The following is a 143,476-nucleotide window of genomic DNA, read 5'->3' as shown; positions in this document are numbered from 1 at the left end:
CAAAGGCTATTTTCTTGGGACAAAGACAGCAATTCTTGCTCAGTCCACCCAGGAATCTAGTCAAGACTGCAAAGGATTTAATGGGCTAGGAAGGCTGGTTTTAAAGTAGCAAACAGTTCAATTAATTGTTAATGTAATTGCCAATGATGCAAAGGTACCAGCTCCCTAGTCCACACATCTTTTCTGGAAAGTGCTAACTCACTGGGCAGGCAATGCCATGACCCAGCAGAAGGCATCACTGTGAACAGCAGGGAAGGAAGTGCACCTGCCCCACGGGCACGGGATTGCTTCTAACCAGCTGGACTGACAGGGGTGGTAGTTTCCTTTCCACACTCCCAGACATGGAGTGCCCCCGTCTCTCTCCAAGCCCCTCGCAGGCAACCTGCGAGCTGAGGGAAGCTGCTGCTCCCCTCCTCTGCTGCATGGGCTAAATGCTGAGAGGCTAAATGCACTGGCTGAGGGCCACTTAAATGACACTGAAGAAAGATTCACACTGACAGTAGGGCCTGTAAAACCTCTCCAAGCTCAGAGCCCATGTATTTTGGGTCTTGTACAAGCACAGGGCAAGGTGCACTACCTGACAAGAGGGAAGGTTATCCTTCCCTCGGAGTGTGTGGGGAAGTGCTTGGAGAGGTTTGCTCATGGTCCAGAGTAACCCCACGGTTAAAGGCTATCCAAAGCCATCCTTCCACCCCTGAAGCAGTCATGTGTTTATTAGTAAGAACTTATTTAAACACATTGCGAGCAGGTAAATTTTAAGATAGACAGACAAAGCAAACGTGCCATTTATCACTTCTTATGCTGACGACTAAAGCAAAGGTTTTCTTTTCTCTCTAAGGAATATTGTGAGCTGTGTTCAATCGTGTTAATGACAGCAGTAACAACAGCGATGATTATTATTTTAGTGGAAAGTCAGGTGTTGGTGAAATGCTTGGAGTCTGAGAAGCTGGAGTGGAGCGGGTCTTGGGCAGGAGGGGTGGAGGGAGGCTCAAAAACCTGATTTCACTGACTTTGTGGGCAGAGATTTCATCCCAGATCATAAAGTGTGAGGTTTTAAGACACAGAGATGACTTCTGTTATTTGGGAGTAGGTCTGTGATGATTACTTATCTGCTAAGGACATCCCATGAGCCTCACAGCTGCCTGTGTTTTGATGGCCAATTTGGAACAGGAGTGAGTGATGCTGTGGAAATAATTATCTCACCGTCTGATTTAGTCACTCCAGCAAGGTGTTTGCAGAATGTAGCTGCTTTGTATCGGATAACGAGCAATGGGCTGGCTAATTCAATTAGAAGCGAATAGCTACAGTCTAGGCACTGACAGCATGTGGGAGGAAGTGGTGTTGTTTCCACTGTGACTGGCAGTGAGCGACTAGCAAAAACAAGGTGGTTTGAGGAACGCTTGCGTGTTAATGGCATTTCCCTGTTCTGTTTGTCAAGCAAAGGTGGGAATATAGAGTCAGAATTTACTTGAATTGTTTCTTTTACAAGAAAAGATGAGGGGCCTCCACGGGAACGATGCTGGGCTGCCACAGTGCACAGGCAGCACCCTGAGCTTGCCTGCAAAGCCTGTGTGTGTGTGGCAGGTACTCAAACAAAAGTCTCTGCGGGTGAAACAGAAAAAAAAAAACCCATACTGATGTGCCTGGGGTATGCTGGAGATGGTAGTTTGTCTGCTGGGAGTGCTGAGTTGCTCTTGGTCTCGTTCTCTGTGCCCACAGCAGGGCTGCTATCACCTCCCGCGAGCTGGTGTCTTGTACCTAGAAAAGACACTGCCTATGTCATGGCTGATTCACTTCAGGCTTGTGGCAGTTGTAGGCCCACGTTGTAGCCAGGGGCTCAGCGGTCTGGCTGTGGCATAGGACTGGGGTGTTTCCAGAAGTGAATCAGATTCTCTGCCTGATGGCTGTCCCAGGCGTGATAACCTGACAGTGTGTAATACTGTCTTCCTCTGTCTCTGCCTCCGTGTGCCTGTTCTTCTTTCCCTCATTATTAAGCTAAAAAGGCCGCCTGTAATGGCAGTGGGGGCTCTGCAGGACAGCACGCGGGATGTAAACTCTCTTCCCACCACTTCAGATAACTTTACTTAAGGAGAAAATATTTCTCTAGCAAAACTCACTCTGAAAGAAAATTGCCCGTAAATAATTAATTCCGGCCTTTCAGCAGCTTAACCTTTCAGTCGGCACTCAGAGAGAGCAAGAGACGGAACTGAGGTGCAGCCCGGAGAGGGGCAGTTCCTGGGTGGGAGGGTGGCAGTGAGCATGGCTGGCAGCCCTTGCCTACCACAGGCAGTGTTTCATATTCCCAGTGTACCTCCCCTGAGGGGCTGACTCCCTCCTTCTTGACCTGGGAGGGAGCCCAGTGGGTTCCTTCAGTTTGGCAGGAGCATGGTTTGATGATGCATGGGGCTACGCAAGAGCATTTGGCAACGGAGGGAGGGTGACAGGCATCAAACGGAGCGCTAGACAGCAGCTTGAAGGCTGAGCCTTCCTCACCGTTTACCTACTGCAGCGAGGGGCACTGCAAATGGTGGGTAACAAACCTCCCCCCACCCTGCCTTTGCAAGGGAGAGCCCTGTGGAAGGAGCACGTGTGGAAGTCGGGGCCACACCTGCCTCTGCTACTTGTCTGCAGAGGACTGAGTACGTGTGTTCAGAGGAAGGGGCAGGAGCTTCTTAGCACAGAAATTTGGGAAGTATTTGCTGAGCCACCAGCTTACAAGTACCCAAAGCCTCTCACACTAGAGCAAGGATTCCTCTGCAGCTCTGCACTCCTACTTACAGCTCTTGCCTTGGTCCAAAAGCTGCCTCCCCTGACTGGCACCAAACTAGGTCAGGCTCAGACTTCTAGTTGTTTCTCCCCAAGTGCATAACAGCAAAAATAAAATAAATATGTAGAATTTAAACAAAGGGGAGATGCTCTGGACTTACCTCTGTCATTTCAAAGACAAAGACAACAGTCTAAATCTGGAAAAGGCCAGGGTTGAGCTGGCATTACCTCTGACCATCCCCCCTCCCCCATCCTGCTCTGGGTGATTTTCTAATTTGCATTTATAGTCTGCAAACTCTTTGATACAGTGCACGTATGGTGCACTAAGCACCATGAAACAATAGGCTGAGCCTGGAGCTACGTATAGTGCTACACTACCAGGACAATCCACACTCAGAGAAGGCAGCAGGGTGTGTGTAACAAATGCCTCAAGAACTCGCATTGTTGTAGGACGACCTGATGGAAATTACCAGTCACACACCTGCTGAGCACAGGCCTACTGGGTGTTTTGGACAGACCCTGCAACAGCCCCTGCCACCACCAGCCTTGGGTCATCCACAGGAAAATGGGGTCAGAGGAGCAGCAGAGACTCTCCTGTGCAATAGCACTGAAATGGTCAGGGCCACAAAGATGATTAGAGGAGTGGAGCACCTCCACTACAAAGAGAGGCTGAGGGGGCTCAGATTGTTCAGCCTGGAGAAGAGAAGGCTGTGGGGGGACCTCATTGCAGCCTTCCAGTACCCGAAGGGAGCAGAGAAACAGGAGGGGAATCAACTTGTTAAAAGGGTAGACAATGGTAGGACAAGGGGGAATGGATTGAAGCTTAAAGAGGGAAGGTTTAGATTAGATATTAGGTTGAAGTTTTTTACAGAGAGAGTGGTGAGGGGCTGGCACAGGCTGCCTATAGAGGTGATGGATGCCCCATTCCTGGAGGTGTTCAAGGCCAGGTTGGATGGGGCCCTGTGCAACATTGTGTAGATCCAGGCCTGAAGGTTTGTGGCCCTGCCTGTGGCAGGGGGTTTGGAACTCTGTGATCCTTGGGGTCCCTTCCAACCCAGACCATTCTATGATTCTATGATTCTATGAAATGAGTGCCCAGACCCCTTGAGGTGGCTTCATATTAAAAAAATACCATAAGCCATGGGTACGCCCAAAGCAAAGTTAGCAAGCGTGTGGCCACGCAAAGGGGAGTGGCCATACTGCACAGCCCCAGCTGCTCCAGGGCTTTTCAGGCCTGTGCTCTCAAACCACGACTGCAGCTAATGGTATCGGACACTTTGGTTGTATGAAATGGTTTTCATTGCCAACCCTGGGAAAGGCAGCTCCTGCTGCTCAGTGGTGGGGTCTGCATGAGTTGGGCACCACTTCGGAGGGACCAGGATGCTTCACCTCCTGGTAGCTGTTGTGAACAAGCCCTAACGAGACAGCAGCTTTTTACTGCTGACCACATTTACTTACGTAAAAGAGCAGTTCCTTTTGTTCTGTGGTTGGCATCAGGAACTTCACACCACTGATTTTTTTTTTAAGAAGCTGTTGTTTTCTCTTACCCAGTTTGAATGGGGCTAACCATCATCCCTCTTCCCTCCTTCCACCCCTGCTTTCCCACCTTTTTATTTTTAGATTCACTTGCTGCTTCTGCCTTTTTGTCATTCAGCACTACTGGCTGAGGAGGGCCGGGGACTCGGGCAGGGAGGCAGGCAAGGTGGCTTGCTGGTGTTTATTTATATATTTATTTTTCAGCAGTTGCATTGTCACTGCCAGCACTGGTTTGGCTTTGGGTTGTGTCTCATATAGCAGGGAAAAGAGATCATCTGGTGCTTGCATGGCTCTGCACTGCATTATACCCCCTTCCCATGCTGTGGGACCTGGAACACCCTTGTCCCAGGTGACATTAAGGCGGCTCCACAACCACCAGCACTTCATGGCCCCATGGCATTGTGCTTGGGAATTGAGCTGCATCCCATGGGAGAACATGTTTGGGTTTTTTTTTTTCCTCTCTTGATTTTTGGTTTGGCTTTTTTGTTGTTGTTTGGTTGGTTTTTTCCCCCTCACTGCCGTCACAGGCCTGTCTGCTTTGCCTCTGCCTGTCAATAAGTCGGGGCTACTGGACAATTAGAATTCTGTTTTGCAGAAGCAGCAGTGAGTTTTGTGACATTTGGGGCTTGAGCTTTTCTTTTAGTTTGTTTTTTTGGGTTTTGTTTTGTTTGCTTTGTTTAATTCAGTGAGGGGTGGGGGAAAGCAATATTTCATTAAGATTTTTCCTGAGGGAAACAAAACCTTCAACAAACAAGGAAAAATAAAATTAAAAAAACTGCAAATCAAAGAGTAGCCATGAAATCTTGGGTAGCACTCCACACCAGCAGGGAAGATGGAAATCAGGAGGTGGGTGCTGGCTCAGCCCAGTGTCCCCAGTCACTTGCCTGCTCTGGTGTGGACAACTACCTGTTGCTGTTCATGAGTGTGGGTGGCTCAGCAGAAGCACTGGGATGCCTGGACACATCCATTCCCCAGCCAAGGCCAAGCAAGGGAGGTTTGAACTTGATGGAGGAGAGGCTCCCTGGTGGGGAGGACACCCCTCGACCCCTGCCAAGAGTGGCAATTTCGAGGCTCAGCCCTGCTGGCGGCATCCCCGCTGCCCACCTCTCCGGGGCTGTGTCCCACGGGTGCCTGGAGGGAAGCCCAGCTGGGAAGGACCCCTCTCTGGGAGCCGGGGTTGGTGCTGCATGACTGAAGAGGACCATGTTTTCGGATGCTGGGCTGCAGGGAAAGCCATGCCTTGCAAGCTGGTGGCTCCTGGCAGCCTTGCAAGAGGGAGCTTGTCTGCATCACCCGGCTTTTTCTAAAAACAGAAGACTTACTCAGAAGCAGAACTGAGGTGCCACTCGCCTTCACTCCAGCTCTTTTATATATAGTCCTCGTTTCTCCTGATTTTACTTCAGCAGTTACTATATGAATTGCAGCTCAGAAGTGGGGGGAGGGGGAGGAGCGGGGATAACTGAGCACTGCTGGCCAAGTTGGATCTGGGGAGTTCCCTCTGCTGGGGCTGTGTCAGAGAGCAGCCTTCATCCACCAGACGTTTGTGGAGTGTGCGTGGGAGATGTTACTATCGAGTGAAACCCGTGTCGCTTCTTTTTCCCCAGGGATAGACCATTACCTTTTCCAGTGCTGTTTCCTTCCTGTTTTGTTGTTTTCCTTCTTTCTTTTTCTTTTCCCCTTTTATGAATTCATTTTAATGCAGTACAGCCGAGCTGCAGATCTAAGCGCTTTGTTTCCCTGCAATGTAGGATGACACAGAGCTTCTGTCATAAGCACTTGGATTAGCCTCCAGCCTCCTCAAGCCCGGTGCCTGATGCCACCTGCAAAAAGCATGTCAGCACCAAACCGACACTCCCAGGGAAGGAAAGCCAGCAATGGTGGTTTGACCTTACCCTCAGGCACCTTGATGTTGGAGGCGGTGACAGGCTGCTTTCAGTTTGTCTACAACTCAGAAGATCCCCAGGCTCATCAAACAAACGTCTCGGGGAACTGCAGCGTTCCTGTTGCCCTCTCCCCAGCATGCCTCGTGATGATGTAAGTTGGAGCTGCATTTACTTCATGGATTCCCAAACTGATAAATCAAGAGCTCTACTTATGACAGCAATTCAAAACACAAATAAATAGGAGACCAGTTTCTTTCTCTCTTGGCATTTTTACAAAGCTATGGCAACGTAAACAGAGATTCATAACAGCCAGAAGAGAGATTGCTGAAGCAGCTTGAAGTATTTTCCTAGAGAAGATTCAGACAGACATGAATATTTGGCCCACATCATTGTTATAAGGAGAGATAAACAGAAACAGCTCTTCTTAGACGCTGGGCTGCTCTACTCAGAGTGAGGGAATGTAAGAGTGAGGGACGTCTTTCCGTAACGGTCACTTTAAAGAATCGACCTGATTTTTCTCTCTGCTGTGGCACCATGTAACTGCTGAACAAGCAGCACGTCTGTCTGGAGTTTCTTACTTCAATACAATAAAAGCAGTGCATGATCAGTGTGCACACACATGCAAACACACGCACACACACACAAACCAGGTCATCTAAATGTCAGAGCCAAAATAAAAGAGGACCCCAAAAGTTCCAAACCAACACAAAAAACCTCAAAAAACTCAGAGATTTTACTTCAGCTTCAGTGAAAAACAAGAATTAGGCATTTGAGTGCTCAGTTGTCATTCACGCTCTCCTCTGCCTTACTGTCTGGATACCAAGCCAGAATGAGTAGCAGTAGCATGCAATAAGGGGCATTTCTTGACCTCAGCAGCTTCCTGTCTAAATCAATGAGGCAAGTGTCAGGGGAATGGAAGGGGCACTGACTAGATCCCTCCTCCTCAGCCACCTTCAAAACACTGATACAAAGAGAAGGTTGATAACAAAAAGATCAAGATTTTGATCATTAAAACAAAACAAAACAAAACAAAACAAAAACATTCCTCAAAATGTGGATGACATTTCTTGAATGGAGTCATATGCCTATAAGTGCTGGATATCCCACCAAGGGACCCCTTTCCAGTCTTAGGCACCAAGCCTGAACCTTCCCTGGGGACCCAAAGCTGCTGTAACCAGCCCAGGTGGAGGCAGCCCCAGCAGGAAAGCCCCATAAACTCTCCATCGTGACCTCACAGACATGCCCTTGCCCAGGTAGTGCTGTCCTAGTTGGTAGTGAAGGGAGCATTTCCAGGAGCTGGCCCTGCTGCTTCTCCCTACTTGTCCATGCTCAGGGAGAGCTGAGAAAGGGAGGACCAGGCACACTCATAGCTGCAGGCAGTGCTGGTGGGATGCTTTTTCACCCTTGTGCTGGCAACCGAGGGCTCAACAGAGTGTACAGAGATGTGGGGTTGGTGTGGAGCTTGTGGGGACACCTTGGACTTTCACATGGGCTCTGAGGTGCTGACTGCACCGATGGTGGGATGGTGCCTTGCACTTGCATGGTGGCAGTGAGAGGCAGGGGGTAGGCTCAGGATTGCCTTAGAAGTTGCTTTTGAGTGGACTGAGCAACTTGCTAATGATCACAGGGGAAAACCAGTAGCTAAACGGGGGATTAAAGCAAGTTCTCTTGCATCCTTTCAGAGGAAGGTTTCTGCTCCACACTTTGGAGCGATGGGCCTACAGGGAAGGGCCAGGATGGCAGTGGTGATAAAAACAGACCTATATAAAGTAAACCCAACCAACTCAAATCCCCAACACCACATTTTAATGAGCAATTGCATCATTTTTCCTAAATAAGAAGGAAATTCCATAATTCTGGATGAAGGTTGGGGCTGACTGGAGGAAATACCCACCATCTCCTCCCAGTGGCAGGTACCTCAATGGGTGCAGAAGGAGGCAAAAAGAGTGGAAGAAGCAACTGCAGCACATGCAACACCTCTCTGTCAAGCCAGGAAAGAAGAGCAAAGATAAGGGATGGTTTTGGCCCAGGTCTCAGTATGGAAAGGCCTTGTGGCCTGTGATTCAGAGGTGCTGGTCACCACTGTGGCTCTGTCTGAAGTGGTGGGTGTTGAGCATGTCAGAAAGTCAACCCTTTATTTACAAACCCACTCATCATCTACAAACCCACGTATTTACAAAGCCCGTTGATGAAAGTGCCTCACCTTGAACTCTCGTAGGAAGTGTCTTTAATCACAAAAGTTTCAGATCACTTCTTTGGTTTGGGCTGGTTTTTCTTTTTATTTTGTTTGTGTTATTTTGCATCTCACATGCAGTATTATGCTGGCAGAGGAGAAAATTATGACGGCTACCTAAAGGAAAGTTAAGAAATATCAGCACTGAACTTGTCTGCATGATGTTTGTGTGCCTGGGTATGTGGGTCCCTTAGCTTAAGCACGCAGAAAGGGAAGGGAGAGCAAACTCAAGCAGTATCATTACATTATATTGGACCTTTTGGCTACAGCCTGCTACTTCAGCTCATGGTCTAAGTTGCCTTCTTCATGATTAGTCCTTGTCCAGTATGTCTCCTGCATGCTCCAGGCACTTGCTCCTCCACTGCTCTTTGGCTCCTCCTGGATCTCATTCTCCATTCTTTCTCTCCTGCCCATGTTTCTTGCTGCTGTTCGTCCCAGGTTCGTTTGTGCTCATGCTCCCAGCAAGCTGGTGAGAGGATGGAGAACCATTTTCCTCATTGGTTTCCGCTTTTGCTTCCCTCTGCCATCACCACCAGCTCTAAGGGACAATTTCTCCCTCTGTCTTTCATCCCTAGACCTACCCCACCTACACCTCCCTCCCTTCTACCTCCAGCTTCTTCTGCCTTGCCACAGGTAGTGTCAGGGCTCAGGCTGCTGCTGCCCAGCACCAACTGGGCTCACAGTGGTGGGACCTTCCTCCTGGGTGAGACCCCCAAACAAGGCCCAGTCCCTGGCTTGCAGCATTAAGTTTCACACAGGGGGTGCTCAGGTGCAGACCTCAGGGGCTTTGCGGGGAGCTGTGAGACAGGAATAAACCTAGTGAGTGTTTGTAGTAAAATGCTTTATCTCTTCAGAGGCTTATAACTTGGTAAAATTCGGATGGATGTTTGCATGGATGTTTATCTCAGGCAACTGGCACATTCCTGACACATGAGCCAAAATCATACCTCAGTTTAAGTTCTTTTTCCAATGCCTGGGGGCATGAAGAAAAGGTCACTAAATTTCTTGAAGCATGGTGGGGGGAAAGAGGTCATATTTTCTTCCAGCAAAATGATCAGCAACCACTTAAAATTTCCAGGCAGAGAACATATACCAGGGCAGATGCCAACCTGGGATATTTTAGCCCAAACAGCTGTCATTTGACAAAATTACATGGAACTGTAATTAGGAAGCAACAGGCAACTGCTGGATTTGCTGGTGCCCCATTAAAACAAGCTTTTTACATTTTCCAGAGAATGAAAGCTGCTGTGCAGGTGTATTTGCTATGGTTAGGAAACAGCACTCTGCTTTTATTCCTCCTCCCCAACCTCCTTTTTTTTTTTCTGAATGAAAGTGTTTTACAAATGAAAAATGAGGTTTCCTGAAATGAAGGGCTGCCTTTTATTCTGAGCTGGCTTCCATGAAACATATTTCAGAGCCTCCCGGCCTTGTTGCTCAACCTGCTGCAGGGTGACAAGCAGTTGTCCCCTCCGGTGGGCTTGGCTGAGCAAGCAGCTGGGCTGTGGAGAGTCCCCAAGGACCTGGTGGTACAATTGAGGAGGTTCTGGGCAGCCCCAGGAGAAGGCTTGCCATGCTCTTCATTGCCCATCTCCACATTTGGAGTCCAACTGCAGGTATCTTTGTGTCTCCTCCTCAGGACCAGCGGGATGCCCTGGGAGGTGCAGGCTGCAGGAGGGATGCCTCCTTATCACACTGCAGGGCTGCAATCCCAATGGGTGCACCCCGCTGCTGATGTCCCAGGGACGCAGTGTCACCTGCCCCGCCTGGGCACTGAAGGGTTCATTTTCCCCAAGGTGGAGTGAGGAAGGTGACCCTGGACTGCTCACCAGGGATGACCTGCGCTTGCCCTGGGGGCGGTTGGCTGACTTGCTTTCCCACACACCTTCTGACTCATCTCAATCACTTTCCTCCAGGTCTTCTCTCTTTCTCTCTCTCTTCAGTAATCTCCCTTTGTGTCCTAGTCCTTCTTTTCCCCTGCACCACTACTGCCTTGGTGCTGCCATGAAGGGTGGGGAGCAGTAAGGATTGCAGCACATTCTGTCCCTGGAAAGCACAAGTGCCTCCAGAAATGCAGCCTGTCTGGCACAGCGCTCACGGGCAAGTGGCAGATCATGGGCACATGTTAAAGACAGTGGGTCAAGGCAAGGTCACCATGGCTTCATCTAGGAACAGCTGACACGCATGATGGGAGGCTCTGGCATGGGAATGGCAGCATCCTGGTATGCTTAGTGGTATGCTTGATTGTGTAGTGGGCACCAAAAGTGTCCCCCCTCAAGGAAAAAGCAGTGTGACTGTACATGATAAATTGCTAGATGTGGTTCTTTGCACAGGTTAGGGTAACAGGCTAAAGGGCATGCGAGTGCAGGAAGAAGAACTTGTACCTGTTCACCCTCTAACGTTCACCTGTGGGCTCACTGGCACAAAGTGTTGCTGAGGCAATAGTTCAGTAGAGAAACCAAAAGCCTGGTTAGTCAACCCCTTTCCTCTCATCCACAGTGCTGATGGGAAGAGCACAGCCCTGCAGCAGAGGAAAAACTCTGTTGATGCAACCTTGTGCAGACAGTAAGAGCTGCAGGGATGCTGTGGTGAAACCTTCCACCACATTGGGAGGAAGGACAGGCTGTGGCCTGTAAAGCTGGAGCATTTACTCCTCATCCTCACGCTCAGGAAGGCACCAAGCTTTTCAGAGTAGTCCTGACCCAGGTTTTCATCCTGTGGTGCAGACATTAAAGCATAAGAGTGGGTTTGTGTCTGTGAGCAGGGGCAGATCTATCAGGGGCCATGTCAGAGGAGACTGAGCCTTTGTTCGCTCCTGACTTTCTCCTGCCAGCACCGCTGCCACTGTGCATCCCCTTCTTTCCTGGGGTCAAAATGGCACAACCTCTAATGCCACGTAACAGATCTTGTTACACAGGCTCCCTTTTGACAGAGAGAAAAATCCTTGTTATGCTGAAGTGAAGATTGAAATAATGTGAGAAGTGCCAATTTTAAACAAAAGAGACTGCCTCTCCCCCCCAAGTAACATCCCCTTTCCAATAAATCAAATCCATAGATAACCCCTTCCTAATAAAAGTCCAAGCAAACCAAAACCAAACTGAAAACAAAAGCAGCACAAAATCCAAATGGGCCCCCCAGCCCCACAACTCTGACCAAAGGACAGATGGTGAATTGGGTAGATGAAACCCCAAACAAAACACAGATATGGGAAGTAGGAAAAAACAAGTAAGTCAATATGAAGAACAGAAAGAAAGAAATGCCTGGGGTATCATTCCAAAAAGCCTATCATTTTGTGATGTGACAAGTCTCCCCCCTCCTCTTTGCAGCACAATAAAAGTAGAGGAAGGATGTTGGATGGCAGATTGGCCATCAGCCACTTTCAAAGGGGAGTCATTTAGTGAGATTCACTCATACTTGGATAAGCTGAAACAAAATAAAAGAACAACATTGGTAGACTTGCAAACACACTTTGTCTGGACTGGCTGATGGGAAAAACAGGCTGTTATAGAAAATGTAACATTATGAATACTGATAAGACCTCCAAGCAAGCCTCAAACACCCATTTCCAGATGAGTGGTTCCCACCATGTGGTCAGTCAGGGCTGACCATATTGTGTATGAGTCTGATTATTACAGCCCTAGTGCTGTATTGGTTTTACTTTTCCTTAAACACAGGCGCATATGGGAAGGGGGGGCTTTTGACTCATCCTTCATTTCTGTAGCACGCCAGAGCTGTCGTGCTTAGACCAAAATCTGTGAGCTGTTCAACCCAAAGTGGTCAACCAGATAAAAATAAAAAAGGGCTCTTCAGAAAGGCTGAGCCTTTCTCTACCAGTGAACGTTTATCACTCACTATCGCTGGTAAAAGCTAGCTAGTCAGATTAAAGGTCATAAGAGATAGAGATAACCCACAGGATTTCTTCTGTTATTTGAGTGATGTGCTACTCCCAGAAAAGTTGCGAAAGCTTGTGAAGCCTGGATAATTTTTCATTCATGAGAACTCTGTGTGTTGGGGGGCGGGGGGAAGTTGTTTTGGGCCTTTTTTTTGTTTCTTTTTTTTTTTTTCTTCTTTTCCCTCTAAACTTGTCTCACAGATAAACCTTGACAAAATTCAGCACAGGCAGGAAACCTTTCAGAGCGCCGGCTGATGCGTACAGCAGAAGCCCAGGGCTTTGCATATCTCACTTCCATCCCTGCCGCTGGCCCTGATCCAAAGGCTGGCTGGGGGTGAGTCACCTCCCTGCTCTGCACCTCCTGGGGACACCATGGCATACCTGGCGGGACCGCTCTGCTATTTAAGTTAGCTAGTGCCAGGCACGTGATTTTGGGACTGCCGAAGCCAATGGGCGGTGTCCGTTTGCTTTCACAGGTTGTGGTGATACAAAACGCATCGGTAGTCAGAGATCAAAGGCCTGGGGTGCTACTCTGGATTTGTAAACGAGTTTTCAGTATGCTCACGGGTTACACATGAAGGTAGTGGATGAGTTAGAAGTCATTGCTGCTTTCCCTGAAGCAGCAGAGGGTTGCCATGCATTAGCTAACAAGAAGTACCGTGACTTTGCTCACAGAGGACTTCCAGGTTCATGTCTCTGCTCTGGCATTGATGCATGTGATCACAGGTCAGGGTGTGCCAGGAGGCAGCGCTTTGTCCCACCTCAAACAGGGCTGCTCTCAGTCCATCCAGCCCTGGATCAGGTGCTTCTGGTACCCATCCTCATCTCAGTGCCAATCCTTTGTTTTGGCAACCGTCTGCTGAGCAACCTGATGTAATCGATGATGAATTTGAGGCAAAGGTGGAAGACTGGACCAGGGTGGTGATACAGCAGTCTCCCACTTCTAGCTGTGTGTTGAAGTGGTGTGTCCAACTTTGCAGTACCTCAGTTCTGAAAAGCACCTTAACAAGGTGTCTCAGGAACACATAAGCTGAACGATGAGGCACCTGCATAAGCTGCTTGTTAGCTAGGAGCTCATCTCTAAACATGCCTTAGCCACAACACTTCAGCAGTCTTCAAAACTGAGATACAGGTCTTTCCCTGACTTCAGTTATCACTTCAGGTAAACAACCACCACTTTATTCTTTCTTTCTGACCAAAGAAACCTTGAATTCCTTCCTGCCCAGCTTAAACTGTGGGGTCAGGTATGCCTTACCCCAGCACAACCTACAGCAGAGGTGCTGTGACTTGGCTGTGAAAGGCAAGAGAGGACATGAAATCAATGCTTACAAATATTTGAGGGGTGGGTGTCAGGAGGATGGGGTCAGTATTTTCTCAATGGTGCCCAGTGACAGGACAAGAGGCAATGGGCACAAACTTGAATATAGGAAGTTCCACCTAAACATGAGGAGGAACATCTTTACTGTGAGGGTGGCAGAGCACTGGCACAGGGTGCCCAGAGAGGCTGTGGAGTCTCCTTCTCTGGAGACATACAAAACCCACCTGGACATTGCCCTGTGCAACCTGCTCTAGGTGATCCTGGTCTGGTAGAGGGCTTGGACCGGATGATCTCCAGAAGTCCCTTCCAACCCCTACCTTTCTGTGATTCTGTGATTCTTCCTGAGAGTATACCGTGTGCAGGGTCTTGTCTAGATGACCCAGGCTGTGGTAGCTCCTGTCTTGTAGGAGGGGACAGGAGGAGTTGGGTTCTAGGGCTGTAGTTATATTTGAGGTGAAGGAGATGCCTGTAGCCAATCATCAGTACTCAACTTCAGACAGCTACACCCCCCCCACACACACCCCCACACCCCCCACTCTTTATCCCTGCAAATACAATGGTGGCCACGCGCTTGCTTACGCTGTTTAGGAGTTGCAGGCACAGGCAGCGGTGCACTCCTCTTCAGCTGTTGGTTTTTGCCCACATCCCATCTTAGCTGCTAAAATGCGCCTGTGCCAGGCATAGAAAATTATGGGTCCTGGAAAAATAAACACAGAAGTTCTGCAGTGTAATGAAAAGAGTCCCCAGGTACCTTCAGGAGTCTGGACCAAAGTAGCATAGGATTGACACAGTTCAGATGGGTCTCTGTAGCAAGTGGTCTCAGAAGGAGAGCACCACATATGTACTATAATGGCGTGCAGGGTCCTGAAGAGGTGGACTTTATCGAGGTTCAAGAAGAGACTCAACATTCACATGTGCAGGACCCTCAGCAAAAATTGCGCTTTGCTTGTGAACTGACCCATGAATCAGCCGGGTTTGTGAAGTGGTCACTGATGATGTGGGCTGGAGATCAGCTTTCCTGCTTGACCCAACACTTCACTGCTCAGAAAGGGCAACTGGGTGATGCTGCTGCTGCTGCTGTGCAAGGCTGAAACGTGCCTCCCAAGACACACCTTCCTCAGAGATTTTTACCAGGATCAGGCTGGTTTTGCTGCTGACTTCGGAAGTTTCAAAACACAGAGCAGATTTTTATCCCTGTGAGACAGAAAATTCTGCTGGGGTTTGTTTTGTTCCGTTTTGTATCGTGTTAGTTATTACAGAGAAACATCTCACCTTCTGCACGGAGGCATCGCTGCCTTTTGCTCTCCCGCACTGGTGGGTGGAGATGTCTGAAGAGACACGGATGGAGCTTCCCCCTTCCCCTACCAAGGTTTTTTACCCCAACGGTTCAGGGCTTTCTGGTCTCCCTTTATTTTCCAATCCATGCCTGCCCATATTCATGGCAGGTTCTAAAAATAAGCAGCACCATTAACATTTTGAATTTTAATTATCTACTGAATATCTAAAAAGATAAGCTGGAAGGGGAAGTCCCTCTGCGAGCAGAAGTACAATCTAGTTAAATGAGTGAAATTTATCAGAAAAATGAGTAATGAGCAGTGAAGAAGACTGTCTCATTTTGCTAATTTTACTTTATAAATTATCTGATTTGACATTCTGTGCTAAAGAAAAAAAAAAATCTGCTTATGAACCAAGAAAAGCGAGGGACGTGCTCCACTTGGTTGAAGCAGAACCTGCGGCCACAAAAATTCTGCTGCAGTAGTAGTGCAGCACAAAACCCCCTTGCCACCAAAACGAAGAGTCTTGTGGTTGTGTTTCTAGATCACCGTGTATCTAGAAATAGCTCAGGTACGCCGGGCTCCGGGTTTGAGTCTACGCGGAGCCTCCCGCCTATCTGCAGTCACATCAGAACTGCCTGGATCTCACCGCACAGGTGTCATAACTGCACACAAGTGCTGAGCCGAGTTGTCCTCCCCCCCTCTTACCTGCATCCCCAAGCCCAGGGCAGGAATGAAGGAAGAGATAATTTCTTAATTCTTCAGTCAGGTTTGATGCATCTGTGATGAGCTCTATTTTTGAGACTGTCACCCCATTCTACTTCGGCGCTTTTGCCCAGGACTGGCAATGAACTTTCTTAATACTGATGTTATTTCAGAGTAAAGAGGCGAAAGGGTGCCAAAATAGGCTATAAAACTAAGCATGTGTTAATAGCATCTGTTACAAATAAGGCTGGATTCTGCTTTCCATTGTCTTACTCCTTTTTCCTCAAGATGCCTAAATTTTCCAATTCAAAAGGAATTTAGCTGAAGATTTCCCTTACTTGGTCTTGACCTCAAGGAGGACTGCTGGCAGGAGGGTTGTACCAAATCTATCACAAGCCTTTAAATAGTGAGGGCATGAGAGAGAAGGAGCAGAGACCTCCTCTTGGATGTTCAGACTAGAAAATAAAATAAGGACCAATACAGGACCTCCTCCCCTAGCCCCCCCTTAGTGCTGCTAGTCTGAAAGCACTCACTGTTCTGTGCAAAGATAAAGTTGCAAACTGTGTCATTTAGATTACTCACCAACACAAGGTACTTTAAAGTACTTCAAGGGTGCATTGATGACTCTCCAAATGAAAGCCCCCTTGGGCTGTCAAGTAATACTGAAAGAAGTATATAATTTACATGATAAACACCTTGTTCTGAAATAAATATACCATTTTGGACATACTCTCTTAATATCTTCATTAAAGACAAGCTTTTAGAGATCTGAAGCTCAGACAGCACAAAAAAAAAGCGAGCTGAATTGCACAAATCTCCTCTTTAACCTATGGCAGCACTATAGAAAAAACCAGAACTTTAAAAAGGTGAAGACAGAAATGGCTATCATGTTCCCTAATGAAACAGTGTTCCCTGTTATTCCCAGTTTTCCCTTTTATTTCATGCCAAAAACCCACTAGTAGCTACTGCAACGTCAGAAAACAAGCTGTCAACCCCGCGAAGCTGAAATACTCCAACACGCAACACAGCTTGTGAAAACTTATTTTGCCCATAATTAACCATCTAGCCTTTTATTGTGGTTTTCTTTAATAATGTTAAAAGAAACAACGTCGTTGGTTTAACACCACAGAAGCAGTCCTAAGTCTACAAAGCACATGCTTAACACTAACAACACCTAATGGGGAATAGTAGGCAAACTGTTAATCAGTCATAGAATATCCTGAGTTGGAAGGGACCCATAAGGCTCATCGAGTCCAACTCCTGGATAATGGTACTCAGGGTGATCTGTTCCACCAGCTTCCCTGGGACTGAAGTCAAACTAACAGGCCTGTAATTTCCTGGATCATCCTTCCATCCTTTCTTATATACGGGGGTCCCATTGGCTGCTTTAACTATAGGCACGATTAATTCGTTAATGAGGATATAGTAGGTAAATGAACTATCCCTTTATCAGTATATGGACAGAATGGAATGTAACTAGTGACAAATGTTTGAGCAGGATTTTTTTTTCCTTATATTGTAACACTGACAGATTCTCTCCTAGAAGTTTTTATACAAATTTACAAGGATTTTGATTCCCTCTTTTTAAAAAAAGAAATAAAATTTTTTTGGGGGATAAGGGTTTTCATTCCTCCAGGTATATGGCTAGGCCAGAAATGCCAACAGACTGAAGGACCAGTCCTGGTTTTGGCAGGGATAGAGTTAATTGGAAAGGGACACAGCCAGGGTAGGTGACCCAAACTGGCCAAAGGGATATTTCACACCATATGACATCATGCTCTGTATAGAACTCGGGATGGGCTGGGAGGTGGGCTGGTCAGGGACTGGCTGAGCATCGGCTTTGGGTAGTGCTGTTCATCACTTGTTTTTCATAGCTATTGTCATTATTATCATCATCTTCCTTTTCTGTCCTGTTAACTGTCTTTGTCTCAGCCCACCAGTTTTGCCTTTTTCCCCCCCATTTTGATTCTCCCCCCATGGCACTGGGGGTGGCAGGGGAGGAGCGAGTGGGCGGCTGTTGTAGCTGCTGGCCGTGCTAAACCACAACAGACCTTGTAGTGCCCAACATGGGGCCCCAGGGGTTGAGATAATGATATATCTGACCAGAGCAGGCTAAAACAAATTCTCTGTAAGCATAAATCATACTAGTTTAATAGTTGGTGATCACAATGTTGTATTACTTGTTCGCAGGGTTGTGCCATGTAAGTCCTTGGGAGCCCTGTGTATTCCCCACGGCGCTGTTCATCTCTGGGAGCTGGATGAGCATGTTCCTTTTGCTGCACCGTGTACTACTCCCTTATCATAAGATAACATATGTGGCTATGAGAATGATTTTGTCTGTACCCAGCCCTGCTGTCATTACCATACCTCGGGCGCTGTCCTTCAGGAATTATTAATAGCCACACTCTACCTTTTTTCCAATCTTGGGTTGGGTGGAGGGAGGGGGAATAACTTCAGCTTCCCTTTCTCCTTCAGGCTGCTTACAACAGCTCTTGAGAATTTTGAATACCCTTAGGATGCTCAGACCAGCATGTTCCTATTGCTACATCTGCTGAGTGTGTTTTAGGTCTTGTTTAGGATTAAAAAAAGGTTTAAAAATATCACCTAGAGATCTGCTCCAAGGCTGAATAGTTAGGAGTGGCAGGGCTTGTGGGATAGCATGGGCAAGTGCCTAGGGTGGTGGTCACCTCCAGTGCTGTGGAACTTCAACCCCAAACAAGTGCAGAATCCTGAAAAACTAAGTGGAATATTTGGAAAATGTATGCTGTCACACTGGCAATTCCAGACAGACACGTCACTGAGACATACCAGGGCCTAGCCTGTGCCCACCCAGCTCTGTTCAGCATGCTTTTGACCACGGAGGAGATGCACATCCAGGCTACCTGCTTTTCAGCCTGTTTAAGGTGAGTGAGCCCTATTATGAAAACTAAACCAGAGGGAACAGTAGTAAGTACAACACATCAGATGAAAGTCAAACTTTCAATAAGCTTTAAAATAGTCAGAAGCTCAACTCACCCAGCAGAAAACAGTGCACACAAAAGCAAAGTAAAATGGTGCCTGCTCAAAAGCCTCTAGCTGAATATCCACTAACTGAAAGGTAGACAGTCATTAAATTTCCTAAGATGAAAGCTCGATAAGCCAGCTTGGTGCAGCCTATAAGGAATATTGACAGCTTCTATCCAGTCATCAGCCAAAACTTAGGAAAAAATGTTGCAGCATAATCTCCTACAAAAAATAATGTTACACAACATAGCCCACAACTGGATGCTTCTTGTTTCAAAGGCTGCATGGCCTGTGTACCTGCTGCTCACTTCCATGGCTCTCTGGCTTTGCCAGACTGCCTGGGAGGTTTAGCACAGAGTGCCATGAAATAGTAAGAAACCTTAACATAGAATAACAACCCCCTCTAAAATAATGTAATTTAACTTAAGAGAAAATCGCATAACATGATACTACATGACACTGCATGAGTAAACCGAACATAAAAACTCAAGAAAGAATTAAAAAAAAAAACAACCCCAAAACATAACAACCAAGCAAGGAGAGCAAAGCAAAGCAAAGCATAGAAAGGTAAAAGATTTGAGAAAAGTCCCTGGCCACCCAAGCTACGTGGCCTCATGACCTTTACATCTGGCACAGAAAAGGAACAACTAATAGGAACGGCCTTTGTGCCACAGGACTGGTTTGTGTCACGGCCTGAGAGAAGAGTAAGGGCACTGGCTTTGTCCTTGAGAGCCCAGTGGCAGAGGATACATCAGGGACTTCCAGCAGCTGTGTCTATCCCGTGGCCACCAAAGGCAGGGACAGCCCCCCAACCTCCTGGGCACAGGGACTGCCTTGGGGGCCAAGAGCCCAGAGGCCTTCCTCTGATGGATGCTGGGCGGGGCTGCAGCAGGCCAGGCTGTGCATGGGGGGGTCCCATCACCCCCAGTAACCAGGCAACCCCAGGGCAGTATAAAAGGGGGTGTCCTGTGAGTCCCCCTGCCAGAGCTGTCCTGGGCACGGCCCAGAGAGGAACTCTTAGAGGAGTTGGTAAAGCAACTCGAAGGGTGCTGAGGCTGTGGCCAGAGCAGGGGGATACCTTCCTGAGGAGCGCTCACCATCCTCATCCCCTGCGCATGCAGGACCAGCAGCTGTAAGCAAACGGGGTGCAGAGAGGTTGCAAGGGGTCCCAGAGCTTCGGAGCACACACCAACTGGCACTCTGCCAGGTGCTGGACGGATTCTTGCTCCTAGGGTTGATGGGGCTGGAGGCACTGGGCCATTCTGGGAAGCCAGAGGCCTCCATTAGGCTCTGGGCTGAGAGAGAACAGGGCTAGGGCATCTCTTGGGAGGCGTGACCAGCTGGTGGGAGGAGGGAGCTGGTTTTGCTCACATGCTCAGGGAATAGCCGATCCCCAGCTCTGCTGCTGGGGTCAGGAAGGAATTTTCCCCCTGGGGCACACTGGCACTGGTCCCTGGGGGGTTTTTTTGCCTTCCTCTGCAGCACTGAGCAGGACCCTTTGCCAGGGCCCCTCCAGACAATCTGAGCTGGCTCACTGCCTGCTGCTGCTTGTGACCACAAATTGCCACAAATTTGGCACAAAAAGGGCACCAATTTGGCACTAATTTGGCACAATTTGGCACAATTCAACAAAAATTGCCACAAAAAGGGCACAATTCGGCACAAAAAGGGCACAATTCAGTGTAAATTTACACAAAAAGGGCACAATTTGGGAAAATTTGGCACAATTTGGCAAAAAATGGCAAATGGCACAGCCAAAGACAAAAGAAAAAGAGCAAAAGGCATGGGAAAAGGCAAAAGCCATGACAATCCACAGTTGGCACGGCAAAAGAAAATAAGAACAAATAAAATAAAATGAAAGATACACAACGGTCTTGGTGTTCTTCAAATGTTTTTTGGAACTGACTAACTCTTGGCATTGCAGGCAAATCACAGTCTCATCGTTACTAGATTGATAGTGAGCAGAGGGAATAGAATAGTATACCATGGAAATGAATGGAAATGAATGGAAAGTTGGAATGGAATGGAATGCAATAGAATAGTTCAGCTGGAAGGAACCTACAAGGCCCATCTCGTCCAACTGGCCTGACCACCAGGGCTCACCAGAGTTAAAGCATGGACATGAGGGCATCATGCAAATGCCTCAAACCCTGCCAGGGCTGGGGCAGGGAGCACCCCTCCAGGAAGTCTGGTCCAGAGTTTTGCTGCCCCCTTGGCAAAGAAGTGTTTCCTTGTGTCATGTCTGACCCTAACCCTTACCAAGGTGAAGAGGCCAGTAACCTGGAATTGGAGGGTAGGGAAGCCAAGCAGCTGGGATCCCTGTCCAGGGAAGGGGTGCTGACAAGGCAATTGGGAAAAAGATACAAACCCTCAGCCTCCAGAGGTGACGTTTGTAAGGCATGAGGGAAGGGTATCCCTCCAGTGAAGATGTTTATGTCATTCAGGCAAATGGACCACCATGGAGAGCGGTATCCAGTACCTGAGGGAATTAGCTGTGCAGGAAACAGTGCCCTGTGTGTGTGTTTATTATGACCAAGACAATGTGCAGTTACCCACAGATCCTGATGTAGTCTGGTGCACACAGCCCATGTGGCAGAAGCTTGCATGGAGCACACCACCATCATACACCAGCTCATTGGCAGTGATGGATTGGGATGACAAAGGGGGCGGATAAGATTTCTAGCTGACTCCAGCAATATGAAGAAAGTCTCTCTTCCTCCCTTATCTCGTCTCTGAAAAAAATTGGTTCAGAGAAGTAGGTTCTGCACCCCACCTGCACAGACCATCATCTCAGCTGTTAGGAGTGAATGTTATTTGAGAGAGAGGATATAGAGGGTAGACATCACAAGGCACTCTGTGGTTTTACCTGTGTGACCATGGAGAAGACATGAGGAAGTGTGTTGGAAAGCCTACCTGAACCCTACAGGCATAAATACTTGTGTTGTAAGGAAAAACACAACAGTGGATTCTTCTGGGAAAAATGCTGCTCCAGAGTCCAGCAGGAAGTTCCCCAGATGGTGTGAAAGGCCTGGTCATACTTATGACCCTCTTGAAGGGACCTTAAAGTCATTTTTGCAACAAGTGAGGAGCGAGTATGATGAAGCAGGATTAGAGGAGCCATGCCTCCAGCCAGGTAGAGGAGAAGGACAACTGAGTTTCCTGGACTGTGTGGATCCAATGACCTGGCCTGTCAGACCCACAGGAGTACCAGGCTGTAGTGGACACCGGTGCACAGTCTACCCTCATGCCATCGAGCCATGACGGGGCAGAACTCTTCTGTATTTTTGCCACCTCCTGGAGCGCTCTCCTGGGCTTTGAGAAGCAAGTCCTGTGGTGACTTGGCACCCCAGAAAGAAGTGATCCAGACAACAGGACACATTTCTGGAACACTCTTATAGACACCTGGGCCAAAGAGCACGACACGGAGTGGATGTATCACATCTTGCCATGTACCAGCCTCCGTGAAAATGTAATGATACAATGGTCTAAGACTTAAAGACTACACTGACAGCAATGGGGGTGGGACCCTCAAACATCAGAACCCACATTTAGTGAAGGCCACCTGGTTAGTTAAAATGAGAGGATCTAACAGCCAAGCTGGTCCTGCCCAGTCTAACCTTTTAAATACTATAGAATGAGATAAAGTTCCTGCAGCGCACATAAAGAATGCACTAGAGAAAGTGGGGTTACTCCTACCTCAGGCAAAGGGGAACCCATCTGTGGGATTGCCTTTGCTCAAGGATCTGCGTGCACTTGGTGGGCAATGCAGAAGAATGGGACAGTCCAATGTGTACCTTGAAAGGATTTGATTTCAATGAGAATAGCTAAATGATTTACATTGTACAATGTTAATTGCTATATAATAACATGTCATCACTATTACAATTGCTATAAGCCCCAACAATGCTGTTACAGTAAGAATTACCCAGACAAACGGAGAATGAACTTTGATAAACCCAAACAAGGTGCAGAGGTGATGAAGCCAGAACTGGCAACAAGTGCCCAGCAACTTCCCTAAGACTGACATGTCCAACTCACCGTCCATGAGTGTGGACTGCACCAGATAAATCAGCTAGGAGCTCTGGATGCAGCATCCAACAATTCAACATCACACACCACCTCTCCTTCCCTAAGAGCCTCTTCTGACAGACGGAGCCTGAAGTCATGGGCTAGAGGCACTCCCCTGGACATACACGAACATTTTACAGACGTCTATCTGTGTGCGTGTATCAAAAGACAGGAGAAGTGATTGCGATTACTTGCAATGTATTGGAGAGTGTGGGACCTGGGCACAGCCTGTGGTATAGAATAAGGGGTGAATAGTGTCCTGGTTTTGGCAGGGATAGGGTTAATTTTCTTTCTAGCAGCTGGTGCAGTGCCATGTTTTGGATTTAGGATGAGAGCAGTGCTGGTAACACACTGATGATTTAGTTGATATCAAGGAATTCTCAGCTTCTCATAATGACCTGCCCACCAGAACATAGGGGCACCTGAGAAGTTGGGAGGGGACACAGCCAGGGCAGCTGACCTAAATGGGCCAAAGATATATCCCACGCCATGTAATGTCATGCTCTGTATATAACTTGGGCTGGACGGGGAGGCTGGTTAGTTCAGGGTCTTGCAGAGCATTGACTTTGGGCAGTCAGAAATTGCACTGCCCATCACTTGCATTGGATATTTTGCTACCTTCTTTTTCTGTCCTACTAAACTGTCTTAATCTCATCCCCACAGTTTGCTTTGGTTTTGGTTTTTTTCACCCTTTTCAATTCTCTCCCCCATCCCACTGTGGGCAGGGGAGCAGAGCGAGCAAACAGCTGCGCGGGGCTTGTAGCTGCCAGGTTGAACCATGACAGGACCACAGTCCTATTTGAAGTCTATCATCACGTTTAACAAATCTCCAAATATTTCAACCTACCTGGAAGCCTGACTAATTCAAAACATATTTGTCATATTTGTGTCTTACTAGTTAAATAATGAATGTGCTGTTGCCTGTTTTGACAGCAGTCAGAGCCTGTTACTAAATCCTCACTGACAGGAAAAGTTTAAGCTCCATGCAGGAACTGCAATTCCCAAGTCAGAAACAGATTGCAGATGTTGTGTACTTCTGGGGCCCCTCTGTCTGTCCCAGGAAAGATGCACCCAATGGATCAGATCCAGAGAACCAAAGCTGAACAATATTGAAGACCCCAGTATGAATTTTGAATCTCAAGATTGAGCCGGAGCACTGTATTCATTTTTTCAGTTTTGATGTGGGTGAGGATCTTTTCCTTCAGATTTTTCGGATATTATAGACTGAGAAGAGCAAAACAATGGCATGCTTATACTGTGTAAAGCATGTAAAGTCCTTGCTGCTACACAGAGCACAGACACCTAGCTGCATCCACAGATACAATCAATATTGTATCTATTAATATGCTGAGTCCGAGTAGAAAGCAAAAATGAAATTAGCTAAAACTCACCTTCAACATGAACTACCCTCTCTCCAGGGAGATGCACTAGCGCTGGCAATGGCTGGGAGGCTGCCTCTCCTTTTGAAAGCCAAGAGCCGCGCGTTATTGCTGCGGCCAGAAGTGCCCCAGCAAAGCGCGACCCCGCGGCACCCAGCATGGATTTCTCATTTCCTGCTCCGCTGGCACACAGCACAACTCAACTGGTTGAGTCTGGGGTCTCTCAGTGCAACGAGAGGGAGACACAAGGGGCTTTTAGCCCTCCCGAGCAAGCGGTTGCGGGTCTATTCATGCGCCTGAAATTCAGGACACGCGTGAAACTCTGCAGATCTATGGTCATTTTTATATACTTTTCGTATTCTTTCCCCATCATTTTACTGTGGGATTACAAATATTTTCTCTGTCACCCACCCCCCTTCAGTGACACATCATCTACTTTTCATGACTTCTTTGCCAGCCTCCTGAACAAGCCATGACTGTTCAGATGTTGAAAGTACAACAATGCCTCAGCATCTCCAGAGCCTGAGTATCGCACTGCAGCACATGGCAGCTGAATTCTTCTGTAAGGCTTTACCTACATACTTTCTATAAAGCTTTACCTACTTTTGAGCAAAATGCATTTTACCCTCTCATGACTTTCTAAATTTTTCTCTCAAGAGAGAAATAAAGCTGTCCAGGTTGTTATTTGTGGCAGCTTTTCTCCCAGTCTGTGTTGATTTCAGATTTTTTTCTACAGGTTCATGTAACAACTTTATCCTCTCTTGTGCAGTTTTCAGCACTTACCTTTGCTTTAAGTGTCAGAACCTTTTGCTTCTGTTACTTTCATGTCCTTGCTGCCTCTTTTCTCTACAAGCTCTAACTGATTGTGTGTTTTGATGCGGTCTCCCCCTCTTTTCCCATTTCCAATAGTACTTTTAAAAACAAATCTTTGTATCTTTGAATACTTTTAAAAACTTTGTTTCTTTTTTTTTTTTTTCAAAACCCACACCGACCACTTCTTGTTTTTTTGGTAATCTTTTCAGAGGAACTACAGCCTGCTGCATGTTGGCTGTGAAGTCTTGGCAATCGCAACTCTCTGGCCATGCAAAGGGATTCCAATACATCCTGTTACAGCACGAAATCCAAGTGGATTTACTGAATTCCAGTCCTCCGACTTGATTGTGAGGATTTATTCCATATCAGGTTGAATTCCAGTACTATTTTGATCCCTTACACCTTATCCTCTTCCTTGCTGTCAGTGACATGTTCTGAATCGTTACTTCAGAAAAGCAATAAACACATTTATTAAACACCAATGAAGAGGTGCCTGAATATCTATTCATTCAGCACAGATGACAAAAGTTTTTTTCAATGCTTAGGAACATGCCTGATACAAACACAGAAACCACAGACTGGCAAAATCCACAAAGAAGTCACATTTCTTGGAAAGTGAGGAATTCAGGAAGAGCTTATGACCACTTTTCTTAGTATTTTATTATTCTGAAGCAAAATCCTTTACAGATGGAGCTAACAGGACGACTGTTTCAGTTAATACCAGCAGCTGAGACTGCGACCAGCTTAGAACTGACAACATTTAATAAAACAACTTTGCTCCAGGTGTTTAACATTTCTCCCTGAAAGCCAACAATGACACAGATTCGAAGTTCCAGACTTCCATTCAACATACTACTGCTACTACTACTACTCACGCCCCATTTTTTTAATGGGTAAATACATGTGCATCAAACTGTTTCTTCAGAATTTCACAGAACAGGAACTGTATGCAGTGTTTTTAAAACATGTAACTGAACTAGCAAAAAACCCCATTTGACATTAAAAAATTTGTTTCAGAACTCAGTGTGCTATTTCTGAAAAAAGTCCCTCTCAAAGCGACTGTGAGAATGACAGAAAGAATACATTAATACTGCATGATTTACTTTCAAGTCATGATTTTAGTGATGAAACTAAACCCAGCCCCCAAAAGGCGACCACTGGCCGTTCTGTTGTAGCTTCCCACATCTTATATCAATTCCCAAAATGAAACTCGAGTGCCAAATTCTCCTTGTTGGGAAGATGGTTGTTGGCCTTTGTAACTACATCTTAATGGCAGCAAAACTCTTCTTTCCTCCTTAGTCCCGATGCCCCTCCACACAGATTCAATAACCAGTGGTGGAAAGAGGACTGAGGAACAAGCGGGAAGGGGAAGACAGAGGTAGTAAGCCTGTGAGAACAAAAGGCAGGAGGAGTAAGAGGGAAGCAGCAAAACCAATGACATACTGTTAGCTGCTCCTTACTCATGACTGTGTGAGAGGCAATGAACTACCCTACACCTTTACTCCAAAGGATGTTTTACTTGAACATTTTTTTAGGAAACCTACTGCTCTCAATCTCAGAGTGCTTTTCTGTTATTTGCCAAAGGAAGGAGAGCTCATTTAAAATGTGAAAGTTATCCTCAACATTCCAACCAAAGGGAGAAACAAGAGAGGCAGGAACATGTTTAATTAAATGAAAAGCAAGGAAAAAAAACCCCAAACCAGCTTCCCAAGAAATCAGACTTACTATCACTAAATTTGGAGATAACAGAAGAAAGTGATAATCTTTAAATGTGAAAGTAGGGTCTGTCTCTGTATTGTATCTGAACACCCATGAGCCAGCTGCATGCAGCAACCTTCAGTACATCTCAATCTGCCATAGAACTTGAGTCTTCCAGTCACCTACATCAGCATCGCTCTATAAGCAGAAAGAAGCATGACCAATACACTGAACAGCATGAGTAATACTCAATTTAAGGTGGCATTTGCTAAAAATACGTTTAACAACTGAAACTGAGATTGCAGCACGAACATACAGCCAGGGAGAGTGCAGGTAAACAAAACTGGCTTCATCCAGTAGACAGAACACCATTTTATCAAGATACTTATGACCAGAAGTCTCACTCAGCAGGACACCCCATACCGTTTCTCAAAGGGTTGTATTTCATAATTTCTTTTTCAATGACATTACTTTTTTTTTATTTCCTTCAGAGTCTTCAAAGGAATTGAAGAAAAAACAGGAAAAAAAATGGACAATGTTTAAGCACATTTGTCTCTTGAGTCACATGGCTTGTGTCATCATCTATGTTTTCATCATTGCTGATGAGGAAGCTTGGAAACAGGTCAGCTGCAAGTGCATGCTGCTTTTAAATTTGTTTAGTAACTCCTCTAGTAACCTGCAAAAGGAAAATAGTTACAACTTTGTCAGATTCTGGAAAGGAAACAATTACCAGAAGTTTTGGCTATTCTGCCTGTGGCTTCGAGTTTGCTGTCTGCTTATGTAAAGGGCCTAAAATTTGATCTATTCAAATATCTGAATATTAAAGGTATTTAGAAGTATACTGATGTGTCAGCACGATCTGTGGCCAGAGGACTTAGATACAGAGATTCTATCAAGGCGATAAAGTAGCCCTTTATATGGCTTTCCTTCCAGATAAACATCACCCTCTTGAGAGAAACGTTGTTTGCAAAACACAAGGGCAGAAGGACTGGCAGAAAATGCCATAAAAACGTTTCTGCATGAACAACCCAGAAACTGCCAGGTGATGTACCACAAATCCAGTATCCTTTACCAAGGCCACGGCTTTCCGTGTCCAGCTGAACTGTGAATTCCAGTTCTCAAACTTGGCTTTGGGAACTATTTAGCTGGTTTCTCTTATGTATCGTGGCTGAAGGACCAGAGGTGGCAAGGCTGTTCTAGGAGAAATGTTAATTCACTGGCAGACGTGTGTTTTTGTCTTTCACAGGTAACAAGCTATGTAGGAGTTCACTTTGGAGTATAACAATAGTTTGTTTCAATCTACATAGCTGCTAAGAAGGTACGTGGTGCCGTGGAGAATTATTATAATCCACAAACTACAAGTGTAGGACCAAAGGAGTTGATGACCCTGTTTTATGACATTTATTTTAATGGTGAAGATGCATTGCAAAGCCTTATAGTCCTGCCTATGTGTTTTATTTCTGCTGTGTTTTAGGGAAGAATGCATTCGTTGAACTTTTTGCTCTATTTAAAAACTAAGCTAGCTAGGACAGACGTGTACCACCTCAACTTTTCGGCAAGCTATGATTCCTGAACACCCAGTAACAAGAAATTATACTGTATGTTTAAAAAAAAAAAAAAGCCAAACAAACCCAGGAGCAACAACCTGAACCACAAAATCAGTATCTGCTTCCTCAGCAGGTCCTCTGGAGGACGACATTGGCCACGTTCATCACTTACTATCACAGCACTGACTGCGAGTGAACTGAAATGAACCACCCTGACCCAGGGCACGTGTAGCTTTACCCAAATGCACACAGATTGCCATTAACTGCCCGGAACGATGACACTGATGGTGTAACGGCCTGGGAAACAGAACGAGTTTTGCACTGCCTAAGGCTCAGCACACTTAAGCAGATGTAAGAACGATGTGGTTCTTGATTCTCATTTGTCCCATGAAGCTCAAATGCTTGTGACTAAGTGAAAAAAATGATTCTACAGGTGTATCGGAAAGTCTGAGTTGAAAGAACTCTCCTTACTCAAAACTGATCACTATCTTTAATAAAGCATAAGAGCTAAGTAAAGCAAAGGGGTGTCTGGAGACTTGTTGTGGCTAGCGAGGAGCAGGTTGAATCAATAGACAGAGAACATCTGGAAGAAGGCACAGTCTGCAGACCACAGGCTGCACAATCTCTTCATGTGTCTACAAAATATTCTAAATTCTGTCAAGTCCAAACTGACTTGACAGTTCCTGAAAGTACTGTAATACCCACCTCGAGTTCAACACATCTACACTTACACTAATATACTCATTGCAAATCCAGTCTAGTTTTATCATACTACCCTATTAGCCTATGGTGGTAAAACAGACCACCAAATACTACGCTGGATGCAGTGAAGCAGCTTGGTTGCTATGGGGCAGAAGGAGGAACCCAAAAGTCCTCCTCACGATGTTAGAAAAAACCCGCAGACCCTTCATATTCATTTCTAAAATGAGATGAGCCAAATTGGAGAGTTCCCCCTACATCAGCTAGCAAAAGCTCAGACTCTGTTCCTTGGCCATTTTCTTAATTTCTGCTAAATTCACAAAGACAAGTCAGAAACTTTAAGGTTAACAAGGAAACCTAAAATAAATTACAAAACAAACATGAGGCTACACTGAACTGGTAAGATGGGACAGGCAAGAGGGATATCCACAGCACCACCGTTTCCTCCGTGCAATTTCATGGGCTGTGATGAACAAAGCTGTAGCTTATTCTTAACTCTTCTTTGTAATTCAGAAGGGTCAAATACAGTGAACTCCAGCCCTCTCATAACAACACCACCTAGGCAAACTGTAGTGGAGAATGAACCCAAAGATTAAACAAATTTCACAGATTGATACAGCAGGAAAAAGAAATGGGTCCAGAGACCAGAAAGGAGACAAGAAGATGCATTATACTCACTTTTTGTCAGTGCCACTTGACAGCTGAGGCAGGGCCTCCAAAGCTTGCTTAAAGCTCGAGCTGCAAGGAAAACAAAAATATCCCACTGATATGAGTCCTAGCAGCCACAGTCTATAAATTCCATGGAGATATGCTATCTTTTATCCATTCTTATTTCAATAAATTAACAATATATTATCCTGACACCTGAGACTCATGCAGATTAAACATAAAGCTGACATGGGTTCAAGCAGGTCTCTTGACACTCCTAATGTGATGTATACCAGACATCAACAGGAATGCTGATGATTTAAAACTGGACTCTTCAAAAATTACAGACAGCTGCCAGCCTGCCTTCTGACTCAAACTAAGCAGCCATCAGAGTATGCAGCAAAGATAAAACATGTATTTTGGCTTTCTGTGCTCAGTAGAGAGGTCACTGCATTCTCCCCTACAGAAGGTGGCCCATAGGGAGAATTACAGTAGGTTTGCATGGAGGTAATGTGGATTCATAGAATAACAGAGGTTGGAAGGGACCTCTGGAGGTCTTCTGGTCCTATCACCCTCTCAAAGTAAAGGCCAACTTTGAGGTTAAAGGAGCTTCCTTGGGGCCTTATCCAGTCAAGTTCTGAGTAACTCTAAAGATTTCCACCTCTCTCCAGGCAACAGATGTGGGACAGAGGCCCAGAGAACAATGCAGGACTTGCACAGCTATGTACAATCCGGTCAGCAAAAGATTAATATGGTGACTTGGAGCAACTATCAGTAGTGACAAACCCAGGAATAAAGAGGCAGCTATGAACTCCAGCTTCCTGTGCTCACTGTGCTTTGCTCCTGTGCTGACTAGCAACAATGCTGCTTCCATTTTATCCAGTCTGAGCCAGTGCCAAATAGTTTTCATTCAGAAATGAAAACACCATTCTGGATACTCAGAATAGGGAAGCAGGTCTTTTAAAATGGAATGCAACATCACAGGAAGTGGCACTTTGAGATCGTCGTGAAAACCTGGATAAAACTCAGTGGCGCCTGCTTTTGTCTTGCTGTAGCATAATCCTCCTCAGCAGCTGAACTGCTGTTAGGAAGTTTTACTTCTTGGGGTCTTCTGTGTTTGGGTTTCTATGGTTTAGGTTTGCTTGTTTGTTAATTAGCAAATATTAGCTTGTGTCTAAAAACTCAAGTAAAACCAAAGTAATTCTTTTCTTTCACCTGATAAAACTTTTTAGTATTCTGTTTTTTGTAGATTTACCCAGTATCCTGCTTTGAGCCAGATCTCCCACTCCTTAATACATTACATAGGTTTGTTGCATGTCTATCAAGGACCCCGTTACGCTGAAAGAACCGACGTTACAGCGCATCTTACTTGCTTTCGGGCGTCAGGTATATGGCCACGGTATCTCTCAAGGCACAGATTTCAAGCCTCGCCTAAAGACAGAAATACAAACGCTGAAACAACAACACAACACACCTTCATCAAGTGAATACCAGTACCCCAAAGCTTCAGCTTTCCTGAGGGGCAGAGAGCAATGTGTGCTGCAGCTGCGAGCAGCTTCGCTCGGCAGTGTGCTTCCCGCGTGTCCCGTCACCACGCCGCTGTGCCAGGAGACCGCTGAAAGGAACAACTTCAGGCTCCTGATTCAGACTGTTTGTACAGTCACTATGTGGCAGGCTGAAAACATCTGTTTCTCTCTCAGCAACAGTAATAAATCTTAATTCTGTTCCATCTTCTCTGCACTACGATAGAAAGACTGAAGTCGTGCCCTTCTATTTGTCTGTCTTTTAAAATTATTTTATTTTTAATTAAATAACTTTTCACACCTCCCTGGGAGGGAGGAGACACAAGGGTACAAAAATCTGTCAATACCCATTTTATTCTGGGTTTCCCTGTTGAATTTATTTACTTTTTCCATCAGATGAGGAAGCTGAATGGTTGCACTCTGCTTCTTGTCTGTCACCTGGTGGGCACACAACCTTGGGGATTTTACCACCGCACTGTACTGTGTGTCTGTGTATTACTTTTCACCTAGGCAAACTGTAGTGGAGAATGAACCCAAAGATTGAACAAATTTCACAGATTGTCCTTTAGTCTTTGAAAAGAAACCATTATCATCACAGGTTTTATACGGAACAGAGACATTATGCGTTCGATAGTTTAAGACATTTCATTAAAAATATGAAGTGAACTTCATCCAAATTCATGTGATGTTCTTGCTCATCAGAAAGATAAAATTTAATCCAGTTAGCCATTAGAGAAAGTCATCTACATTTTGACTCGACTAATATGACATTAGTCTTCCAAACAAAACCAGCTGAGATTTATGCCGCTTTTAGTGCCAGAACTTTCTGGCACAAAATACGGACAGAGCTGCCCACCAATTTTACACTCGTAAGAAATGCTTTTCTCACCACAGAATATTTCACCTCTTTTTGTACGGTGGCCCAAGCTGAACAGCCTTGGACCTTTTGAAGTCCTACAAGCCTCCACTGCATCACGTTTTCAAGATTTTTAAATCTCAAAATATCACAAAATTGCTTTTTCTTTTAAAGTAATTTTGATGACAGGCCAAAGACACCATTTAGTGACTTTTCAAACAGATACTGTCATGAAGTTTTTAATCTCATAGGATATAAGTAACTTTTGATGCACTCGGACACAAAGACAACACTAAAACATAAACAAAGCCAAGACCCAATACCCCAAAAGGTAATCAGCCATAAATCTGAAATAGGTGGTGTATTAATTCTTTTTATCTCCTTGCTTTCACTGATACAATAAACCCAACAAATACAGATTACAACCCTCTCTGCTATTCTGGTTTCCAGGTTCACATGTTTGACAGTACAAAGTATTCAGGTACCTGTAAAGCTCCATTTTTGCTGAAGGAAGAAACACACTGCATCAGTCGACTCAGTTCTTCAGAGACTGCTTCTACAACCCTTGACATTACCCGAGGAACTAAGTCTTTGGAAATGGTAAACACCTGAATTTTATGAAAGAAGAATCATGAGCACAATAGCTATATTGAACAGGAATCTTTTCTACATTAACATTTCAGCAAAAAGCATTAAACACTTTGAATCAAAGGACCACTTCATTTTTTAATCAATGGACCAAAAAAAGGATTATTTCAAAAGCAACTGGAACACGAAGGATTTCTTTTGATGCTTGCCCTGCATTTTGACAGATTGTCTCTGCTAATAGCAATGTTAGTTATTTGGTATGTAGTAACAACTTTCTTGCAATGCCCAAGACCAGCTAGACTTCAAAGTATGTGCTCTAGACTGATGGTTGCAGGTAGTCAGGCAGTTGTACATACACTGCTGTTTTGCAGACAGCACCTTTAATTTCAGGGTTGTGTGACTGTCCCAATTACATATTCAGCCAGTTTTCACCCATGTACTTTGCTGTTTCTTCTAGAAGTCTTTATATTTGGCCACTGTGAGATGGCTAGTGTCTTCGTGCTCTGCGGCAGAGATAACCCTTTGGAAGGGTTTAAGAGTATGGTGGTGTAATCGATTTTCATTTAGATTCTCCCACTGCTGCCATTTATTAGCTCCCTGGCAAAAACATTGCACTTGTTTTTCCTTTTATACCAAGACCATCTTTCTAACTGCTTATTTGTATAACTTTTTAAAGTGGTGCTTAGATGCTCCATTTGAGGTTCAGAATATCAAACTGCAACACAAGGGCAACACAAAATTAAACATGAGATCTATGCGTGAAGGAAAAGCATGAAGAAACCATTCTTCCTTAACGGGAGCGTTAAGGAAGCGAGAAATTGTTGGTGAATTAAAATAAAAGTATCATTTTTCTACACAGAACTGGGACAAATGCAAGCCAAAAGGTTGGAATATAGGAGGAAGTGAGATTGTAGGTTAAACAGAGCAAACTTGGGTCAAGACTTGAAGGTGATGATAAAACTACACAGGGCTGGGGGAGAAGATGACACAAGGAACTGAAGATGATGTGACCAGAGTGGCAGAAGAATGAAAGACACAGTACTTAAACATCCTCCAAGCCCCCCACATGTACTTTAAAGTGAACTAAAAAAAAAAAAAAAAAAAAAATTAAGTAGAGGAATGATTTTCCTTTGCTTGCTGTGGAGTTTCAGTCTCCTGCCTGTGAAGGGAGCGTAGCAATTGACAGAAGATATTAATACAGAGTGTGTAAAAGTAAATTAAGCTGGGTGTATGTTTGGAATATGCAAGATTGCTAGACAATTTTCCATGATTTAAGTAACTATTTATGTACCAGGCATCCCATAAAGCTGACCATTCCAAGAGGCAGGCCTGTACCACAGGCTAGCTACACTGACCAGACACGTCAGCTATCAGCTGCCATCATCGCCCATTCGAGCACGCATCCGGTTTTAACTGTTCTGACCCACAAAAGCCAAGCTGGTGGTATAATTAACTGCAAGCAACCCCAGTAACGACTTGGGATGGGGTCGTCTTATTCAGTGGCAAATAATGCTGAGCAATTCAACACAAATGTACCAGGAACACAGCCAAAAATCTTCTACTGAGAAGAGAGCATGTGTGCCCACAACGACCTCTCTTGAAGTTACTATACAGAATCCAGGAAAAAAAATTCTCAGCAACGGTGAATCATCGCCAACTTGCAACAGGCAGCCCTTATTTTGATCTCAGCTAAGTCTGAATTCAAAGGCAGGGAAACAATTTTCTTCCTGCTTCAGCCTGTGCTCACTGTTCAGCCGATGGTTAATTTTTGCTGTTTCAAACTACAGAAACTTGCAGCCTTGATAGCTAAACTTAAATCTGACCCAGCTTACAGAATTTCACCAGAACACAGTGGAAATGGGAGTTTCATCTTGACACAGATTTACATATTTCTGTAATAAAAAAAATTATGAGGCAAAGCTATTTGGGCCAAAATTAGTATCAGTCTCAATGAAGTCAGCAAGGGCCAGCAACCTTCTGCTGCAATAATTTAACAAGTATGCATGTTGACAGGATTAGCCCAACAAATATCAAATGCCTGGGCCTTTATTTAAAAGCAAACCCTCTAATTTTCATTTTTATTAATTTCCACCGCACTGCAAATGCACAGCATTAAAAATTAATTACATGCTGGTATGTCTTTTTGGTGTTGCTTATTCGCCCATTTGGAAGCACTTGGTAAAGTCAGCAATGCTTCCATGAAAACTGTTATAAATAAACAGTGAAATTAAAACAAAAATATTGCAAGTTGATACAGCTATTTAAAGTTTCTGAAAATAATTTAATGTATACGAATCACTGTAATTTAAGGGGGAACAAAATAAACAAACACCTCAAGTGAACCTCATCAGATTTTAAGCAGATGGAAAAGGCAAAGCAGCTATACTTGTGATATTTTGAAAGGGAAGAGTGGCATTACTGTCAATGTCTGTACCGGGAGCAATAATAATCTGGAAACACCCTTGAAAATTAGAAGGAAGGGCCTCGTAGAACAGAGGCTGTAATTCAATATGCAGGAATTTTCTATAGTCCTTTATCAAAAAAGACCAAGTAACTGTGGGTCTACAAGCGCATTATTTTAATAATAATATGTTAATTTTAATATACACTCCCAATCATAAGCCTTTACCCACTTAAGTATTTCAAACACAATTTGTGCTGCACAGAGACTATAAATCTTTCTGGTTTTAGACTTTCACTTTTTAATCCTATGTACAGGAATGACCTATATTGCCTTTTCAATCCAAGCAGCACGCGTTGAACTTTTCTTCCAAAGCGAAGCACAAGCTCGTTTTCGTAAGTTGTGGAAAATAAAGTTAATCAGAGAAAGTGAGCATCGTGGCTATCTATATAATCTCCACACACACATATATTTAACCTGCATGAAAAGGGAAGAATTGAATTTTAGACTTTAGCCTTCCTCTTTATCAGATAACGGAAACAAAAAAGGTGTAATGGAGTGTTAGTGAGGATAAACAGGAACTGTTCGTCTCCTGCCCTTAAGACAAGTTAGCAGTTGCATACTTGTCTGGCTAAACCTAACCTGAAGTGCTTACATCTGTAATGAAGACAATCTAACTGAGGTAAAATTTTCAGGGGTGATGAAAGCCAAGATTTACTATGCAAATTATGAAATTATTCGTAGGAACGTAAGCCTGAAACAAGCTGAAGCTTTTCCTCACCTCTGCATGCACAGCGATAATATTCACTAATGCTTCTTTCAAATAGTTTCTGACACCTGAAACAAAACAAATAAGACATTAATTGCTTTCATGCTGTTGGCTCCACAAAGCCATGATACACTACTGTTCAATGCAGCACGTGTCTTGCACTAGCACTTTTGCAATCAGAGGCAGAAAGAGAAAGTTCCATAGCCACACCACCAGCCTATTTCCTTTTTCAAATCAAATGGAGAAAGGCACATTTCCTTACAGCAAAAGGTTAAAAAAGCCAGCAGGTTCCTGTTTCAGTATTCTTCTTCTCTGGCAATGCAATTTCACCAAATTTTTAATTTAACCCCCCCTCCCCCCCAAACAAACCAACAACAAACCCTAGAGTTACTAAAAACTAAATTCTGGATGTCTCGCTAGACTACACATACTGTGGCACAGAACATGCAGTACAGCTCACTAACTTCTAAAGAAACAGAAAAAAACAAGGGCTTTTGTTTACACTACAGTCTTCAAGAAGATCTTACTACTTTATCGGCTTCTCTGTAAATTATTATTATAGATAGAAATAGCAAAGGCTCTTGTTTCTCTGAAAGCGGTTCAGAAGATATTACTCATGACAGTTTATAGGAGTTGTCATGCCTTAGCAGAAGTTTCCTCTTGGGGAGGGTGGAGAAGTCAAATAAGCATTTTATTTACCAAGCATCTGAAATGCTTGTTAATTTATAGTAAAAAGGAAATTCTAAACAGAAGGCCATCCAGCAGGGTAGGCTTTAGTTCAGACAGCCTTTTAGTCCCCTACACTGCTGTAATTCTGCAGTAACTTCCCAGACCCCGACTTCTATTTTGTAAGATCTAAAATAGGCCAAACCCTAAAAATGCCCTGCTTGTTTTTCTGGGCACTTCACTGTGTAGGTAAAGGCAAATTAGAAAACATTTTTAAGGTTTGCATAAACGTTGGAAGCACAACACAAAGTTGCGCTCCCCAAAAAGGAGGGTTACAGACCCACACGACCTCAACTTGTGATTTCAATTACTTGAGCATGAATCAGAGGAAGTGCCAGGTCCCTATCACCGTTACATATATATGATCAATAGTAAAAGATCAGAATTGTGGACAAAGAGTGAGACCACACAGCTCCACCTTTCCTCAGACAACATCAATGCAGGTTCCTGCTCTGAAAAATAGCTTTAAAAGGGGTTACCCGAGATCATCAAAATGAGTTATTCTATGGGTGAAGAGAGTAGCTTCTCGCAACTGCCATCTCACTTGTTCTCATTTTATAAAACCACTGGTCCCACAACTCGCCTCAAGATCTAAAAAGGTGACACTTGTTCTTTCTTAATTAGACAATTATGGACAAACGTTTAACAAGAGTAGGATGAAAGAATGACAGGATCCCCCTTGCATGAGCTATGAACACTTTCATCACCCACATCTACATCGTGCAGTGTGATGCAACCTGGAGTTTACATTGGAGGGTGCTTCTTGGAGAGCATCACAGATCTCCTGTTGGAAGTGAGGGTGCTTGGGGTAAAGAGGAGAGAGAGAGTGTTGCTGAAGAGCAACTCCTGCTTCAGCATGCGATCAGGACGTAGCTGAGCTCTTCACTCAGGCCCATGTTTCAGGGCAGTCTCTGTTTCAAAACAGATGTTTCAAGCATCAAAGATTTTACTGCTCTTGCTAAAAGCAGTTCAGTTTCTGAACACACAAAAGAATCACGACCTGTTTAGAAGGAATGTTCTATTTTCACTCTGGAGGAGATGCAAATAACTGAAAAAGGTAAAGAAAAATACCAGCCTTTCCCCACATATTCCAAAACATCTCTAATGCGTTTTTGTGCTATGTTTATTCTTTTCCTTGAAAAATCTCAGTCACTCTTTCCATTCAAACTAAAACAACAAGTCAAACTACAGAGCGTATTAGGTTGCAACCTTGTAATTTCTTGTTATCTTAGTGATGTTTTTTTGCAACAAGGAAGGGAGGGAAGAACAGAGCAATACCAGAAACTTCATGAAACTGATGCTATTTTTTTCTCCCTGTAACCTGCAAAACAAAGGAAGAACACTACACACCAGTACTCAAACCACACCAAAAAAAAAAAATAAAAAATCACAGGTATATGTGGAAATACAACACCCCCTTCCTTTTTCCTCTTTTTACCATCTTCCTTCCACTCCACCCCAGTTTAAATCCTCTGCAGGCTTCATATCACAGAGCACAAAATTTCTATCACATCCCACAAGCAAACACAACTTGACCAGGCACAGTAAGTGGTATGCAAATCATATCAAGAGGTACAGGGCGAATTTGGGAGCTGGTTTTCAGTTAACCTCAGGGTGTAAAGCGTATCATTCTGCAAACCTATGTGGTATTCAGTTTTTAGCTGCCTACTGGCCTCATCTCGTGACACTAGGATCTTTCATGTGGAAACTGTGTTTTTACTTTAGTACAAATGCTTCACAAGATTAAGACTGTGATTGTCTCTTTTCTCTATGGACACCTGAGCACCACCAGACCGCTTTCACTAGTCAATCAAAGTCTCACCCACGAACCAAGCAGCATTTCTTTACCCCCACTGATCATTCTCTAATGAAACATCTTACTCAAACCCTGGTACACCCGGGGAGCCGTAATGGAAGGACAGAGAGTGGGCTGCTATGCCGAACAGAGAGGGCAGAGAGGAGACCAACTGGCTGAACTGGGAAGAAGTGTTATCAAAGAGGCAAGTGAAAAGCTGGAACTTATAGAAAGCGGCAAAGCAGGCTGGTTGTGTAAGAAGGTGATGCAGTTCCAAGGAAGAACCCTCTGTTTCCCACCCACCCCACCTAAGCCACTGAGGTTACATGCCTCTCCTCATCTACTCTTGCAACTTGGCTCAGGATGGGAGCTGCTAATTCTGCCTGCTGCTGAGAGCACCCAAACTAAACAGCTTTTATCTGTGCTAGTTAAAGTTGCTATCAACCGTGTCAGTGGGGACCTTCCATATCTCTTAAAAAGTCAGCCCATGAGTTACCACAACCAGGTCCCAATAATTTCTACAAGCATGAAATACTAATGTCAACAACATGAGCACCAGGTGTTAAACACCATTGTTTGGTGGCACTAAGACAAGATTAAAACGGTCACGTACGTCTTCTAACGGAAGAATTCAGAATGAATTGACCAGATGGAATTGAGATGGAACCTGGATGGAGTGAAATAGCAGAACCCTGCACACTGCCAGCCCAACCCAGCTGTATGATCCAATTGTGAACTTAAACCTTAGTGAAAGTGCACAAGCAGACATATTTTATCTTGCATCTTTGTACCATGTACAAGGACAGATGGGTGAACTGAGAACTTAAAGAAGATTATTTCTTGTAGTTCCAGCAGCTCTCATTATCTGGTTTTGACCTTTCATAGCAGGTCCAGTCTTGCTACGACTTCAGGATCTGGGGGCACAGCGCAAGCCCAAGTATTTCCTCGGTTTTTTAGACAGGTTTTGCAATTTCAGAGCAGATAATTCATCACAAACTGCAAGCCTATGCAGTTTAGAGACAATCTGTTAGTTGCCTTAATTGCAGCACCTAATAGTCTAAAAGACCTTGTCTTGGTATGCTAAACAAACCAAAGATGGAAAAGAAGATGCAAGTACACCCTGAAAATGCCAGTAAGTGGAACCAGATGGGGAGAGAAGGACAACTAGCTAAGCCAGAAAAGAGCACTGCCACAAGAGAGGTGTAAATGAACTGGCCATCAGTAAACTTGGGCTGGAAATTAAAGGTAACAGGTTACCTCTGACTGTGTTATTAAGTATGCAGTGTTGTGACCAGTACTGCTGTCAGGGAGTCAGTTTCCTATTGCGAGTAAAGCTTAAGCAAAAGGGTATTTCCCCTCAGCCCTTCTTTTTTTCTTATTGTGAAGTATTTTAATTTTTCCATGTGGAGACAAAGGCAAACATATCTGAATGTCGGGACCTGCAGGCACAGTGAATAACTGTACTACATTTTGAAAAAAATTACAATTAAAAAATATCCACTTTCTGATTTATATTACTGCCCTGTTTGCGGCAGGCTTTGTTGAAGCAAAGTATTACTTTCTGGTGTATGATTCACTGGAAATACAAGCAGTGGCATCCAACTGTGAATTTGTTGTGAAATTCATTTAAAAGTGAAAAAAAATTCTGTCTAGAATAGAATTTCTGTGCAGCTTTCTCTACAACTGTTGAGCAGCCCACACAATTACAGTTTTTGGGACACCACGCTGCCAGTCCTATTATACAGCACTGAAAGCTAATGCACCATATAACTGTAGGTTGCAACTATTAGGCTAATCAAGTGAAACATAACATTCTCGAGTCTCAACTACCTCTTATTTAGCATAGCGAAGCACAAATACAATGCCTTTCCTTAGTTCCTGACAGAAATGTGTTAAAGAAAGTCTCAACAAGCCCTTGCAATTTCTCCCAGGAAACCGTTATTATTGTGTTACAGCATAAATGCATCCCACTCCCACTCCATTCTGAACGCCGAAGACTCCGACTTGCTGGATTCCAGCTGCCACTGACAGAGCCCCGGTACCGCTCTGAAGGAAAGCAGATGGGATGACTGAAGACATACAAAGGAAGGACAGTTTCAGCCATCAGCTACCACAGTGGCTGATAAAAAACTTTAAATAGCACCTTCCAATTTGGGGCCCTCCACTGTAATCTCTTACTGGCGAAAGTTCTAACGAGGTGATCCACTAAATTTCATCTCCGGTTTACATCACTCTTAATTTCTAAAAAAGCCCCCAAAACACCAAACAAAACAAAGCAAACAAACGAACACAAGAAACCCCCCTGTCAGAAAGTCCACATTTACAAGCAATTTTAACAATACTTAAAAGCTGTAGCAAGGATAACTGTGTGAACTATGGGAAAAGCAGAAGGGCAAAAGATTTGTGGTTCTGAGGAGCAACAGAAACTAAACTGCCAATGCAGGAGTCAGTCAGAAGATCTTCAGATGGTGTTATGCTACCAGTTGTCCCACATTGTAGTTTGCAGAGCTGTTCCCCTCCCCAAGTACTTAGATGACAGCATTCTTCTATGAAACCTCCAAAGTGACTGAATACGCATGCAAAAGCCTGAACTGCAATACCATATGTGTAATTTTAAGACACAAAGAAGCTACAAAAGCTTGCACGCACAACTAGAGCTGAAGTTGCAAACAGAGTAAAACTGAACTCATTGGGATGCTTTTTCTGTGTCATAAGCCAACACATGTCTTCAAACATTCCCAGTCCTGCTAGAGTAACTTGACAGAGAGAGAGGATATGAGTGTCAACCACTGTTACGTGTTCTGCAGACTCAAGAGTTCAAAGAACGAATGCAAGTTCAGCCAGGACAACCAAAATACACAGGAAATTCAAACACAGGCAACTTGGGTTTGACATACTTCAATTCTTGTTAGGTTGGAAGCTTTTTTGAGATGGACAGCTGAGAAGCTACCCTTGTTGCTGCCTCTCACTGGACATGCCTTCCAGCTTGGAGGATGGATAAAAGCACCTAACTGTTTAGAAAAAGTAAGTGGTGTCAGCAGGTACCTCTGCTTATTGCCAGTAAACCACACCAGACATGAGGATGAGAGGCTATGAAGGGTCAAAAGAAAAAGAATCATGAGGCAAATTTACAGTCCAATAAAAATCAGGCAGAAACATTAAAAGCTGCCAGTCTGCCATGGAGTAGTTAGAAAAGCCATCCACAGAAAGTTCTCCAGTTCTACACTTTGACAGCTGTCACTCAAGTCTGGCTTGTCTTTTTTTTTTTTTTTCCTCTCCTTCCTTCTTTGAAAAGCAAAGAAAGAGAATGATTGACCAAATAGGAATGAGTTTCCTATTCCTATTCCTTCATGTGTTTACCAAGCTACCAGTCCTGTTTCCAGACTGAATTGACTGGCTTACTGGAAACCTAAGTGCCAAGGGACTGAAACAGAAATGAGCCTTGGGTAGGCACAGAGCCACCAATTCAGGAAAGAACAGAGAGCATTCTGGCCTCTGTAGGAGGTCAGTACTTGCATGGGCAAGCAACTGCTGCTGCTGGTGGTAGCAATGTTTCTTAGTGCCTCTGAAAAGAGAGCACTAAATTTGTTGGCCTTGAGGCTTGAACATGACTTGGTAGAGCTATGCACACTGATGCTCGGCAGTCTGAAATTTCAAATTTTAAACCCAGCCAATTGGATGCAGTATTTTTTACAATTCATTGTTCTGTTCAGTATGTTATGCCAGTAACAGTCAATCAGTCCGAAAACTTTTCTTTTGCCCCAATACTTTTTAATGAAGAACTTTCTGCAAAGATGTAACAAACAGAATTTGGTGATCTAAAGAGATTAATACTTTTCCTACCTAGCTGCAACAGCAATGGTACTTGACTATTCCTGGAGGTTTCATCTACTAAGCTGATGGAAAATTTAGGGGAGGATAAATGGGGGGAGAAAAAAAAAATCTGCTCTAAGGCACCTGCTTTTTAAATTATTTGATATATAAAATTTCCAGTTACTTTACAACCTATTGGCAGATTTAACAGAAGTGATATTGGAAATGTTCATTTCCAAGCTTCAGCTCTACAGTACCAAACTTTACAGGAAGCCACAGACAGAGTGTTTTGAACCATGTGTCAGTTGGGCTCCTGCAGCTCTTCTCTAAGTTGTCAAGCTGCTATGTGAAACTGCTGGAAAAAAAAAACCCCAACTACACACATCGATTGTGAGTCGTTAATCAGTGCCGTGTACTGCACATTAAAAAAGAAACTAAAGAATGGTATCCAGAAAGCAGTGTAACCCTCTTTAAACAGTCTGATTTTAACTGCTAAATTTCCTTTAGGTTCTGGCTGTATCGCAGCTGAAGCAGCAACAGCAGTTTTTAAACCAGGGCTTGAGCTACAGTTCTAGCACAATTTCCAGTCTGGTCAGGACATTTTCCTCCCCCTCTCTCCACAAAACTCCTGTTACAAAAGCAGAGCTACGTGCTAGCGGGACACCCCGCGGGATGGCAGCCTGTTATCTGCATTTCTGCAGCTCTGGGAAAGGCAGGCCCTGCTACACCACACACCCAGTGAGCACCCTCTTGTCCCATGCAGCCCCCTCAGGAGTTTCAAAGTCAGAGGGATGCCTCCCAACAAGCCAGGCTGCCCGACACGCACCACAGAATTTCACTTTTCAGTCTAACCTAACCCATAACTTCCGACTAAAATCAAGTAATCTCTTTTTGAAAACCAACAATATAAACAGGTGAGACAAAATGGGTGGGAGGGGGGAAGAGGCACTAAAAAGTGAAACACTGTCTGAGGTCGCAGCAGGTCAGCAGAGCAGTCAGCACCGTCTCTCACAGAACTTGCTAGAAGAATTAAAAAAAAGCATCTGTGCCAACACGCCTTAGTGCAGAAGTTTTCATTTAAGAGATCTACAGAATAGGTCTAGGCTTCCCATACTTGTGGATGACTGACACCTCCCAGAGCATGATGAAGGCCTGTCAACTACCTTATCCTGAGAAGTTAACAAGACGCCGCACAGACTAAAAGCAAAATTTAAAATGAACAACAAAGTATTTTAAATTTTAGTAAGTGGCCTTCCAAATAAAGATGATTTATAATATACTTTACATGTAAAACATTTCAGAGACTCAGGCTCCAGAACTACAAAGTATGTACAGCAAATACTGATTTACATTATGTTGGTATTATATTTGGCATAAAATTTTTTGTTGAATCTTTCAGTGAACTTAACTTGGATTTTAGAATTAAGTGTCCTGGATGACATGAAAGGAGAGAGAGGGTGGCATCTGCTACCTGTGAAGACCAAGAGCATGCCTGAGGCTGCATGAAATGCATTTGAATCAAGGTGTTGTCCCCCCCAAACTATCCAGAAATCTAACATTTATAATCAGGGGAAAGTTAATGTGAGTGAGTCTGTTTAATACAAACATAGGAATTAACTGAAATAATTTAACCTCTATACGTTTCTAGAAGTACAAACAGTATTTGCCTCATTAGAAAATACCCTCAGTTATGTAATGCTTCCGGAAAACAATCAGTAAAAGCGAGCTACTATTTGCAATTACTGTGGTGAATATAATATCTCATTTCATAGATTCACAGAATCTCCTGCGTTGGAAGGGATCTAGAAGGATCATTGAGCCCAACTCCTGGCTCCACACAGGACCAGCCAAGTCTGAGCGTGTGACCGAGTGCTTTGTCCAGACTCTTCTTGAACTCAGCCAAGCTCAGGGCTGTGACCACTTCCCTGAGAAGTCTGTTCCAGTGCCCAACCACCCTCTCAGTGAAGAACCTCTTCCTAATATCCAACCCTAACCCTGTCGCAGCTTCATGCTATTTCCTCAGGTTCTAGCACTGGTCAACAAAGAGAGGAGATTGGCACCTGCCTCTCTGCTCCCCCTCGTCAGGAAGCCACAGAGTGTGATGAGGTCTCCCCTCAGCCTCCTTTTGTCCAGGCCGAAAGGACTTCAGCCTCTCTTCATAAGACTTCCCCTCCAGACCCTTCACCATCCTCACTGACCTCCTCTGGACACTCTCCAATAATTTTGTGTCCCTCTTGTACTGTGGCACCAAAAACTGCACTCAGGACTCGAGGTGAGGCTGCACTTCCATAAGCTTATACCTTTCAAGATAGTCTCCTAGCCATGGAATAGACAGCAGCCTGACTTGTTTGCAGACACGAGCCTTTGATGAACAACAGCACTGGCACATGAGCATATCGTGCTATTTTACTGAAGCACCCCACCCACACAGTGATATAATCTAACATGACACCTCACAGATGTTTAAAAGATGTTAAAAGAAAAAAAGTAGAGATGTAACTTGGAATTTCCCCATGGACATAACAGAGCTGCTCACCTCTACTTACAACACGCAGGTTTCCCCCTTCAGAGACGGTTGATAGGAAGTCAGCTTCAAATAGCGGTGCTACCAGCAGCCTGTTTTCTAAATTAAGGTAGCTAGACGAGCCCGCTTGTTTCTTTCTAATTACTAAAAATGTATTTGCCATCACACTTCTGTGCTTGCCCTGGATAAAAACATTTTTTAAAAACTGTTTGTAGGATGCTAAGAGTGGAACAATTCTATCTGGCAGTAGCTCTCAAAATAGAAGAGCTCCACTAGATCATAACTTTTACCATAATCTAAGTTCTTTCATTTATTGTATCTCCTCCTTGTTTTGACTCACAAATTATTTTAATTTTTTTTTTTTAAAAAAAAGCTAATCTGTAGTTCTCTACTGCTTCTGCTTTGCCCTGAGAAGTATGGACATTACCTCTTATAGAATTAAATGGAAGTCATCACATTCAGTAAATTCTTTATTTCACACTGATTTATGCAGTCTGATTAATAATACTATTTTTAATACTGCCAACACATGATTCTATATATTAAAAAAAAAGTGCCCAGTATATTAACACATAAATATAGCCCCACGTAAAAGAAAGAGTAAAGTTAGAGAAAAATATTTAAAACCAATCTAGAACCAAAGATACAATTACAGGGTTCACTGACTTTCATGGATTCGTATCACACATCTGAACCAACTGAAATGTCGTGGAACTGCTTTCCTGTTATTGAAGCAGAAAAAACCCAACCAACTTGCAGACAGTGACCCCAGAACCTCCTCTGAATATTACCAAGAGAGCAAACTAAAACCCACTTATAGACAGTGGCTCCAGAACCTCATTTGAATATCACCAAGAACGTAAAATTTTTCTCTAGGCCACTTCCTGCTATTGCTGGAAACATTCCCTCCTTTAAACGGAGTTGGATTTCAAGGTACTGTACTGGGTGTTGTTTTGATAGTACATTCAGAAGAAAATGTGAACGTGTAGGCAAACTGGAAACTCTCTGGAGAGATTACCCACTTATTTAACCACATTTCCTGTTTTTTAACCCGTTTGTCCTAAGTCAGTCCTTAGACTACTGACAAAAATAGTTACAAGTGTGCTATAAATAGCTTATTAGCAGGTCTTTCTTGGTAAAACTGAAAATGTTTTGATAAATCTATTGTTCTTACTAGCTCCATACTAATTAAAATGTGAATCAGATTAATGTTTCCTTGAAATTCTTCTCTGTGTAGCTCATGGTAATTATAAATACACAGCACCTTAGGAATCAGAGAAAGTCTCGTAAGAATAGTGACCTAAAAAATAGCTACCAATAATTGAAATTTAATGAAGAAATTACTGGTAGTCTATCTGGGAAAACACTTACAAAGTACAGTCCTGCAGCAAGGGAGGGCAGAGCCTGATTGGTCAGAACCTAGCTAAATATTTTTGAGATCTCAAGGACAGAGTGCTACAGCTTCGAATTAGTTGTCTTGTTCTTCTTTTCAGCTGCGATACCCTGGTGACATTACACGTTGAATGTCACTTAAAGGACTTGACACAAGTAGCCACAAAACTATTTTCCAAAAAACATTAAACACAAAGGCTTTCAAACCTTGCATTACTTGCAGTTTTTGAACTATTTTAATCCAAACAATAGAAATTATGTCATGATGTTTGAAGAACCTGAAAGTTTCCATGTTTCAGCTCGCTCGGCGTAGCAACAGCTCTAAAGGCTGCCAATACTGTGATTAATACCATTGTCTATGCGTGAACTTCAGTCTACAGTAAGAGAGTAATACTGATTCTGTGCCCCTCAGATGTAGCCCAAACTAAAATGTCTGTTCAAAAGCAGCTGCTGAGGCTCTTCTGACCTCGCTGCTACTCCACCAAACTTGCCAGAAGAATCTGAGGGACAGCTGAAGAAGGCTGCAATCTAAATAATACTTGCTGCTTTCTGATCCTTATCACACACATTAAAATCTGCTACTTCTTGGGACAGAGTATAACCTGCTTTACCCCTAAGAAGGCAAGGAGCAAAACATGTAAATGTCAAAGACTACAACAGGACATGTGAAGCCCACTAGTGCTTCTCTTGGGAATAAGATATGTTTATCAGCAAATAGTACTTAAAAGATGTACAGGTATAAAAGCCTACTCTGTATGTATGCATTTCATCAGGAGAGCTTTGGTAAGAGATGGATTTACTGCCATCAAACACAGTAACAAAAAGTGTAAAGGGCCTTTTACCAGCCCAGACCTGAAGGTCACGAGCAAAAGATGCTGCACACCATACTGAGAAATTGAATCATAAAGACTCACTTTACTTATTGCAGAATAAGGCAAATTTCAACTTGTTCTTCTGCTAAGAAGAATATAAATGGCAAAAGAGAAAAAAAAAACAAACCCAACATGCCTATGCGCTAATGTAAAAAACCAACCCCAACCAACCAACCTACTTTGAAACTTAAGGCCATCCATACCTCTTCACCTAAGCACACGCATGTATCAGCCTACCCAAAACACGACTTGTACACAAATGCATCAATGACCTTTGGCTGAGCCCAGTACTTGAGGTATATGAGTCAAGAAAAATCTGTCACTTAAGCACTAACAACATTGTCTGGCACAGTTACAGCCATTAAATGGTGCTCTACATGCACCCATCTTTGTCTCGCTGTAACACATGATCTCAGCCTTGAGACTGAATACAAACATTTCACAGCCAAAAGCATGCAGGTTTAGTGGCACTTCAAAAACCCCAACCTTCACCATTTCCACCAGCACTGAGGCCGCTGTGTCTTTTTTGGGCTAAATTTAAGTGGCTCTGTATGTTTGACTTCAGGGGAAACCCAACAGTACCAAATATTCACAACTATCAGATATTTAAAGTATCTGATTTGAGGTAGATGGAAAAAAAACAACCTGCAGTACAAGAAAAGACATTTCACCCAACTACAACATATACTATCCAAAACAAAACCATTGTTCTCCTTGAGTGAGAAAAATAGGTTCTGCAGAACGAAATTGATGTGCAAGATTCTTAGGTATAACAAACCCTCCTCCTTGACTTGAAAATGAGTACATCTACACATGCTACAGTAGTAATACCTGAACTTTTTTTTTTTTTACTAGCAAACCATTACCTATAAAAGGGCTTCCTAAAGCAAATACTGCTTCATTCTCCCCAAGGAAAATTCCTTATAATTTTTAACGTATTCCTTCCCCATTTTTCTGCCTGCATCACTTTCAGCATATGACAGTCATAGTGTTATGTATTTGAGTTCTAGCATCACTCAATTTCCACTAAGATCAATTTTACTGCTGAATGATTTTCTTCTGATAAAGCAGAGAGTGTTAATAACTAACATGTAAGGTGCTGAAAAATCAAGAGGGCACACGTCCCTGGCACGACTGAAGGCTCCCACTGATTTTAGCAGTTTATGAAGCAGGACTGAGATCCTTCTGTGTATATCCAAGGTATCTGGCAGAATGGGAACTTAATGGCTGCTTTCTGGCCACAGAATATTCTTACGTTTCCAGTGCCTATGAGCAAGAGAAACACTGAGACAAGACACAATATTGCATGTTAAAAGGGAGAGGCTGCTTAGTTTGTATATATAATTTGATATATATTGGACATGCTTTCAAAAATCTATCTGTATCAACATTTTTCTCATGAAATTAAGTTAAAGCACCCTAACCAAGAAACTGCTATGCTACTTAGATGTTCTTTTGTTGTTTCTTGTTTGATTTTTTCTTTTTTTTTCTCCCCCCTCCAGATTTCAGAAAAATAGAGAAATTGTGGGACAGGGCAGCTGGTGGGTGGTGGACATACTACAGTATCATCATCTTGTAAAACTAGTACCTATGTTCTTCTGATGCCTGTTACTCATATCGTTTCTGGTACTGTGCCCTGTTTGTCGTTTACCCAAAGCATTTTCCAAATTCTTCACAAATGTAGGGAAAAAAAAAAACCAATTGTATCTCTTCACAATTTTGACACAGACTGCCAAAGGCCTGAGTGTATCGTATTCAGTGGTCGGTGTCAATCCTAGATACATCTCTCACTTAACAGATGTGCAGGTCAGTAACATCCAGTCACACATCCAGTGGTGGACTGGGCATTAGAGGGGGTTGGAGTCAGCAAAACAGACAAACCCCTTCATGCTGACCCCAGATACCCCGACACAGAAGGGTTTATGCAATGGCAAGAAACATCAATTTAAAAAGATGTGTTTTGGAGAGAAAAGAGGGTAGCTGTATGCACCATAATGATACAGAATGACCAATTCAATGGGAAAAGCAAGTCACTTCTTTAATTGTAAGGTATACTAAAAATCAACATCTCTATCAAAACTGAGAACAGTCGATTCCAAAAATTTCAAGCAGTATTTCCTTTCATTAACACAAACCAAGCATAGTCTGCAAGAATATTCATTTGTTTCTTTCAAACACATCATTTTTAAGGCACCCTGAAGGTGTCCTTTCATGATTTTATAAAACCTAAAATTATTAAAACCTTTCAAAACACAGACTTGCTCAGGAAACAGTGTGTTCTTCTCATAATTCCTGAAGTCACTGGTATTGTAATAATAGCCTGTCATATGCAAAATGACAGCAATTTCATAAATGAAGAATAGGCTTAGAGATATACTATGTTTATGAATTTACTTCGGTTGTCACTCAAATATTATTATTCTGAGAAATGAGAAAGCTGAAGCCAACCAATCCAAGAGAGACCAATTTCACAAATAAAGTATTTGGAACAATACAGGCACTAATTATTTTAGTGCCCAGTTATGTCCTGCATCTGTCTAACCTTCAGGCTACAGGAAAAAAACCCCTCAGTCACTAGTGAAACACATCCTGTGTTTACTGCAGTGAGTTACGACAGATACACTTTGGTGAGTAAAAGAGAAGGCAAACATGGCAAAGGAAGCAGGGTATGGACTTTTTAAAAGAGGTGGGTTTTTTAAGTAAGAAACTTTGAAGGTCATGCTTTGAGGAAGAAAAAAAAAATCACACCTGCAGCAATAAGATACACAATTTTCCTGTCTTTTACGCTGTAATTTTTTAGTGCAATTAATGATTTTTACCACTACGGCTTTTAAAAGAAATTGGTTTTAAAGTTGCTATTTCTATTGAAATTATACCAGAAGCACAATGGCAACAAACAGGCCAACATATTTTTTTTCAAACACGTGGCACAGATATAATACAAAACTCCCAATACTTTTGCAAAGATCTGTGAATATTCTTAACAACTGCAAGCAGTCATTCCCCACACTGAAAGAAATCACAGGACTGGCTGATCATATTTTTACTTACTTTCTTCCAAATTGCTTTGTGTAATATATGTAGATCAACGGAATTTTAATCTGCCTTTAGTAAGCAAATTGCCAGCAAACTGGCAACCAAATCAAAGCCAGGGCACTAGCTTACAAGCGAACACCTTTAGGTAGTAGGATTTCGTAGGCACGCTGTAAGTATCGAGTCATGGGAAAGATCTGACAGAAGAAAGGGACCTCTTAAAATTTAGTTCCATGGTAAAATCGAGTTTATTCGGCAGACTTGGTAACTTGTGACGACCTTGAAGAGAGAGTCGTCATTTTGACTTTCAGCCAGTCCTTACTTCTACCAATGTACACATTTAAAACTGCATCACATACTACACTCAAACGCACACATTTCAGCAAATCAGTAACAATTACCTACAAGATTATATCTGAAATTTATGCCAAACCCCCCGAATTTCATGCAGTTTTATTTGTCTGTCCTTTTAAATAAACAGTTAGTTGGAATCAGACCACAGCAGCTTTCAGAGATGTTACTGCAGTAAAAAATTCAACCACCCCCCAAAAAACCAAACACACACACATCACCCTTGCTGCCATCTACTCTGCTAGGAAAAAAAAAAACAAAAAAAAAGATATAAAAAATGTTGTGAGCCACATACAGTATTCAGTGAAAGCACACGTATATCTTATTTATTAGAGTGAAGGTGAAAACTTGCACTGGATTCCAATGTTACTATTTCACAGTTTTTGCACTTCCAAGTTTCACCGAATCCCTACAGCATTTTGGAAAGGGCATGGATTTGAAATGAAGAATGTCTTTGCATGACCTGAACAATAGATCCTAAAAAACTGTTCAAGTCCAAAATGAACATTTGGAAGCTATCTGGACTCAAGACTGACCCACAATAACTGGAAAGCTTAAGATTTTTCACAGTTCAAAGTAAAGGATTTTTAATAATTTTGAATTACTTCAACTGCTGAACAAGTCCAGCACTATAATTTCATCCACACATCAATAAAGTTTAAGTGTTTCATTAAATTTAAATTGCTATTCATCGTGTAAAGAAATTGTAAGCTAATGAAATGCTTTTTACTACAATGGATCTGCTGTACTGTTAGAAGCCTATCATATTTTCCCACTTTAAGAGTTCAAGGGCTTGATAACTTGGCTACAGAGAGCACATGCTCCAGGCTGAATTTGGTAGAGAAATTTTCTATAGAAAGCTGAGACTTTTTGTTACACTAGATTTTCAACTTAAAAACACGCACATGCCCCCAGGCAGACAGAAAGTGATGCTGAAGCACTGAGCAGACAGCACTTTTTCCACGCTGCTGGTTTATCTGCCCCTTGGCAAGGTACATCTTGGACACCGTATTTTCAATGGTGTAATTTAAATGTTAATAACCACAACATCCTTAACTTCCACGTACATTCAGGGATTAGCAAATAATTGCTTTTATCACTCTTCCTTCATCTTTAATTCAGTATCGGTTTTACGCTTGATCATAAACCCCTTGTGCAACATGTCAAATTGCAGCCAAGAATGTGAACTGACCAGAGAGTTGTCTGGGGCAAACCCTGGGAATTTTAAGATGAGTCTCTGCATCTTCACAAGTGATGCAGGAGAAGCACAGAATCACAAGGTTGGAAAAGACTTTTGAGATCATTGAGTCCAACTGTTCCTGTCCTATGCTAAACAACAACCCTAAGCACAACCATCTCTTAAATACATCCATAGTTGGTGACTCAACCACCTCCCATAGCAGCCTGTTACAGTGCCTGATAAGTTTTGGTGAAGAATTTTTTCCTAATGTCTAATCTGAACCTGCATTGGTGCAGCTTGAGCCCATTCCCCCTCATCCTATCATCTGTCACTTGGGCAAATAGACCATCACCCACCTCTTTACAACCTCCTTTCAGGTAGTTGTAGGTGGTGATAAGGTCTCCCCTCAGCCTCCTCTTCTCCAGGCTAAACAACCCCAGTTCCCTCAGCCGCTCCTCATAAGGTTTGCTCTCCAGCCCCTTCACCAGCCTGGTTGCCCTTCTCCAGACTCGCTCCAGGACCTTGATGTCCTTCTTGTAGTGAGGGGCCCAGAACGGGACACAGCACTCGAGGTGCAGCCTCACCAGTGCAGAGTACAGGGGCACAATCACTTCCCTGGACCTGCTGGCCACGCTGTTTCTGACACAAGCCAGGATGCCTCTGGCCTTCCTGGCCACCTGGGCACACTGCTGGCTTATGACTGTACTGAGGTATCGTAACATTATATTCTGTGCGACCCTTGAAGAATCCCCACCCCAAGACAGTGAACACCTTTAATAGGGGAGAACACACAGAGTTACAGATTGTTTCCAGCCAGTACCTACAAGGTTAACATGACAAAAGCACTCTGAGCACAGCACTGTGGACTACTAGAAGCACAAGCTCCCTGGTGCAGACAAGCCTGGTAATTTTGATGCCACTGAGTCTACTTAAACCAATAGCAAACTTCTAACTTGGAACTTCCCATTGCAACAACACGCATGAACTGTTGTAGCTTCAGCTAGAGGACCATGACTTCAGCTACAGACCACAAGAAACAAACCTTTACTACAGATCAACTATAAGCCTTAAATGAAAGCCACACTCACCTATGAGTAGGTAACACTAACACACTTAAATTTCCCAAATACAAATTATGACCTGTAGATGCTTTTTGACCTCACAGTGCTCCTTAGTCTTCTGAAACTGCGACCTCAATATGAACTATTTTGCAGTTCAGAGTTCGACAGTTTCTACAGCGTATCACACTGCCTTGAGCCCAACTTTTAAAATGGATACCATGGGCTCTGGTCTGCAGCACTGATAACCTCAAAACAAGAAAAGGAATTGTATTCATTAGCATACAGTGAAAAAAGCAATTGTTCCCAGAAAGAAAATATATTTAAATATAAAATAAAAAGAGATAACCCTGGAAATACATTTAATCTCTCAGCAATTAATGCTGTATAGTAAAAAAATATTTAGTTCTGTCAATACAAAATGCCAAGACAGTAATTGACAGCCATGCAACAGCAGCTCAAGCAGGAATGCCTTTGGGAACTGGCTAGAGATTGTCAAAGGGACTTTAGAACAGCTCTGGGGTACAAGAAAAGAGCAGTCCCAAGGTCTTTTAGCAGGAAAACCAATCCAACAGGGTATCATGTGAGAAATAGCAAAGCATCCAGAGCAAGCACACCTGTGGAAATAAATCTTTGTAGGAAGAGAAAAAGCCCAAGCTGAAAAGCTTAACCAAGGAATCTGAGACAGACCCAACACCATAGTTTGGGACTACAAGTAATCATACTTTTCATGTGCCTGCCTTTCCCCGCTCCATTTGTTTCATTACACCTCAGTTTGTTAAAGACTGCCACAGAAACTACCTTGAGTATTATCAAGTTAATAAAAATAGTTTCTAAGGGTAAAAACTGAAGGAACAGTCTAACACTTAAGCATGTTCAAACACCTCATTCATAACCAAAGTTTTAAATTTTTGGGGGCTATTAATCAGGTAAAAAGAAATCATTGAAATAGTGACTATTGATTTGAAGTTCTAAGCTTTTGGCTATTTATACTATGACTTTATTGCACCTCCCTGGTCTAAAATTCTGGCTCCCAAACCCGTAAAGCATCACGGAGCTCTTCCACTCCCACTCTTCACTCACTCCCTCCTTATCCAACCTGTAAACCCAACCTGCCAGTGCTCTAAAACTGTTTCATGCCTCATTCCAATAACATTTGGGGCACACAAAGTCAATCAAACAGTGAACATGAAGGTGGCATTTGTGCCTATCAAATGCAAAGTAGACATGAAAGCATTCACTTTACCAGCAAGTTAGACCACTGAGTATTGTTCTGCTGATGACATGATTTATTACTACTTACATTTTATTGAAGGGGTTGGGATAGTACCAAACTCATGTGGATAGCCTCTCGTTCATGTAGGTAAAATAAAGGGTGCTGGAAGAGGAAAAAATGATACTTGCCCTTTCTCCTCCATGTACTATCACTGATTCCAATCCCCAATTAATTTTCTGATCTGAGTGATGCAGAGATCAGATGCTATTATCAAAGAGAGTGATAAAAATATTAAATAGAACAGCTTAGGTGGTTTTTGAAGAGTGTGCTTGAGGGTCTAAAAATATTGAGGATTCCTTGTAACAAGATGAAAGTTGTTGACATTAGCATATGTCTATCCAGAGATGAACTGCAAACTAACACTGCATGAATTAGAAAATACCGAACTGATGACAGGTTTCCCAGGTAAAGATCAAACTGACCTCTGAAATGCCAGACTGGAGGTAAGTAAAATACAATGTCCTCCAACTGACTGGACAACAAAGTTGAGTTGTGAGACACTACTAATAAGTAAATTCTCCAAAGCTGTGATAAGTATCAGAAGTAATTAGAGTGACTTCTAATACCATCAGTTAGAAAGGGTACATGAATTCTCAAGCTACAAGTTGACCAGGATACAGTCTGACCACGGAAACAGAGTAAGACTTCTGAGAGATACAAAGCCTTTGCACTCATGCTCTTCCCATCCCTCGAGCAATAAAAGTGAAGCCTGCCTTAGGCCTTTGAAATCTTCAGATGAGAAAGATTTTTGTTACCTATCATATTATTTCCCTTTTCTATTAAACACACCCTGCTTTAAACAGGCAAAAAATAAAAGATAAAATGTGAGTTTTATCTTTCATTTAACCCCTGTGAGTTTAACAGTCTGGAGTAATGTGTAGGCAGAAATGCCACAAGGTATTGCAGGAAGGGACTTGACAGGGAAAGCCAAAGAGAAGCTGGGAGAGAGATGGATGACAGTCTAGTAAACAACTACTGGCAGGCTTAATAGCAGAAACACCATTAAGGCAGAACCGTGCATGAAGGCAGACACGAGCAAAGCAAGAAGAATCATAAGCAATAAAATACTTCAGTTGAACTTTTAGTGCATGCTTGCACTTGTGAAGCATAGAGTTGGCTGAGACCAGCCAACAAGAAACCAGATTCAAAATAAGCAGCAGAAACATCTGGCGCACAAGAACATAACCAGTAACATCTACGCACATTTGCAACACACTGTGTGGCAGAGAGCGACCTGGTAAACGCACTGTCTCTCCAGGTTTCTGTAATAGTCAGAAATTAAAGATAACCTGCCAGATGAAACTGCAGGAAGCTGGAGAAACAGTTTCTTCTCCTTCTCTGATCTATTGCAGCTGTTCATAAGGACAGAGGAGGTCCATGCCATCTCACCGGCTAGAATGACCATTAACTATTTATTTCAAACACTGGTGTAACATGTAAAAGAAATCTCATCGTTATCAGAAGCGAGAAATGTAATGAAACCTGAATGTCTGAAAGTGAAAATTGAAGAAAAATCTGAGGTTAAAATGAAGCTACACAAATGAAGGTATTTTGAAACATGCAGGGAAATTTGTGCTTATATTTTTTCAAAATTAATTCAAAGGCTACAATATGATAATCTCTGACTTCAAAACATTAGTACATGATTCTGCTCAGTGAAGAATTATTGTGTAGTAAACCAAATGCAAGAAACGCAGTGATGCAACACACGGATCGTCACATGTCCTGGCTGAACAGGTCACATCAGGATGTTGAGTATCAGAAACGATGTATTTTAACCAGAGTGCTTAAAGAGTACCGTGCATAAGAACACTTTGCTGTTTCAAAAGGTCTCTCCACAAAGGCCCAACACTCCAGCACAGACACACTGCTGTTGCTTCAAGTGCTGATTCCTTTGGCACAAGCCCCGTGTTTATGCAGGCTGCTCCTCACATTTTTTTCTTTCCCTCCCCCCCACATCCCAGATGAGCTTGCTACAGTTCTTCTGGGATGTAGAAAACAGACAGGGATGCACTTTGTACTTCCTGCCTGAAAGAACAAAACAAAAAAGTAAGAGAGAGAGAGAGAAACAAAAATCACTTTTCTGCTGCAATTGCTAGCAGTTAAAGCTAAGTTCCCTTTTCTGTAGGTAACATCGGCATGCTCTCCAACTCAGAAACCCCTGTGCAGTCCAAACTGCTATCAGAGAAATACTGCAAGTAAACGAAACACCAGGGCATACGATGCACGAGTGTGCAGGCTGTAAGGCGTGTGAAGGCTTCAGCCTGTACCCAATCCTACTCCAGTAGCTAGACAAAAATAACTAGCTACTGCAGGGTATCTGTGTCACGAACAGTGAAACAACTGGGATTTTGTAACAACAACAACAAAAAAAAAGCTCCAGTTCTTTAGCAATTTTATTCGCCAACACATACACTTTTAAAATAAATAAATATATGGCATTTATTATATGCAATAGGACTATAAAAACATCATTGTTTTCTTCCTGTTCACATACAAAGACTAATAGGTATGTTATATCCCTGCATCAAACCAGCAGAATTTGGTCTTACTAAAGCATAAAACGATTGACAATTCCAAACCGCAGAACACCAACAGTTTGAGACCCATTGGAGTTCAGAGTCATCTGCATCTAGTAAGATAATTTTGAAGCCATCCACTTGAAGCGTTCAAAGAAATCTGAAGGGTTACAGGTATTTCAATCCAAACGATTTTGCACATTTCAGTCAAATAGTAATTGCCTATTTCTCAAAGAAGCCCAGCCCATTCTACTATAACGAAGTGTTTTTAAGATGTAAATGCACTTGTCATCTCTCATGTAAGCAGGGTGCTGGTGCCCCAAATTAAACAAAAGAAGAAAAGTTAGGGTTGACAAGTATGTCGCTGTGTAACTACAAATTAAATATGCCTTTTGATATTTCATTTTTAACTGTTGAGTACCTTTTCATCAGGCTATTGCCATTAGAAGTTTTTTATTAGATTTTTAAATTAGACAAAAACCAGATAAGAGATGTGACAAGTATATAAAATATGGTTTAGCAGATCTGACACACTTAATCTTTTACTGTAAGAGTGGCATTTGTTTGAAACATTTCAAATATATCAATGTTCCCTTAACATGCCAAGTAAGAAGAAATTCAGATTTAACTTTACTATATTCAATTTATGCCAAGTACAGAATGAATATCTAAAAAACACAAACAATCAACTTTCAACTGAAAGAGTGAAATCACTTGAAACTTTCAATGCAATGTGAAATTTTAAAACTACAAAACCCAACCCCAATATCTGATAACACTAACGAAACACAGAAGATACATATTTTTAAAATGATTGTTAGACTAGCCTCTGGAACTCTGCATGCTGTGAACTTTGACTGAACATTGGCTATACTGCATGGCAGTCAGTGTTTCAAAAATAATTTATGAAGAGAGATCATCCACCTGAGTTCCTCAGAAAAATAAAAGAGCCCCTACTCTTTGTGTGATAAATAAATACAAACTCACTAGAATGAAGTTTATGTAACTGTTGTATACCTAAACAAATAAAATACAATTAAACTTGCCACATTATTTTTAATAGACATTTGCATGCAAAGCTCACATTAATAACCTAGAGGGCTGAATGTACACACACCCCCCACACCTACTTTCACTTGTAATGCACAAACTTTGATACACAGAAATCTTTTCTATCTAAAGAGAGAGTAACACAACCACCTTGTTAATCCTCCAAAAGACTATAGGGTTGGAATCCAGAAGAGACCATAAAGCCTAATTATACTTGGCAGGTGCTCAGGATAAAATATATACATTTAAAATAGAATTAAAACCCCAACAATGGAACACAACTTACTACCGAGGGAGGAATGAACACCAACAAACAAATTCCTTGCATGTTGAACTAGCAGTTATAAAAAAATAAATACCTAAACCCACATTCAGCAACTGATTAACATTATGCTTCCCATTATCCCTTTCATCTCTCGTAATTCTGCTGATACCGTAGATTAAATTAGAACAAGGTTTCAAAGATGAAAAATGAAAGAGCCAAAAGAACTAGATTTCATTGCTGTTGTATGCTGAAATTGAAATCTTTGTTGTAAAGACTCAGAAGTAAACACCAAAATTAAAACGAAAATTCAAATCAAAGTTATTTATTAACAATAAAGCTAATTAAGTTAATCACGCTGCCTTCTAACACCAGCAGTCACACCTTAGATCAAAATAAAGGGGCAAATGTATAATTACATTGTGTCCGAGTCCCTCCTGACATTCAGAACTTTCATACTGAAAAGAGCATGTATGTTGAAAAATTAAACAATAAAAGTTTTAGCACATAGGCTAAATTAAAATTTGCCCCATGCAAACAATTTAAAACTGTAACAAAAACCATATGTATAAGTAAATTTCTGATAATTGCAGAACAACTAAGTGAGCAAGGGACATGCTTTTTCACCTCTGACAAAAGCATGGTACAAGACTTTAGCATTATATATTTTTCAAGGTTTGCTCAAAGGACAGACTTCTTAATCTCATTCCAACTTTTTCTGCAGAACTATTGATGTAATTGTTCTTCTAGCTTCCCTTCTATTTCCCTGTGAATTATATGATGCAAGACAGTATTGTGCCCAGTACTTACAGACAGATGACTGCAATGCTGCAAACGATAGATGGATTTTCAAGGGGTTTAGATAAGATTTCTTTCTGAATAGTCTACATGCTACAAGAGTTTAGGCAGTCAAACATGAATGTTCAGATTGACAGGAGACAAAAGAAGGCATTTTAAAGATGAAGACAAAAATGCCTCTGAGTTGTTAACATGACATAGAAAGCCCTGCAGTAGCAGGGACAGAATCCTGCCTCCACTTTGTTTCACGCTCCCAAATTATGCTTCACTCCTCCATATCTGTAACAGCTGAAGATAGGTCATGTTGGCTGTAACAGTTCCACTGAACATAAACCCCAGTTTTATCTCCAAAACAACCTCCACTGCATGAATTTGAGGGCACTCACCTGGGGAAAAATGTTCTTAAAGATTGAATTATAATTGTGTCTGTGCATTATTTTTCCCTGTACATAAATTTTACTGACACTGAAAAGAAAGCAAACAAAAAAACCCAGAATGGAAATGAGAAATTCTCCTACTGTATCAGTCTATATGGCTCAACAGCAGAACTGGCAATACATACATGTAACTTCCATATGGATTTGAGTCATTTGGCTGGTGTTATAGACCCTGCCCATTTGTAGCCTTGACTATAAAAAAGAAACGACATTCATGGCACTGGCAACGCAAAACATTTAGGCCATTGCTGTGTTTCTTGGTGGTACTGCCTATATATAGCATGCAGCATTGTCTGCAGCATTACAGTAAGCGTATATTAATGTACACATAACTTCTGCCAGCTGTGCAAAGAGAATGATCAGTAACATCAACAGGCTGTCATCCCAAGAGGACAAAAGTGCAAGATTGAGGGGACTTCTTCCATCACACTGCAGCTTCGGGTAAACTCATTAATGTAGTGAATATCAAGCTTCTCTGCCTTTTTATTTGAACTTCAAGGCTGTCTCCCATTAGTATAATTCCTGTCAATCCATTTCTGTGTTAATCCCCCTTCTATATCCCACCCTAATTTACGTTTCTACCTTGCTCATACCGTCCTGGTATCCCTCTTTGTTCCACCTTCATTAATTGCTTAATATCAGTCTTCATCACAAGATCTGTGTTCCAGTCTTGTCCCTTCCTGGCAGTTACCTTATTTTCTATCAGCATCGCTATCCTCTGGAAAGATACATCCAAAAGATATACAGAAAAGGATATACTCGTGGCATCAACATTCCCTCCACTCTGGTCAAACTGTCAAACACCAGATGGACCACCCACATCAGGAAAATTATTTGCTTTTTCCCTTATCCTTTGTATATGAGCAAATTGATGTACTTTCCCTTTCCTTTCAAATAAAATGAACTGGTTTTGTAAAAAACTGCCTCTTTACTATTACTAGCACTATTTGAAAGCTAATGCAGAAAACCCCCAAAAAAACGCTTCACACCAAACTACTACATCTTGGTGACCAGACACAGTCATATCCACTAAGGAACATCGAGTAACATTAACTATGCAACACCACACATCACCGATAATACCACTCAGGAATGCAACTGAGGCCTAGTGTTTTACCTTGCCAATGCCATCAACTTCTTACTTAAAATGAAGGCTACAAAAGTCAAGATGTGAACCAAGCAAATGACTCACATCAAACCTTTAAATTTTGCAGTCATAAGTACTACTGAAGAACAGATAGCAATCTCTACTACAGAAGTATTTTTCTTTCCTGCACATGGGTCAGGGCAATCCCAAGTACAAATACAGGCTGGGCAGAGAATGGACTGACAGCCGCCCTGAGGAGAAGGACTCAGAGATGTTGGTTGATGAGAAGCTCAACATGACCCAGCAACATGCACTTGCAGCCCAGAAAGCCAACAGCATCCTGGGATGCATCAAAACCAGCATGACCATTAGGTCAAAGCAGGTGGTTCTGCCTCTCTGCTCTGGTGAGAGTCCCTCTAGAGTACTGTGTCCAGCTCTGGGGCCTGCAACCTAGGAAGGACATAGAACTGTTGGAGTGAGTCCAGATTAAGGCCATGAAGATGATCAGATGAAGAGGGGCTGACAGAATTTGGTTTGTTGAACTTAGGGGAGAGAAGGCTCTGGTGAGACCTTATTACAGCCTTCCAGTACCTAAGGCCAGCCTACAGGAACAATGGAGGGGGGCAGTTTATTAGTGAGCATAGCGACAGGATGTGAGGCTAATGGCCTTGAGTTGAAGGAGGCTGGATTTATATTGGATACTAGAAATTAATTCTTTCCAGTGTGGGCAGTGAGGCCCTGGCACAGGCTGCCCAGAGAAGCTGTGGCTGCCCCCTCCCTGGAAGTGTCCAAGGCCAGGCTGGATGGGGCTTTGGGCAGCCTGGGCTAGTGGATGGCGTCCTTGCCAATGCAAGGGGTTTGGAACAAGATGATCTTTAAGAGGCCTTCTAACTGGAACCATTCTGTGATTCCATGATTTAATGTTATTTGTGAATAGTAGTTTACTGGTGGGGGGGGGGCGGGGACAGGGACGGGACATGACGGGACAGAAACAAAACAAACAAACAAAAAACCCCCTATAATAAAACCCCAAAACCACAATTATATGCCCACTGGGTGATTTTTTATGAAGTTTTATTTTTTTTTAACTGAATACTGGAAACAGATACTCATATGACCCATGAAGTCAGTGGAGTTTTTCCCCCCCAGTTCTTTTCAAAAATGAAGTTCACCTACATCCTTCTCCAAGAGGAAGGCTTTTCCAGTCACTTATTAATTTTATCTCAGAGTACCAAATATTTTCAGGATTAGCTAGCCATTGCTATAAGCAGACAAACAGAATGTATGTGAGGTACCTCTTTTATACCTATAGTCAACAGGGTGTATTTTCACACAGTTTATCCATCAGAAAGATAGTTCATCGATGTGGAGGAGTAAGGAAGAAGTGACTATCTGTCCCTTCTAAACATGGCTAGCTTGGGGATTAACAAAAAAAAAAGCCACCACAAAAAATTTTAAACTAGTTCAAGTTGGCATCTCTTGGCCAACACTATAATATTTAAACCTGAAGAGGAGTCTAAAATTCACCATTCTCACTCTGATTTTTGCAAAAAAGTTGTAGAGAAAATACATAAAGCCAACAATAAATTGGACAAGTAACAGACTAAGACACACCTGTAACAGAAATTCAATGTTCCTTTAAAAACAAAAATAACAACTATGCAACAATCCTAATGGCAATATGAGTCTAGTAAGTAGATCCCAATGCACTAGATCAAGAATGAACATATAAAAAGCTGACAGCAATTTGTTAGCTGGTGAGAATGCAAACATGCAAGGCAAAAACATACTTCAAACATGATGACTAGTTATGCAGTATTTGGACGTAAACTTGGATGTGCAAGATTAAAATCTAAGTTATTTCTGCTATAAACTATATGAAAACATATAGTCTGAACACAAGAGTAGTAACAAGAGCGAGAGACACTTTTCTCTAAAGAAATAAATTCTAAGATCTTTGTGCTTTTATGTCCCAGTGAGCAAGCACTGCAGCTCCATTCACATATTACAAGTGCGCTGCTGGCAATTAACTCCCTATCAAATTTTAAAGCACCACAAAGTTTCTACTAGTTTGTCATATACAACTCTACAAAACAATCAAAATAAGAAAGTACAAATTGTCATGTCAATCATTGTTTTACTGAAATCTAATACAAGATCAACTTCAGAATGCTATGTACTATGTTATTGCAACCAAGTATTAACTAGGCATCCATATAAGTGATTTAGATGTATTAGTTTTAGATATGACAAATTAGATTCTCAAAGGACCTCAATGTTACAATGCACACAGTACTCACCACCTTTTTAAAAAAAGACTAATTTATATTGTACTTCCTTAAAATAGAGCCTTTTAAAGCACCTAAATAATAACTAACATCTCAGTCATTCTAAACAGATTATACCTGCCCTTCTTCAAGGGCTTACCATTCTTTGCTGAACTACTGTTATAGTATGCATTTTCTCATAATTTACCTTTTCAGAAGCTGTAATTACATCTATTACAAAAGTAGCCAGATTCTCCAGATAAAATCCCAAACAATCTCAATGAATTTCATAAGAAAAATGGCAAAGATGTCTTTTATAATTCTTTCCATTATATATAAGCAATGAAGCAAAATAATCACAAAAAACAAGTATTAAAGAGATTATCAATGATAAAAGCTGCTTTAATCATTTGAGGGTATTTGAAAAATGATTTAGGAATTAAGTAAAATCTCGAGAAAGAACTTATTATAAGAAGTTGTCAAAAGTTAAAAACACAGACCAGAAAAAAGTTTTTAATTGTATATTATATTTTAGCTCCTATCAATCACTGTTAAAATAATTTCAGAGTTTGATAAGCAGATATTTACCTGCTGGAACAAGACAATCTTTCCAATCAAAATATCCCGCATAAATGCCAGGTTCCAGTGACCCAACTATTGGATCTGCTTTGAATTCAATGTACATTTCAAAGAGTCTTTGATCCAGTTCTTTCAATGACTCCATGCTAACCTAAAAAAAAAAAAAAAAAAAACCACCCAAAACAAACAAACCAACAAAAAAAAAGAAAAAAAAAGAGAGGAAGAACATAATAGTCATTAATTACAAGAATTAAATCACATCCCCAAAAAATTTACCTCATGTCATCTTTTATATTCGGTAAAGAGTAGCAATTACTTACACATTTCATTTCATAATTATATATATAAAAAAATAGCGACTTCCACATTATGTATCCATCCCACCCCATATTTCTTTTCCTGATTGTGCTAAGCAACAGCCATTTTTGGGAAAGGTCCATGGAGCACCAAAGCAGATAGATCACACTGTAATTGTCTAATGGCATTATTCTGTTTACACCCCTCCTCCCCACCCCACATGTCAGGAAGTCTTAATCTTGCACCAAGTAAACAACTGAATTTTCTCAATACTATAAAACATGCCCATAATCATTTCTATCGTGAAACATCAAGATTTTCATATAGTAACTATCCTTAGACCATTCCTATTGAGGTTTGAGCTAGTGGGAAAAACAAAGTACAAGTTCCAGTGGGAAATCCCCGCAAACATGCACCCATTCACCCAGCTGTGAAGCAACTGCTTCTGTGGTCCTTAACGGAGAGTTTTCGAATTAAGTGATCCCAACTTTCACTTCTCCAGTCATTCAACACAAAAGATCATCTGCACACACAGAACAGGGTGGGGCTTTTTCCTTTCACACAAGTCCTCTTCAACCTGCTTCAAGCTCAATGTACAATTAATACAGAGGTGGGTAACCTTGTTTTACAGCTGGTGGAAAGACTACAAGAAAGGATGAACAAGTCATTTGAAGGTTATCTTGAACTCGAGGTCGGGGAGTGAAGCAGAGTCTAAGTCCTCAACAGCGTCCATTGTATATACCCACTTCCCACAAGTGGGGTAAATGACCATAAAAATAGACAACTTCCTCAAAGCTATCTTTCTGTTGTGAATTTCTCTGTAACTACAGCTTTCAATTTTTCCATCAAAGCCAACTGGAGCCTCTATTCTAGTAACACCTCTGCCTTCATTAACTACCAGAACTGCGGAAACAATTTTATTTGGAAGCTCAGTCGATAAGCAAGGCTGAATGGTATGTGTTTGGTTTTTTTTAATTTCACCATTTGCTAATTGACTAATAAAAATAAAAAAATAAAATAAAAAAAAAGTTGAATTAAAAATCTCCACAGATATAATTACTGGTGAGTATGTGCCAGGACAGCACATGCTAAATCAGAGTGTGAAGTTTGGCCATTTTATGTAACTCTATCTGGCACACTAAGAAAAACATGGAAATAACAACCATGTAGAAGACAAGAAAATTTTCTATATTTGATTTCTATATTTTCTATAATGATTTCAATATTTTCAGAGTACTATGTAATAATGACTTTCCTTCTAACAAAGGCACCTTTAAAAAAAACAAAACCACCAACAGATAGTTTTTACCAAGATACACTACAAAATTCCCTTTAACAGTCAATGTATAAAGCTAAGAGAATTTAAAAGCACAGTTCAGCTTCAGTCTTCTCAGATAAAAGCAAGTTCTATTTTCCAAAAATGTTGACAATTCTTTATTGTAACTTTTAAATCTACAGTTAAATAAATTAAGAAACTTACAGAAGTGTAGGTGATAGAACAAAAAACTGAAACAATCAACCAACCCGTCTAAACCTCTTTGAGCTTCTGGCTGCTCCTAAAATTAATGAAGGGTTCAAAACTTGCCTTCTAATTATCCAGATCCTTCCATTATTGACATGTCCCATAAGTGCAGCACTGCACCAGTCAGCACTTTCAAAGGGTTAACACAGAATTGAAGTTAATCTGCAAGTTTAACATTTGAATTTTGCCATTTACAAACCTACCAGACTTTTAATGGCCATGCTTTGATACGACTGTTCAGGACAATGCACTGAACACACAGGTATCAGATGCCTGATTTGCATATATAGATAATGCTCCCTGCACCTGGCACCATACTCAGTTGTCTCAGTAGCAACAATCAGCAATATCCAGAGTAATTTTGTATACTGTACTAACCATACAAATCATACCAACCCCACTTAAACGCTATTCAAAATGACTTCGGCCACAGAAATTCAAACAACATTCAGGCAGAATGGGACTAAAGATGCACTACATAGTAAAAACATCAATTTGAGTGAGAACTCATACTCTGTACCGGAAAAGATAACATTTTACTTCCAACCAACAAATGTTTCTGGAAATAAACTAGTTTTTTTGGTCCTAAGGATTAAGTCACAACATTTCTCATAAAAAATGATTAATCTTTACAAAAAGGCAGGAAAATGAGACAGCTACTGCCGCCCACTTTGACATTTTCGTTCTTTGAAAAAAAAAAAAAAACACAACAAAAAAACCAAACCCAAACAAAACACAACAAAAAAACAAACCAAAAACCTGAACTATCTTACGAACAGAAGCTATCAGTGATGCAGATTGCCAGATGAAATAATTTATCAACTACATTTCTGAGATAACGATCTTTTATTCTCTGCATTAAGAAAACAGTGACATTAAACAGCTTTACTAAGAAATCTGATAAGCTTTGGCACCAAACACAAGTCCTGCATAAGAGGTCACATTTTCTATAACAACTATCTAAGCCTTATAGGTACACATACAACCATATCATTACTGTTGTGTCCAACTGATGCTTGGAGCCCCACTCATTTGTAGAAGGCTCAACCAGGAGTCCTTTTGGACATCTCAACACTTGCACTTAATTCCCACAGAAAGCAAAACAAATAAAAACTGATACTGACATGATACTTCATTCCAGTGCTCTCACTTACTTGAGTTATTTTTTCAACACCTTGAAAGCCATGCTTCTCAAAATGTTCAGCTATATTTAGGAAGGTATGACGCTCCAGATAACGACAGTTACTGAGTGCAATTAATAGCCTCTGTTCCTAAAAAAAAAAAATAAAATATATATATTTTCAGAGAATAGAGAGTATAATATTAAGAAAAAAAAGAAGGATCATTATGACCAATACTGTAAATCTGTAGTATTTTATTGACTCTGTGTGTATGATAAACACGCTGCTAACCAAAGCGGAGTTGACAAATACTCCTGTCAACAAACCACCAAGAACTGAGTAAATTTCAGGTATGATGATTGAACATGTATGTTTTCCCATGTAGGATCTGGAGCATTGACTGGAATAACTGTGACTAATACAGAACTGTGGTTAAGACTTCACAAAAATTAGGTTTGAACAGCTTTCCAGGAAGCTGTTTCTGGCTTTTACTTTGTTTCAAGAAATATGCTGAGAATTATAACCATCATAAAATTAAATTAAGATCAGCTTCACTTTCACATGAAGCTGGCTAAAACAAGGGAAGCAAACACAGCTACTGAGCTAATTCACTCACCCATTCTAAAATATTAGAAGGTTTGGGAGTATACAATATAATTTCACCAGCTAATTTGAAAAAAAATTCTGGGTGGTTAAAGCTTCTCTCTGTTCTTCAACAACATCTTTAATTACAAGATGAAATACATTCTGGACTTGAGATACCAGAATTACCCTTCCCTGACCTCACTGCAGCAAGGTGCAGTTCCCAAAGAGACAAAAAATCCAAACAAGACAGGACTACTATTCAAATACATTTGATCTTCCCTTCTTCTCCCAACGGGAAAACATTTTTCTACCTCAGATGGAAGTTCAAAATTGGTACCAACAAATATGTTTGAAAATAAAATTATTTGGGAATGAAGTAATTGTAACAGTGCAGATCTGATTAAAAATAGTGTTGGTTTTCAGATGCATACCAATTCTGACAGTTTTCTATTCCAGGAATATGATGACTAGTATTGAAATGTGCAGTTGCCTTCTACTTTAAATTGTAATTGGTGGCTATACAGACTATTAAAAAAAATGAGAATTTTAAAAAAATACAGTGACAAATCTTACTCTGGTCACTCACTTTCTCTGTTCTCATAACTCAATCAGTAAAGAGAACATAAAGTGTTCTGTGATTTACGGAAAAAAAAAAGTTACCATGGAAACCAAACCATCCAAAACTAACAAGTTATAATTAATATAAAAAAGTATCTGTTGCAAGAATAAGATGATACAAAGAACTAATTATTACAGGCTGCAATTCAGAAAATTGACTAGATTTGTCAATCTGTGATTCTTTATTGTAACAGGAGTAACTATTGCTCTTGTAAACGAGGCAAAGCTGCACTTCTGATAACACTGAAAACCTTTACTGAGAAATACTAACTTCCCTAGAGGTTCTCACTACATTTCTTGTGGGAAACTACTACATTTTTTCATCTGATTTTGGACTAGAAGAAAGTACATTGACCAAAGTAAAGTGTCAAGAACCTACCCCCACCCCAATTTCCTAAACCCCAAATGAAAACCTGCCAAACAGACAATCAATACTTACACTCAGCAATTTTTTGTGGAAAAACGTTACTGAGTATCTGTATCTTCATGGGTTTCAAAAAGTAACTCAATCAGGCCAATTCTCGTGATAAATCAAAAATCAAACCCTCAGCTGTCTTAACACCAGTGCTATTTTCACTGACTGCAATGAAACCATTTTGGTTCTCTAACCTGTTTTCAAAAACGTCTTCATTAGTCACCTTAAGATGAAATACTAAGACATCATAAGCAAACAGTCCTTTTAGAAAGAGTCTTATATTCAAGCCTTATATCCTTGTATTTTCTTATGCTTATGTGCATATGTATCTAGAAAATGTCTCCAGAACACAGAATATCTGTCTAAAGGAAAACAAAAAACTGAAACACTTAAAAAAAATAAATTAAAAAGAACCACATTCCCATAACTTTGAGAAACACTTGGTTTCATATCAGCTTTTAGAAATAGAAGCCCAACTTACTGAAGAAAGACTTGAGTCTTCATGAATGCTTCCAAACAAATCTGGAGATGAAACATCAACTGAAAGACTAGGAATGGAACATTGTTTAAAAAGTGAGTAGTATAGTGCTTTGATTATCTGGTACATGGTGGAATCAAATAAACAGTGAGAAATGAAGACTGGAATCTCATTTCAAGCCCTTCCCACCAGGTAATAAAGGAAAACTGAGCAACCTGGACTTGCTAAGATGACCATAATGCCTGTCCACGAAGCCTGCATGAGCTCTGTCGACAAACCATACGATTCTAGCTGCAAACTTTTCTTTCTTAAAGTATTTTAGTTTTCTACAATTTCTCTGGTTTGCCAGAGATTTTGTTCTTACACCTATCCAACCAGAGTCATCCAAATGGGAAAGAAAAAAAAATACATTAGGAACACAGTTAATTTGCCCTTTTCTAACGCATGTTGCAGGTGCCAATATTTGCCAGGTCTCTGGCTTTTCTTGGAGAAATGGAAACTCAGGCTATTCTGACTATTCTGACTTGTTTTGGTCTCTAATGTAAGTGTATCATGAGTAATTATCAAACAAACTTTGAAGAATTTAGCAGAAATACCAATAGAACCAGTCAGGCTAGAAGGAAAGAAAAGGCAGGCAGGGGCTGTTTCTCCATGACTAGATGTTACTTAGTGACAAGGCCAACTTGGTCCATGTAAGGTCACATCAAAAACACCACACCTGCTTCTACAGCACGTAACTCCTGTCACTAAATAAAACTGTAATGCCATATTCATTGTCTTGTACAATGTTTATTACATCCACTTGGTTTTCTGGCATAGAAAGTATCTGCTCTTATTTCAAAGCAAAACTAACCACAGGCAAAAGTATTCACAAGAATTATGAAATACCAAAGGGGATAAAAAAAACCCCAAACCACACCATGACTGAAGTTTGAGATTTGCACCCACAATTTTGGAATACAACGCCTAGGTCCTATATATTTTACTTACTGTGCTGTATCTATGTCACCATCAGGTTTGGTGCTCAGTTGTTCCAAACAGTCTATAAAGACCTAGGAAACAAAAAGGCAAGACCTAAATTTTCTGCCAGAACTATAAAAGTTTTCTTAAATTCACTTTTACTACAGTACACCTTTTGAATGCGTATTTTCAATTTTATATCCATCACAGTTTATTTATAGCAAAGCACAGGAGTTTTTAATCCTGCTCAGTGATTTTCATGGCTAAAATTACGCAGTGATAATCTGCTGATTTGCAAGGAAGGCATTGTTAATAGTTTTCAAGTGTTCAATTTGAACAGTTGACACCAAGTAAACATTGCAGAAGCATCACTAAAATCCATTCTTTGCTTTGGCTCATGATTTCTTATTTGAGAAAACTAGACAAATGGCTCAAAAGCCTAAAGCATGCTATTATCTAGCTTCACATATACTTCTTAAAGTATCAGATTTTGTTACAAAGAATATTGCTTTCTTGAAACAAAAATTAAAAGCTAGATCTCTTCAGCTGATGAAAATCAGCATTGCTCCTTTAGAGAAGTGTATCAATGTCAGATGACAGCAGCTCTGCAAATGTCTCTCAATCATCAGCAAAATCTTCAACAGTCACAGTCAGTAAAATACTTGACTATGTCAGTTACCTTCTGAGGATTTGATATCATCAGATTCAGCTAGTAAGGCCTACGTACTTTTAAAGTCAAACATTTCTCAGTCTCCCAGAGTGTTTCAAAGGAATAACAGAGTCATCAACTTAAGCTACCTTTTGGGAGGTGGGCAGGGCACAAAGCACACATTTTTGTTGATCACTTGTGTTCATAATTTCACACTTAAAAGCGCTCGAGTTACCTGCATGATCCCAATGCTTAGCTGGCACACATCCTCCTGTGTTTTCTGCTGCTGGAAAACCTGAAGATGAAAGCATGTTAATTCAGCAACACAGCTTCACGTGGCCTTATTCTCAAGGCAGGCCTGAGTAACCTATCTCTAAAGAGATGACACAATTCTAGTAACGGCCTTTAGGGCACACTGTTTTCTCATGGATCAATTTTCATTTTTTCCTCCACCCTAAAAATGGGGAGAGGGAACACAATTCCCAATAAACAATCTGACAAGCATGAGGAAGCAACACACTAAAAGGAAAGAAGTCCTAGTACACGTGATTATGTATCATTGCTGGCTAATGGACCTGTACCAAAAAGCTCCCAGGACATTCAAAGGTCTCTGCACCCTAACAAGAAGAATTCACCATGAACTGAAGAATCTTTTGAAGAATGTTCATTGAGAAACTAGACAAGCTAGCCGTTAAAGTAAGGGAGGAGAGAGAAACAATACACATACAGAGAGGCTCAAGGAACTTTGGAAACTAGCCTCCTTAGATAACCGAAACCTGAAAGAAAACATCAGTATCACAATCAGAGCCTCAAGGTACTAAGTAGATTGGGACAATCAGGACTCCTGATATAGAATCAAATTCACAGAAGTTAAAAGCAGAATTCAAGTTCTGCAAGTAGTTTGAATGCAACACTGAGGGCAGAGTAGCTCCTAGGAATGCAGACCCCTCCCTTTTCCTCCCCATGTAAATAAAGTCACATCTACTGCTATCTGACAAATGCATTAGTAGCAATTTTTCCAGAAGAAAAGCATTAAATATTTAAATAGAGTCCAATATGGCCAATATACACACACACACAATCACCCTGACAAAGGGAACAAAACCAGAATTTAAAAAGCTAGCAGCATGAAAAGGGGGTACATGGAAAAAATGAAGAGGAAAGTCAAGTTCTTGTTCTGAAATGCAATTTACATAAAAAGAAAAATAAAAGTATCAATCAAAACTTACGCTGGCCTCTCCAGGTTTGCAGTCCAGCACAGTTTTAAGAGATTGCAAGGAATGGATAATGCACTGTTCAAACTGGGATGGCTGAAAGGCAAATGACTTGTTAGCTTTAGACAAGCATGTCAAATGTGTACTACACAAATATATAAAAATTTCCATGTCATATGGTAAGCTCGTTATTTCCAAATGATCCCAAAAAGGGAAAAAAATAAAATAAAATCATGATTCATATATCACCAGAGGACTCTTGTGTAGTGATGTACTTTCGTACTTAACTTATCTACAGAATTAGTACCACAGATCAAGGTTTGGGTTTTTTTTTATCATCTGAATGAGAGACTTCTACACTAACCAACCTCCTCCGAAAAGGTCATGAAAGATTTTTATAGCTTGGTTTTGGTAGCATATATTGACAATTACATTAGAGATGCTGGTGACACCCTCCCTCTTCTGCCATTGACCTAACCTGAGATAGAACTTCACTTGTGATATCCAGTATTTCTGCATTTTATTTCAGCAAAAGGTTTCTAAGAAAAACGGATTTTAACTGCTTTCACATGTAGGGAGAAAAACAACCACCCCACTGCTGCTTTGGGGGGCTCTTCCTTTTTTTCTTTAAACCTTCAGGTTTCCAAACCTGAAGTACGAATGTCTTGATGCACGTATCAATTTCACTCTGAAAGTGCAAATGAGTTCAAAGCATCAGAGTCATTAGTCAGTTTTTCCTTGTCTTTCTCTCTTCCCTGTTAAGTCACGCCTTTTTTTTTTCTTTTTCTTTTTTTTTTTAAATTGAGGCTGCCTGCTTGTGTTAGGCAGGAAGATGTGGTACGGAGACACATGAAGCAGGGAGGTCTCACTGCCCTAGAGAAGAGGAAAGTCATCCTATTGGATTTGGGTCAAAGAGGTGGATAAAATGGCTTCTAAGCCATGTAAACCTACTTTTCATCTACCAGAGAGTTTATGGCATGTCTCCCAACTTCAGGCTTAGGAGTAACTTTTAACTCTGAGATGGAGGTGGATTGTCAAAGTGATGCCCACATGGCAACTTGAAAAATCATAAAAATAGCCATTAAGACAATCTGGATATATTATTTTTGGTCCAACTTAAGCGAATAAGAACAGTGGTAAAACGCCGGTCTGGTGCTTTTGTTTCCACGTAATAAAACATCACACCTCAGGAGAAAACTGTTCAAGACACATTATTCTTTGGATATTACTGAACCAAGGAAAGTCGGTTTGTGTCTTTCTGTACCTTTTACCTAGAATATAATGCTAAAGAGGTTATCAAACAGCATTTCCTACAAACTTAAAATACAGTTTCTATTTTAAGCCTAAAAAGTCCCCAAAGAGACTGTCAGGCTCTTGCTTATACTGGCTAATTTTTGCTACAATTTTTGCTGAATTACCACCACAATGAACACTAGTAGATACGTTATTGTGCTATGATAAAACATAGGCAGCTGCCAGCATTAAAATTTGGCATATCTTTTGAGGCAACGGTTGAGGTATCTAGGGAAGTGCTGTATACAAGGAATTCATAGGTGTTTTCTAAATACAACAAAAAGACTTAAGCATTTTTAGGCAGAGATGGGTTAGGATGCAGCAAAAGCACATAAGATCAGAAGCTTTTGTGGAAGATCCTTCCTCCTCCCTCCACTTTACAGACAAATAGAGTGAAAAACAGGAAAAGTTAGGGGACTTTCAGCAGCAACTGAAACCAAGACCAGAAGGTGTAAGTTTTTTTATAATACTACAATCGCCCAACAACTCTCCTTCCTACAATGTGTATATTGTGATTGCTTAATGCCCTCCTACTCAACTTCAAACACATATTTATAGAAGCAAATAAGAAAAAAAAAAGTCTGTGGAGCATTCTCTTAGATAATACACACAAAGCAACTCTCCCTCCCACAGGCCCTTTCTGCTTTCGCAGATTGTTTTTAAGTCACACCTACAATGTGCTTGCTATGTTTTAGGCATTACTCATTACTGTTTATTTCCAGAAAGCATCTCACTAATTTATCTGAATTTGGTTTCAAGTCATTTGTTGTTTGTGTGTAGGCAATCTCCTAAATTAGTTGTTTTTCAGTTCAATTTCTCATTATAGGATAGAAGTGACCTATTTATTTAGCTACAGACCAATTCCATGGTAGTGTGCCTACTAAGTTATGGAGCATTTTGGTGTGAATTGAACTTGTTGTGACCTCAAAAATAATGTTATACTTCAGTAAACCATCCCTAAAATAAGATGCTTAACAATGAAAGTTACTGTTTATCTCAGCAAAATCATACTAGAGGTCAGCAGTAATTATACTGATATATTTACCTAAGGTAAGAAACTCGTGCTACATATTTTGATGTTATTAGTTTTGTCTGTCAATACATGGCATAAATCCGCAAAGCTTTTATTTCTAGGGTGCAGTGGTTTGGGGTTTCTTTGAGTACTATCCCTTATAAAATATCAGAATATCTTTCTCTGGATTATCCTAGCATACTTTATTGTATCATTTACTTTACATTCTCTTTTTGCAGCTTCAAAAAGATTGCTGTCTAGTAGCACCATTATCACTTAAAGTTACTTCAAACATAGTAGTTCAAGAAGTAAAAAAATATTTGGAAAAGGAAGAACAGTGAAAACTTTGTATTTGGTGATGGGGTCTGTTAAGAGTACTGTAAATAAGTAACCATCTGAAAAAAAAAGGTATTCTTTACCTTCCTATATTTTTGTATTAAAAATGCTCTATGGACATACACAGAGTCCAAAGTAATTCAATTTTTGGAGACTATGGAAAACAGTTTCATTAGACCTGGAAAAAAAAAAAAATCCAGCCAAGCAAGTGGTTACAAGACACACAAAGGTACCCACCAATGATGTCAAGCCTTCATTGTCAACAACCCAGTCTTCCTTTTCAGCTAACCTCTTTATATCTGTAAGACAGAACAACGGGAGGACGCAGAGGAGCAGAGGAAAGAAAGCATTAGTTTTCATTATTAAAAACTCCTTGAACTTTAAAAGAATAAACCACAGACTTCGGGGACTGCAATGACTAAGCATATAAGCAATGGTACAAAAAGCTTCAAAGCTTTCAGCATTCTCAAATGACTAAGAATGGAACTTGTACAAGGTATGCTGGTGACACCACATAGAGAAGCATATCTATGATACATGGCAAGACCTGCATGAAGCACATCTTTTACTGGAAAGCTTAAAATTAAAGGAATATTGTGAAGTCTTTGGCTTGTTTTCATTTTGTAAATTTATAATCACAACATAAAATACTGCATTTAGAGAACCCAAATCTGTAGTCTATTATACTCCAGCTCTTAATTAAAAATGAAAGAACAATTGCCTAGCATTTTAGCAAAGACAGAAAGGACAGCACATAATTCATGTTTAATAATTATAAGAGAGATGCAGAGTCCCCACTCAGGGTCAAGAATCTATGGTGCTAAGCTTTCCTCAAAAATAGGAGGAGGCATATGGATAAAGCACTCTTATGCTACTCAAAAGTTGCCAACTTCTACAGGCTTTTTAAAGCTAACAGGAGCTAAGGCAGAATGTGAATCCAAAGCTCATGCACTGTAAACTGAGTTCCTCTGTGGAAGAATGCATTTTGCATCATCGCTTCTTTCTGGGGCTTACTCCACTTACAAACAGAGCAAAGATGAAGCATGTACAGTTTCTGGGGGCATTGACATACAAGCTTTCACACAAAAATTGCTCATCAGAACTGTACATCACGACACTCCCTTTCAAATGAGCAAAAGTTTCAGTGAATTACCATCTCTCTTCAAAACCCAAGAAAAGAGGATAACTAATTCACACTGAAAAGTATCTTCACTATCTTAGTGCTTTAATTAGCTAAATTAAGAAGCTTGGCTATAGTGTCATATCCTGCACTTCTACATCTCATGGAAGTAGAGGCTTTGTGTGGATAAGAAAGTATTAAAGGATTGTGCAGAATAGTTACTCTGTTCATATATCTATTGGTAAACCTCTATCAACTGATATTCTTTAGATTGTACTGGTCAGCCTTTACAAGCAGCTGTTCACTGTTGCATTCTGCTCTAAGCTAAAGAGCAGACAAGAACAAACACAAAAGAAATAAATTTGTTTCTCATCTTTCACTGCTCACCAAATTCCAGTCAAATACATTCATGTAAACCCCCGTCTAGTCTGGCATTCACATAATCTGGCTTTCACAACCTTTATGACCAGTGATCACACACGAGAGGGAAAGAACGCAGATTGCTTCTCAGGGCTAACATGAGTATACAGTGTTTATCATAAGACAACAAGAAAACCCTGTGAGTGGGCAGATTTGTCCTATTTAAATAGCTAATAGTAGCATGCTCTATTAAAAATTTTAACAGATCTCAATGCCTTTACCAACTTACACTGCACAGCAAGAGATGAGACTGAACTTTGTATCCACAGTCTACAAAGCTCCTATTTCTGAGAGATTACAGAGGGGAGATCCAACTCCAGGAGGAGCTTCTTCAACACGTATTACAGATACTACTATGTCTGAGATCCATTTACATAGCTCAATGAGAATATCATTAACTGTTTTTTCACGGATTCCCTAAAAATAACTGTTTCTCCAAGGGCACAGTTAACCTGGTCCTTTCCACAAAAACTACTTACAGACATTCAACATATGCAATTTTGCTTTAGCTAGTAAAGGAAAGGAAAAAAAAAAAGAGAGTGGGGGTGTCTCATAGATAAGGCATGCAGTGAAGAATATGGAGACAGAGTCATCATACAGGCAGGAATCTTTTCTCCTGGGTGATGCTACAGCCAATATGTAGAATTGCTTCACTGACAGGGATGGAACAAGCAGTCAAGGAAAGCTGCTATTATTGGCTAGATTAGAGAGAGATGTTACCCAGCCAATGTAACATACTGGCATCTTAAGGGATCTGATCCCTTTTCATTCAAGAAAGAAAGGTATGAATAAAGATAATCAGGCCAAATGGAGAATCTTTCACACAGACTAGTAAATCTGCTTTAAAAAAACAAAATTAATCTAAGGTACAGACTACCACAAGAATTTTTCTGCCACAGAACATATGTGGCCAGCAATCAGGATATAAGCAGCAGAAGCACTGGATCTGAATAAAGAACTGGGCTATTGGTATGATGCAGTAAGCCAGCAAAAACCGGTAAGACGGTAGACCTGTTGGCAGAGAGCTTCATTATGAATCACGTATCAGAGCTCTCTGCACTGCACTAGAGTTGCTAGGTAGATCGCTCAGACAGACAACAGGAGCTCACAGAGATTTGAAAAGCTAAGGATTGTCAGCAAAACAGTTCAACTAAATACTTCTTTCATTTGAAACAGTCAGGGAATCTGTTGAATAACAGAATTCCTTGACAGAGGGCAATCAGTCTAACAGAACATCCTCATGCTACAACTAAAAAAATTAATAGTGACTTACTATTAAAAGAAAAATCTCAACTGGGCTAAGTGAAGAAAAGCAAAAGAGACTCCATCATACTTTAAGTGAAATCTGAAATAGTGGTAATAATTTCCCTATGAAGTTTTAAACAGACAAGACAACCTATGTACTTTTATAGCCATCTAGCTTGATATTAAAGCAGAAAAATAATGTTAATGCTGAAATAGGATTTAATAAAAGAATTAAGAGCCAAGAATAAAATTTGTATCACCACATTTATCAAATAAACTGTAGATTTATAAGATTTGTTGTCACCAAAATTTTAAAAGTTTGCTTAATATAGTCACCTGTGCTTAGCACACTTAAGACGAGTAAAAAAAGTCAGCATCATGTCAGCCTATAAAACAACGATGGATTATATGTTAAAGATTAAACTCTGCTTAAAATGTAGTATTAAAAAGAGTCCCGATTTTTTAACACTGAAAGTAATTAGTCTTTTGGGAAAAAAAACCAACCCTGCTAAGTAAATTAGGAGATGAATCTACACTGATTTTAAGAAAGAAGTTTATTTCTTGAAGGTTTACTTCATTCACATTCATGTCTTAGAATACAAGATGGTAAAATGAATGGCCTCTGATGCACAGTCATGTTAGATTCAGAGAACATGTTACTGGCTTTGACAACGCAGGCATTTACTGCACACAGTGGGAAGCCTGGGATTATAATGTTAGTAAAAGGCCTTGAAAAACACACAATTAAAGTAGTTCATAAAGATGTGGGGATTTTATTTTTTTCTTGGCCATGGGACATTGCTTATTTATTTCCTCACTTTATAGAAGAGCTCAAAAAAAAAAAAAAAATAGTATTTCCATATGGAAAAGCTGCACCATGAGATAAATCACTTCCGCTGTAAAACCTTCTCAAACCAAAGCAAACAGCCTTTAACTACTACACTTGTTAAACTAAGGAAAGAAAAGACTCATAACACACATTTCTATCAGAAAAGTGAAAATTTTGAGTAACTCTTCTGAGACATTACAGAACTCTGAGGAGTCCACTGCCATTACAGTATCTGTACTAAACACAGTTTTCTTCCAGAACAAGAGTTGGCCTAATCAGAGGCAAAAAAAATGAAAATAAAAGTTAGAAAGCAGAGAGACCTGAAGCCTTTTATTACCTTCAGCTGTGTGTTGTAGGGTCACTATAATGCAACGTACACGAAGGTCCAAAATAAGATCCTGGATAATCTGAAGCATATCATTGGGTATCTCAAGTGCAATAAGAGATTCAGAACTAAGCCTGGAAAGCAAATAAAGTTAGACTTAAGTGTATATCTGCAGTGATTTTAAATCTGACATACCTTAATTTAATTTTTTAGATGTTTTTGATGTATGTGAATACATTAGCTCTATCTGCAGCGAAGTCTTTGAAAACTTATTATCCCATTCAGAGAAGATTAACTCTTCACTTAATTCAGAAACTTACAAATACAGATTTATTTATCAGTGACACTACAATAATGTCATCACAGAACATGCCAACTTTTCACACTGTCCTCTCACACTTCCATGACTGCCTTTCTGCATCCATCTCCTGCCTTACAGTCTTGCTTCCGGCCAGGACAGAGTTAACATTCCCAAACAGCCAGCCCATCCAGCTGAGCTACTGGGCTTTTTCCATACCACCTGTCATCACATCCCAGTAAAACGGGCTGGTTTGGGATGGGCAGGTCTGCATGGCTCCAGGGCAGTCCAAGTGTAGTTGGGTGTCCTATCATAGAATCACTAGATTGAAAAAAAGACCTTTGAGATCATTGAGTCCAACCATATCTGTCCCTCCACTAAACCATATCCCTGAGCACCTCATCTACCTGTCTTTTAAATACATCCATGGTTGGTGACTCAACCACCTCCCATGGCAGCCTGTTCCAGTGCACAATAACCCTTTCGGTGAAGAACTTTTTCCTATTGCCTGATCTGAACCTGTGCTGGTGCAGCTTGAGGCTGTTCCCCCCCATCCTATCATCTGTTGCTTGGGCAAAGAGATCAATACCCATCTCTCTATAACCTCCTTTCAGGTAGCTGTAGGTGGTGATAAGGTCTCCCCTCATCCTCCCCTGCTCCAGGCTAAACACCCCCAGCTCCCTCAGCTACTCCTCATAAGGTTTATTCTCCAGCCCTTTCACCAGCCCGGTTGCCCTTCTCTGGACTCCCTCCAGGACCTCGATGTCCTTCTTGTAGTGAGGGGCCCAAAACTGGACACAGCACTCGAGGTGCAGCCTCACCAATGCTGAGTACAGGGGCACAGTCACTTTCCTGGGCCTGCCGGCCACGCTGTTTCTGATACAGGCCAGGATACCACTGGCCTTCTTGGACACCTGGGCACACTGCTGGCTCATGTTCAGTCAGCAGTCAACCAAAAAAAAAAAAGTCTTGGTGCTGTGCTCTGTGTTATCACCTCATCGAGTCAGTAAAGTGTTCCATGATATTGCCAGGTGTGTGCACTCTGTCACGGGCTCTCTTGTTGTTCCCCCTGCATGGTGCTGTGTCAGTAACTGCCCCTATCCCAACCCGTGGGGCTCTGTCTCCCCAGGGAGAGCGAGGGAGGTGAGCGAGGTGGTGGTCAGCCGCTGCCTGGGGATGAACCAGGACACTTGCCATCCAAAAACAATCCTTTTTATGTCAATGCTCAGATCAAATCCTAGGTTCACAACATGGTTTCTGATATACCGTTTAACCACCTTACAACAGCAAAATCCACCAAGCTGCTATAAATGGTGATGTGGCTGTGCATCAGATTGCCAAGAATACACACATTTAAGGAGCCAAAATACAGCTGCTGTGGAGTAAAAAGTTAATACATTCACTGTTTTGTTCCCAGCTTGGACTGGGCACAAATCACCAACTACTATAGTTGAGGATGGAAACATTAATTTCCATTTTTTCCTTCAGAAATAGTAACACAGCAGCTGCTGACAAGAAACAGCATTTCAGCTTTTAGCTAAAAGGTTGCAGTTGTGCTTAAATTTTGGATAAGGGCATACAAAGTAAGGGTTACTGCTTTTATCCAGCTCTTGTATTTTAAGCCAGGACAATTCAAATGCAGTCATTGCTATTTGCCCTACTGCAAAAACTTGGCAAAGCACAGGTAATAGAATATACCAAAGAACAGTAGGAAGGCACGAGGAAAGAAGCTGGAGTTATTAATGGAACATTTCCAATTATCTACCTGTAGGCTCCAGTTCCTTAATCCTAGTGTTGGGCGTAGACCATCAAAACCCACCCTTATAACCAGACTGCGATTTGCTCAGGATAACTACTGATTTAGTAGATTCCTTTAAATCTGCACTCTCTCAGCCATCCAGGAAACAAAGGATGCAAGTACCCATCTGTGAGAAGTTTAAGGAACTTTAGCCTAAACAGAAGCCTTGGACTTAGCACTGATTCTAAGGAAGCATGAAGCACCCCTAAAGATGATCTTTTCTTCGGATGATTCACCGTAACAAACAAACACCTTCTGTCTTTACAATAAGGCAGAAACCTTGCCAACAACAACTTCACTTTATCACACAGCTCTAATTTATCCTCTGGAACCTATTGATCCTGAGCAGTGGTAGATTGGCCTACAAGAGAAAGACCAATTTTAAGTGTGTGATACGCACAAACAAGTAGAAAAATTACAATCACACAGATGTAATGCCAACTCCTTGTTATCTAATGTGGTAAGTTTTAGTGTTCTTAAATACAAGTGGAAAATGGTAAATCATTTGTGTGATGAGGAAAAAAGAGTAGAATTCTATCATATACTTCATAATGACTGTGTTAAGAACTACAAAAATAAGACTTTGGCTATTACCTAACTTTGCAACAAATCATGTTTTTATGCAATGCATAGACTCTTCATGTGAAGAGTCCACCTTCATCGTTGGTGTGAGTCACAAGAATTTATTAATCTGCCAAAGTGGGGGGACTTGAAAAAAAAAGAACTTAGAGCACTTGCAAAAACTTCTGACCTGGTCATCAGTGGTCAGTACCCCACCATGGTATGTTCAGTTCCAGATTGCACCTCTTCTTCTCTACTTTGCATTAGAGTCTAGCTCACTTCACTGAAGTGCCAGCACAGGCAGCAGTAAGAACATGAGGTAAGGAAAAAGAGTGGGAGGGAAGAGAGAATTCCCCCAGCTCTCAGTTCAGTTGTTCATTACTAGGGCAGTGACCAGAAAGAAAAAGGAGATTGTCTGAAACAGAGCCTTCACATATCCTGTAAGCTCAGCCTGGATCACACCTCGTGCGGCAGGACTCCGAAGCATCACCAACTTTTTGAGAATCAGTTAATTAAGTTTCCAAGGCAATATTACAGGTGTGCAAGTGTTAAATTCTAGAATTTTATAATTTGAGTGAAATTGGATTGCTTCTCATAAAAAAGGGCAACGGTGTTGCCAAAGCCTGTTCGCTTGCCCCTTTACATCTTTTCATCAAATTCCAAGCCAGTGCCTTCTTAAATTGGAAGGATTCCATAAAATTCAGCCAGTAAGAAACTTCCCATGGATTTTTTTTTTTTCCCTGAATGGTTAAAGTGCAGATAACAAAACTGGCAACAGACTTCGGGAAAGCATTAAATTTGAAAACAGGTATGTATCCTTGTTAGCTCCATCCTCCATAAGAGTATCAATCTGTGATTTCACCCTTTTCTTTTCTTCCTCTGTGCTTTGCTTGTTGCCTACCTTGAAAACTGCAGATAAAAATATAGTACCATACCCAGGCATTACTCAAGTTTACGAAAGACAACAGTTCTTATACCCTCCAGAGACAAACGTAAGCAAATTCTGCCTATTGGGACATTTTGTAATTAATGATGTGCACATTACTAAGTTTTAAAATGTAATTATAGGCAGAATGACATTAAAAGCCTTCCATAAAACAACTACAAAAGTAAATTATGATTTAAGAATGACACTATGGTGAGAAGCATGCTTTTTTCACCCATATTGGCAGGGATGGGAAGATACGTAGCAAATGAAGCAGACAATTGCTTTCTAACCTAAGAATCAAATCTTGTTTCATGCAGGGAGTGTCTATGACTTGCCAGGCAAGTATTTTATTCAAACTTTTTCCTGATGTGCTATGGAAAAGAATGGATATCTCATTACATAATACAGCTCAATCATGTGAAATTATAATTACACTTGCACATAGAACTCTAACTCTAAGTAATTTTTTCATAATCCTATTTTTGAAAGTGTTAACATTCTTGCTACTCAAGGTATTTAATGCAATTAAAACCAAACCAAATTTGTCTTAAAGCACACATATTCCGGGAACAGCATAATCTTGTAGGTCTCCAGATCCATTTACCTTACAGTCTGGATAACATGTGTTAGCCACTGGCCGGACAGTTCAGATTTCATCTCCCAGCCACCATACTGTCTCCATTCTCCTTCTCTGAGGCTGAAGGGAAGCAAAGCTCCACGGATAAGTTTTACCAGAGAGTACATCACTTCTTGAATCATTTTCTGCATCAGAAGGAAAGAAAAGTCCATGTGCTAAAGCAGCCATGTACTTGCTATATGCAATACCTTGGAATGTAAGATTTACAGGTGTCCCCACCTGGTAGAGACCAGATGAGAAGGAGGTGTGAGGACACACATATAATTTAAGAAATTAGGTTGTCAAGGGGGTGACACTAAATTATCTTGCTATGAAGGACAACTGAAAGAAAGCATGGTTATCCCCCCATAACTTACCTTGAAATCATTTTGTCTTTGCCTAGCGTTTTTCTTTGATCTTTCCATTTGGCCAGATTTTTCAGCAGTCTTGTGAAAATGAGAAAATGGAAAAGTGTAAGTATCTCATAACCACTGTAAAAATAATTCTGAAAAAGGGGGTTTCAAAGTGAAGAAGTGAAAACCAGTGAGTTTATGATGCAGTTATAAAAACTAACTAATGGCATCTCAATAAGCAAAGACTAGATATAAACTCTACCTACTGTAGGTCAGTGTACTAAAGTTTAAATACACATTTCTTTCAGAATCAAGACAAGCATAAAAACAGTAGCTCCAGCAATAGAAGCTAAAGTTTAATTCTGAAAAACAATGTGTGTTTAAGACACAAGTCAATGACAAGCATTAAAAAAAAAAAAAAAAAAAAAAAAAGCTCAGGCAATATGAACTTCATGGAGGTGAAAGTATTCTCACTGCAATGTTTGTGAGGGACAAAACTTAAATAGTACAACTGTGCAAATTTATATGAAGAAACTCTATTACATCAGCATGGAAGCTGCCCAGAGAAGGACACTGATGTAAAGTGGGAGAGACTTTTTTTTGAAGAGCATTTTGATGACAAAGCTTTTTAAATAATTCAGCTAACTGTAAAAACTGTAAAACAGACTCTGCAAAGTAATCAGCATCTTCACGGGCAGTTCACTTCTTTAAAAACCAAGGAACATGACTACGTTCTGCATGAGACAGTTACAGTTGAAGAAAAACATGGTTTGACTAATAGTCTTCCTGTTTGTAGTTCTAGCCTTCTGAGGAGTCTACTGAGAATACAGTGGAGTGAATTATACTGAAATAGTTATTATGAATACTAGATTAAGGGCAGATACAGATTTTTCTAACTAAAATTCTGTTTCATGTTTGCACAGCAACATCTACTGGACAAGAAGTGCAATAACATGACCAGGGTAAAGAGAATCGGTTTAATTTGAAGCAACTAAAATACTGCATTTATCAAGTTCCTTCTTTAGCCAAAGCATTTCAGATTTTGAAGATAAATAATTTGAAATGAGCAAAACTTGGTGAAGTTTGGGAAAATGCATAGCTATGAAATCTTTGTAACTGAAAGCTCTGAACAAGACAAGAACAACACTTGAGTTAGCACCGCACATAATACTTATTTCTCTCTTCTAATGTCTTAAAAAGAAAGCAAACTGTATTCCTTTAAACCCCAGGAATCAACTTAAAATTCACTGTTTTACAGATGGATTAAAAAGCAAAAAAATTTCACCAATCTTTAATATCTTTTCTTTTTTTCTTAGTGGTTTTGCTGAAGACCAAACTTAAACCTTTCCTGCACAGACAGACCAAAACTATTTTGTGGTAAGACCAACGGTTAGTACTGACATATGCTACATCACCTAGAGTGATTCAAAGAACTCAACTTTTTAAACTGTTGAAAATACCACGTAAATCTAACTGACAATATCCTAAGGCATATAGCTAACCTTTCAGAACTGAAAAGAAAGCACCCCCCCCCCCCAAAGCTACAAACTGAACAAGAGAAAATAAATACTACTTGTTACTTACATATGGAGATTTTTATTTCCACATTTTCAGTATGTCTTAAAAACTTCCATAAGCTAACTGACCCTCTATACCATTGTCACAGGACTTTTCTTAAAAAAACAGCAGCAATCACCTTGCGTCCTGAATGACAATAAATAGCAAACAACCTCCTAAAAAATTATTCATGGACAATTGAAGTCTGTATAGTTTCTGGTAGAAAAGCATCTAAAACTCAAGTCTTGAACGTAATGGTGACAGATATTCTTATATGCTTCAGAGGAAGTCTTCTGGCTAAAGCCACCCCCTCCTCCCAGTCTTCCTGTGTTGCCTGTGGTGCAATATACGCTCTGAACTGAGGGCACCATCTTCCCTCTATCCCCAAGAACTTGGGGTCTTCCATAAGAATCAAAGGAGCAGAAGAAATCAAATGTAGGTGGGTTAATTTCTTACATGGTCAGAATGTGGCCCAACAGAAGAGTAGATGTACTGAAGAAACTAACAAGAAAACTGCCTCCTCCTCTTTTTTTTTTTTTTTTTTAAATGCATGGAAACAATGTTTTGTTCAGATAGGACATAAGATCACTGCATTTTCCACTTGCAGTCATTTTCATGACCAGAATTTCTCAACCTTGTTTACAGTTCAAGTGTCTGTCTCTCTAGAAATTGGCATTGCACTCTGAAGAAAAAAAAAAAAAAAAAATCACAATAAACTTCAAAGGTCAATTTGTAAAGTCTGATTTCTAATGGTATCTCAAATACCAAATTTCTAATGGTACCTCAAATCTCAGAGGTTGTCCGTTTCCTTATACAATTTTTTTTGTGAAAGCCAACAGCACTAAGGTTTATCCCTGATTCTACTTCCTTCACTGAACTTTATGAGTGAATGTCATATCTTATTTTGATTTTATAATTTAAAGTGAGGGTGACAAACTGAATCCCTTTCACTGGAACTGTAATGCTCTGTGGATTGTGTTCAACATATAAAAGGCTATATATATATATATATATATTAGTATCATCATATGAAAACATTACATTGATTTACAGTCTGTGGCAATAAATAGAATGAATGCAGAATTATTTTTTTATTATTTAGTCAGGGAAAAGGAAAGTGACAAAATAAGCTTCCAATTTTATTTCTCCTGTGGTTAATTAGATTTTTTTTCTACCAAGGAATAGCAGATAGCTATGGCTGTAGTTCTGCTTCAGGGATAATTTTGTACTGGAATACTGACGAGGATGCAACTACAGCACGACACCATAAGCATGGAAGGATACATAATCTCAACAAATTAAGTGATACAACAACAGCTAAACAGGGAAGTTTTAGATGCAGAAAAACTATTGGGTTCAATATAGAAGCTGATCCAAATAACATGCATGCCCAAATGCTTGCTTATTTTCCACCTGCTCTGTATTATCCCCACTCTCTCTATATCTCTTTACAGACCTTGTCTTCAGAGTTTAAGACCCAGTATAAGTGAGCCCAAGCTGCAGTCAGCAGGACTTGCCAGGGACAGCTATGCAGATGAGATGTGAAGTAGTGCCTTATCACCTGTTGATGGAACAGAGTGAGCTGCCTTTTGCTACACTTCAATCTTGTTTGTCAGACGTGCTCCTTGGGAGTACAACAGCACTGTAGCTCTCCTTCAGGAGAAGGAGCAACATGGCTTGAGAATCACAAGTGAACTCTGTGTAAAACTGTAATTCTCTGACCAAGCTATTTGTGTTTATCTAGTAACAATTGCAATTACAAGCTGTACATGACCCACACCAAATTAATTAGGAACTGCATCCTTTCAGAATCTGTTAACACTGTGCACATAAAAGCAGCACACATGATGAATCATTGCTTCCCCACTCTCTCACCCTGCCTCTTGGATTCTCAAGATTTTATTTACATGACTTGTAAAAACCATCATCTGAGCAAGGACTGGAAGCGCAGGTGACTGCAGCTGACTGCATCTCCAGCCTACGCTTCCTACAGATGTCTGTGTATATACCACTGTTGGTCTTGGGCATTTTGCAACTCTGGTCTTGAACCTATCCTCACGTCCAAATATTTAAAGGTCAAGAAATGAGTACTCTTGTTCCAAAGAAAGGCTTTTCATTTTCTTTTCTGTATGACTGTCTATTACCTATCTCTATCCTTCATGCAATTTGCTGTTTCTTCAGCTCACCAATGAAGGGTGGCTGGCCAGCTATAAGCTATAAGCAAGAGGTGAAAGGTGAACAGATACTGGAAGACACAAAGACATACCATTGTCAGAATTCTAAATAATTTCATTGTATGCTTTTATTCTTTTAAAAAATAAAATGAAGCGTCTCACTTCTATAGACCAGTACCTTGACCTGTAACCTACCTCCCAAAAATGTAAGAGTCTACATACTGTCTTATTTTTATGTCCCTGATGAAAATAAGCAGAGTCACTTCTTTTGGTGGAATATAATACTTCAAACATAATTATTATGGAGCTTTGTTACTTGAAAGTCATTTATACAGAAGAATTCATACCTCACTGAATAAACTTCCATTCACATAAGAAATCCAGAGCTTCCAGAAGTTGGGCAGCTGACTTACAACAAGCTTTGTCAACTTTTCAACAAACACAACTTGCTGAGGAGCCTTGTATCGCCAAGCTAAATAGGGGAGATAGGAAGAAAACAGCAAAATTTAAAAAACACTTGAATTAATAATTTCAAAAAAATATTAGTAGCTTGCTACTACTTTGTGTTGCACAAATGACCATATAGTGTACACAGAAAACCTTTCAGGTAAGAGTGGAAAAAATTAAAGCTTGGTCCATATATGCAGACATAATTGGTACACACACAAGCTCACTCTTCTTTTCTCATGTGCTTACACCATGCCAGCATTATGACAGCATATAAAGAATCGGCCCCAACTTCGGCTGAAGGGATTCTTACACAGATTACATGAGATCCCATTGCACTCTTCTGTCCTCAACCTGCCTTAAAAGGTAAGGTAACACAAAAGCAATGAAGATATTAGAAGTTTCAAACGATGAAGCAGTGATGCTGAAGAAACAGGGCTGCTAGCATATGCTAGCAATCCAGGCAAACAATGGGAACTAGATCTGCTTTATTTAAAGCTCAAAAAAATTTCCACTGTGGCCTGGGGCAAGCTGCCAACCTCTCATCTTCATTTCCATTTGTTTTGGTAAAATCTTTTATCTGAAAAACAGGGGAGATTCCAACGCTGTTGTTAAAACTCAATAAACATATCAGTAAGTATACACTGAGATTCTTGGATGAAGAACACAATCATGACATACAATACCAAGGCATCTCTCACTTCATGAGCCTTCTTATATGTCTCATGGTCTACTGAAACGCAGCAGGAAATAGCTTATATTTTGGAAGCAGATAACTTTTTTTTTTCAATATATTATCAAAAGGGGCAAATGATGTTGGGGGAGGTCTGTGAAGAGAAAGCTAAAAGGAGCAGAAGAAAGGTGCCAATTAATACGGAAAACAGAGAAAGCTATGAAATGCTTTTCTGCAACCATCTGCCTTCTCCACTGAAACTTTCTTACGAGGTTTTAACAAAACACTGTATACAGATAAAATAACTGTGATCAAAGACTTCTATTTCAACTCAAGAATTAGAGTCCACTTTAGAATGGGAAAAAGAAGCTATAGATTCTTGAGAAAAAACAAAACCAAAAGAAAACAAACCAAACAATAAAATTTAAATAGGTTCATGTTTTTTGAATTTTTTTTTCATAAACTCTGGTCTATTACAAATGAAAAATTAGTAACATGGTATCCCATGTCACTCTGTGGAAATGCAGAAAAACATTGGATGAAACTTTTTGTTGTTAACCTGTTAAGCAATATTACCTACACAGAACAGAAATTCACCATTTAGGCAGGAACAGCTGCTGAATAGCCTCACTGTTTTATCATGTTGGTAGCCAGTCCTGAATCTCCTTGAAGAACAGTGTGCTTTTAGCAGCATCCATTGGTTGAGGCACAAGTCAATTACTGATCCATTTCTTAAGGTCATGAATAAATATCTGCATTACACCCAAAATGTTCTTTCTCCTCATAGCCAAAAAGTTTGGGGACTCTGGATTGGAATTTGAAAATGCCCCCAAAAAAACAATGAAAGCCCAAAATTTTGAGACTGATGTAACTGAAGTGTAATTCTCCTGACAGTGATGCATCTGTTGAGGAGGAATGAAAACTTCCTGAACATTCAACCAGCAAAGCTCAGAGTATGGACACAGGTAAGATGTCAGACCACCACTTTTGCCAGCTTGGTTTATGACTGTCAGAGGACCAGTCTGGACCCAGCAGCAGAAAAACTCCTCTAGGACAGGTGGTGACTATGCCAGGAAGCTGTGCCAATACTGCCAGAGGCTCAGTAACACCAACCACCCTCCCAGTTCTAACCAAGAGATGTCAGTTCTCTTGAGAAACCACTTCATCTTTGCCAAAAGTTCCAGCATCAACCCCAGTTTATAAACAGGGTTGTCTGTTCCTAACTGTAGACACATTGCCAAGATTTACTTCATGTATGAAATCCTTTCCTCTCCCAGGAAGTACACTTCAGGCCAATTTCAGTGATTGCCTTAGTCCAGGGTCTGCAGAAAGCAGGTATTTATTAGAAGCAGCTACTGCACAGCATGTCAAAAGGACGTTCTGGCCATAAATTCAGGATATTTTGACTTTCTTGCTACAGAGTTCTAGCCAATATTAAAGCAGAAATTTTAGTTTATTCTATTTAATCTGTTATCACCTGTGCTATAACATCATAAAGATGAAACTAGGGCTATTGTTTACATATCCTCACTAACATACAGCTCAAGCAAAGGCTGAATGTTGAGTACTGCAGTTTCAAATTCAAATTAATTTGTTCAAACAATCTCATGGACAATCACTGTCAATCACACTGGAGAGAAAAAAAACCCCACACCAAAACACCTACACCACCCATCTTTCCCCAAGATGCTTTTCCTTAATTTTGCTAAAAAACAAAGGTATACATAAGCAACCTGAAAACAGAGAACATTGTGGCATATTTGAAATGGCAGCTGCTGCACAGATACCACGGTTTGCTTTGGTTCTCCACTCTGCAGAGCAAGGATGGCAAAGCTTTCAGCTGTTCCTAAGCATTCAGTGGGCACCATGCACCACAGCCAATGAACACAACTCCAAGGCAATTCATGCTGACTCCAGGGTCTTTACAGTATATTTTGCTCCTAAGGTACGATGATGGTCCCATCATCCTCCAGTTTTCTTTTGAATCTTGGTTTAAACTGCAAGCCACAGAATCTGAAAAGCATGCTGAAGACTTACCTTTTACAGTTAGTAAAAGGTTATGGGTCCATAACTAAGGCTCTAAAAGTAAAAGCTAACTGAGTTGAAATTGCCTTCTGCAGATGCTAGTATTTAAGCAGACATGCATGCAAAAATATTCAAACAAGGAAAAAATAAACTGGATGTTGGGTGTCGCTTGCTTCATTAAGCGTGGCATGTATATTATAGATGGTATCTGACATCCACCAGCAATTTACTGTTTTGCTCTATTACACTTGCTAATCAACTTCATGCAAGTCTTTGGGCTGAGAAAGGGCACGGGTAGCAGCAACCCAGTAACATAATTACTTGGTATACATGTGTATTTTGAAGAGTCTGTGTAATTTATATTTTGAAATAGAAATACTCAATGTCAAACACTGACACAATTTGTCTTCCATGTGAAGACACACTGTGGCAGCACAAGAATGTATAATGTTTTTTATTCTTCATTCTATATTCTTGAAAGATTCTCTCCATTCCTTTTCTTGCTCAAAAACCTCCAGATATTTACAGATGTTTTTTCAAGGAAGTCCACAGAACTGGAATAAGAGCAATGTCAAAGCAGACCAAAGCCAGCAGGTTCTTCATAAAACCCTGTTTTCCGTGAAAAAGTACTCTGGTAAGAAATTGCCTATCCCATGAAAAATACTTTCTGTCTCCTCTGATGTCATCACTGAAAGACTCCTGAGATGAAGTGGTGTGGGCAAGGGTGTTGAAGACACTTACGATATATGAAGGCCCAGCAGCTGTTTGTGGAGGCACTGCTCAAGCTTAGTCACACACTTTTGTTTCCCTCTCTGGGCTTACAGAATTTGAGAACCAGGACCAGACATGTGAAGTCATAGAAGGAGCAAATGCAAGAGAAGCCAGCTTCTCAAACAAACATCAAAGGTGTAACAGCAGCAAAAGGCAGCAGACAGTAGGTGGTTATGTATTTTTTAAAAATTTGTATTAAAGAAAAAAAAGAAAAAAAACCCCTCTTATTACTTGACTGCATTTTAAGCAGCAGATTCCAGCTACGGAGTGCTCTTTGCTCTTTAGTAAGCCATGGCAACGCATGGGAAGAACTAATTTTATTTGGTAACCAACCCAAACAAACACAGAGAATGTGGGTTTCTGGTTGGGATTTTTTCTTTTTGGTTTTCTCGTTTTGTTTTGGGTTTTGGTTGTTCTTTGATTGTTTGGGGCTTTTTTACCTACAGCAGACACTGGACACGGGGAACTGCAGTTTTGTTTTTCCAAGTAAGACAGATGCCTACCATCATCACGGCCAGACTGAAAGCTGCTGCCCCTTTTCAACGAAGCAGTTTGACTGAGATGGCCAATCGGTGATGGACGAACATCACTGTCCAAGTCTAGCATGGGGCTGTGGAGCAATGAGCTGCCTGGGGAGAGGAGGAGAAAAAAAAAAGTTATAATGATGTTGCACGTCAATTGACATGAAGCTGCACGTGGAATTCTGATTCAGTTCTGAAGTGATACAAGATAAAAATTACCTAGCAAAACCAATCTTAATCTTGCTTATTTAGACAGTTTGTTCATCTACATCAACACAAACCAGTAACTCCACTGTCCATTCCTTTAGCAAAGCCAAAGCCACAAGTACCATATAGGAAATATAATTCTTTAGTCTGTATGTTTCTCTGCTTTTACTTTAATTAACACCCCACAATTAGTTGCTTGAAAGCTATCAATAAATATGGATTTATGCCATTAGTGACATGGCATGTGCTTTTTTTTCTTTTCCTGGTGCATGCCTAAACATACTTTTTAACAGGAAAAGTTTCTTGTGCTTACAGCTGAAGCTTGACTTCTACAGAGTTCGGGTGAGAACCAACCATCACGAGGGAGATGAACTACAGGCATCGTATGCTTGCGCATGTCTGCGGAACACCCCGCTCTTTCACGTATTTAAACACACAAAGCACTTCCAAGTGCATCAATTATTTTTCTTCTTTGGGTGCGTATCCATAGGTAGGTCACTATTAGCAAGTCCAAAACAATGACCTACTCTGTCAGAGGTGGATAGTTGGAGTCTAATGTACAGTTTGGAAAACAATTATAGAATAATGACCAGACCTTAGTGTTCTTTTAATGCACTGTAACATCACCAATTTTTAAGTCTATATTGCTGCTTTATGCATTTCACCTCACATTTCTGAAAGCACGCATCAAAAATTATTTCAGCAGCATTGGTCAAGTGAGCCATAACAGCTAAAATTAATTTAATCACATTACATAGAAGTTGAAAGGGACCTCAAAAGATGATCTGGTCCAACCTTGTTTGGGAAAGGGAGCCTAAATGAGATTATCTAGCACTCTGTCCTGTTGCAATTTTGAAAACCTCCAGTGATGGGGACTCTACTACATCCCTGGGGAGATTCAGTGATTGATTATTCTCATGGTAAAAAAAAAAATAAAATTATATCACAATTAAACCTTTCCTGGTAATTAATGCTGAATTTTGTAAATTAAAATCTCAGTGTTTGAGTTTATACTGCTTGATCTTTGCCATCAATACCTACATGCACATGAAGTAACAGGAAGACCACATAGTAAGGGCACCACCTGTAACACTGCAATACTCTGAATCAAAAGCAACATGAAGTAAAAAGGATTTTGAAGAACATTTATTCTGAATTTATGCTGCTGACAGACCAGTACAGCAGCAAAGATATGTCTAGACACTTTACTTGGACAGCTGGGGGTCAAACAGCAATTTTAAATACTGTGAAACTTATCACAAACTTCCAGTAAGTGACAATAGAAGTTTTTCCTCCTTTAATTCTTTAGTAGCTTTTAAGGAGATTTCCTGTCTTTCACCATGGCATTGTCATTACCAAGCTGTCAGTTCCTCCATTCATCTCATTACTGTAAGACACTTAAGTAAATAGATCCGATTTGCTACATTGGTCACAATCACAATTGACACATTAACTGACATGGTGAATCCATTCCTGCTACCTTCAGCCTGCATTATGATTCTGCTCACTACCTAACTCCTACACACCTTAAAGTCAACTCATCTTTAGGACACCTTTAAAACTGATGAGTTTTCAGCAACATGGAATCTGCTGCAGTGATTTAAGTGTACTATCCACTGTCACCACAGACAAGACCTACAATGAGTCTGAACGAGAAAACTCTGGGGAAAGACTTTTCCTTCTGAATGAACTAAAAACCATAAAATAATAAGAAAATACAAACCTAACACTTTCAGCAGTTTAAGTAGGTATGTATGTATTGTGGTCAAGAGGTCAATGTCCAAGTGGAGACCAGTGATGAGTGGCATTCCTCAGAGGCCAATATTGGGACTGGTGCCGTTAAACATCTTCACTGGTGAAATGGACAGTAGGATTGAGTGCACCCACAACAAGTTTGTCAGTGACACCAAGATGTGTGGTGCAGCTCATGCACTGGAGGGAAGGGATGCCATCCAGAGGGACCTTGACAGGCTTCAGAGGTGGACCTGTGCAAACCTCAAGGTTCAACAAGGCCAAGTGTGAGGTCCTGCATGTGGGCTGTGGCAATCCCGAGCTGGGTGGAGAATGGATTGAGTGCAGCCCTAAAGAGAAAGACTTGGGTGTGCTGGCTGATGAGAAGCTCAACATGAGCCAGCAATGTGTGCTTGCAGCCCAGAACGTATCCTGAGCTTCATCAAAAACAGTGCAACCAGCAGGTCAAGGGAGGAGATTTGCCACCTCTCATCTGAAGTACTGCATAGAGATCTGGGGTCGCCAGTATAGGAAAGATATTGGGCTGTTGGAGAATGTCCAGAGGAGAGTCACAAAAGCTGGATCCCATTTCCTATGAAGACAGGTTGAGAGAGTTGGGCTTGTTCAGCCTGGAGAAGAGAAGGCTCTGGCAAGACCTTATTGCAGCTTTCCAATACCTGAGGGGGAGACCTACAGGAAAGCTGGAGAGGGACTCTTTATCAGGGAGTATAGACAAGGGGTAATGGGTTTAAATCGGTGGAGGGACAGATTCAGATTAGATGTAAGGAAGAAATTCTTCACTATGAGGCACTGGCACAAACTGCCCAGAGAAGCTGTGGCTGCCCCCTCCCTGGCAGTGTCCAAGGCCAGGTTGAAAATGGCTCTGGGGAACCAGGTCTAGTGGAGGGTGTCCCTGCCCATGGCAGGGGGGTTGGAGCTGGATGGTCTTTGAGGTCCCTTCTGACCCAAACCAGTCTGTGTTTCTATGGTACAATTAGAAAAAAACATGGTGCATCAAAGCTTCCCTCTTTGATGCCTTCACATAGAATTTAGGTTCTCACCTTTCAAACACCTTGTTAACATGAGGAATTTCTTGTAAACAGATGTTCTCTAAAAATGACAGTGCCAATTAAACCTCAGAATGCAGAAAAACAGACACACTTACCAAAACGTCTTAACGTGAATTGGTTCAATTAAAACAATTTGCCTGAGGTAGCTGAAAACCTGAAAATCTGTATTGCTGTTGATATGCTAACCCCACGCCGCCCAAATGGTTTATATGCTCACCACTAACAGAAAACACGTAAAGAATACTCTCTTGTTCCACCAGAAAAACCACATCATCAGTTTGCAGCCGTACCAGGAAAAGAAAGTTTAACATGAACTAATTTCTTAATTGGTTGTCTAGCATTACAGGCAAGTATAACACAGCAGCAGGGAACTACAACAGCACATATACCCTCAGGACTAATAAACATCTGGACTACATTAGCAAAGCTGATTTTGCTTTCACCCGACCAGAAGATAGCGCTTGAAGACTGCACACCAACTCCTAAATCTCTTGTAAGAAAGAGAGAGTTAACTCACAAACCGTATTTCCCACCCCCACCCCCCCCCATCTTAATTTGTTCCCTCTCTGGAGCCAGAAGCTTAAATTTAGCAGCACAGTGTAATACAATTAATTAATATTAGTATGGACTGTAGACAATAATATTTATAAACCCAAATAAACCACCCAAATAAGAGTTTACTACCTATTCATTATTCAATTTGTACTATGTCTACATTCCTAGATCCTGAATATAGGACAGCAACAATCTAAAGTTTCAAGGAATTAACTTTTGACTGTGCTAACAGTTTTTAACATGATGTATAAACAGCATGAACAATACATTCCTGGCAGATCATCTTTTTTTTTTTTTTTTAAATATACTGCATCTTTGAAGTTACAGAAGTATTTCTTTTTTTCCAAAATACAGCATCTAGATGGAGCATATCTGTCAGTGACTCCAGTGCCAAGTGTATATTTAACCAAGGAAACACAAGGAAAATAAATGTACTACATTCCCTTCTTCTACCAAACAGTCGTGACAAACCAGAAATATAATTAAAGCCTTACCACATTTACAACTGTAAAATCATGAGAGGATCAAAGAAGTTTTAAGGATCGTAACACTGCTTTAAAATTCTTTTAAAAAGGATTTTGCTGGGTTTCAACTTTTTGCTCAAAGACACTTTAAAGATATGTAGAATGAGAAACAATTCAGATACTGTGTGAAATAGAAATAGTTCAACGGTTTTGTTCAGACCTCTCTTGCTGTAGTGCAGTAAGTTCTCACCAAAATAAGGATTAGAAAAAAAAAAAAGGCACAATGCTTTCAGGTAATTTAATTTGTACTTTTGCTTTTGGTAAATCAAAAAACTCACCTGTTCTGATCCCTAATTACAGGTTTTCTCTAAGCAGCTGGAGTTGGTACAGGGTATTTATGCGCCTACAGTACCCTACCTTGACCCCATTTATTTGAGGCGTTATCTGCACGCAGTGCAACACCAAGTTTGCCTAAAATGGATTCTTCCATGACTTGCAAACTAGTCTCTTACCTTCAATATTTAAAAGCAGCTGTAATTCCTTATTTCTAAACTAATAGCAAAATGAGAGTAAAAACTGTTCTGCAATACCCACCGCTCCCCAACTCTGCTTGTTTGCCCCCTCGCAGCCTGACAGTCAGGGGTCTCTCACCAGAGTCACACATCTATCACCTCCCCTCCCTCACCCAGATTCAACCGCTCTGCAATTCTGCCAGCCCAGTGCATCGTTTGCATGACATTGAGCTAAAGCTTTCCTCCAAAGCCACTAGCTGAGATCAGGGGGTAGACAACAGCGTGCCAGAACCTTTTTGCACTGACAAAACTGTTCACAAGTTGACTGAGTAACCTTGCAGTGCAACTTTCCACAGCAAGTCAAACATCGGTCGTTACACGGATTTGTTTATATGTGTAGAGCAAGATTAAATTCAAAAACCCACCACAAAATAACCCCCCCCAAAACCCTACAGATGTGCAGCCAGGTGAATACAGTTACTGTATTCTTTCATCCATTATGTATCTTCCAGTGATTTTTCTCACAGGCTACAATAGCGAGGGAAGGCTGATCTATAGCCTCCGGACTCTCTGAAGGGCGGCAGACTTCCTTACCACCCTTAAACACCTTTGAACATTTTTTCCTGTGCACAGCGGGCCCTTGTCCTGTGCTACAGCCTGACCACCCACTGTTGCTTGTTGACCAAACACACAGTGCCTGGAGCCCGCCCCGACACGACCAGGGTAAGATTCCTTTCAAGGGCACCGCACCGAGAATTTCAATTTGTCTAGAAATTAGGTGAGCAGGAGAAATTACAAAAAAATTAACCTGCTCAACAGATGAATGACTGCATTTTATTCTTTTTCTCAAGCACTCTTTCTTTCCAGCTGTACATTCATTAGGAATCTAACATTTTTTAGATGATCAAGGAAAAAAAATAAAAGGGTTGTATTTCTAGCAGAGAGATGAGTGCAGAAGATAGAAATGGCTGTACTTCATGGAAAAACGTTTGTGGAATACATTTAAAAGTTAATACTTTTTTAAGTCTTAAGGTTAGTCTTCATTATGATAAGTATATTTATAATGAAAGTATTTTTCAGTTTACACAGAAAGGGTAATCAGGCCTATTGTTTGTAGTCTTTCACAGCCTAAGGGAAAGCCTTATTGTCCTGCAGGCCAAAAAATACCGAAGCAAGAGCCAAACACTTTAAGTTCAGCACATAAATAGAAATGACGTCATTTTACTAGCACTAGCTCTGGTGGACATTAGAACACCAGCAACGTTGAAAACAATCCACTTTTACTTAATTGCCCAAGTAAGGACTTAAAAGACTAGAGCAGATATCAAGGTAAAATTCTGGCCACAGAAGAGTTTCACTTTGTCTTTGGTCGTGCTAATCTTTTCAGTTTTGATTTTAAGCTACCTGTGATGCTTTTAAATCACAATATTTACTGTCTTTATAATGCTTACAATTATTTAAAATATTATAGAAAATAAAAATGACCCTTGCACATGTCAGATTCTACTGAAAATTATAAATAACAGCCAAGTTAGATACAGGTGGTAAAAGGTAAATAAATCCAGTGTCAATTTTTGTACTGATAATTTTTTATCTTCTTTTTTTTTTTCCTTTTTAATTAATAACCCATTAAGGGCTTGCTTGACATCTGCTGTCAAAAGGGTATTTCTGCCACGGACAGGGGATGTGGTTTAGACATGAAATGGCTCCCAGCTGCAAGAAGTCTTCTTCCAGATGTACAGTAAGCAAAGGCAATGGAAGAGAACCAGCTGCTAGGATAACAAATTGAAAAGGCCCTTTTGACACAAGCCTCGCCGGCTTGTCTGATCCAACAAAGATGGATCATTCATTGCAAGGTGAATAGAATCTCAGTGTGGCACAGAAGAAATACACCGTGGTCTAAGCATCCATCACTCTCCTTTACATCACGTACAGCTGCTGTTAACTCTGGCACAGAAGAACCCTGTGCAGACTTTTACAGTATCTGCAGAGCTGTGCATCATACTCTGAGAGCTGCAGCCTTGTTGGGATTTTATTCCCCAAGCATTAAGGGCTACAACAAATAAAAATCACAAAGACTGAACTAGCATACTTTGGTTTTGAAAACTGTTTCCACGTTGGGAACATTAATAGGTTTTGTATTATGTATTGCAACCCAAAGTGCAGCAGAAAGATCACAATTCACCTGTGCTCCTGTTTGCATTTACAGTTGTAGTTTCTAATGAGTATTAATAGAGATCTTCTTTGCAATAATGTCACATAATATCTTAGAAAGACCTGTTAAGAAATGAAGACTTTTTCAGTCAGTTTGATAACTGGCTATCCATTTTAGCTCAAAGGATCATGAAACCTACTAAGCCACTATTAAAGTTTAAGCAAATAACCACTGGCCACACAGAAAACAGCCTTAACCTCCACAGCTTCTTTCCCTTATATTCCTGTTAAGAATCCCATTGCTTAACTCATTTTGGATAGCTGCCCAGTACCCAAGGCAAATTTTCAACTAAACCTCATTTATTTACATTTATTTTCATGTCATTTTACATCGTTATATCCCCCATGTTTCCTGTACTCCAACAAGTCTAAGAAGCATAAACCATAGTGGAAAAACTACAATTATGTCCTAATAATAGGGGGATTGCCAAGTAAAAGTTAAAAATTACAAATATATAAAAATCTTAACTGAAGGAAAACATTTACTATCGAGGTAGCAGGTTTGATAGTCCCCAGACTGGTACCAATCATAACTTTACAGTTCATAAGAAGCAATTCAGACTTTACCTAATACAAGGCATAAAATGCCAGCAAAATTCAGTTTTCATTCAACTATATTTTTGCCAGAGATTTAAGAAGTAGTTTTGAGCGAGCACAGTGCTCTTCCATGTTTAAAGGTTTAGATTTATAGTCTTCAAAAATGCTCTTTTTTTCTGTCTATTTAGTCTCACACATCTCCTTCCTTCTAAAATAGCTATGTATTACATAACATAACGGCAGCAAATTGGCTTTACCTACTTCAGGTCCTGCAGTAACAGTGGTGTGCAATCAGACTTATAGAAGGAATGCATTAGTGCTTCAGGAAATAGCTTCATAAACATTAAAAAAAGGTTTTAAAAAAACAACAATAAAAGAGCACAACTGTCTGCTCCATTAGCAAGACAGATAAACATTACATAGGACACATAAGTTAACAAACTCATATTTTTACAAGCATTACCATGTCAGTGGAGCCAGAGCTCCAGCCAGTTGCGTGTGGTTCCTGACTCTACGGCTGCACCTTTAATGGAAGAATCTGACCATCAGAGAAGCAGGGGAATGGCTTCATGTAAGGGCATGAGCACAGGAGCTTCATGAGCTGGGCATACCCTGTACTGCCTCATGCTTCCACTATGACTTTGGCTATGCTCTTGGGTCTCTGTCCCGGCTGCTCAGAGTACTTCAGAGCAGGAGGAATTTTGATCTGCTGTCACATACGCATATGCACTTGGCTCCTTAAAACTGTTGGAATCCAATGAGAAACTGTTGGAATTCAAGCCCACATGATACAAGCATCATCTGCTTGCATTCTTTTTGCCTCACAAATGAGGAAGGTCTGCTATGGCTGTGCAGAACAAGAGACAGCTAGGCTAAAGGTAATGATGGGTGAGTAACAACCGCCACATCTGAGTGTGCAATGAAACATTAATCTATATAATTCAAGATGAATCAGCAAACCAACATGGTTCTTTAAGACCATGTATGTACATTACATACACAGAGAGATGTTCCTCAAGGGAAATACACTCTGAAATGATACTGTAAAGTACTGCATACACAGCACTTCAGAAAACTCCCCATCCCACCTGTACCTGCTGAAATAAATGCAACCAATTAAGCAATGATCAGATTACTGCATGTTTTACAATTATTGTTTACTAGAATCAAAGGAAACATCCAACTGAATAATTTGCTGTTGGTAGTTGTCAGCCTTTAAGCCACACCACCAAATTATGCGGCAAAGTTTAGCACAGCCTGATACATCTTTCAGTTTTTGGAAACACTAATAACACAGGTTGGATTAGCTGAAAGCAGACAGTGTTTGAATCGCATAGGACTTCTACTAAACCCTGAAACAAATTCCAGGGGAGATCTCAAAGACCATTACAGCCCTGTAAATGAGCCACAGTTTCTTCTCTCAGGCTGCACCAGAGACTGCATTACACTATGATACTTTACAGTTCTAGGACACACTTACAACAGCAGAGTATTTCTATAAAATGGAGTTAATCTCTAGCAATATCCAAGCACAAAGGCTTTGTTTTTTTAAAAAAACCCAACCTTTTCATAAGATAGTACTACAGAGAGCAAAGGATTCACATTTAAATCAAAAATATATTCTCAGATATAAACCTGAAATAAAGATGTATTTAAATACATCTCTAACACACAACTTTCTGATAGCACCTTAAACCACCTCAGCATGTGTATTGTCTCACTGCTCTTCAGCTTATGTGAGTTGTTATCATCAAGGAAGCAATCATCAGGCAAAGATAAGGAACATACAGAGGATGTAGGAAAATGGATTTACATTTTATCAATATTGGGGATTTGACCTAACTATCATTACTGGTGGACTAAATCTCTTGGAGAAGATAGGAGAAGATGCCATTTCTCTATAAGAAAATGAAATTACTTCAATTGGCTTAAAACATCAACTTTCTACTAGTATGGAGACAACTGGAACAATTCTGTCCCACTGAGGGTACACTGTTCACCTGTCACATCAGTGACTGAATTTAGTGTAAGTTCTCCTTAGAATTCACTTTGGTTTGGGCTTTAGTTTGTTTAGCAAATAATTTCAGTGTTAACCTTTCCTTCCTGAATAAATCATACACAGCAAATAAATTCTTTGATAATATTTACTGTTTGACAATGAGCTACAAAAATCCTGCCCAGAATGTCTAATAAGAGTTTTCAACAAAGACTTTTCCAGGTAAGAAAAGCAAAGAAAATCCATTTTGGCTAATAAAATTGATATGCAATGATTCCGGGCACAGCTTTGCCTCAAAACCAAATAAACTAGCAGGAAAACATTTTGGCACAAACTCAGTTGAAACTTGGAAGATTCTGCATAAATGCAAAAATAGATACAATCTGCTTACTGAGGTTTAAGTTTAGTATATTGAAGGGTTTTGACTCAGTCAGTCTGAGCCCACAGATTTACAGTCAGCAGAACTAAGCTAAGAATAGCCAGAAAACGTTGGTATGCTCAAGGTGGAACTTCATAAGCTGTCTGCTTATTCCAGATTCGCAACTATCATCTTCTAGAAACAATGTCTACTATCCCTGTTGAAAAGGGAAACATAAAAAAGATTTAATACTCTTTCATTAGAGCCTCAAACTTATTACCCAACTCCTACCCCCACTGCTTGATATACAAAATGATCCTTTTTGGAAGCATGTTTTAAAGTGGAGGACTTTTGTGTTTGAAAAATTGTTACTATTTTCTCTTTAAAATATCCTGTGAATTTACAAACATATAAACCACATTTCTGACTTGATTAGATTCCTCAAAGTCTTACATAACCAGTTATGATGTCTATGAGTAGAAGCCCACACTTTTCCTGTTTGAAAAGCATACATCTATTAAAAGTAGATCAAAATACATTCCATGTCTCTGATCACAATCAGCATTGTACTCCTTGGCAGCTAATACCAATTCTTCCCAGTTTTCTTTTTTTCCCTTCTCCTCTCTGCTGTATGCCAAAATTAAAGAACTATGGAAAGGAAACCTTCTTTTTCATAGCAACCTTCCTTTGTCCTATTAGATGTTAAGTGAGAAATTCCATCAACCAGAATCAAGAATTGAGTATTCTAAAATCTGTACAAAAACCACATAAGGACGACATAAAAGGCTGGAAGAAAACTACTGAAATCTGATAAGCTCTTTAATAAAAGTGGTAATATATTAGCATTTGTTTCATACATGCACTTACGTATTAGCTATTCATACATGCATTTAGTGGGCATTAAAGTTCTTTTAATTCCCTCTTCTGTGAGCCAAACAAAGCTGCTAACATAACAGCCCCTTTGATATTAAGGCTGAGGTAAGCAGATTTGTTGCAAGAAAAACACCAAACAAGTTGAGATTTTTCAATATAAGCCTAGGAATTTAGACACATTTTCCATTCACTTACTAGAGCACGCATATCAAAATTATACAGTCATCTACTACTACAGCAACAACAAAGTCTCATGCACCTAGTATCTTCACAGCCTGGGTTTTCTTGCTAAGAAGCTGAGTGATGGTGATGTAACATTTTGCGATTCAGCAGAGAAAAGAAAGCTTAGAATTGTTAACCATGGGAATTTTTACAAGTGAGTTTTTCTCCTGACAGCTGTATGTTAGAGGGTGCTGGTGGTGTCTCAAGATTTTGACAAAGAGTACAAGTTTTGGAAATGTTCTGATTTTTGACCAAAAGGCAAAAAACCACCCAGCCTGGTGCCCCTGCTGGACCCACAACACTCCACACCCTGATGTGGAACAAAGATGGTCTGTGCATGCTTTAAGGTAAAACTTACTGGTGTAATTGTCATATGCAATGCACCCTGTGAACCATACACTTGACGTCATAACCTCTGCTAAAGACAGCTTAAGCCTCCTGGAGCAATTTTACAGCACATTTCTGCAGCATTTCCAACTCAGTGCATTTTTTTTTGTGGCTTCCCAGAAGAGAACACGTTATCGAGTTTGGGACACACATGCACTAAACACAGGAGTTACCTATAAGCCAAGAGACGCCAGATTTCCATATGCCTACTCATTTCAGAAATAGCAAACTCAGTAAGACTTCTTGAGAAACAAGGCATTACTTGTCATTTTCTAATTTAAAAATCCAGTTTTCAGATTTTACTACTAGAAACACCAGGCCAACAGCCTCCCACCTATTCCCTTTTGAAAACACACTTACGCGCGAGATCGCATTAACTGGCAGCCTTGTTGCTGCCTCACCTGGAAACAATACCTCTGAGCACACGCTTCTTTGAAGAGCAACAAAGACAAAGAATATAGCTAAGTATTCATACTGGGCCCGAATTTTGAAACTGCACAGGCACAAAGAACAAGAGAACACCCTGTTATCATTCGCGGCCTATCAAGAACCTGCCCCTTGTTCCCCTGTGCTCCAGCGCCCTGGGTATCCGCACACCAATGGCCTATCTTGTGACAAAGGAATTTAACGGGCAGATTCGGAAAGCAATCCAAACTTCACGTGACCTCAAAGAAGTATTTCAAGAGGACAGTAAACTTCAGATAAATGACTGAAATCCAATGCTTTTCCCATGTAAAGAGCTTTAAAGCTAAGTTAAACAAAAAGAAAACTCCCAACTGCTGTTTTGTTTTTACAATAGAATAAAGAAAGAAATACAAGTCCGCGCTCAACTTCTTACAAAGCTATCAAAATTGATAGGAAAAAAATTCAAATATCATTTGCACACTAAAACTTGTCAAATAAAAGGCAATGCCAAATTCCTAAGTGTCATATATATAGAAAACAAAAATATATCCTTGCCTTTTTGTTCTTTAACATAGCTCTCCTTACAGTTGTGCATGAGCTGCAGAATCCACTGATGTTGAGCACCAATGCACTGCCAAGCAGGGTCCCCAGGCGCATGGAGATCAGAAAGATATCTGTAAAACCCAGTCCAAAAATCACAGTTCTGGCTTGACACAATGAAGGCCTCATGAAAACAGACCAAATATACACTAAGAAATACTTTAATCTCTTTTACATAACTTTTTTAAAAAATCAAAAATATTTAAGATACACCCATACCTACTGCAAACACAACCTTTGCATTTCCACTTCCTCATCTAGTAAAGCAAAATTCCATGAAAAAAACAACTTCTAGAAATAAACAAACCCACATATATTTAATATTACATTAACATGTATTTTCAGTTGTGTCTCTAGTAAAAGCCTGTAGAAAACCAAGCTCCTTATCTGCCAAGTACACAGTTCAGTACTTCATGTTTCACTTAGAATCAGTGATGACATCTCAAGCACATAAAATATGGTATTTTTCTTTCCACTTTATATGTCCTGATTGTATCATCGTGTAACCTTAACAAGTAAGTACAGAAGGAATTAAGTTTTGGCAGCTCATTAATTTTAGCACACACATGCACAAACAAATGTAAACCAAGCTCCTGGTTGTTTCTTGTTGGGGTGCTTTTTTGTTGGTGGGCTAGGGTTTTTTTTGGTTTGGGGGTTTTTGTTGTTGTTATTTTGGTTAGGTTTTTTTTTTTCTCTCTTTTCTGCATTTGGTTGTGGGGTTTTTTTGGCATCAGCATGTGCACAGAGCCTGAAAAACAAAAATGTGGGGGAGAGATAATGAAAAGGATTGGGGCTTCTAATACATGAAAGTAAAACAGCCTCTGTCTTTGGAGAGAGAGAGAGAGAAGTATTAAAAGCTCGCTGTTGTGATTTCGAAAAGAACAGAAGTATATGGCATTCAAGACTATCTGACAATGATACTTTCAAAAGAGTATTTTCAGAAAGTACTAGCAGCTTTACTATGTAATCCAATCCATTACATTCTGCATCAGCGATTCACAAGACAGATCCAAAAATTCAAGGTGCTCAAGGCGAAGTTCATTGATGTACTATCTTAAGCAGTGGAGGGAATGTTTAACTGCTTCACAAAAGGTGTATTACTGCAATAATACTCTTAATGAGGAATGTGTTACAAAATTCTATTGTCTTTGTGAACAATTTGTAGTACTTGAAACAAAAAAATAACCTGCCATAGGTTACTTATATATATTATGTATTTTATATATATTAGGTACATAATAAATATTATATATAAAGGGTTGGCTCAAAGGATAAGAACATTACACAACCATTCATTCTGACAGGGTGACATTTATAAATTACAAGCACAAGTAATTCCTCAGTGTTAAGGGGGACTTCAGGCTTTGCTTAGACACAAAATAAAAAATTAAAACTGGTCTTGGAAAAAATAAATTTCCTTGTCCGTTAAGTGATAAGGTAAACTGTTTCTGAACTGTATAAAATAATTATCAGTGTAAATACTGTAGTATAATGAGGGGTAAATACTAATTGAAGCCTAATTATAAACATTGAATATCTGAGAGGGAAAGCCACAGTATTTCAGGTCTTGCTCAGACTTAGACATTGGAGACAAATAAAACAAACATATCAAGGAAGAAAAAACCCAACCCCCCCCTCATAAAAATAGCAGGTTTTATGCAAATAATTTTACAATTAGTATTTTGTTAGCTTCCTCTTAGCTGAAGTGCTCTGAAGAAAGCTTTCTTTACAGTCTGTCTCCAGAAAATGTACACTAGCTAACCAAATTAGCATATATAGAATATATTAGTGAAACTAATGCTGGGATTCTGTTAATTCATTAGAATTAATTTATTCCACATTTGTCCACTCCCTGCTCTCCATTATACTCTTCTACATGTGGAATACATTTGGTAGTTACATTAACACAGTCTACTTTAACATAGGCTGGGATATTTTTAGAGATTCAATACTTCAAGGTAAGGGGCCAGAGAAAAAAACTAAGAAAGAAAAAGCAAACAACCAAACTCCAGAATCAAACACATACACAACTCCGGCTCTTTCAAAGAATCCCTGGAAGAAGTCATAAGACTTGACTTAGATAAAGGGGCTGCTCTGTAAGGTTTTCAAGACTGACATAGAAAAGAACCAGTAGCGCTTTCTTCAGAGACACAAAATGCTTAACTACTCACCTTAAAACACAATTCCAATAAATAGGCAATATTTATACAGCACTCACATTGCTACATAAGTGTACACTGGTCATTGTCCTCAAACTAAGGTAAGGTAAAAGGGACCTAAGATACCAATACTGCCCTTCCTTCTGTGCGAATGGGCTTGGTGAACACACAAAACATCAAAGGCATCTCACAGGTGTCGGAATTTTACGAATGCTTCTTAAAAGATGTAAACCAAATGTGCTGTGTAAGATAACTAAAAAAAGTGCTGGGCATGTCAAGCCACACTAAAAGCCCTAGTAACATTCCAGGACTCAAAAGCTTTCTAGGGAAAGCCATCAAATGTTCTAGAGAATTCTAAGGTTTGGCTCCAAGAACTCTAAAGCACGTTAAGGTGTACCAGTAGATGGTCCAACCAACTGATGTTAGAATGACTACAATAGGCTCTGATATCAGCTTTGTGAATGATAGAAAACATAAGAATTCCAGTGAAAACTGGGGAACTAGTTCATGTTCATGAAATATAAAGGAATTACGGTATTTGGACTGAGTAATAAAAGAGCCAAAACAAAATCTAAATGACAGTCTGAGTTAAAACCTCCCTATTATATGACTTAGGGTGGTTTCATTTCATCACCACATTAAGCTGTGTAAAATACATTAATAGTAAATCTCTTAAGATCTCCAACCTGTGAGTGACCATTTCAGACGCAGTTTGCAATATCTTGGCTTAGAAGCAGCAACAGAATCTAAAAATGCCTTAAAAACTGAATTCGATCTCAATTATCCTTCATTAAATGATTCTTATTCAAGAACCGTTTTTCAATCATTCAATAAACAATCAAGAACCAAACCATTACTATTACTTATATTATCAGAAAACCTCAAAATGCTTTACTTAGAGCTATAAAATTAGTATTTAAACCAAAAATGCTCACTACCATATTTAGGAAACAAGTTTAAATACACATTAACACCACATGCCTAGAGAAGATACTAGTCAAATTATTACCTTATGTAACGTTTCTGATCATGCAACGTTGATGGTGTTTCAAGCAGCTTATCCAACAGGAGTTCTCTTAAAGCTTCAATTCTGGTTTCAACTTCAGCATAATCTAGCAGTAGGGAGAGAAAGTAAATTCAACGTGTGCCTTCAGCAGTGATACAAACTAAAAATTGTATTATTCTTCTAGGATACCAGACACTTCTGAGATAATGGAGAACTCAATATATTAACTCACTTTATAACAAGCAACACCTGAAAATTGCACGTGCAACAGTTCTATAAAAACAGAAAATTGGATTTTTAAGTCTTTCCAACAATGCGTCAGTGACAGATACCTAAAGTCACATTTTGATTACTATAAATTTTCTTCTGTCCAGTAATACCAAGCCTTAACAAATAAAGTTAGCTGTGATTTCACATTTTGCAGTATATTAAGTAACTCAGAAAACTTATCAGAAATATTGCTTACAGTGATTGGTTCCTATAAATCCATTTATATAGATTTTAATTAATAAAAATACCACATAAAGCTCTTTAGACTACTATGTGCTTTTTATATCCTTAAAGTTAAAAAAAAAAAAGGGGGGGGGGGGGGCAAATAACAGAACTCAATCTTACATTTTTTGAATACTTGAACCTCTGTCTTTCCAAACAGTGACTTGGCTTTTTCATAGTCATTAATAACCACATCATAATCACCCTATTAAAAGAAAATAAATAATTATTAAATAACAAAAAAGCCACACAATGAAAAGAAAAAAAAAAAAGAAAAAGGTAACAGACTAATTTCAGCAAACTGAAAAGTATTTTTAAAGGATTATACCTTCTGGATATTTCTTTCGATATTCAATGGAAGGTTAAAAAGAAATTTGAACCGCTGAAGAACATTAAGTGCATTTCTTGTTGAATCAGCTTTGTCCTTGCGACCCAGCACTTCTTGGAACAAGGTATCTGCTGTGTTACTGGCTCCTATTTTAAAAAGGGTAAAAATAAGAAAAAGTATAGTGACCAACCACTTCAAATAACATACAGATTTTCCTTCTTTTAATGAGTCATTCAAGGGGGGAGGGGGTTAGAGCAAATGAGTAATTATGGCTGAATTTTTATACTTTTTGTTCAACTGTAGCAATATTTTGCAACTGATGAAATTCTATTTCAAAGTGAACCACTTAGCATTTTAATGTGGTAAGATCCTCGTGCAATTAAAAATAATCACTCTGTCCTATTTCAGATGCTTAACTTTGCAGCAGATATTTTATAGTTTGCTTTGGCTCAAGATCTACATCTTACAACTAAATTATGCATCTCAGGATATGGGAAAAGCCATAGAAAGTTTTCTTTTTAGAAAAGCTTAATTTCATTATGTTAATTAACGCCATAGCTTTAAAAGTTATCACTGGGTTTTGCAAACATTTTTTTTTTCTTTTTTTTGTGCTTTCAAATCAAGTCTTTAAAACATTTGAGTCACTTAAAAGTACCAATGATTCAGTCAAAGACAGCAGCATGACTGAAAAAAGTATAACTAGCTGGTCACTGTAACAGAACGAATACAAGTTGTCTTCACATTGCATCAGAAGTCTTACTGGCTTCCCTGCAAACAGGATCAAGTCTTGGTCAACAGTTTCACACAATTAAGTTTGCATATTATCTGTGAATACTCTTCAGTAACTGTAGCCTTAAAACTTTTTCTATCCAAACAAAAAGCATTCTATTTCATAATAAGGGTAATTTCCTAACACATAACAACAGAATTCCATTTATAGCAAGGAGGATTTACACTGCGTGTGAACATTTGAATTTTTCAACTTGTGACTTATTTTTAATTAACCAAAAAAATGGAGCTGTTTTAGTCTTTTTGATCGTTGTGAGTAGAAGTTTCTACATTATCTGGTCTAGTGACTATACTTTAAGCAAAGATGAAAAAAAAAAAAATTACATCAGTCTCGCTGGGTGGCTTGCATGCCATTTTCTCTAGTCAACACTGTGGGTGGGCTGCTCATGTTAAAAGTAGTCTTTGTGAAATAATTGTTATATCTAAATAATGTTTAAACTCTGTTGAAATTTTGAAGCCTTGATGTAAAAAAAGTTTTGTCAGGATAGCTATTTCTACCGCATACTATTTAGCATAGAATACTTTAATCCATTAAGGAGAAATATACAATGAAAACAGCTAGCTGGACATTTAAGTAGAGACTACTGATGAAGTATGATTTTCCTCTTGAGGTTATAATAATAGATGCTTGTTTTGTAAATCCTCCTAGTAAGTAACATTTGTTTGGTTTGAATTCATATGTTTCTTGTCCATTCTTTTAACAGCCAAGAAGCAATGCACTATATCTGAGAAGTAAAGCTATAGCCACAAAACATGTTTTTTAAATTCAATAAAAACGTTTTGAAAATGCAATTGACAACTGCAGGAAGAACACAGTGATTTCCATCTTTATTTTAAAACTAAACGCCTTCATCTATTTTTGAATCAATTTGCTGTAGAATTCCTCAATACAAATAAACTATTTTGCTTTTTTCCCAATGAGCACTTTTTCTCTTTTCCATAGATGTTGAAATGTATCATATTACTTATTAGTGTCTTAATGCAATTCACTTCATGCAAATCACTTCATGGAAAATCCGTCTCTCTCTTTAGAATTTTAAAAAGTTCTAAAATTTATTTCCTTCCTCACATCTCCAAATCCTTTCTACATCAGCACTCTTTATCTCTTGATCATTGATGAACAACCTAAACCTAAAAATTAAAGCCTATGGATAAAGGTTCATATCCTTTGTTGACTAACTATGTTTTCAAAATAGAAATTAAGCTACTGCATGCCACTTTTTCTTCCCCCCCCCCCCCCCCCCCCCCCCCCTTAAAAACAAAACTCTGGTTATCCAACAAATGTCTTTCCTGGAGCCTGACAAAAACACTGCATAATGGAATTTGATTGACCTCCTTGAAGGTCATTAAAACACACTATATGTTTCTATAAATACATATTTAAGAGCTTGTTGAGCAATTAAATTTAGCAATTCAACATACACTTCAATCATTTATAATTTCACCCATAACACCAGAATACCCTTCTATAATCCAATGTCATTTCGATAGAATCATCTGGCACACTTAATCACTCGGATGCTGTGGAAAACATCTTTATTCTTAGGAGTTTGTAATCAAGCTCACAACATCAATTGTTTCTCAAAATATGCACCTAGAGTCCAGAAAATGCGAAATTCAACTAAAGATTTAAAGTCATTTTTTGAAAGCAGGCCCTGTTACTCATGGATTAAGGAAGCTTTCAATGGGCAGACAAGAAGCAAAGCTTTGATCCCAAACCACTTTGCATAATATTATTTACTCTTTTTAAATCCTTGTATTCCTACTTTCCTGCCTCCCACCCATCATGACTTGCAAAGTATCAGGAGGAAAAGCAGCCAATTCTTCTCACAGCAGAGCCAAACTTAATACCACTCTGAAGTGTCTGGCACAAGTTCCTCTGCAGATTCAGCCTGAAAAAGACAGTCTGCACACAGATTTCAGCCCCTTTTATCAAACCAAATTGCGATTATATATCATAGGTAGATGTGTCTCATAATAGTGCGTGTAGGAAAATGTCATAAGCCTAAATCGTAGGATTTTTTCCATTTAAAATCTGTCACAATGTTCTGTCAGAGGGAAAGTGCTCTCCAAGGAATCTGTGCTTGGTGCATGACATGGCAGAAATACAGAGTGCAGAGCATTAAGGATTGCACTGGGAAATATCAGCAAATGCTTTCTTTCCTACCCTGTATCAAAGAGTCTGCACATAAACACACACAATAGTCTTTACATAATGTGCATGAAGGTTTTTTACTTGGGGAGCGTAGGGGTGTGGGATGGTGGTGATGTTTGGTTTTGGTGGTTTTAGGTGAGGGTTTTTTTGCATTCCAGGCAAGAAGATGGGGGAACAACACTGTTCCAACTTCATCTTTATTGTGAGCATTCATGAATCTCTACTGAAAAGAGCTAGAGCTGTTCACAAACCCCCCTGCTTTCTTTGTGCTCCCCACAGAAACACACATACAGTCGCTGCTTTCTTCATACAAGAGAAGAAAAACAGTGAACTTCCATGTCACTTTCTTGATTTCATAAAACACACTCAGACTCTCCAACACTGAGTCAGCTATCCGCATGTCACTCCTGCTTATTGATACAGCACTAAGGGAAACATCCCTTCCTCTGTGAAAAAAATCACAATGAAACAAAGTAAAATTATCTTGGCAGAAGTCCCAGAATTAAAAAAAGTAACTTTTTTTGATCTGATGAAACACATACCGAACTGCAGTAAATTCAAGCCATCTCTCAATGCAGCCCTACAGCTAATACAGAGAAACAGAAAAGAAAGTACCGAGAGCTTCTCAAGGTTTCTAAGAGGTACACCAATTCCAAGTAGTCTAAATGGCAGCACATTAAGTGAAAAAGATTCTGTTCATAGGCCTTATTAGCACAAATGGTTTGCATTCGGTTTCTCCCTCTTTTGTTCAAAATTCTTACAATCCTGGAATTTAGCTCTGGTCGTCCTTCTACAGGTTCTGTCCACATAGCGGTTAAAATTGAGATGCCATCACAATTCATTTCAGGTGCTTTAGAAACCCTCTATTTTGACATTCATTCTCTTTGTCACCATGAACACCACTGAAAGTCATGGCAAAAGCGGCCACTTATTTCAAGAGGTGTCCTAACACAACCTAAAATCGCTACCAAACAGGAAAAGGCAAGAGAGCCTGTACTGTTTTCTACATTCTACCATATTCCTAGGAATACATTAAAGCTTGTTAGAAAGTCCAAAGTCCATAAATAGTTGCTGCTGGAAGGACAAAACTTACTGTTCAGTACATTCTCCAGTTTTTGCGTCATGGATCCTTCTACTTTTTCCGTTCCATCCGCTTCCAGTTTTTGATGGATTGCTGGAATAAAGTGTCTAGTTAAAATGCAGAACATTTTAATAGGTAGGAATATATTACATCAAAGTGACACTTTTAAACATTTTCAAAATTAAAAATAAAGTGTTATTTTTCTTCTTAGACACAAAAAAATACAAACATGCTTCATGGCAGCAGACTCTAGTGGAGGACAGGGCTTAGAGCCAGGCATCGCAGAATGTTAACTATTAGTTTGACAGACTTCCTGGATCTTCTTGAAAAAGACACTAATGCTCAAAGGGGAAAAAAAAGCATGGAGAGAATAATAACAATTAACTATTTTGCAGTACAAGTGTTAATTCAATTTAGTATTTTGAAAAGTAAGTATAATTTAAGCACAAAATACTTCTGCTTGTACAGAAGGTTTTGACACTGATCTCACCAAATAGGAATTACTAATAATTAAAGGGTAGAAAGAGTCATAGGGAATTTGCATGACCAAATCAAGTGATAGAACACTCCCCCCTCCAATTGCTTTCATCTGCAAAAAGGCACTTGCAACAAACTGCATTAACCATTATACAGAAGCATTGCAATGACTTTTGCTCAAAACAAAATTAAAACAGAGGGGAGCCTGTGTTTTTGGGATGGTTTTTTCTCCTGTCTTGAAATGCCAAAAGCCCCAATTCTTGTTGATGATATTACTAACGGGCGTGGAAATGTGTAGTATCAGCATTACTTTGTTGGTTCACGTTAACTTCTTTTTCAGGAAGGGAAACATTTACCAGTGTAGCTTGACTACACCATGGCACTGTGGAAATAGGAACAGCAAACGGTGTGTAGATGCTCCTTTTTCTACTTCCCCTCTATCACACAGCCTTCCTCTCCTTCCTCATCTTTGGTCAGTACAACCAGCACACGTAGGTGAGGTTCATTGCCCCCTCCTCCCCCCGCCCTGGCTTTTTTTTATAACATTCTTGCATATCTGCATATAGCATATATAAAGATACAAAGTAAGTATTTTAAAAGATTATTTTCCTTTCAAATCTGCTCTATCAAATAGGAATCACGTTTCTGTTGCTTCAGATAAAATGAAAGCTTCTAAAAAGCCTCCTACTGCTTCCTGCTGGTTCTGAGTGGAATGATGTGAAACTAAGCTATCCTTGAAAACAGTGATGCTCCATTCTTTGAAGAAAGCACATAAAAATATATATTTTAGTTCAAAACACAAATACAGTTTTGAACAGTTGCCCCAGCTCGCCTTGCTCTGTTTTGCAGGGCAGAACCACCAGAGTCCTTCAATGGGATTCTTTTCAGATGCAACACTACTAAAAGCCCTACTCCATGAGTATACCTGGTGCACTCCAGGAGACCAGCATTTCAAATCCCGGGTGATAACCAAACCAGTCTAAACTACCACCCTTAACTGCACAGAATGTGCACACAGAGGTGCCATCCCCACTTGCCTGTGCTATGTAAACACAAATCAAGAATGGACAGAAAGTACTATTAATAAGGCAGCCCTGTGGCCTCAGTCCTGCCGTAGGCAGTGAGAGAGGGTGGCTGCTCTGAAACAGGATGGCCCTCAGTAAGCCTCCAGCCTCCTTCAAAAGGAGGAATCTTCATTTGGTGGGAGGTGGTGTGCGTGGCCAGGAGGGGGCGTCTGAGATTTGTGTAATTTCACCTTCCCCCCTCCCCCAAACATCTAAATTTGACCCTTGGATCCTGTGGTCCTACACAAAGAATTTCAGGAAGCCTTGCTTTCTTGAAAATACAAAAGCACCTCTCTATTTTTGTTATTAAGGTCACTGGGGGGGGGGGAGAGAATAGCCTCATTTAGGACACCATATTTTTTATTAAGACAATCAACACTTAAATTAACTAAAACTAACAGATTCTTGAATATCTTAAGGAACAGAGGTCTGTCTTAAAAAAAGACATATTATTAACTGTAACACATACTTTCTATATGATGTCAATACAACTTACCTAAAGGAATACTTCTATAATTTTATAACAAAACCATTAAAAGCTCTATTGATGGTGTTCCATTTACATACATCAGTTCCGGTCCTGAGCGACCAATTACTGTATCATAATTAATGTTACGTACTGAGGAAATTTCATCAGAAAGCAACCACAACAAAAACATGTATTGTAAAAACAAATGTTGCCAGTGCTATTAGAAACAGCAAAGTGTACTGATTTGAATTTAAATTTTTTGATGTCATTCTATGAAGCATTTTTTAAGAGACAGTTTCTACATGGACATGGATAAAAAGTTAAATATTACCTCAAATATTTTTAAAATTTAGTATTTTTTCAACCATTAGTTACCTAGTTAATTTGTCAGCAACTGATGCTATAAATGTACTCATGAAGGGGATGTGCTCAAGAATTTCCCAAACTGTACTGTAACATCTAAACCTCTATCAGAGCACCTCCTGTTACCAATATATGTAAAACATGATGAAGACTTCCTTTAATGTACAGAACGAGAAGTATTGAAAGAGCACGATTTACCATTCAAGCGCCCACAAAGAAGTCACATCATGAACCGCAGTTTCTTATTCTGAAGGCAGCAATTTACAAATCTTTAATGAGTTCCTGAAAGTTTGTAACACATTATAGAATAACACATTATAGAATCACAGAATGGTTTGGGTTGGAAGAGACCTTAAAGACCATTCAGCTCCAACCCCCCTGCCAGGTGCAAGGACACCCTCCACTAGACCAGGAGCAGGTTGCCCAAAACCCTGTCAGATCTGGCCTTGAATGTTGCCTGGGAGAGGGCAGCCACAGCTTGTGCCAGAGCCTCACTACTACCCAATCTACATCTACGGTCCAAAAGCATAAGGCTATTACCTCTTATCTTATCACTACATACCATTGTCAACAGTTTCTCACTAGCTTTCTTCTCTGAAGCAGCTGTCTTTCATCTCCCTTAGATAAAAATATTCAGTAACAATACTATTCCCTCCTCTTCCTTTTAGAGGACAGAAGATAGCAATTTTCACGCTGGTAGCATTTAAAGTTCACACCTTCAGATAAAGTTTTTGAGATACTTCGTCTGAAAGTAATAGCAAACCCAGGAAAGATGATACCATAAAGTCAATTCATAGGCATGTTCAGACAGAGAAAAAGATGCCAATGAGGAAAAAAAAAAAACCCAACCCTGAAAAGAAATCACCATATTAAGTTCCAGAAAGGTGGAAAGTACCGTGGAGTACAGATAAAGGCATATTAAACATATGTAACAGGTAGCATAAAACAGGAAGAATTTTTGGACCACTGTCTGAAATAAGGTATTTTAGGACATACTAAAAGAAGTATAGACCTACGTACATTACTTTGTATACACACAAGAGGATTTGCTGTATTTCCTACTACATGTTTAACATGCTACTTCGTATACTGAAACTATTTTTATACCTTGCATTCATACTTAGTAGAAGTGTGTTCATACGGGCATCAAAGTTGGGTTATAAGAAAAAAAAAGAAAAAAGGGTTTAAGCTTTCATAACTAAAAATGTTATGAAAAACACTTTATCATAAAGCTTAAGCTTACTTTGATGCATCAACTGATAAATAAGCCACAGTGCAGGCCTTGTAGTAAAATAAACTACAATTAATTTATTGCTGCTTGTGTTGAAAAAAAAAATCTACTCAATCTAAGGAAGAATATGTTGGGGTTTTTTATTTGGCAGCTGTAAATCTAAAATTAAGTCACCCTTGCCAGGATCATGCAGGTTTTGACTTGCAAATTTCATTCTTGATTTACTCATTAGACATTTTTAAAGCACATTTTAAGACAGGCACCAAGAGTGGTATCTTCAAAGCTTCCTCAGTCTAACAGCTCAAAGCAGCACAGATGCAAGTTTTGACCATTTTCTGATTAAAAGATGGTTAGAAATACATTTGGTAGACCTGAAAATCTTACCCAATTCCACAAAAATCTGGTTAAAGAAAAAAGAAAAAAAGTACCTGAAATGAAACAAACACTTTTAGTCAGATGCAGAAAGTAAAAGGGGAAAAAGTGATTTAAAAAAAAAAAAAGAGAGAGGAAAGACTGACCTAAAGTACTTCTGAAGTTCTGATGTGTTAACTATAAAGAATTTGGCACCAAAGCACAGTAACAGAGGGATGAAGAACACATGCTAACATGCTGCCAGGATTCAGGATAATGCATGAACAAAAAGGCCTTTTCTTCCTTTTATTGAAGAAGTAATGATTTTCTGTAACTTAAGAAAACCTACAAAGGTTATTGATGAGGACAGCACTCCTATGTGGGGTAAAAACCTCTTCTGAACAGACTCAACTGGAGCTCATAGCAGAGCAATCCATAAAGACAGCATTTCATGAACAGAGCTGGTAATATATCACACTATGAAAACCTCAAATACCTAGAATGTGTTACTATGGCCAACAGGCCATACTGCTAAGCTGTTTGAATTTGGTTTGTTTGGGTTTTTTTTGTTGTTCATTTCTTGGGATTTTTGGTTTCTTTTAAACTTTGGTTTGGTTTTATTCCCCTGAGATTTCTAGGTATTTTTGCAAATTGCTTTACAAACCTGGCTTTACTTTGGTAAATATTGTTAAAAGAAGAAAAAAATTAAAGACATAGATATTGTTTTGCCTTTAATTGCCTTTTTATGTTCTGTTTCTCTAACATTTACTTCTTCAAGCTTGCTTACCAAACACGTGGAGTAACTGACAGATTTAAAATGCTACAAGAAAAAATATTCAAGCACAGTTCTAGAAGCAGAGTTTTTATGGAAATAGGAGACCAAAAATTGTTGTCTTAACAGCATTTTAAGGCTTGTTCTCACACAGGTTTATATGTAAGCAAGTATGCCATTTCTAGGCAAATATCTCAGAAACAGACAGGAAAAAGATGAGTTTCTGCTTACAGATCCGCTAAAAATTTCAGGCTTAGACTCAGGCCTTTGCCAGGATACGTCACAACTTTACTAACCTTTTGGATCTATGAAAGCTAATAGTGGAAATAAAAGCAGCTTTTAAGCATTACATATATGTTTAGAGTGGTATTGAAATCAAAGTGGAATAATGTAACATGAAATTAAGCTGGTTTTATGGCTTGTGGGTCAAGTCTGACTCAAATTTAGTCACAGGATTTTTTGTACACTTGCAATCAACTGGAGCATTAGCTATTTGAAAGCTACAACTGCAAAACTAATCTTCCTTTTTAATGCTTTACTATTTTTCAAATGAAAAAAATATTACTTACTTGAAAAACACAAATTCCTAAAACATGACAGCCATGTTGCAGGTAAAAGCTGCCATGACTTCATCCATTTGGCAAAATTCTGTAGGTAATTAGGTTACATCTCTAAAAAATGACTGATTGAAAAAGAAGCTATATGAGCAGTGAGCGTAAAACCAGCTACAGGCTTGCACACAGAAATTCCACTATAGACTGAGACCACACCAGCTATTTTACACTTTCAAATCAGATCACTTCTTGCTTGGGACACTTAAAAAAACACCCCTACACAATGCTATACTAGAACCTGCATGAAGGGAAAGTTTGAGCCTTTTCTCATCAAAACCACATAACTTTGGCTTTTTTTTAGAGTTATATTAGGAGAATAATTGATTTGCTACCAACAGTGACCTTGCACATTGCGTGAAAAGAAAGAATCCACCTGAAACTAAACTACCTACTACTCCTTAAGTATTTTACTGGCACTTCTCCATCAGGCCATCTCTCAGCACATATTGCTCACTGCAATGCCTCCCCCCCTCCATCTTGCACTGCAAGATGAGAACGCGACTCCATCAGCTATTGCTTCATAACTACTTGGAGGCATCTCCTCAACTGAAACTAGCATCTATCTACTGCAGGGCACATATATGCATGCAAAGTGATACTCTGAAGTTACTATGTTAGATACATGTCCAATACATACAGCATCTTAGGTGAACCTCACCAGCTTGTTTCCACGGCCCTGTTCTTTCTTAAACTCTTGTAATTACCGTACTGAAAATTATTACCTATTATACCATGCTGTTTTTACTGTGTAAAGACTGTATTCTAGCGCTTGAAGTGGGATGAGGAAGACAACTTTAATCGTACAATCACCTGGGTTGGAAGAGACACTTTAGATCGAGTCCAACCACAGCCTAACCCTGACTAGTCCACCTCTAGATCATGTCCTTACGGACTTCATCTATACACCTTCTAAATACCACCAGGGATGGTGACTCCACCACCTCCCTGGGCAGTCCGTTCCAATGTTTGACAACCCATTCAGTAAAGAAATTCTTCCTGATATCTAATGTATGCTTAGGCATACTCAATCGGTCTGCAATCAGGCCATCCTGGAGCCGTGCAGACCAGCCCCTCCCTATTCAGCCCCCTTTTATGTGAAGCATGATGTCACATGGTGTGGAAACACCCTGGGCCAGCTCAGCTCACCTGTGCTGGCTCCCTGGGGAAGTCAACTCTGGCCTAGCTGGAACCAAGACAACGTCATACTTGCATGGCTCTGCATAATTGAGCAGCTCAAGTGGTCATTTCTCTACTTTTTTCCTTTCATTTAAATAAACAGAAATTCTGCAGGCTTAGGCTCCTTGTAAAAAGCCCTTCTGTGAAAGTATATTCAAATTAATTAACTTCCAAAGACTTCTGTGCTGGAGATGACTTGTTTATGAGAATAAAACAAGACGCCCTTTTGGGAATGCTACTTTCTAGATTGCAATTAGAATTATGGGAAACAAATCAGCTGAACTCCCCAACTTTGACAAGCAGGTCAAGTTGAGGTGAGCCCAGTTCCCCTCAGCTCAGTTTACAGCTCCTTTCAGCTGACGAAACAAACTTCCTGTTGAACATCATCTCTGCAGCAAAGTCACTGTCAAACTGTCAGCCAAGAAAACGGGCAGAGAGACATGAGGATCTGATAAGGCAGCTCTGTTTTTCAAGAAATTAAACCAAACAAGCAAGGGTTCTGGCCTATTTGACCTTCTATTTTCTCAATAAACAGTTTCTAAATCACAGAACACAATAAATATATCAGGGTAGCTTCTTAAAGTTTTCATTGCTTACTTGTGAAAATATTAATACTCATTTAAATGTGTAATAGAGCCTGATAGCACACTTAAGATCAGACTGATCTTACTGATCCTAGCTAATGAAAAAAGCTGCAGTATAATCAGTAATTCAGAGTTTCCCCAGATCAAATTCATTTATTTGAAACAAACATTGTTAAAAGTATATGAGGTGAAAAAATAACCAGGTATACATAAGCGTGCAAACATGAAGCACACAGTAAAGCAAGTGTTACACCTCTTAAACCAATCCTCCTACAAAAACTAACATATTGTACCAATTTAGGGAGACCTAGGAGAAATAACTGTACACAGATAGCTCCTCTTGGCCACGGTGCAGGCCTACAGTTTATACAGCACAGGGGTTGGAAGCTGTGTTCTATGATATTTGGAGGGGGAAAATGCAAGCTTACATTTCTGTGGATGGGCAAAAACTTATCTTCAGAAAATGCATTAGATTTCTAAAATCTTCCCACAGAAAGTTAATAAAACAAAATCACAACTCAAAACTCAGGACATTTAAATCACATTGGAAGACAGTATTTAAGAACTATTTCCCTTTGAGTCACTTCTCATCTGTGATAGCTGTATGCTCATCAGCATCAAATAATGAAAGTTTGCAGAAGTGAGGCTATGTCCTTAAGAGTTTGTGCTGAAACTATCTTCCAGCTTTCAGATGTAAACTATGCTTTGTGCAGCTTTGTTTACATGTATACAAATTCTAGTTGCACCTTTTGAAAGGAGAAAAAACCCCACAAATTCACCCTTACATTTGTAATGGCAAGAAAAGTGCCATTATATCACCTTGCACAAGCACTGAACAGCTAGAGTATCATTGTATTTTTAATTTAATGTTCTTTTGTTTAGAAGTTTGAATGTCATAATTACATGCCTGAGAATTAATGGGGGGGCAGTTGGCTTGGTTTTTCTATTGTTGTTTGTGTTGGGGTCTTTTTTGGGGGGGTGTTAAGTTCTGCAGCTGAGCTGTTTATCTAGAACAATTCTAATAATGCTTACACGTAATTTTTGCCATCTTTCCTTTGAGAAAACTGCAGTAATCAAATGTTCTGGAGAAAAGCTTTGACATCTGGCAGGAGAGCTGGATGGTGTGAAAGATAACCTTTTTCTTGCTGCTTCTGGAAGCTTCTCCATATCCAACTTAGCTGTTGATTGTACCTAACACAAGTCTTTTAAACTCCCTCAAAAACATTCTGCATAAGGGGGAAGAAAGGGCAAATAAGCAGTTCTGCATTACAGAGCTGAAATTCCTATGTAAGAAGGTGGGGGTTTTATTGAAAAGTCTCAAAAGCACTTCTGTGTGTGCATTTAATAGGAAATTTCAATAGAGAAAAGCATATTAAAATGGTACAGAAGGCAGCTGTGACCTGCGCGGCATCCTCATTAGGAATTTGGTTTCATAATTGAGAAAATAAATACTGTATTGATAAACTCCTTGAACTCCAGTGTAACAGCTTTGAATTTATATGAGATTAAGACTTCAAGTCTCTAATTTTCGTTTATAACGGCATCAAGGCCATTCTTTCTTAGTACAATTTTTAATTCACTGTTTATAACACCACAAGCTACAAGTTTCCTTCCTTTTGAGCACTTAAGGGACATCACTGGAAAGAAAACAAAACCAAGCCATTTTAGTTACAGATGAAAAGTGGCACCATGAACCACATGAGTCATCTGAAGTTTTCAGTTCATATTTTACCTGAAGAGCTGTATTGATAAACTCTAATTTTAGGTAAAATAACACTCTCATAAGAGATGCAAAACAATACGTCAGTTATTAGAATTTTCATTTCAATCAAGAACATAGTATTCAGTGAAATAAGTGCCTTCCCCATTATTATTTTTTGTATTCTTTCCAGCTTCCTAACCTCTCCATTTATCAGCAAATGAGTCTCCAAAAGCAAGAAGCCTACACAGAGGAGAGAAGAATCACTCAGCTGTGTTCAGTGATTCTACAACCTCACAACATTTATGGTCCGTGTTAGCTTTCTGTAAATCCTACTAGGTCTTTGCTGGTCCAAAAAATTATCTTACATGATAACACATATGTCCTCCAGCACTACTGCTTATCCATGGCAGTACCTGTGTGGAAACACAACTCTGAAGCTTTTAAAGTATTTGATACTGTATATGCAAAGCCGCTTTGATTGTGAAAAACAAGTAACATTCCAGTATTTGTTCAGGATTACTTAAGCGTTTGAATTATTTAAGAATAAACCCAGGATTTCAATATTTTCAAGATATTAAAGACTTACAAGGAAATAGTCTATTTATGATTTTTCCATGTATTTAATAAAAACTCAGCTTGAAAAGAGCTAAAGAATGCCAAATACTGATTCTTTTTAGTGTCTTTTCCTGGGAATACCACCACATTCTTTACCATTTCCACTAAATCCTTTAATACTTCTTTTCTGTTATTGAACATATCTAGATTTTGGCCAAGGTTTTCCAAAATTCGTCAGCAATACGTCAGTTCTGGGTGGTAATAAAGCTGTTTAGGAGTTAAGATTCTTCACAGGAAGAATCTTCAGCTGCCTGAAGAGGAGGTCTTCCCTACCAAAAGCATGTACATCCATACTTTTGGAAAAAGTTCTCTTAAAAATTACCAAATTCAGCATGTAGCCAAAACTTATCAACCACTTCTGAAAATGTGTCATCAGAAGGGCAGGTCACTGGTTAATCTGGCAGGGGTAGGAATATGGGTGGACCACCAAGTGAGACAGCACTATCTTCCCTTGCCCCTCCGCCCCTGACACATGGAAGTGGCTATCAGACTGCAAGAGGCCTGCAAGTGGGTCAAGAGAAAACCAGTACCTCTCCAAAGCAGTGTTACTAAAGCCTACAGAAGTGCTGGCATGGCTGAGGCTATGAGCAGACAGATGTTTTCTTACTCTGTGGTAACCATAAGACAGGATCACTGATCTGGAGCAACAAAGATGCAATGTACAACAGCTACTGAGAAGAGCATAGCAGTAAGGTCAAAGCTATTTGGGATAGCCCAGCACCAGCACTTTCTTATCCAGCACAGTCTCTAAGTAGTCAGGACTAGAGTAGCCTTCAGCGAGCTTTTACCTGAGAGACATTTTAGGCTTGAAGTGTATGTACATGTACACATACTTAAAGCATAAAACACTTTTATATATATTTTATATATACATAAAAATATACATAAAAATGGCAGACAACTAAAGTAATCTCACTAGTAAATCATGTTTTTCCTGTGGAAATTGTCTGACTATGGGATAAAGCATCAGAGACACAGTTGCTACAGTTTGCAAGTCCTCTGAATATAAGCTCCAGTTCAACATTTCCTCTCTACTTTGGGATCTGTGATCTAAGCAGTTTCAACAAATGCCTGATACATTTGGTGATAGCTTTTGCTGCTTGGTGGAGAGCTTTTGGTCCCAGCTTGTGACCAACACAATACAGATTCTGGACTCATTAACACTTTTAAAAGAGACTGCAAAGAAAAAAAATGTTTATAGTATTAAATTCAACCATAAATTCAGATATTGTATTTTCTTTTATACTGTTTTTAGTAAGTATGAAGCATCCTTACCTGACAAAGCATCTTGTGCTTCAAAAAATGTGCTGAGACCTCCTTTCACGTAAGCTAGGCTCCCCTCGTTTTTCTTATTAGCTTGTTTCTTCAAGTTCACAACCGCTGTTTTGAGCTGGTCAAAACTGAAAAAAACCAAGAAAACTCCCATGACATTCAGACAATGGAGTAAGGTCACTTGATGAATAAACAGAACTATTTGGAAAATACAGCCAGACACTTTTGCAACACCTATTAAGACAGAGTAACTGCCAACAAGTGTACATCTCAAAATGGATGATTCACTTTTAGTCCAAAACATTTTTGCCTTTTAGTTTTAATCCTAAATGCAGGGCTCCTATCACTTGTGTTGGAATAGACTTCTTTATAATACAAATCAAGAAATTTCTTCTAAACACAGAATACTGCTCTTAGCTAACTGCCTGTACTACATTAAATAGGCGACAGTGCAATTCCCTACACTTAGTACATGAGATTAACTACCGGGAAATTAGAAGTCTCTTTAATAATGTTATTTGTTTAACTCTGCAGCTTAGTTCACTATGCCTTTTTGCTTTCAGTTTCTGAATTCTTTCCCTAGTTTCATGTTGGTTTGGTTCAGAATTGAACACAACATTAGAACAAAAAAGAAACAAAACAGAAATCTGTTCAGCTTTTCTGAAAGTATGTTTTTTATGTAGTCCACTGAATTGCTTTTGAAAGGTGCTTCATAGAGTAATGTTAACTACTAACCTTGTTCTTTTTATGGTAGATTTCTTTTTATCTTAGTTTCCTGGTATTTCTAAGATTACCATCAGTTAACATTTGATTTCCAATTTTTATTTTTTACAAGTGGTTGCAGTTACTTTAGAAGTGCTATGGTGCAACTAATTCTTCATCACCTGCAGTAGTTATGCTACTAGATTCATTATAAAAACACTATCACAAACAAGCTCAGAAATACAAATATAAAATGCTATTTTCATCCTTAAAGGCCAAACTCATCTTCCTAATACAAAAGAATCACAGGAGAAACTGCTCTGTACTTCAGAGAGTGGAGGGAAACAATGAGGTAAGGAAATAAAGACATAAGATAATTCCCCCAGTAGCTTTTGTCCATTTTAAACAGTGATAAAGACATTAAGAGGACAAACCCAGCAGCAAGAAGGCTATCACCACTTGCAGGAGACAAAAACCACTTCTGTACCTATAGGTATTTTCCTTTTTAGACTGATGATGTCACAACATTTTGCTTTATTTCCTGTTTCTATCTGCTGGTCAGAAACCACATTAGACAGTAACTGGATTGCTCTGCTTGGCAGCATGAGAAGCACTTACCAGCAGCGTTTCCAAACTTACAAAAATCCGTACAGTTCTCTGAAGTGCTGCTTCGTGTTATCTGATGATCTAACAGTATGTCTACACAGTTTATTTATATTCATAAGGATATTGCCAGGGGTAAAAAAAAAAATAAAAATGCTATTTTGACTGCTTAAAAAGAATTTCCTTCAAGGAAAAAACAGACATAAGCTAACCAAAACATCAGTGCCTCACATATTTAGCACTCCCAATACCTGAGGTTACATAGAGGACAAGAACTAAACCATTGCCGTGTGTTTCTGGAAAAACAGCACAGATTATATGGGGCAGATCATTCTACAATTCCAGAATATTTCTAAGACTACACATTATGAAGTAGTAGAAAAAAAAAATATAAATTTCGCATCTTTACTGAAAAATATTATTATAATTAGGTGCAAACATAATTGGATTCACCCTTCCCTTTGAGCCATTCTTCCTATTGAGTTCAACACAGATTTTGCACCTTCAAAACAAAAATTAGACTTTATAAACCAATACAAACTGAACTAATACAGAAATAAACAGCTTTCATTTCATATTAAGACTTTTTGTTTTACTGGACTGAGGAGACCATGACTTGAAACTGCTGACACGCAAAGGCCAAAATCGGTAAAAGGTTGGGATTTTTCTGCCCAAGAAAGATGAAGAACTTAAGCTGATTCTAGACAAAATGCTAAAAATGTTTTGTTGGTTTTTTTTTTTAATGAAAAGTTTCAAATGGACTTTCAGGCACTGACCCACTGGCATAATTCAAGTTAAAAATAAATAAATAAATAGAAATCAGACCTGACAAGTCATTTATTTCATTTTCTGGATACATTTAAGCATGCTGTGTATCTATGCCACCTATGACAGATACCTGTCAAATAAGACCTCAACACTCTCAAGTTACAGTCATTCTGCAGCTTCCCAAGTTACACAGTCTTAGGGTTTAATCCATTTAACATTGCTTTTAACCTGCATCTAATCAGTCTCCCTGGCTGCAAACCTGGACAGGTTTGTCTGTTCTTGGTAAACCAAGAACAATTGATGGCTATCCTTGGACTGCTCACTATGTCGACTCAGAACACGCACTCTGTATTAATTTTGTTTCTTTTCTAAGCACCTAACTAGTTCGAGCTGTATTCCCACCAGTATTTAGGTGCTCCTATTTTTGTGGCTCAGCTCTCCTATTTTTCTTACAGCAATAGCCACAACTGGGCAGAGCGCTTCTACTACGGCTTTAATAACATGGAGCAGAATAATTATCCCCACATCTTACATCACACAGTCTTACCAATACACCCCAGAAGACAGTGTGTACTGGACAACCAACTGAGATTTATGGCACATGACAAACAACAGATCACCCTGTGTACTGATCGTGCCCAGCCTTGGATGTGCACTCTGCTGGCTGCCTTCCCCACACTCTGCCTTGCACTCAACTGTTTCATGATTGCTACAGCCAAGGCTGTTATGTCCCCTGCCTTGCCTGCAAAAATGAGATTCAGGGAAAGAGCACCCTGACTGCCCACAGCAGCTCTCTTGGAAGTCATTCCCAGAACTCTTCACAAGCCTCCTGGATTACTGCCCTCCATACAAGTATCGGGAAGACTGAAGTCTTGCACAGGAACCAGGTCTGGTCTCTGGAGACTTCCTCAAGTTGCTTAAGGAAGACTTTGTTTACTTCCTCATGCCACTGCGATGTCACCCTTTCCAGCTTCTTGAAAAAGCTCTCAACCATCCTGCTATCTGTTCCATTAGAAGGACCATATATTCAAACTGTTCCTTCATACAAAGTCAAGTCCCTCCCCTTTCCTCCTCCACTCCCCTCATCCCTGCTCCCAGAGAGCCTCTTCCAATCCACTACAGAACTCCACGCATATGAGCTATCCTGCTTTATTACAGTGACACACCTGTCTTAATCCCACATGAGGAGATCTGGCTCCTCTCACTTGTATGTGAGTGTATAAAGGCACTTGAGTTTGGCTGCTCCGGCTGCTTTTGTAATTCCCAAGAGTGCCCTCAATCCTGTCACTGAGCCACACATCTAGCTCTCTGTCCCTTCATTTAATTGCAAGATGATGCCACCATCCCTGACAGTCCCAGGTTTGAAGTCCTCATCACTGTGTCACAAAACCGCTGGTGAATATGCTCCCACCTCACGTTTTCAAATGAATCCCACCTCCCAGCTGCAGTCCTTGTTCTTTGGTAACGGATCCACAGCTATACAAGTAAAAACACTGCCTGAGAAACCAGTGGTATAGCCAGCTGTGAACTCACTGGATGCATTCACCACTACCTGACCCTTCCTCATTCACCTGTAAATCAAACAGAACACCTAGGCTCCTGTGATCTTCTCTTGTCCCTAGGGCTTTGCAGCCACTCCAGCTCTGTTCGACATCTCTCTTGACAGCATCGCCGGTGCCCACATGAACGAGCAACAAAGTGGCAACAGTCCAAGGGCCAAATGTAAAAGAAATCTCTGAACCAGGTACATCAAAAACTGTTTGTTCTTTCTCACTCTACTATCTCTTCATCTTTTTTTAAAACCATATGATCCCTGAAGTTACCAGATTGTGATAGATACATTTCATTTTGAATCACTCCTCTTTTAGTTACTTAGTTTCAAAAGATGCTGTCATTTTGTATGCATTCGGTAACAATGTTCTCTTGCTGTAGTTTCAGGTCTTCAACCAACCAGGCCTTTGAGATGAAATTAAAGTGTTTCCCAAGCAGATTATTGGTTATTTCTGAAGCTCGTAAAACAACACACCACCACCTCCTCCCCCCCTTCAAAAAAACCCCACCCCAAACCAACCAAACCCAAACCAACTATCACACACCTGTTTCTACCATTATTTAACAAATCAAATCAAAACAAAACAAAAAAGAAAAAAAAAAGGAAGTTTGCCAAGTGGTATTTCCCTTCAAAGTGCTAATCAGAATACCCAGCTGAAAACAAACAAAAAAAGGCACACCATCTCTACTAAAAATGGTTTCCAGTATTACCTGAACACCAGAAGATAGATGCTTCAGAACTGTTACACAAGCACAACGTTTATGTAACGCATTCATGTAAGCACAGATTACAAACTAGTTTTAAAAATGAAAAGATCATACTCACTTGTCCAAATTCTTTCTATTGTAGCATTTTCCACAAAAGTTGACTAAAGGCTAACTGTCCCTGCTACTAGTTTTATTCTTAGTCACTTGTTCAGTGCCCTTATCCTGAGCCTCTACTCATAACTTAATACCTGGAGTATTCACTCAATGTCATGCTGCTAATATCTTGGTTCATAAAAGGCTTTATAGCATGAAGCAAGACAACTTCCATCTGACAAAGGAGGATGAGGAGAGGGAAGAAAAAAGAGGGCCCATAAAAATTACGTTTTCTAACTACATCAAGCAAATGAGTTAAATACCACAAGTAGTAGAGACTGCAGGTCTATTACTGTAAGTGTTAACTACCAATGACACACCTGCTCTATACTGAAATAACATCAAGCGACTTGAATTTAAGCCAACTGTTTATATAATAGCAACAAACCTTGTTGTTGAATGATTCTCAATCAGGTACCAGGCTGCAGAAAAGTTTTCACTGGTGAAGTCAGCACTCATCCCAGGAAACAGTGCCTCTAAATCTTTTTGAGGAAATCTGCCTCTGAAAAATGAATATTCATTTCTTGAATGAAAATTGAAAGAGTCACATAAATCCCCCCAAACTAAATCATGTTCCAACAAGATATAAATATAAGCCTGTATCTCACAGTGAAATTAAATTTGGTATGACAGGCACAGGTAGCATGACTGGGAAAGACTGAGATCTAATGTAAATAAAATTAATTTTACCTTGTTCATTTCACCATCACACGTACAACAAATATTGCCTGTACAAAATGCTTCTAAAGAAAGAGAACTGCTGCCTTCAGAAAACAGGACTAGACAGTCACCGTGAGACTGCAAAAATGCAAATACAGGACCACTAATGCTGAATGCACTCAAAAAGCCAACTCTACCTTTAGAAAAGGAAAATCAGTACACCAATGCAAGAGAGAAAGTAAGCCATGAACCAGTATCTACCTAACTTTAAAAAGACAAACATCACCAGGTTGACAACTTGCAAGTGATCTTGCACCATCATCACCTGTTGGTCCATGTGCAGTTGAAGCCCCACAGAGACATCAAGATACACAGAGCATACTTCCATTATATTCAAACACTGACAGAAATCCTGAGTTGAGATCATCCTCTTGCAAAACAGAACACGCTGACCTATCTGTTCACAGTACACAAAACAAAGTGGGCATGTCCTGAGTGAGAAACAGCATATTCTGTTTGTTTTTATTCAGTCCTACAATGCACAGAGATAGCATGAGGAGCCAGTTCCCTGTGAAAGCAGATCCTCTACAATCGTATTTCTGAAACTACAAGTAGCTTCCAAGACACTCATACAGAACATGTACTCCATTTACTTTAAGTCCATGTAATTAAAATATTTAAAGTTTTTTCTGATGAAGGGATGACAATCTTTGTCCTTCTGTCCAGACACACACTTAACACTTGGCCATATTCACATCACCATACGCTCTGGGTACGTCGCCAGGTGCACTCCCTGCTCCATTCTCTACCACCAGCTGCATCCCATCTTCAGAAACCATGGCCAACAAGCATACTTGTAGCCAGCCTTGAACTGATCAGGCAACTGGGCTAGATCATTTGGAAAGGCAGGACCTACAGTGATGAAATACTCTATTCTATTCTAGAGGCTTACTATGTCAGTTTTGGATCATCACATCAAACTCAAAAGTCCATGAAATCCCTCTGGTGCTCACAAGCTCGGTGAGCTCTGCCATACAAAGTACCCCACACACAAATGCAAGCCTGCTGTGCTTTGCATTTGAGATCAAACTTGGGGGTGGGGGAGTGATCCAGAGTTAGCTGCTGGAATTACATTTAAGATGTAGGAAAAGCCTTTTGAATGGACACAAAAGCAATGATTTGTTAGTTTGGATCCTGGGGGTGGGTGTTGTAATCTAAACCTATTTCAAGGTTGGTAAAGTACAAAAATCAAACAGCAGATTAAGTGTAGTAAATCCAGAGGTAGGCACATTAAAAGCTATAATTTTACAGAAAGAAAAAACAAAACAAAATAAAACTGTGTTTTCTGTAAATTTCTATTTGCTTCCAAAAGCCTTTAGCATAAGCAGGTACAAAGGCCCTACATATATAATGGCATGGCACATGAGTCGTTTAATCAATAGCACCTGATTACAGCAAGGACATGACACAACATTTTTTAAAAACAAAGAACAAGTCAAATAAGATGCAAGGAAAAGTGATGATTGATAGATATGACAGGGAAAGAGAAAGAGAGGGAAAATACTGAGGAACACATGTGGCAACTAAAAACGAAGGTCCCAACATTTCTCTGTGTTCAATGAAAAAGGTGGTAATGCTAATATATCAAAATGCATAAACATAAGTAGTGAGAGTCAGGATTACCAACGATCTTGAAATTCATGAGTGCCCGTTGGTAAGCAGAAAATGCTGATGGACAGAAGGAGGAGACAGTTTGGATTTGTTATGATACCTGATTTTTCATTCTAAGTCATCAAAAGTTCCCAGTAGGCACATGAGTTTGCAGGAAAGTACTTCTCATCTGATAACATGGCATGGCTGGGTGAAAAATGCTTTTATATTAAATCCATGCATTGTGGCATCTTTGTGGCCAACTACGGGTTTTTTAAATGCTAAAACCCAAAACCAATGAAACACCTTCAGTTACCTGAGAAGAGACTCAAACCCTCAGTGCAAGTACTGTGAAAGTGCACACACACAATGCACAAGCAGAGCTCTGTCCCTATTTTTCACAACTTCAATATATTTCCTCAGAAGCCAAAAGAAGCACATAGAGACAAAAAAGGACACACACTCAATAAATACACCATCGCCACATGCTACATATTATTGCAGCACCATAAGACATAAGCATGACAGTTTAAGATTATGCATCAGATACACAATTCCTAGGGGAAAAAACACCTCTGGCTTTTATGGAGAGAGAGATGAAGACCAATAATTTAGCTAAGGGTGTAATAAATTCCTGCAAATGAGTTTTGCCCACAGAGAGTGGGACAGAAATGAACGTTTTTTTCAGTTTGATGTTTGACCACATTGAAAAGTTATTAGGAGCTTTTTTCCAGCAGATGTATTTGTGCAGAACCATAAATTAGCAATGCGTTTCTGGGTGCTTTTATCTGTGCAGCCATATTTTAGACATAGTCACAACAGAGTAGAAACATGAATGTGAACGTGTGAGGTATGTTAACAATACATTATGCTCTGTGGTGTAGTATCCTTATTTTTATCATAAATTTTACCAGTAGTTTTTCCACTAACAGATATGGGGAGCTTGGAATGACTTGCTACAGCTGTCTTCACAACAAGCTGCTCACTAAAAAGTTCAAACTGAAAGCAACTGTACTGCTAAAACGTCTGGCCAGATGCATCTAGAAAGAGACTGACTCCACATACACACAAGTTTGTTTCATTAACTTCCATTAGTAAATTAAATAAGTCATTGGAAGTAGTTCTCATGAAGACTTGCTTACCGTTTACTTATAAACAAACACATGTGTGACTTGAGAAAGTATTTCTGTTTTACTCATCTCAGCATTTTGGGGCAAATACAAACTAGAAGCAAGAGTTAAGACCATGCTGACACGCAATGAAATCATCAATCATTTTTCTGTTGATTTGCTTATTACATAAGGATCACTTCAGGAAGCAAATCGTAATACTTAATCATTGATTAAAAAGCAATTGCTATAAAAGAAACCAGGAACCACAAATTGAACACAGAAAAACCACAGAAAAAGAATACAAGTTTGACAATTCCACATATTTCGCTACAATTTCAGCGAAGGACACACTAGTTTTATACTGCTTTCTAATAGGCAGACTTCTTATTTAAAACAGAATCAGATCTGGTACTAGATCCCTAGTTCACATTTTAAAGTAGTCTTTTTAATCTATCAGCAACAGTTTTAAATATACACTTTAATTTCCCTCAGACATATTTTGAGCATATCTAACAGTAGATGTAGTGGTCCTTGCTTTCATGTAAAGGGTGTGCAAATTTACTTCGGATTCAAAACATACCAGATACCATCAATTCACTTGCATCCATCAATATAGCCCTCCCCTCCCCACCTCCCCTCCCCAAACTTCAGGCTCTGTATAGTCTGTTATTCAGTAAATCTAATTTAATGTCACAACATGCATCAGCTCTCTCAAAGCTCTACCACAGAACTTAGGTAGATACAGAACATTACTATTCTCTAGAGGTAAATCCCAGCAGTCACAATCAAGTAACAGCAACAGAACGCAAGAGATACTAATGAATGGAGCCTGACTGTGAACACAGTTTAGCAAATTGCAGCTTCTCTGTAAAGATTATATTGCTCCCAGAGTTGCAGAATGCCATAGCATGCTTTTCAGCATACATGACAATATTTGCAGACTAAAGGCAGGTCCCAAAACAGGATACAGCCACCAACCAAAAGGTAACTTGATCCTCAATTCCACAGGAGTTTATAGGTCAAAAGGAGCAACTTTAAATAAACACAGATTCTGAATAGCAACCAGCATAAACAAGCTCCAGCAAGAGCTGCTGTACATCCCCCCCCCCCCCCCCCCGCTTCCCTCCCCCCTGCCCCGGTCTTGTACCAGTCAGACTCCTCTGAGTACAAGCTCTGTACCAGCTGCACTGTGTTAATCGTGCACACAAGAGGACCAGCCTGAGGGACACTGAAGTAGACTAAACACCACAAATCAGAAGGTGTTAACAAAGCTCTCTCCAACAAGCAAAAGACAAGGATGCACTCTAGCAATTACTCCCTGGTAGCACTGGGTTTATCAGAAATATGACAGCAAAATGTCAACCATATTTGAAGAGTGCCAGAATGTGGCAAGAGAAATCTACCAAGAGATTACAGGCTGGTAGGGCTGCAACTGATGTGTCGGCCTTACAAGCAGTAAGCATTACTGTGATTTTAAACAGCATAAAACTAGGACTATAAAGCACATCTCTCCCATGAGTTTCACAATTTTCCCGAATGCATCTCTGTGATAAGAGTTTCCACAAGTTCATCACACTCAAGAAGGAAATCGACTGCATTTCCCACACAAGCCACTTAAAGAAATAAATACCAAAACTCCCTAAAAATTCGTTTCCTATCTCGTGGTAGCAAACTGACGTTTACCATTAGGTGGCAGCGTAAGATCATCTGTTCCCTCCTTCCAGATGAGCCGCTTTGGAAGCTGGCGTGGGAAGAGGGAAGCATCTGTATTGAGTGGGTGGACACAGAAGTATGTGGAATGTACTTCGCATGTCAGAATTCGCTTTCATGTGCGAGATGGATCCACCATCGTGACCTCTGCTACATGCAAAACAACAAACACTACTCAAAACTTTGCTAGCCACCGCTAGTTCTGTCTGTTACTGCCCGGCACAGAGTGGATTTTCTGAGCCTGACAGAGTAGGTAGAGAAGGCAGGGAACCTTTGATTAAACGAGGACTTGTCACGCAGCAGGGGAGCAGTCTGTGGTGCGCCTGAACAAGCAATTCATTCACAGATCTTGCTTAGATCTGGATTTTCCACCAGCAGATTTCAACCGGTGCCTTTACGAAACAGGCAGCGCATACTCTCTCCCAGAACTGCTCAATACCCTGAACAATCCCATGTCTGTAGGGCAAAACCTACCGACCTGCTCTTGTAACAGCTCTAACCTGCTCAAACCAACCTAAGCCCTGCAGTACCGCTGCTAACGATTCATACCAACCTTTCACATTCCTCAGGCTGAGGTGACTGCTCCGTGTATCTGTGTACTGCTTTTCTTCCTGCAAGCTACCTAAGCCTTCTGTAAGGGCCTCTGGCTACATCTGCCTAAGATCAGACAGAAACATTCCCTGGGAAGGAAGGTGGCACAGATCTGCTTTGCACTTAAAGCCAGTATAAAGGTAGTGGTAGAAGACTAAAGCTTTGTATCAGTTCTTACTCCATTCTGAAAACTAAAAAAAAAAAAACAACCCCAAAACCCCAAACGGAACTCAAAGATTAAATATTTTAAATACCTATTTTCTGGTGTGAATGTAAAACTTCATAGCACATGCACAATATGCACTAAGGGATACCAATGCAAAAAAAAATTCTTCTCTAATTGGATCAGTTCTGTGTTTTAAAAGATCAACAAACAACTGTTGGCAAGGCAGAGGACCGAATCTGTGCAAACACATGTCAGTAAATGCATTTGTGACTTTAAGGATCGTCACTGACACATAATAACCGGCAAGTTCAAGTCTCATTACATATAAATAACTTTATTATTTAGCAACTGAGATTCTTAGTTGTGTGGCATAAGAACAGCAATTAATTTTTGGAAAATATGAAGAATTTACCAGCCAGAAATTATGTACACTTACTATTTGTTAAACCTGCATGCTCAAGATGAAGGTCACACTGTATACATTTAACTTTTTATATAGTCGGTATATTTAAAATAACAACCAGGAGGATGAGTGTGTGTCCATAGCTCTTACTTCACACCCTTGCAACATTTGAGTATGAAAAAGAGAACTCCAGTGCATATTTTGAGTATATATATTACTCTTACAGTGTAGATACAGGCAGGATTCTAACGTTTAAAAGAACGTGCTATACCCACCATTATCTATTTCCTTCGATTCACAGTTCAAACCTTTTGTTCACTTGAATCCAAATCACCCCCACCTAAACATCAATCTTAAACCTGCCGAGTCAGAATAAATATTTCTTCTGTCCCTGTGCTTGCCTAATAGTTCAATGAAATGTTGTACTAAAGCATTTATTCCTGCTCATTGCTTACGTGATCTTTTTTCTAGCATTTCAATGTCCTGTTTGCAACTCCCTGAAAGTACCCACCTGAGTGATCTGGAAGTTACAATTAAATACATTTTCATTGGACAAAGCACCATAAACAGTGTTGAAAAAACCCACAAAAAGAGCTTTTAGAACTAAGCATAACATGTTTAAAAAAAATTTAAAAGGTCACAACAGATAGACGACTTCTTTCCCATGCTGCAGATCACCTTTTGCTTGATAAACACTTTCTAGAAGGACAACTTTCTCTCTTTCAATGTGCAGTCTACCTACTTTCTGCCTTCTCTCCAGTGTGCTCTTACCTAGCTTATTCCTACCCTATTTTCTCACCTGGTTTTTTTATTTATATTCTCCCTGGTGCTCTCTTTAAATGTTTCTTTTTCTTTACCACTATTTGCAAAACCAATTTAAGGCAATCCTTTCCCTTCCTTATCCCACCAAGTCATATCCTTGCCAATTGCTTCAGCATTCAAATTAAAATACCTTCCTTTTGCACACATTTTAAAATAGTTGAAAGAAGCCAAAGGTGTTAATAAAAGAGAGACCATCATGTTGCAGCATCCCATCTCCTTGTGTACACCACTGTTGTTCTTCGTATCAGTCTGTCTCTCACTTTAAGACATCCCAAAATTCTAACATTTTTTACCATTTCTAGTGACAGACTATTCCCATGCCTAGTAACAACTGCTTCTAGTATCTTGCTTATTCACCACCTTTCTTAAGCTATAATTGCCTTTTTTTGACTACCTTGTACAACTTCTCATTTACTTACCCATCTGTCAAGTATTTAAGAACAAAAAAAAAACCCCCTCAGTTAAACTCTATGGTATTAAAGATTATTTTCTAAAAGTAACCATTGCATTGCTCCAATTTTTCAAGCAGATTATGAAAGCTTTTCCACTGGGGAGGCACTTTTTAAACACAGAACATTCCGTCTACAGCAATAACTATTAACGCCGTGCTGTCACCCAACAGAACAGAGGTGTTTTTCCTCTTCCCCTGTCTCAACTCCCCTCTCCACAACTTACCCCTCAATCCCCCTACACAGTTGCTTCTTAGATCGACCAGTGTTCCTTCTCTCAAACCGGTCATTTTCTATGCCAGTGCTTGCCATAAGCCTCATGCTTCACCTCTAATGACTTTGGAGATCGGTGAACAAAGCTTGATATTATGCTTGACAAATATTTCCCTATTCTCCACCCCTCACAAAAAGGTGATTACCTATCTCTACTTAAATATTGTGTGAAAAAGAAATATATCAGAAATATATAAGGTTCCACTAATATGATAACTTCCAATGCTTTCAGGTGAATCATTGAAAATACAGCATCATCTGTTTCCTATTTAACACCCAAATATATCTAAATTGAACTAATCCTATACTAATGCTGTTAAGGTTTCTGGATGATAATTCTTAATCTATCACATTAACACTGTCTTAACTGTACAAACTATACATTTTGTTTATGAAGTCAAATACTTCATAGAATTTTTGTTAAAATAAGAACAAATGAAAAAGTAACTGCATCATTAACCACTGTATTTACAGAGAAGTATTTTAAGATACATGTGGATAGAAGACTATTATTAGTTATCTTGACTTTAATCCCAGATAAAAGAATGGAAGGGCTGTTGCAGGGTTCAGCAAATACAGAATTAAAGCAGCAAAAATTAATTTTAATGTCAGCCAGTCACAACAACTCTTTCATACAATGCTTACAAACACATTCAATGGGCTTTGAGATCAAATGCTTCACTGAAAACGTAACCAGACTAAATTAATATATTGCCATTTTAAAGAAAACTTATTATTATTAAAACCTCAGTTTTATGCAATGCTAATAGAACACATCGCATGGATTAAAGATCTAACCACCAAAAAAACCCCAAATCCATGGAGAAACAAACCTGAGAACATCTGTAGGTGAAGTTTTACTAAAACCCACATTACACTTTCATTGGTGATGACTGAAGTACTCGTAATAGCTGTACCACCAATCATTTTTTATGAATAGTTGGTAAAAATATTAAGAAAGATAGGCTGTCATCTCGACTAAGACAACAAACTTTTCAAGGAAGCAACAAATAGAGAAACAAAGGGAAGCGCAAAAAGATACAGTGAGGATAAAGGAATCCAGGCCATCCCCACAGAATAACGAACAGCAACACGGCAACAGCAAAAGCAACAATTCAAAAGAATCAGCTAACAAGCTACTGGCTGCTAGTTGCCAGTGCAGCACTGCAACTGGAGTTTTTAATTTACAAATAGGGGAGGGTAGTGTGGAGGAGAGACAGGAAGCCTTCTGGTGAGACACTGGAATGCTGTCCATAGTCTGAGTCTCCACATTTTAACCGGGTGGGAAAACCTCAGAAAACGAAAGTAGTATCAACCAGAAGTTACATCAGAGGTTGGAGAAATATCCAAGAGTCAAAGTCTTCAGCTTATTAAAAAAAATAATACTGTGCTGGCACTTTGAAAAGAAAAAAGAATATGTATTCAAACTAGGAAAGAAGTGCACAGCCAGAGGTTGGGAAGCTGAGGACAGATCCACTAGAAATCCCACACAGATTTTAAGGAGGTGCAGTTTCCCCGCCAGCACAAGGTAATGAGGAAACAGCAGATTTTCTTCAATGCACTCCTCCTCACAACCAGGATATTCAGCAGATAGTAGTTTCATTTTAAGTATCCTTTGTTTCTCGGTAGATCTGGTATCTTAATCAAGGGAAATATTGCTCCTGATGCTATTTCTAGAATCCGTTCAGGTTTGGAACCTTAAGAGTGGATTAATTTCAAATATAACATGAGTTTATCTATGTATGCATTTGCACATTTTCTTGATATAACCTTTCTCTTAAGACTGTCCCTCTAAACCCATTTATCTTTCACTATAAAGTTTCTATTTCAGAAAAATGTCATACATTCCACCACACTTACGAACAAAGGTACAGAACTCTGTGGGCTGGAAAACAGCATCAATATTTCAATAAATAAACTAGCTGATGTGGTATAATAAATAACATCTTACAGTGCAATTTTAGAAACAGATAGCAATCTAAGCATCCTTAAAAGCCCCATGAAACTCAAACGCAACAGTAAGTATTCCATAACTACAACGTATGAATCCAGAGCCTTAGGCCTCAAAATTTAAACATCACTGAGGTTCAGTGTATCAGGCTTTTATATTAGCTGCAGTTCTAATTGATGATCCAAAAATGAGGATTATGAAGCAGGATAGAATGTGCACCAAACACCTCTTCCAAGTACCAAATAATAGCACACCAACAGGTAATATATATGTATGTATTTTGAAATCTTTCCCTGCCCTGTAAACCGTTAAACTTCTCTGGAATTCAGAGAGGCACATATAGAGAAAACCACTAAAAAAGTGGATTAAAGGCATTTGGTACTCACTTGTCTATCTCAATACCAAGCGGATTAGCTGGACGTAGGGACAAGGGGGGAATCCCTTTGTTCCTGTCAGTGCGCATGTCATAATAGCTAATTTCATCCACCCAGACAGCAGACTGATCCAAGATACCTAGAGAAAACAAAGTGCAGATCCTTAAAACAACAAGGGCAGTCCAGCACCATCAACTTCTAACATACTGAATTAATTTGAAAAATCCTGATAAATATAAAATGCATGCCTAGGTAATATATTGGAAGATACATGGCAAAACAACCTGGATGCAATTATGCTAAATTATTTTATTATAGCTGCTGAAAAGGTGGCTGGGCATCAAACATTACCTCTTACAGAGAGCACTGTTTCATGCATATTAAGAACATTTTCCTGATCACAGAGTATTAGTATCTCTCATTCCTCCAAGTATTTTGGTAACTGTCCAAACCTTGTCATCTACTACTTTCAAAATGAAAAATTCCCTGGAGGTCCTCTTATTTGCATATTTTAGGGAAGATCCCTTTTCTGTCCACTCACTAACCAAGAAGTAAGTGACCTTTGGCCACGTGGACACAGGACTGACTTTATTTCCAAGGCTTGAGCACAGACACTGTGTAAGAGCGAGGTAAAGTAAGTCAAAAGTGCAGCCAGCCAGACTCTTGGCCATGCCCTGCTTTAACATACTCACCAGATACAGAACACCAGAAATTACCCCCATCCCCACATTTTAAAATATCAATTCTCCTCTCCCATCATCACAAGCTTCACTGTGGAGCATTTGCACTTCATTCACCACTATCAAGATCTTAGTACATCTTGGGAGAAATTATGCCTTAGTTAACTGTCACAGAACTGCAGAAAACAAGACCTACAATAGCTTCTGCAGCAACCCAAACACTGGAAAAGATAATCAGTCAACTTCATCAATGGAGGTGTACTGAAAGAAACCGTTTTCAATCCAGAGGGTATTTTAGACTGGATTTTAGATTAAGCAGGGGTCCTCGACTGCTTGGCAATGTCATTTCAGCAGTTAAGCATCTCATGAGAAATACTCAATATTTCCCATCTTGCAAGATGGTTTGAATTACAAATAAATGCAAAACGGCACCAAGGACTCAACTTTCTTTAAAGGATTAACTGTCAGCTCAGGATTTAGGTGTGAAACTCGTGAACTGGTTTCTATTTTTTATTTCCATAGCACACTTAAGAGTGTTAATTACCGGATCTGTTAGGATAATTTTTTTTTTTTTTTCAGTTTTGGAAGTTTAGTGCTACTCCCTAGAGAAAAACAAAAGGGCCATCTTTCATTAGTCATTAAGGGTTTTATCAGAATATTGAAATGGGATTAATTTCAAATATAACGTGAGTTTATCTATGTATGCATTTGCACATTTTATTGATATAACCTTTCTCTTAGATAACAGAGGATAGTCCTGAGGTGCATCCATTCTAAGTATAAATTTTATTTAAATAAGCACTTAGTCATATAGTTCTTCAGCAAAGAAAACAGATGTGAAACTGAACAAGAAAAATACCTATTTTTTCAGGTTTAAGCAGTTTGAAGGAAACAGTTGAAGTTCCTCTGCCACCAGACTTTGTAGTAACAATAATGTCTCCCTTGTCATTTTTAGCCTGTCCGACTCGACACACAATTTTACTGGCAGACATCCATTCAGCAGTTAGTAGACAGTTGTGCCCACAGATTGTTAAACCTGGAAAAAAGGAAAAAATATATATATACACCCCACTGTGAGTAGGAATCTCTCTTGAAATTCTGTAATGCAAATACATTTATGACGCTCCATATATTCCATATAAATACATGACCCTTCTCTAGTCTCTTACAGCCAGCTACAGTGAAAGATTCATGAACACGTTTTTCAGATGTTCCATAGGTTCCTTCAGGTCTTTTGTCATAGTGCCACTTCATGAGACACATGCAGAGCTTCTTGAAGCTTATTTTAATCTCTCCCACCAGTTATGGATACCACTGCTTGTACTTCATGTTGTACAATAGCTCTCCTGTCTGCGAGACACTGGAGGAATGCTGTTCAGTATTGTACTTACACAAAACTTCCATCAAAACTGCATGCATAAAATCCTTTAGAAAGTTCCCTCTGAGTGACTCTGAATATTTTGCAGAGCTTTATTTTTTTGCCATACAATGAACAATATTTCTTCAAACTTCATTATTTAGCAGTACTTCAGTGGATGTTTGAGAGGCTTTGGTCAAAAAAAAGTATTAACTGGCCAATATTCTGTCCCAATCTCTTCTGAGCAAAATCCATGATGCAAGGGACTGATTCTGCTGAATAAACTATCCTTGCATGAAAGAATAGTCATGTAATGGTCATCTATTTCCTTTTCTAAACTTTCTCATAAAAGAAGTACAAATGACAAATTATAAAATAAAAATATTAACATATATTTAGCCATGAAGCTCTCTTGTATGAAAAGACTGTAGCATATTAAAAACATGTCAAGCTTTATTGTTTAAGAACTCCTCTTAACATTTAAGATTCAAGATACAAATTAATGTAAGGTCCAAGGCTTCCTGGGGCTTCACCTCAGATCAGTCTCACCAATTGATTAATCTGACCAATGAATCTGATCAATTCTGGTCAGATCAGGATTCTGGGTGCTGGAAAAGACGGACTGTTTTCTCAGATCTAGAACAATAAATCCCATATTTCTTATCAGAGTTGCGTTGTCCTTTAGAACCAGCAATATCCTAATTTCTACAGTATAGATTTGGAAAACACCTTCATTAGGTTCTTCTCAAATAAGACCCTTGCCCAGAAATATTTCCAAAAGCAGAAGGCCACACTAGTGTGTTGGCTGGACTGCAGCATAAATTAGTCAGGCACAGCAGTTCCTCCCCTGTTGGCTTGGGGTTTGTTTTTAATTTCTAGAGAGCTTTGACCAATTTAAAAAATACTTACAGACAAAAAAGGGTCAGCACATGTGGCTCAGTACCAAAGCTTCACACTTACTTTTTCTCACAATTAAAGTCTCTGACATTTCACAGCAGACAAATTTGGCAGTTTTCATGGTTGTCAGACATAAAAACGCCTTACTTCCTGCCAAAAACTATTTTGAAAATGAAAACAAAAAAATAAAAAACAGAAGAGTGCTGCTGATTTTTACTACAACTAAAGGCAATTTTACTTGAGTAAGGACGATGCATTTGTTTCTTAAAAGATGTCAGGAGGAGGGACGAAATAGGATACATACACAAAAAATCCTTTTTGTTACTTATTTGCAACATTTTACCCCATCCAGTTTTTATTTCTCGGAGTGGATGCATGGGTTTTAACCTTTGGTTATATAGCCCCTCTCTTGTTTTTACACTAGCAACTTCTCTGAAGGAAAAAAGGTCGGGTTAGGACCAAGACTAGCTGAAAGACTTTGTCTGAACCATTCATAAACAAGTCTTCCCCCTAGAATTTCAAGCATCAAGTATCTGAGCTATAGCAAGCTAGCAGGGTAAACATTTTTGAACAACTGCTTTAAAGATCCTTGTATCAATTATTTCCTACTCATCGGAGGTTCTTAAAGCTCTCCAGGGAATCAGTTCACAAGATCCGATGCTCTGAAATGGACAGAAAGAGCCTTTGTATGAATCTCAAAAATGTAAAAGAAAGTGTCTATTAACATTTTATATACACTACACTAAATATAGTAGTGGCACACGAGATTTTCTAAAACAAATAAAGGCATGCTGGAGGAGAGCTGTTGACAGTACAGATACAACATTTAAAAAAAAAAAAAGAGAACTTCCCTTTAAATGAGACTTCAGTTTGAGCTGTTGTATGGTACAAAGATCTCTGAGAACATCAGTACTGGGGTTCTGGCTTTTATGTGCCTTTCGATAAATAGCCACAGGTAATTCTTTTATTGAGTCTTTCCAGTTGTGGTTAAGCTTATATATGGACAATTTTACAATGCCTACAAAATACAGCTACAAATGTCTAAAAAGACAAACTGAACCTTGGGAGCATAAATGTTGTAGTTATCTCCTGAATTTGGCTTTTTGTTCCATGAACTACAGAGTTACAAATAGAATGTTTATTTGGTTTCAAAGATATAAATAGATTACAAGAAGTCTCTCTTAAATGAAACGAAAAGGCATATTCTTGTATTATGTAATATTCTGTTTATATACCTTAAAAAACTTTCATTTTACTCTAATGCACCTCAAATAGCAAATTATAAACTTTATAAAACCCTCACTCAAACTTGTTTAAGCCTCCTGCCTAGAAAGGCTCACTTTTGCAAGTATTTCCCTTCAACTCACAAAGAATATTTTACATGCCTAATTTAACCATGAAAAGAAATCACTGTCACTTACAGGAAAAAGCTGAGAATTGAACTAAGGAAAAAAATAAGACAATCCATTTTTTATGTTTTAATTTTACCTCAAAACATCAGATTATTAGCAGCTACATGTTACAAGAGTCACTATGAAAAAATATGAGAAAAAACATAAGCAGTTAATCAGCAGTAATACAAGGTACAGTTCAGGAGGTGTCTTCCTTCTAAGAACCTAGCATCAATCACTTATAACAGGTTCACACCAATGAACTATTGAAGTTATTGAAATACAACAACCACACGAACACAGAAATATACTCCCCGCTAACATCATCAGTTATTTCTCAGTAAAGATTCGTTAGTGTATCACAACCTCAGCTAGCAGCTAAGGAAAATACTACTGTCCCTTCCAAGAGACAGCAAACTGAAGGGGAAAATTGTAGTAGGTTATGCTTGGCCATAAAGTTCATTGTGGTGGCCAAGAATGGAATTCGGGAATCTTGGTTTCCAGCCATGAAGTGAAATACTGTTTCTAGCAAAGCCAAACAAAATTCCAATGGACTTCAGAGGAGTCATGATTCCACAACAAATTAGATAAATTGTCTCTAACATGAATACTGAAGTACACGTATGCTTAACTTACAAAAGAAATAAGGGAAATTCCAGTTGTTAGAGTTAACTCGGATTTCCAATAGATTTTACAAAGTCCCACTCAAAAGGCTTAAGAAAATTAAGCAGCTATACGATATGATCCTCAAGTGGATAAAGAGCTACTTAAAAGAAGCATGGTTACAGTAAATGGTGTGTTTCCACTGAGGGAAGTTTCCACCGGGTACATACTGGAATTGCTTATGTTCAATGCATTCGTAAATGACAAGACACAGAGGTTACAAAGTTTGCTGATGATAATGTATTCAGAATGTAAAAACTAGAAAAAAATGTAGAAAAGACCTTATGAGGCAGTGCATGCACTGTAATGTGGACACTATAAAACAGCAGCTGGAATTCAGTGAGTCAACAAAGATACGATGCGCACAGGAAAAACTTTAAATTCACAGTGACAGGCTCAAACTGACTACTAAGCCTCAAGCATTATATCATGGGACTAGAATATGCAGAACAACAGAACAACCTTAGCTCAGTGCTTAGTAAGAGTTACACAGAAAACAGAATCCTATGGAAGAAACACACACCAAAAAGCAGAGTTCCGTTTTATGCCTCAGTGCACTCACACCCTGAACACTGCACGTACCAAGATGTTGTTCAGCCATCATTGGTAGTGGAACGCAAAGAGCAGTTCCCTGAAGATCAACAAGAAAGGTCAAAGACACACATTGAAAATTTAGCTACACTAAGACTTTTCAGCCTGGAAAAGAGGCAACAGACGATCAAGATCTGTTTGGTCAGGAGAATCCTGCTTGTTCCCTCCTTCAACGCAAGAGCTGTGACGATTCAAGTGAAGTTAGCATGTTAAGAATCCAAACAGTGAAGGAAACGGCTCTTCACATAATGCGTCACTAAACCACTGAAGCCACTTTGTCAAAACTGCTGCAGATAGGCAAACTGACTTCTACACTATTTCGAGGAACAGCAACACTCTGTGACTTTCCCAACACACTGACACCACTTCCGACAGGCAATGTTCATGTCCATGCTGACATTCTCAGTCCCTGGAAAATTAACAGAGGAGCATCTCATCACATCTGCCCCCTTTCTAGTACACTCCCACAGGCATTCATTCCTAGCGTCTAATGCAGGATGTGAGATCAGGCTGAAGGTTCAGCTAGCAAAGTACAGTCATTCCCATCAGTTATGCATCAGGCAGCACCCCTGAATTTACAGGTTCCAGTGCATATTTGTGTAAAGGGCATTCTTCATACCAAGCAAAAACATTATCTCTAACCATGTCTTAAATGCAACAAATGTTCTACAGTCTCAAAAGAAGGGGTTTTTTTCAACTTACCTATGAGGTCTGTAGGCCCAGTCCCCAAATTTTCTCCTCTAATTGTCACTTTTGTCCAGGAGATGCCTTCATTGGGAGAGATGCCAGTTACAAGTGGTGGCTGCCGTGCTCGAGACATGATGTCTAGTCAGTTACTGAAAACTGAGTTGCTTTTATCTGTTCAGGAAAAAAAAGCAATTTTAAAACAGTAACTATATTATGTAAAAATTCTTAAGCTGTTCTAAAATACTAGAGAAAAATAGGAATGCAAATGTGGAACACCACTCTCAAAGCCTTTTCTGCCACATAGTAATAAAACAATACAGAACACCTACACTTTCTTTGTACATATTTTTTTTAAGTATAGTTGTAGTTCTGAACTGGAAAGAAAGAAAAATATTAGGCTCTCAAAATGTTTAATGAGATTATATACACACACCCCAAATCACTTCTGTCAGAATTCAAATGAGCCTAATTCAATCCTCTATTAGAAAGTTATTCCCGTACTGGGTTTGCATCACAAGGCTTTGGAAGCAGGGATGCTGCAGGGGCTGCTTCTGTGCGAAGCTTCCCCTGTGTCTGACGGAGACAACATCAGCCAGCGCCAAGATGGACCCATTGTGTGCCAAGGTCAAGCCCATCACAGACAGCGGCAGCACCTCTGGGTTAACTTATTTAAGAAGGGAAAAGAAAAAAAAACACCAGGAGCAACTGCAGTCAGGGAGGAATGAGAGTATGCAAGAGGAACAATTCTGCAGACACCCAGGTCAGCGAAGGAAGGAGGGGAGGTGCTCCAGGCACTGGAGCAGAGATTCCCCTGCAGTCCATGGAGGTTGATGGTGGAGCAGATATCTGCCTGCAGCCTGTGGAGGGCCCCAGGCCAGAGCAGGTGGATACACCCAAAGAAGGCTGTGACCCCATGGGAAGCCCACACTGGAGCAGGCTCCTGGCAGGACCTGTGGCCTCATGGAGAGAGGAGCCCATGCCAGACCAGGTTTGCTGGCAGGACTTGTGACCCTGTGGGAGACCCACGCTGGAGCAGTTCATGAAGAACTGTAGTTCATGGGAAGGACTCACACTGGAGAAGTTGGTGGAGGACTGTCTCCCATGGGAGGGACTCCCACACTGGAGCATGAGGAGTCCTCCCACTGAGGAGGAAAGAGTGACAGAGACAATGTGTGATGAATTGACTGCAACCCCCATTGCCCATCCCCCTGCGCTGCTGGAGGGGGAGGAGGGAGAGAAAACTGTAAATTAAGCCCAGGAAGAAGGGAGGGGTGGGGAGAGGTGTTTTAAAATTTGGTTTTATTTCTCATTACTCTGTTTTGCTTTGTAAAAATTTTTTTTTTTCTCTAAGTTGAGTCTGGTTTGCCCATGACAGTAATTGTTGAGTGATGTCTCCTTGTCCTTATCTTGACCCATGAGCCTTTCCATACATTTTCTCTCCTGTCCAATTGAGGATGGACAGTGACAGAGTGGCTCTGGTGAGCACCTGACCTCCAGCCAGGGTCAACCCACCACAATTCCTTAGACACTTTAGATAATTGCTAAGATACATCACAGACCATGACTACATATTCTGATAACATCCCCATCAAAATTAGACTTAGTGGCACAGACAGTCCCATGGGAAGAAGCTCCCAGCACTTATTTGCATAAAGCATCAACATTTACACAAAAAAAGAACATTACTTACAGACACTAAGCTAGCAGAGAACATCAACAAAACAAGTAACGACCCAGATCAACAAAAACTGACATAAAGAAGCATTTTCACAAGAGTATTCCTTTGCACCTGAAATCAGGAGTCAACCCAGACCAGTTTAACCAGCTCTAATACAAACACCAACAAGTAACATAGGTTATGCAACTGACATTTTCTTCACTTTGCAACTGGTCAGAAATTCCTATGGTCTATTCTCAGTCTCCTTTGCACAGCTCTGCAGCTAGGAGCAGCAGGTGA

At 40.0% G+C, this 143,476-nt stretch overlaps 1 protein-coding gene across 1 annotated transcript; it reads right to left on the bottom strand.

Annotated features, from left to right (window-relative positions):
- Positions 1 to 27,010: 27,010 nt before the first annotated feature.
- On the bottom strand, positions 27,011 to 141,652 carry EXOC2 (exocyst complex component 2; the record flags this gene model as incomplete). The annotated part of the gene is made up of 27 exons (XM_084260281.1): positions 27,011 to 27,241; positions 29,490 to 29,549; positions 30,829 to 30,890; positions 32,324 to 32,446; positions 35,609 to 35,664; positions 62,625 to 62,766; positions 65,589 to 65,705; positions 67,655 to 67,721; positions 68,642 to 68,703; positions 69,496 to 69,555; positions 70,490 to 70,570; positions 73,353 to 73,414; positions 77,067 to 77,188; positions 81,244 to 81,401; positions 81,633 to 81,701; positions 85,687 to 85,811; positions 89,759 to 89,884; positions 101,863 to 101,981; positions 105,076 to 105,178; positions 105,688 to 105,769; positions 105,893 to 106,038; positions 109,930 to 110,010; positions 120,611 to 120,735; positions 125,481 to 125,594; positions 135,266 to 135,392; positions 136,793 to 136,969; positions 141,535 to 141,652. 27 exons carry the CDS (start codon positions 141,650 to 141,652, stop codon positions 27,148 to 27,150), a joined length of 2,778 nt encoding a protein of 925 aa, XP_084116407.1. The 3' UTR covers positions 27,011 to 27,147.
- Positions 141,653 to 143,476: the final 1,824 nt, after the last annotated feature.

Source organism: Gallinula chloropus, assembly GCF_964237585.1.
Source record: "Gallinula chloropus genome assembly, chromosome: 2".
Classification (NCBI taxonomy): Eukaryota; Metazoa; Chordata; class Aves; order Gruiformes; family Rallidae; genus Gallinula; species Gallinula chloropus.
This window is presented reverse-complemented; position numbering and strand designations above follow the sequence as displayed.